Below are 144,179 nucleotides of genomic sequence, written 5' to 3' on the forward strand. Positions count from 1 at the left end.
TCTCTTGAAGAAGGACTGCAGCTACTGCTGACGACGACGCGTCGGTTTGGACGATGAATTTCTTCGAGAAATCAGGCATAGCAAGTACAGGGGCATTACAGAGAGCTAATTTAAGATCTTCAAAAGCGGCTTGTTGAGAAGGTCCCCACTCGAATTTGATGCCTATCCTACGAAGAAGGTTCAAGGGCGCCGCTCTATTAGCAAAGTTAGGAATGAACTTCCTGAAGAAATTCACCATACCAATGAACCTGGCGATACCTTTAATGTCATTGGGAGGTTTAAAATCACGGATGGCCTGTGTTCTAGAATGATCGACCGCTACACCATCAGGTGACACAATATGCCCTAGGAACGACATAGAGGGCTTAGCAAAGGCAACCTTGGACAACTTGACAGTTAACCCAGCCTTACGAAGGCGATCGAGAACTTCTCGCAGATGATCTAGATGTTCTTCAAAAGTCTCTGAAAATACGACGACATCATCCAAGTAGTGATATAAGTACTCAAATTTGATGTCGGAGAAGACCCTATCTAGTAGCCTAGTGAGTACAGCTGCTCCCGTGGGGAGCCCGAAAGGCACGCGGTTGTATTCGTATAAATTCCAGTCCGTGGCAAACGCTGTAAGATGTTTAGACTCTTCGGCAAGGGGAATTTGATTATAGGCCTGATTCAAGTCCAAGATAGTAAAGAACTTGGCCTTACGGAACCATGAAAAACAAGAATGAAGGTCGGGAAGGGGCACAGATTGTAACACCACCTTCCGATTGAGAGCCCTATAATCAATGACAGGCCTGAAGCCTCCTTGGGGTTTCGGGACTAGAAAAATAGGTGACGAATACGCCGACTTGGAGGGCCTAATAATACCATCCTTCAACATCTGATCAATGATTTCTTTCAGAGCCTTCATTTTAGGTGGCGATAGCCTATAAGGTGGAAAACGGACGGGAATCGAATCCGTGACCTCAATTTTGTATTCGATAAGGTCAGTAACACCAAGAGTATCCGAGAACACCTCTGGAAATGACTGACATAATTTACGAATACTATCAGCCTGCTCCTCAGGTAGATGTCGTCCCTGCTCTGGCAAACTAACGAATCTGCAAATTGTCAAGAGGTTAGGAGAGCTGAGATAAGTTGTGATTACTCATGTCAAATCAATTTTTATATTTAATTATTGGTTTTATGTGTTAGGCATACAGAACGAGCTGCAGATGTGAGATTTTGTCAGAGTGTAGACTATATATAAATAACAAAATCTAGACCAGAACTTCAGAACTACATTTTCCTTAGTTTGTCAGTTTCGCTAGTTTGCCAGAGTGGGGACGATTGTCTAAGGTCTAACAACATCTCATCCTGGGTAGGCGAAATAGATGAACATGATACAGAATTACACTTTAGCAAGGGAATTTTACAATTGGACGCAAATTTGAACGTGCACGACTTACTCTGAAGATCGAGCACAAGACCAGTGCGAGAAATGAAGTCCGCTCCCAGTATGATGGGGCAAGACAAGTGCTTAGCCACAAACAGTTTGGTTTTCCATGTGAATTTAAAAATACGAATTTTGACCTGTACAGAACCTAAAATTTCTAATGGAGATGAATTAGCCGAAACATATTGAACAGTAGATGAGCCATAGTCAGGTAATTTACAGACAGACTTCAATTTTGAATACCATTGGTCCGAAATAATTGAACAAACACTGCCTGAATCTAATATAGCTGTTATAGGCTCGTTATTTAACTCAATCTTAAGAAAAGGAACAGGTGCGGGGGTATCCGCCGCAATCCTAAGACATTCTTTGGGGCATTCGAAAGATGGATTTGCAAATTGAACGTTCCCTGAATTCACGACCTATTTGCCAGGGGCTGAGCCTTGAGAAGCAGAATTAGTCGACTCAGCCGAAGCCGCTAGTCACATTTTATTATTGGCATTGGTGGAATTTGCACCAGAAGTTGAGCAGGAGCGGGTGCTATTTGAGTTTGGGCAATTCTTGGCGATATGTGAGAAAGCCCCACATTTAAAACAGCCTTGTGATGAACCAGCTCCATTATTTGCCCTACTAGACTTGATCAGTGGACACTTATTGCGAAGATGGTCAGGCGACCCGCAAGCATAACATTTACGAGGTGTGACTGATGGGCGAGGTGGAGGCCGAGTATTACTAAAAGAAGGCGGGGGTTCTTTCGCGACACGCAGGGAATCGGCGTATCTCACTCCTTCCGCTGAGACGGCCAACGCTTCAAGCTCGGAGAAAGTTTTCGGGCACGCCGCGAAACACAAATATGACCTATAGGGTGGTGAAATTCCTTCTACAATAGCCTGTACAATCTGGTCTTCAGGAAAATGAAGAGCAAACACCCTAGTATAGAATTTAATATCTTGGATAAAATCTGCCAAGTTTTCATCCAAACGCTGTACACGATAATAGTACTTCTGAATAAGGGAGGACCTGGCCCTAGCCGGGATGAAGTTAGCTAGCAAGTGGGCGTGGAAATCCTCAATAGATGATTGCTCGGCAATGGCTCTTACTATTTTATCAGAGAGAATACCAATTGCATAGGGATAGATAATTTGCAAAATTTGACATGGAGAAAGAGAAAACACAAGGGCATGATCCTGAAATTCAACTAAAAATCTTAAAAAGGAAATTACTTCACTAGTGGTATTAACGGAAAACTTAGAGATACCTCTGAGCAACATTGCCAATGGATGAGGCAAACTGCTGAACCCGGGTGACATAGTAGGTAAAGGTTTCAGTGGCAATGAAGTTAATTCCGAACGTATATTATTCAACGATGCCCGGCGTCCAGACTCGTTGTCCAATGGGGCAGAGATAGTTTGATCAGCAACGGTTATCCTATTAACTTCTCCCTTAGGAGGCTCTTCCTCGGAACCTGCATTCATCGTGGTGGGTTGATCAATTTTGGGAGGAATTTCCCCTGTTAACAATTGAGTGACCTTGCTAGATAACTCAGAAATATTTTCAAGTAGCGTACGAGCTTCCTTCTTCTGAACGTCATTCAACTTTAGAGACAACAGATCGTTAACTCTATTTGAAACATGAAACAGCGTGGCTTGCACACGCTTAATTTGATTAGGAGAAGGATCATTTTCATCAAAAAACTAACTACAGAGGCTAGCCCAGTAATATTCTCGACGATCGTGGAAAGAGAGTCGTCAATTTCTTTCTCTCCCAAGGTGGGGATGGAAATGGGCAATTCAAGGGACTCTCTAAGCTTGTTTGTGTCTACCGCAACCGTGCCTCCAGATTGCACATTTCTGATAGTTAACTCACAGATCAACTCCTCTTTGCGCAAATAGTTAAGATGGAGAACATCGCGAGGGCCGGGCATAATGACAGAACAATTTTGAAAAACTCAAAAAATTCCAGCAACTGAGAAAATGGTTAGAGTTCGGATCAAAACACTGTTTAGCCGTCAAAAGGGGCTAAAATGAGACCCATTCAACCACGCTCTGCTACCACTTGTTACCGTGTTTTGGTGGTAGGTAGAGGTGAAAGAAGGTGCGGGGTGGTGAACAGGTCTCAAGCTACGAAAGTAAAATTAATTTAAAATTTAACGAGGTTATATTTTCTTTTCAAAATTAAGAAATAACAATTACGGCAGGTACAGAGTAGCAAGGCAACAACAGTTCCAATTACAGGATTTACAGGATTTGGGCTTCGAGCCCCAAATTCACAATTCTTGAGCAATTAGCCCGACTTTACTCCAAAATAAATTTTACCAGAGGGGCCGAAAACCCCGTTCATGTTCCAGAGCACTTGCTCCAAATTACACAGAAAAGCCTCCTCGAGGCATACAACACTTAATTTTCAAGAAAGAGCCCCTCGCTCTCAACTTTAAGCCTCTCAAAGGCCACACCAAACTCCACCTTCAAGTTGTCCTCTCTGGACATAGACACAGGGGTAAAATACCCAACCTACTGAGGTCTATTAAGTGAGAAAAGATTAATTACTTGACCTCTAAAATAACAATTTGAGAGGAGGCGAACTTGCGCTCCTAATACGCTTTGTTTAAAACCTACTTGGCACTAGGCCGTTAATACAAGGGCTAATCCCATACTAAAGAGGTGACTTAAGAAGGAAACAATTTACATTAAGTCGAAGAAGAATAGGTTGAGAAAAATATAAGTTCACCTCAAAACAATATGAGTGGGAGCTCGAGAGGGTTAAGCACTCTCTATCCCAATATGTAGTTTAAAAGATAGAATAGATACAAGTTTCTTTACATTTTAAGGAAGGTTACATAATGGAAAAACTTCGGACCCGCCCCGAGAGTTAAACTGCTGAGCAAGCAAGAAAAGAAGTAATTAGTCGGCCATTACCTGGTTGTTGACTGTCGCCGAAGAAAGAGGCGCTTCCCGCCCCCTGCTATGTACTTTACACACTGAAAGATGGAACAGAAGTGGCCCGGAGACCCTAAAATCAGCAGTTTATATCCTCTCGCGGAAAGTTCGAGGCGTTAGGGGAATGAGAACACCCTCCCACAAAAACTTTATTGGGTAGGATACAGCAACATATTCAAGTTGGGGGGAGATACATCCGATTGGTCAGAAATTAATAAAAGAAATTCGGGATTGGCTAAATACAAAACAAGGGGAAAGAGAGGGGTATACAGCCAACTTAAACAATAACAGAAAGAAATTTAACAAGAAACAAACTTTTGAAATAAAAATTTCTCCAAAAAAACAGTTCTTTCACTCCGCACTAGGGTGCACTATTGTTGATCTTCAGTAGTGTCCTCTAGAAGAGAAAGTTCACACTTCTTTCTACAAGCAAAACAAAAATACGTCGAAAATGACACAGTTCAAAAACTCCAAATTTTCCACGTAGTGACATCTTCTGAGAAATTTGAAAATTAATACCGTCAATAAAGTTCAGACTTCCTCCAGCAGAGGAGTTTCAATTGGCGCACATTTTAAATTAGCGGCGTGGAGGTGTACCGCCCGGTACAATAATAATAGTAGTTATTTCTGCCCTACGAAATAATATTTTGTTCTTGAGCTATTGGTTCGTGCAGTTAACATCGAGTAAATGGCATGATATGTTTAGTCCTGATCTAGAAAGGCATAACACGACCAGGATCGAACCAAGGACGCAATCTGTGCGCAGAAATACTCTGACCCCTAAAATGAGAATTTCTTGCGGCTATTAGAAGAGGGACCCGCTGTAGGGGGTTTGTGGTGTCTGTCGAGTATGGGACAGTGGTATACTCCGTATATTGTACATTGTTGTTTGGGGTGTATGAATAGCAGGGTTTCTGGGGACAGGACAAGTACCCAATCCCCGAGTCGAGGGACGACACGGTTGGAAATGGAACTCAATTGTGACCGGTGACCACTCAGCCACGAAGGAATAGTACACTACCTGCACATTAGTCCTTCAAGCTCTTTATGAACATGTGTAGCCTACAGTATCTTGTTTTAAAGATTGAAAGACGTAGGAGGGAGTTAATGTGGTCATGAAAATTCTATATCTCTTTAGTATTGAAATATGACATAAGCCTATTACATTGGTTTTACCCAAATTCTAAGTTTTTTACATTTTTATTATTATTATTAATTGTATACAGCCGTATCAGCACACACTTTATTAAAACATAATCGGTTTTCGGACACTAAGGTCCATCATCAGTGTTAAAATTTAAATTTAATTTCACGTAAGTGTGTCGTCAAAATTGGTTAAAATGAGTTTAAAATGTAGCCCTGTAGACATCAACATAGGAAGGGCTGGCTCAGGCTGTTGGTCGAGTGCTGATACGACTGTATATAATTAATAATAATAATAATAATAATAATAATAATAATAATAATAATAATAATAAAATTAACTAGGTACATCAGCACTGTTAGTAATAAATGGCTTTGATATTTTATAATGATTATAATTCAAATTCTAAGTATAACCTGTAATGTTGTAGGACTGGTATGGATGGTAATGGCGTATGGTTTTTACTGCCGGGAGGGGAGTGTCCGAGGATAAGTTGGGCTCGCCAGATGCAGGTCTTTTGATTTGACACCCGTAGAGGACCTGCGAGTCGTGATGAGGATGGAATGATGATGAAGAGGACACATACACCTAGCCTCCGTACCAACGAAATTAACCAATGATGGTTAAAATTCCCGACCCTGCCGGGAATCGAACCCGGGACCCCAGTGACCAAAGGCCAGCACGCTAACCATTTAGCCGTGGATCCGGACACTGGTATGTATAAATGAGGGGCTGTGTAGCCGAAGCGGCAAAGGCGAGCTTGGTGAAATCGGAAGGACGTGGGTTCGATTCCCTGTCAGGAAGTTGAAAATGTAAGAATTTAGATTCTCACTTCTTGAGTGGCTCATGGCCCTGCAATAGAGGTGAAGAATGGCGGCCGGGCATAGGCCTAATCACTCTGTCTCACTTAATGCCGAGGAAATTACCTTCCACTCCTCCAAGGGCCCTCATGGCCAGTACGGAGATGGCTTTGCTTGTTTGGTGCAGACAATAAAGTAATTAACTTTCAGTAGGGATACGCACGAAGTTCTGAGACATCAAGCTGGAAAATGAAAATATAGCTTGTGCCGGGTGTGCGAATAGAGAGGAAACGTCCTACCTTCTTCTGCTCCATAACAACATGCTCGCTAGCTATTATCAACAATCTACTAATTAGACGAGAAATTGTCCGATTTTCTAACGAGTGTGAGACTTGGTAACAACGGTCACATATTTTAGACTTATGAGCTCCCAAGTCTGTCAATAGCGTCAATAATATTCCTAACACTAGGAATGGACCGTTAGTATTATTTGAACAATGTCTCACCATCAGTAGTTGCGAAACTAAGATGAACAACCACTTTGAACTCCTGAATGTTGTTAACCTGTAACTGTCCATGATCCATTTTAATGCAAGCGTAACATTAAGACTCGCTTAAAACTGTATGAAACATTCAGTATTTCTGTAGGCCTCTTTTGTTTTCATGCTAAAAAAATTCTCGTTGTTTGGATTACGAAGCAGCACAGTGCAAACATTCCGTTCTGATTTCCCTCTGCCTTCCCCAGGCAAATTCTAAGGAAAGATGTTACCTCAAATCTCAGGTCACATAATCCATTATTATTCTGAGGTCCAGTAATCAAAGTAAAAATTCTTACAACAAAATGGATATATCAGAGACCACCTAGGTAAGGTGTTTTTTTTTTTTTTTCTAGGGGCTTTACGTCGCACCGACACAGGTAGGTCTTAGGTAAGGTGATAAAGGCGTTCTCGGTTCAAGGTGGATTCGATTCCTCATCAGGAAGGCGAAGCATTTATGAACGAGATTGCCATTTCTGGAGACGCATAGGGTGTTCCAGGGGTTTACTCAGCATACACCAAAATATGAACAAGTTAATTCCTTGGGGCTAAGGTGGCAGGGTATAGAACTAACCACCCTTCTCCACTTAGAGCCGGCTTGACGAGTAGTGGAAGCCTTTACCTTCCACTGCCCGGCCCCGCGGAGTAGGGGGCAACGCGTCCGCCTGTCACCCGGCGGCCCCGGGTTCGATTCCCGGCTGGGACAGAAGTTTTAATTGTGAATGATTAATATCCCTGGCCCTGTGACTGGGTGTTTGTGCTGTTCTTAACGTTCCTTTGCTCACATTCAACACTCTACACTTCATCCATTCCAATTACACGCAGGTTCATATCCAATGTTGCAAGTAGGGGCAAAAGATCTCTATAGGTCGACGCGCCGAACAAATAACTCCTCCAAGGACCTTCATGGCCTGCGTGGAGATGGCTTCAATATATCCAAACATTGGCGTTCACTAGTAAGTCAGTTCACTGTAAACAGCTTTCTTAACCTGTTAATTGACAGACTTGTTTTATTATTTTCTTGAAAACTGACAAAGGTGTAGATTGAATTTTCATACCCCCGATTCTAAGTAGTGATTGAAGGATTTTGATTTCCATCACTGTCATTCTATAAGTAGGTCCTGTCTATCTATCTATCTATCTATCTATCTATCTATCTATCTATCTATCTATCTACCTATCTAACTATCTATCTGTATACTCTTAACTAATCGAGGAAATTTTTCGATCTCCTCCAGTTCTTTCAGTAGAATCACCTTAACAGTCTATATCACGATGAAAATTCGTTAGATATTCTGAGTTAAGGTATACAGAACATAAGTCACTTCGTAATATTTTTATTCCAGTACATGCTGTGATGACTTTCAGTTAGATAAAGGAAACGCTGTCATCGCTCCCCAACACAACGTGAAGTTATCTTCCAAACTACGGACTAATGGAGTTAGAGCAAGTGGTCGGATAAGAAACGGAGCGTCGCTGGGGCTGCTTATGGCGGCTTTGGGAATCCTACGTGCTGCTGCACGCACGATACCGATGCTTAAGGCAGGTTTCCCCATTTTCATATGAATGGAGGCTCCCGAGAATGTTTTGGCCAAGCTTCATTATATCTTCTCATCGTATCTGAAGCAATTTTTCTCTTGTTCATCACACCCTTCCGAAAAGAGAAGTATGTGATAAATGAAAATATCTAACGTAAATGTTTACCTGTCGGTTACTATGTAATAGTTATGCCATCTTCCCTATATTTTCTACAATGATGTGTTATGCCTAAAACTGCTTTACGTATACGGTCGTAAATAATGTTCTCTTTAAATAAATAATAACAATCGATCTAGATTACGTAGGCGGAAAGGATCCAGAAGATAGGCTCTAGAATTTTGATGTAAAAGATGTCAGATTTCTTAACAATTAAATAAACGCCTATGAAATATACAGAAGGATAAAATAACTGATGCACCAAAATAACACAAGTAATAGATCTCTGAGGAGAGGAACACAATGTCGCAAGTTTCAGGTCTGTAGCTTGCACCGTTCTCGAGGAAAGTCGTGTTTTAATGAAAGGCAGGAATTTCAACGCAGAGGCTGGCGGTAGCTACTGATGCGGCTGGCAGGGTACGTGGGCAAGTGTTTAAACCAATTGTTGCCTGCATTTGTATCCTTAAGGTCGAGTGTTCACTGTCATGAAAAACAATATACATGTTCTCTTTCCGGAGGAACGACTAACACTAGTGCATTGACCAAGTTTTGTTACAGCGCACGGGGTATGTCACTCTTTAAACATAAAACTGTGATGAACGTTCGGTAGCTATTTAACACGCCGTGTGAGTTGGCCACGCGATTAGGGTTGGGTAGCTATGAGCTTGCATACAGGAGATGGTGGGTTCGAGTACCACCGACGGCAGCCCTGAAGATGGTTTTCCGCACTTTCCCGTACTCCCATTTCCCATTTTCACAACAGAAAAATGCTGGGGCTGTAAATTAATTACCTCCATGCTTACTACCTTCTCATGCCTAGCCATTTCCTATCCTTTCGTCGCCGTAAACCTTTGATGTGTCAGTGCGAAGTTAAAACACTAAGAAAAGAACACAAATATAGGTTCAGTTATTTACTGATCATCTACGTTGCTTTTAGGCTTGTACTGCATCAACAATAAAATGCACTGCATTAAATTTGTATAACAAAAAAGTCAAAAACAGGACCCACCAACAGCCTGAAACATACTCCTGTATTCTTCGTAATAGTTACATTTTCTGTTAGAATTTTCGTCTAACATAAATGTCTCCTCTCCGCATTCGAATGACATGAGCATATTAGTGTATATTCACTTGTATAGTTGGATTTTAGTCGTGCTGCATGCAATTTCTTGGTATTGTGGCAATTTATTTAAATTCGCAACACATTATATTTCCACGCAAATGTGCTGTACGCTGACAATTCAATGAACAAATTCCACGAGAATCATTGCGTCTCTTGAATTTACATTACTCACCACACGAAAATAACATACCGGTACCTAACCTAAACTATTTGATCTCATTATCTAAATAAGAACTGCTTATGCAAATCCCAAGGTGATAAATTTTGAGAATGGACATGCAATATACTTAAAAACAAAGGTATGTCTTTCAACAGCCACAATTATCCAAAGAATGCTCTCAATGACATACACAAGTACAACTTACTCAAGTGCAACTCGTAACATTCGCTTAGACCGCTCCAAATCGTCAGCTGAGGGGCTTGGCGCGCCGCTTTCTACAGTACGGCCCGCACATCAGGAAGGCAGTGCCTCTATGAATTTAAGTACGTCTGTACAATCCTCAGTTTTGTAACACCGGGCAAGTTAGCCGTGCGGTTAGGGGCGCGCAGCTGTGAGCTTGCATCCGGGAGGCAGTGGGTTCGAGCCCCACTGTCGACAGCCGTGAAGATGGTTTTCCGTGGTTTCACATTTACATCAGGCAGATGCCGAAGCTGTACCTTAATTCAGGCCACGGCCGCTTCCTTCCCACTCCTAAGCCTTTCTTCTCCCGTCGTCGCCGTAAGACCTATCTGTGTTGGTGCAATGTAAAACAAATTGTGCCGAGCTCGATAGCTGCAGTCGCTTAAGTGCGGCCGGTATCCAGTAATCGGGAGATAGTGGGTTCGAGCCCCACTGTCGGCAGCCCTGAAGATGGTTTTCCGTGGTTTCCCATTTTCACACCAGGCAAATGCCGCGGCTGTACCTTAATTAAGGCCACGGCTGCTTCCTTCCCATTCCTAGGCCTTTCCTATCCCATCGTCGCCGTAAGACATATCTATGTCTGAGCGACGTAAAGAAAATAGCAAAAAAAAATTGTAAAGGTAAAAAGCCTGTTTTTTAAAGAGGATTGTGGCCTAGTGTATTTCAACAGCTCTCTGAAACATTTAAAAACGGAGTCTAAACATTGTTACCATGCTCTCTCCCTCTTTCTCCAGCCCACCATGTCCGAGTTTATTATTCTCCTAGGTAACTTATGCCCCCCAACCATTTCATCTCACATCACCCCACGACCAAGATTAGTTGAAATGCACAACTTTATCCAGCAAGTTCATTATGAACTTAGCATCATTGCGTGTGCATTCTTACCGATCTTCCCACCTCATTGCACCAGCAATAATCATCGCTACTTTCATGGCTGCTACTTCGTTTTTGTTTAATTACATATCCTGAGTCCATCCTTCTTTACTCGTGTAAAACAATATCGGTCTGAAAGCACGGCGATGAAGGATAATTTCTTGTGGAAGTTCAATAATTTCTTACTGATTGCCGTTGATCACAACTGGAAGAACATTAAGTAAGCTTTGCCACTGTTTGATTTTATTTCACTGATTATGCTACCACCTTGGGAGAATCCTAAGAAATGAAAGTAAACCAGATGTTCCACTATCATCTTCCCTATCTGGCATTCCATCCTCTTAGGTTTCTTAGTCCTGGAATTGATCACTTTCATAGTATTTCCTTTCAACCTCGGAATTATACAAATAGCGAAATATATTTACATGTGTAGCAACATATATTTCTTATAGACATATCTCACATTTGAATAGGAGGCTGGAATTCATGATAATACATGGCACGACAAAAGTGATGTTATCAATTTTTCCTTCTGAATAAACGTGATTTTCTCTTCTAACAAATTGCAGTAGCTTCGAAATGGCAGCAAATGGCCCAAACAAAAACTTACGTCCAGTTAAATCCACTGTGTTCATTTTAAAATTATTTTCCTTTCCAACGTTGAGCTTTAGCTACATATCGTAGGCTGTACTGTGTCCATGTGCGTAGTCTATTGGCTTGTTAGCTATCACTGTTGTCTGTTTTAAGTAGTCATAATGTGTGTTGGGAAAGTGTGATAATGAGCTTCGTTTGTGACCTTAATTTTCCTCTAGCAGGTCGTTACTGTAATAATATCCCTATGATTTCATATCGTCGCTGGAAAGGTAAAAGGTTGTATTCCACAAAGCTCTTCCTATCAGTTATTCTCCTTAAGACTTGTCACGCCTCCCAGCCACGTATGGATATGCAGTCCATCAGAACAAATTTTGTTGTTTTCATTTTCCTATGCCCATGTGTAAAAGAAAATGAACCTTACAGTACCGTATTGTAGGAATGTACGTTTTCATTACGTATTTACGCACTCCTAGTGTACAATGCATGTAAGGTTCATTTTCCTTTAATCATCGACATAGGAAAACGAATACAACGGACATTGTTCTGATGGACTGCGTATCCATATGTGGCTGGGAGGTGTGACCAGTCTTAAGGAGAATAATTGATAGAAAGAGCTTTGTGGAATACAACCTTTTTTCCTTTCCAGCGACGATATTCTGGTGGCACACAGTTTAAAAAATCCTCAAGTAACGAACGGAACGGTACCAACAAGACGAGAACGTAGGAGCACGCACCTCTTTCAAGAATTCACAAGCTATTGGCAGTAACTTGGTTCACATAGGACATGGAGTCGAATTCCCGTTAGCTAGTCAAAGAATTCGGCACTGCTATTATCATTTTAATACGAATGTCTTGTTCTGGCTTTCACTGAGCCATAAGATAAATTTCTGGGCGAGATGGCAGTCAGTAAGGAACTGACCACTCATTCATACTTAAATAAGTCTACATACAGACATGGACAAAAGTATTCATACCCCTACCCATACAATACAAAATGCTCTATTGCTGGACCAATACGAAGTGCAGGTCAAAATTACAAAACCAAACGCATACCTTGTACCGCAGTGTACATTAAAAAGCACGAAATAAACTGGAAGTAAATAACGGTACATAACAAAGCAACAAATCCGTACTCCATGACACTGCTTGTCTGGACATAAGTATTCATACCGTATCCCAGAAGAGTTCACAACTCAATGAAGATACAGATATTACCAACTCGATCAGTAGCGCGTTTGCTTGCCTTTCCTGTATATTATTTATTTTAACCTGCTGGGCATTGAGAACACCAGTTTCCATGTTAGTTCAGATGAAATGTTCCCCCATTCTTGTTGTAGTAACTGTTTCAAGTGTGCTCTATTTGTTATGTGGTATTTTCTTAGTCTGGACTCCAATTCTCTCCATAGATGTTCGATAGGGTTGGAATTCGGCGATTGGGGAGGTGTTCTTAGTGTGTGCGGCGTGTTGTAGAGTACCCACAAACGAACAATTTCCGCCGTATGTTTGGGGTCATTGTCGTGTTGGAAGTAAAACTCTTTGCAAATCCCAAGCTTTTCGGCGCTTTTGCGAAAGTTTTCTTTCAGAATATTCAGATATTTAAATCTGTCCATCGTCTCGTCAAAAAATACCAACTCCCCAACACCTGAAGCGACCATTGAGCCCCACACCATAACCCCACCCCCGCCGTGCTTCACAGTGGTAAGGAGGTTCTGCTCATTTAGCACTGTTTTGGGGCGTCTACACACTAAAATGCGTCCATCACTTCGGGAAATATTAAATTTTTCTCATCTGTAAACATCGCTGTCGACCAAAACGCATTATCTTTCGCCACATGTTCCTTTGCAAATTGTAGTCTCTTCCGTCGATTCACTTTCGTTATGTGCGGTTTCTTTCTTGGGACCCTAGATCGATACCCAACGAGTGAAGGACCCTCCTTACTGTTTTGTGTGACACTGTATGATGGAAATATTCTGCCAGCTGCGATGCTATTGCCGAAGATGTAGTGTGTGGTTGTTTTTCAATTGTGGTTACTATGAACCTTTCTTATCGTGCGGTCTGTTTCTACGGACGTCCATTCCTTTTCTTGCTTATAAGAACCTTTGTATGATGCTTTGCACAGTTGGTTTACTTCTTCCTATGATGTTTCCGATCTCAGAATACGATTTCCTTTGGTGGTGAAAGCGTAGAATAAGTCGTCTCTCTTCAACAGACGTTTCCTAGTTTTCCTCGCCATTGGACTTGTACCGTCCCTGACTAGCTGATCAGTCCGTCTCTGTCTGCATCTACTACACAACTAATGCCACGGAACAACACAGGTTTCTGTTTACTCGTTCAAACCCCACTTTTACACTAACGTATGAATACTTATGTCCAGACAAGTAGTGCCATGGAGTACGCATTTGTTACTTTCTTATGTACTGTTATTTATTTCCAGTTTATTTTGGCTTTGTTATGACCACTGTTGTACAAGGTATACGTCTGGGTTTGCAATTTTTACCTGTACTCCGTATTGGTCCAGCAATAAAACATTTTGTATTGGATTGGTAGGGGTATGATTACTATTGTCCATGTCTGTATTAAGTAAAGAAGGAAATTATCCCTTCTAATACCAATTAGACCTTTATAGGTTTCATGAAGTTTAAGTTGAATTTTTACGACGATTCGAAACCGTACTGTGTTAGCCTCCTGAGAACAAATGAGAACATACCTGACACACAAAGCACAGATGTTGGCAACGAAAACTATTTCTATGTTAGTAGGTTTCGTCACATTGACCATATCCGAGCAGTCACTGGATTACACCACGGTCTCATTAATTACGACTGAATAGTGATATCAAGAAGAAAATGACCAATTATGTAGGGCAAGTCAAATGCTGATAACGACTAAAACCGCAATATGTTGATGTAGAAACTTGTTTCTATGATATTTTTGGTCCTAAAATTCTCAATACGGTAATCGCCCACTTTACGCTGTCTTTACATGATGAGATAAACCTGCTCATATAACATACTAGCTGATGTACCCGTGCTTCGCTACGGAATTTGACATTGTATACAGAATTGTAGGTTAGGTAGTGTACACGTTGTGAGCAATATTGTCTTAAATTGTATAGCTCTTAACGTTACCCTAGAAACGCGACGGGAGGTCACCGAACATCTTTTCTCATATGAAGACTGAGGGAATTTTCACTGTAATGGTAGACCCAATTTCATACCATCAGTCACAATCAGGTTGGGATGTTTTCATTATAATGCCTTTTTACATCCTCAGAAAGACTGTTTTAGTGGTTTTCCCAACCGAAATGAACATACAATGACGTCAATAGGAATGGTGCGATTAAAAGCAATGCTTTCATGTAACAAAATACTCGTTCAAATTAAACACCGCACATTTTCTAACTTTTAACGAACAGGATTACGCTGCCTATCTAACAGTCCAAAGTTCCAGACCTGGAATGACCAAATCGCAGACAGCCGTGATCCGTGAACACTCTTCGGCGGGGAGAGGGTCGAATAGTGGAGACTCCCAGGGCAAAAACTATGCCCAGTTACTATTCTGTTTCCTAGGAGTACCCGATGAGTCGGAAAATATCAATTTACTACACTGGCGGCGGAAAAATCTATCTGACTTGAAAGCAAATTTTTCCTCCAAGCCAGAAGAGAAACCCCCTCTTCACTGCTAGTTTGGAATAAATTGAATGTAGAATTTAATAAAAGTGAAGAGAAAGAAACGGCTCTTTTCAGAGTTGAATTTTGAGTTATTTAGTGAATATTGTGGTGCTATAATTTGGATAAGGCCTAAATTGTTATTCTAGACCAGGCCATACTACTACTACTACTACTACTACTACTATTAAGTGAGGCTCTGCCTTAAGTATGCACACTGCTCATTCCAAACAGCGCGTCAGAGTAGGGATCGAATAGCTGAAATACTATGATGATCCAGTGTGTTACGTACCAGCTGTATCAGAAAATGTACGAAATAGAGGAATGGCATGCTAAAGAAGAATGTTTTCTAACTCCCTGGCTATTTCCCGCCAATATTCAGTCAGGCTGTTATACTCGGTACGCAGCAGTAATCCCATCTATCGGAGTTGAGAGACTGCATAAGAGACAAAGAACATCACAATAAACAATGGTCAATGTAATGTAATGTTATTGTTGATCAATGTTATGCACTTTCGATATTATAGGCCTTCACATTTCGTTTTATTCCCACTCTGAAATACCACTCTTATCATAGTCGGTAAGGTAGAACTGAATAAAAGATAAATGATCGGAAATTGTATTCTCTATAACTTTTTATATAGTACTTTCGATAGGACCAATAACATTGGTATTTAAAAATTACATTTTAGGCGCCTTCCCCTAAACTACAATTTCATCCAGGATGAATAAAATTGTTTATAGCTTAGACTGTAGTTTCATATTTCCCTACCCTATACACCGATTTTCATTAAATTATGTTAACCAATTTTCTCGTGGCTCGACATTGATATGGACTTAGCAACAAAAATACAAATTCATGAATATCTGTGTTATCATAGCCAGTACGGTAAAAATGTATAGGAAGTAAATGGTCGGAAATTTAATTCTCTATAACTTTGGTTATGTAGTATTTATCGATACGACAATTAATAATATAAATATTTGAGAATTACATTTAGGCCTTCCCCTAAACTACCATTTCACTCAGCGTAAATAAAATTACTTATCGCTTAAATTATAGTGGCTCATTCTCCGACTTTGTATACCAATTTTCAATAAAATAGGACCACTAATAATGTAAGTATTTAAAAATTAAATTTTAGGCCTTCCCGTAAACCACCATTTCACTCAGCGTAAATAAAATTAATTATAGCTTAAATTGTAGTGGCTCATCCTCCAACTTTGCATACCAATTTTCAATGAAATACGACCACTAATAACGTAAGTATTTAAAAATTAAATTTTAGGCCTTCCCGTAAACTACCATTTCACTTAGCGTGAATAAAATTATTTATGGCCTAAATTGTAGCGACTTATTCCCCGACTTTGCATACCGATTTTCATTAAATTCTATTTGGCCGTTTTCTAGTGATACGTGTACAGACAGACAGACAGACAGATAGACAGACAGACAGACAGACAGACAGACAGACAGACAGACAGACAGACAGACATACATTACGGAAAAGTAAAAAGTGCATTTCCTGGTTACTGTGGACATGACCGATGCAGAAATACCATTCTTTTCAAATTCTGAGCAATGTACAGACAAAACTCTTATTTTATATATATAGATTTCTAAACCTCGGAACCTGCTGAATGATTAGATAGGTGAAGAGGTTCACATGATGTTAATGCAAGACTGACTATTCTTCGATTAAATTGCGTACATACCGTATGTGATCAGTAGCCTACTACATTGTGAATGTGGTTTTGTATCCAATTGCCTAATGTCAAATGGTATACACGCGCACGGCCAGGGTTCAAGTCGTTCTGAGCACGTTTGGTGAATAGCACGCCGTACTATCACTCTTCTTTCTTCTGCTGAGCCCCATACAACCTCAATTTGGTCCTGTATATTGGGTGATAATGAAGTACATTACGATGATTATCTGACAATGGGATAATGTGCAATTTACCCACAATCCCTAACAATGGCCTGTTTCACTGTCTGTTTGTAGGGACATAATGACTACGCTTACCAAGAAACATACCATTTACCCTCCTATCAAACTCTTACTGTTGATAAATATGATGGGTATCCGACCACCTGTATATCAAACACATTCATGTTCGAGACAATATTTGTCTGTCGTAAATAATAATAATAATAATAATAATAATAATAATAATAATAATAATAATAATAATAATAATAATAATAATAATAAGCAGAAGAGGGAGAGGAAGCATAATAATATCAAAGCAAGGTCATCTCCTTATAGGGCATGTAAACTCTCGGAGGAGCGGACAATAATTGGAAACTCGGAAATGAGTGACTATTTCTTGCTGTTTCTTTTACATTGTACCAACACAGGCACGTCTTATGGCGACGATCGGATAGGAAAAGACTTTTTTTTTTGCTATGGGCTTTACGTCGCACCGACACAGATAGGTCTTATGGCGACGATGGGATAGGAAAGGCATAGGAGTTGGAAGGAAGCGGCCGTGGCCTTAATTAAGGTACAGCCCCAGCATTTGCCTGGTGTGAAAATGGGAAACCACGGAAAACCATTTTCAGGGCTGCCGATAGTGGGATTCGAACCTACTATCTCCCGGATGCAAGCTCACAGGCGCGCGCCTCTACGCGCACGGCAGGAAAAGACTAGGATTGAGAAGGAAGCGACGGTGGCATTAATGAAGACACAGCCCCAGCATTTACCTGGTGTGAAAATGGAGATAAAAAGGGAAAACCATTTTCAGGCTGCCGACATTGGAGCTCGAACACACCATCTCGCGAATGCAAACTCGCAGCTACGTAACACAAAGCGCGTATCCAACTTACTCGGTAAGCTCAGTCGCTTGAACAACTTGTAATAATAATAATAATGTGTAATTTTTAATGTCGACAATGACGCCAGTGAGTAACTCATTGTCAAGTCTATATGAATTGCCAGGTTAAAGAGAAATCGGAGCTAAAAGCGGGCTGGAAGGCAGATTGAATTGCCTCGATAATCAGTCATAATAGGCAGGGTTTTTGAATGGTCATCATTCAATGGTGTGACTTACTACAACAGGTATCAAGCCACACTACTCGTATGGAACGGCTGTATTATCGGCAAGAGGGGAAGGAATGAGTCATATATTACAATAACAAAGAAATATGAATATCATTTTTAATATTTACATTACCTTTTCCGTTGTGGGACGAAGTGGTTAGTTCTTTGCTTTGCCGCCTATGCCCCCATAAATTATAGCCTGGTAATGGCTTTTATTTTGGTGTAGGCTGATTCAAAATCAGAGCACTGTGCCTCTCCTGAAGTGGAAACCTTTTTGAGAAATTGTCGACTTCCTGGCGGGGAATTAAGCGATCATCGTTCTGGGTGACCCGAGGAAGCAATTACTACCCTGCTTGGGCATTTTATACTACTACTACTACTACTAATAATAATAATAATAATAATAATAATAATAATAATAACAATAATAATAATGGTATAATAGTGTGAAATCTTTCGACAATGACGCCATTGAGTAACCCATTGTCAAGTCGATATGAATTGCCAGGTTAAAGAGAAATTGAAGCTGAATGCGAGATGGAAGGCAGATTGAATTGCCTCGATAATCAGTCAGAATAGAAGGAGTTTATGAATGGTTATCATTCACTGGTGTAACATAGCACAGCAGATAGCAAGCCACACTACTCAAATGGAATGGCTGTATTATCGGCAAGAGGGGAAGGAACGAGTCATATATTACAATAACAAAGAAGTATGAATAGCATTTGTAATATTTCCATCACCTTTACCGTTGTCGACGCTATCAATGACATTAGCAATTGCTCATTCTCAGTGTAATACATCATTGATGCTTCAATACCGATGACATAATCACACTTCGCTGCGGACTGAATTTGCATGAAACATGTTCGCTTGCATTAAAATTAATAGGTGCGGATGAAACTGTAGCATGATATCACTTCTCCAATTCCCAGATTTAATTTCAATTAATATTTATGTAGCCGTATCATCACCAGCGTTCTAGCTTCAATTCATTTTCACGTACGAGAGATCCTTCTTTCTAAACAACCAGAGGGAGCAAACCACTAGTAATAGACTCTGAGACATGCACTTCTATATCTGTTTACTCTTATTATCATCAACATCATGAAGAAATCTACAGGCTCAATCACAATATCTTCAGCATAATACAATCAATCACTACTGGTCTCCATTTAGGGCAGTGGCCCAGATGGTAGATTCTCTATTTGTTGTTTTACTAGACTTTTCTTAAATGATTGCAAAGAAACTAGAAATTTATTGAACACCTCGCTTGGTAAGATATTCCAATCCGTAACTCCCCTTCCTATAAATTATATATTTGCAGCAATTCGTCGCCTTCAATTCCCGCTTTATCTTCATATTGTAATATTTCCTACTTTTAAAGATACCGCTCAAACTTAATCGTCTACTGATGTCATTCCACGCTATCCCTCCACTAAAATGAAATGGCGTATGGCTTTTAGATCCGGAAGTGCCCGACGAAAGGTTCGGCTCGCCAAGTGCAGGTCTTTCGATTTGAAGCACGTAGGCGACCTGCTCGTCGTGATGAGGATGAAATGACGATGAAGACGATACGTACAAGCAGCCCCCGTGCCAGCAAAATTAACCAATGATGGTTAAAATTCCCGACCCTGTCGGGAATCGAACCCGGGAACCCTGTGGCCAAAGTCCAGCACTCAAACCATTTAGCCATGGAGCCGGACATCTCTCCACTGACTTCTCGGAACATACCACTTAGTCGAGAAGCTCGTCTCCATTCACCAAAGTCTTTCCAGCCCAAACTTTGCAACATATTTGTAACGCTCCTCTTTGTCGGAAATCACCAAGAATAAATAGAGTTGCTTTTCTTTGGATTTTGTCTAGCTCTTGAATCAAGTAATCCTGGTGATTGTCCCATACACCGGAACCATACTCTAGTTGGTATCTTAGCAGAGACTTATATGCACTCTCCTTTACATCCTTATTACAACCCCTATATACCCTCATAACCATGTGCAGAGATCTGTACCCTGTATGTACAATCATATTTATATGATTACCCCAATGGAGAGCTTTCCTTGTATTAACACCTAGGTACTTACAATGATCCCCAAAAGGAACTTTCACATCATCAATGCAGTAATTAAATATGAGAGGACTTTTCCTATTTGTCAAACTCACAACCTGACTCTAAACCATTGGCTACTGTCCATCTCACAATATTATCGAGGTCATTTTTCAGTTGCTCACAACCTTTTTATCTTATTCATTACTCTGTACAAAATATCATTATCTACAAAAAGCCTTATCTCTGATTCCACTTCTTTACTCATGTCATTGATATATATATATATATATATAAGAAATTATGAAGGTCCAATAATACTGCCTCGAGGAATCCCTTCTTAATTATTACAGGATCAAATAAAGCTTCGCCTACTCTAATTATCTGAGTTCTATTTTCTAGAAATATAGCCATCCATTCATTCAACCTCTTGTCTAGTCCAACTGCACACATTTTTGCCAGTAGTGAAATGGCGTATAGCTCTTAGTGCCAGGAGTGTCCGAGGACAAGTTCGGCTCGCCAGATGCAGGTCTTTTGGTTTGAGGCCCGTTGGCGACCTGCGCGTCGTGATGAGTGTGAAATGATGATGAAGACGACACATACACCCAGCCCCCGTGCCAGCGAAATTAACCAATTATGGTTAAAATTCCCGATCCTGCCAGGAATCGAACCCGGAACCCCTGTGGCCAAAGACCAGCACGCTAACCAGTTAGCCATGGAGCCGAACGTTGCCAGTAATTACCCATGATTTATCCTATCAATTGCCTTAGATAGGTCAATCGTTGTACAGTCCTTTTGACCTCCTGAATCCAGGATATATGCTATATATTGCCGGAATCCTACAATTGAAATTCAGTGGAATAACCTTTCCTAAACCCGAACCACCTTCTATCTAAACAGTTATTCATTTCGCAAACATGTCTAATATAATAAAAAAGAATGCTTTCTAAAAGCTTACATGCAATACATGTCAAACTGGCTGGCCTGTAATTTTCAGCTTTATGTCTATCACCCTTTCCTTTAGTCACGGTGGCTACTACAGCTACTCTCCATTCATTTCATATAGCTCCCTCATGCAAACAATAATGAAATAACTACTTCAGATATGGTACTATATACTAACCCATTGTCTTTAGTATGTCCCCCGAAACCTTATCAATTCCAGCTGCTGTTCTAGTTTTCAACATTTGTATCTTACTGTAAATTAATGTCATTGTTGTCATACGTAATTTTAATACTTCTTTAGTATTAGTCACCTCTTCTGTCTGGGCATTATCCCTGTAACCAACAATCTTTACATACTGCTAACTGAATACTTTTGCCTTTTGCAGATCCTCGCATAAACACTCCACTTGTTCATAAATGATTCCTGGAATATCTTTCTTGGAACCTGTTCCAGCCTTAAAGTACCTATACATACGCTTCCATTCGTCATTAACATTTGTATGACCGCCATTTATGCTTGCCATCCTGCTATCTTTAGCTGACTTCTTGGCTAGATTAAATTTCCATGTAAGTTCCTTCAATTTATCTTTTCTTCCACAGCCATTTCGAACTCTATTTCTTTCCAACCTACACACCCTTCCTAGTCTCCGTACTTCTCTCTTATAACATAGTGGGTATTTACCATTCCTTGCCACCTTTAAGGGTAAAAAAATGTTGTAACACACCTCAATAATTGCTATAAACACATCCTAGAGTCCGTTTAGAAATTTGTTTACCGTTTTCCACCCATAATATTTACTTTTCAAAAATTCCTCATGCCTGCCTGATTTATCAGGCATATGGTACTGCCTTATAGTCCTAATTTGAATACCTCCCTTTCTACCACATGTATTTTAACAACGACAAAAGCGGTTTCGTGATCACTAATAAAATCTACTACTTCTGTTTCTCTATAGAGCTCATCTGGTTTTACCAGCACCACGTCCAGAATATTCTTCCCTCTAGTTGGTTCCATCACTTCCTGGATAAACTGACCTTCCCATATTAACTTAATTGCCATTTTTTGGTCATGCTTCCTGTCGTTCGCATTACCTTCCCAATTGACATTTGGTAATGAGATCACCCGCCACAATCACCTTTCTTTCAATATCGTTTCCCACATAGCTGATTATCTTATCAAATAATTCTGAATCAGCGTCAGCGCTTCCCTTTCCCAGTCTGTACGCTCCAAAGCCATCAAGTTGCCTGTTATCTTTAGAGATGAGCCTTAAATCGAGAATTTCATGTTTGTCATCCTTAATTTTTTCGTAGCTTACAAATTATTCTTTCACCAGAATGAATACTCCCCCTCCTACCATTCCTATCTCTACGATACACACTCCAGTTCCTTGAGCCATGATTCAACTCCCATTACAATATGTGGTAAGTATATCTATTAAGTTACTTAATTCTGTTCCTTTCTTTACAATATTTCTACATTTCAGCGCTCGTTGACTTCCAGATCCCTGCACTCTTATCACCGCTCTCTAGATCATCCCTTTTTCGAGAATGTATCTCCCTATGACTCTTCTGAACAAATTTCCTAACTTATATGTACCACTGCGGTTTAAGTGAAGGCCATCTTAGCGCAGATCCCTATCTCCCACCCTCCCATTAGGATCTAGAAATCTCACTCCCAGTTTCCCAAATACCCACTCCATATTTTCATTTAAATCCCCAATCGCCTTCCAGTCAGTATCCCTGTAACGGATCAAACACCCGATATAGATAATTAAAACCAATTGCACGCTGGACGCCAGGCTTCGAAATTAAACGTAATTTGAAACCGAATTTAGATATAAAAAGTACTAAACATAATTTAATGAGACTATCTCGGTCGTGAGGTATAGGGATACTAACCATTAAATACCATGTGGAAAAACATAGGGAACCTACTAAAAAGTCAATTATTTAACGACGTAAAAATAAAAAAGTTTTATTTAAAAAATAGGAAATTACGTAAAAACGAGTTTTTATGTCAAAATTAAAATTTACTGACTGAGATTACAATTCAGTACTACACTCGTGGACTTGCGATAACAGGGCTAACTCATGCTCACCGGAGTTGATCTTCTCGTAGTCTCCTTCCGTGGTTGATCGTTGTCGTCCCTCGTCCAACAGCATCATCCTTGTCATCTGTTTCATGGAATGGATTCCACCCTGAATCTATCACTCTCTATTTTGCTGAGTACCAAAACCATAGTACCAGCCTTACAATGTGAAATTCCACATCGGAATTAATTGAGAACGGAAAACATCCAGTCCTTCTATATTATTTGAACTTGGCTTTCTAAATAATCTGAGTAAGTCTCACAGAGCCGATAAGAAATGTTGAGTATAAGCACATCGTAAGCGATGCACCCAAATAGCAGAGTCGGATGCAGAATGCAGAATACAGAATGAAGAGGAATGCTAATGGTGAATGATCTTCACCACGCCGTGTAGATCTATATACATCATCTTTATACTCCCACTTCCTCCCTTGGTGTCACATGACATCTCGTTCCAATGAGAGCCGATATACGTCACTACCCTGTCTACATATAGATGAAGTATCTGTCCTTGACAGAAAAAGCCCTCCTGATAGGAGCACGTGATATGGGGTAATTTTGCGTCCCAACAACGAAATTATGTATCTTCCTCTTGCTGTTGCGTACGTTTCCAAGAACCATCCAAAATTAACCTTCCTGGATTATTGCGAGATACCAAGTAGCCTGTTAGCGCAAGACCTGTTTTGACATTACCACGGAATATTCTAATATATTACAATTAAAAATTATATCTCGTTTTTACGTACAATTACATAAATTATGATGATGGACGTTAATAATGAATAAAATTACATATGATACATGATACATATACAATTAATTCGAGTGGGCAATCAAATTATGTAAATGTCGTGGCGACCACGATTATTACATCCCTCCTACACAGTATTTCACTGATAACAATCTCCGCTTCGTTAAACTTCACCCGTGCTGCATTTACCAAATCCCACACATTCCCAACTATGTTGGTACTTATACCTGCTTGCATTACGTTGTTTGTACCAATGTGAAACAATACCACCTTCTCCTTCTCTTTCTCCTTCTCTTCTACTTTCTTCAACGTCTGCCTTAACCTAATTCCTCTACCCTGGTTCTCTTTCGTCTACACACTTTCCCCACATGTCTAACAGTGGAATCCTCCATGACCAGAGCCTCGACACTACCCACGTAATTTGATCCTCTCCCCTCGTGGTCAGCTCTATCATTCCTCACTGCTGCAGAAGATACTTCCTCCTCCCTTTTCGCCCAACCACGACCCTGTTCCACCTGTATTTTCCTATCCTCTGTTCTACATTCCCCTTTCCTACATTTTCCTGTCACTTCTCAGCAACATTTCCCTGTTCCTCATTTTTCCTCTGTTGTTCTACCTGCAGTTACTTGTACCGATTTCTCACACACACCTGTCCTGAATTCTGATCCTGAAGAGAGACAATAGCCTGCAATCTCCTTCCCCTTAAAACATTAGACCATCTTTCTTCTACCGTTCCCCCTTTCCTTCCCATTCCTCTTTTACACCTACTGTATCCTGTACATTGTTCAAGGGAGGCCTACTTTCCTTTCTGTCCTCTGAGATAATCCTAATTATCCCGCTCAAACTCTCCAACTCCTCCCACACACTCCTTAATGCCTGGTCACACCCGCAGTTCCTACACTTGCATTCCTTAGCCATTCTTTACGGAATAATGAAAAGAAAAGGCAAAAAAACCTTATTCTGTGCGAAATAAAAATGAAAGGAAAGAATATTGTGTAGGATAGTAAACAAATATCGGACGACAATAGTCTATATGCTAGTTCTACACGACAATAGTACGTAGTTGTACTAAAATTGTATCCTACACCGCGCTAACAGGATGAAAACTGCTGTTAATTACTGAAAACCGAAAGGAATACACTAGAATTACACAATTCTAAACTGCAGTTAAATATATCCTAATTACTACAACAGAACTCTACTAAGAGAGTTACTACAGATTCTACAGATACTACACTACACAACTGTTTCACAGTAATAGAATAAGCACACTACAATAATTTTAAACTACGTTCAGACGAATCCAATGTACAACAGGTTACTACTAACCACAAACAGAAATGGAAATTACAAATAAAGTTTAAAATTTGCAAGAACTACTCAAAGATTACCAAAAAATCTAAATGCGTAGAAATTATTATTTGTACTATTTTATCCTACTATGATCTAACAGAGATGAAAACTTCCATTAAATTAAATGTTGAAGGAGCAAGATGGCTACCGTACACAAAGACACACGAAAAGCCTTACATCAGGTAAGATACTATCTAATATACTGTATCTACACTATAGTTCTTAACTGAAATATGGTTATGTTATTTTCACAGTCCGTGGATAATTATTATTTTTCCTACTAAGAGGGACGGAGAATAAAGGTGTCCTTAAATGCTGAAAAATAAAAGGTTGACTGCAAAATACTCTCTAAAAAAACTTTTCTACGCCGGGGACAATAATTGCAATTATTGGGATATAGTTATTTGATTATTAACTTTTACTCGATGAATGATCGAAGGTGAAAAGTACGAAAAATGCCGGGGACTTGAAACTTCAAATTATGGGAATACAGTAATCAACTGTTTATTGTATTATTGTTTACTCAGCTACCCTCTATTCTTCGATGTCATCGGAATGCAGCAAACAATCGTCAACAATCCAAAGGCTGTTGAGTAATTCAAAAGTGAAATACCGTGTATTCTCTTTACATTCTGAAAAAAAATCGAAGTTTACCGGCGTATCGTGTTATTTAACTGAATAAGTTATTACCTTCGTAATATCGGATATCTATACGAAATACCGTGTCTATTGTCCCGCTCCATGGCTAAATGGTTAGCGCGCTGGCCTTTGGTCACAGGGGTCGCGGGTTCGATTCCCGGTAGTGTCGAGAATTTTAACCATCATTGGTTAATTTCGCTGGCACGGGGGCTGGGTGTACATGTCGTCTTCATCATCATTTCATCCTCATCACGACGCGCAGGTGGCCTACTGGCGTCAAATCAAAAGACCTGCACCTGGCGAGCCGAACATGTCCTCGGACACTCCCGGCACTAAAAGCCATACGCCACTTCTACTACCGTGTCTATTATCTGCTCGAATGTAAATGCTGCAGAAGTAGGAACTCATTATTATAATCTGTCTTTGTAAGTATTATACTAACGAACCTACAGATATTTAAATGTTAAGAAAAGTTAATGTTTTTACATAAATTACTTCCTAAACCTAAATTTGAAGCAAAGTATATCTAGGTAGCCTACTTAACCTAGAAAACGTAATATACTGAGCGCCATCTGAAATACTTGGTATAAAATTCAAATAAATATCACTACTCCCAATTTCTACCAACAAGCACTAAACACCAATACATAATTAGCACTAAATGGATCACACACTCAGAGATAATTTAACTATTTCAATACGTGTTAAGTATTTTAAAACTACGATAATGCAAAAGCACGCTCAACAGCTGACCATTCACAACGTCCGTACAGGATATTTTGAACTAGTAATGTTTTAAGAGAAAGTACACGTGGGTAACTATTCTATTCTCTCATAACACTGATCGCAGGGAGAACCAGAGGCCAGACCTTTTGGTGAACGCAGATATCGACCAAGGCAAGGGAAGGGCCACAATTGTAGTTAAAGTGGAAGATTCCGTAGATCTCTCAAGGTATAATAATTTCGTGTGGCTATTTCTAGCCGAGTGCAGCCCTTGTAAGGCAGACCCTCCGATGAGGGTGGCTGGCATCTGCCATTTGTAGGTAACTGCGTGTTATTGTGGTGGAGGATAGTGTTTTGTGTGGTGTGTGAGTTGCAGGGATGTTGTGGACAGTACAAACGCCCAGCCCCCGGGCCATTGGAATTAACCAATTAAGGTTAAAATCCCCGACCCGGCCGGGAATCGAACCCGGGACCCTCTGAACCGAAGGCTAGTACGCTGATCATTCAGCCAACGAGTCGGACTCTCTCAAGGTTAACATTGTGGGTGTCGGAAGAGAAGTAATGTTGACCAAAGGAGATCTAGCAGAACAGATTAAAGCGAGGAGCCTGGCACAAGATACTGAAAGCACAGAGAGAGTTGACCATCCCCTTAAGGTCGCGCAGTTGTGAGTTTACATTCAGGAGATGGTGGGTTCGAACCCCACTGTCGGCAGTCCTGAAAATGGTTTTCCGTGGTTTCCCATTTACACACCAGGCAAATGCTGAGACTGTATCTTAATTAAAGCCACGATCGATTCCTTCCCACTTCTGGCTCTTTCCTATATCATCGTCGCCGTTAGACCTGAGTCGGTGCGATGTGAAACAAATTCTAGGGATAAAAAAGAAAAGAACATTGAAGCAATGTCAGATTCAGTCAAGGTCGCCGTGGTCTCCAAGTTTGAGAGTCCATGGGGTATTCCCCTCCTTTGGCAGGCGTGGAATACCATGGATGTTCCCAATGTTCCCACCAACAGGGAAGGATCAACATCTGTTCTTCATGTGTTCGAGAGTTGTTTCATGTACCATATGACCACCGTCGAATACCACCGAATTGATGCGGCATCTAATTTATCAACTGGATCTCAGAAGGCTAGCGCTCCTACCGTTCGAGCCACTCAACCAGGTGGGCGAAATTACAGGACGACAGTGAGCCTGAAGAGCAATTGTTTGTGTTACTGGCACAGTCATCGTGCGACTACTTAGCTGGCTGGGCTGAGTAGCTCAGACGGTAGGGCGCTGGCGTTCTTAGCCTAACTTGGCAGGTTCGGTCTTGGCTCAGTCCGGAGGTATATGAAGGTGCTCAAGTACTGTATGTCAGCCTCGTCTCAGTAAATTTACTGGCACGAAAAAGCACTGCCGCGTGACAAAATTCCGGCATCTTGGCGCCTCCAAAAAAACTAAAAAGTGGTTAGTGGGACGCGAAGACAATAACATTATTATTATTATTATTATTATTATTATTATTATTATTATTATTATTATTATTATTATTATTATTATTATTATTATTATCCTAGCTGAAAGGCCAGGGTAGAAAATTAGCACTTCCATAGTCTCGATTCATTCTAATGAAATATATATTTCTTCAGCTGGATGTAACGGACATGGGGTGATTTGCTGGTATAAACTTGAGGGAACGATGGTAGAAAAGACGTAGAAATGAAGGGACAGGGCTAAGTTAAAATGAACACGTTGAATGAAGCTGTACGCATGAAGAAGCTTTGGATGGGGCGAGGGAGGGTCATAAGAAGTGAAATGAGAAGGATAGGTTACCTAGTATATTAATGGACTCGATGATGGTGGATAAGATGAGCAGATGGAGACGTAGACGATAATAGTTATAATCGTCGCTCCAGTGACAGGCGCGGCTCCATAATACGATCTACAGAGCTGCAGAACCAACAGAATGAAATATATAATATACAGCGATGAGCGATCTCATCTTTCATATTGTGTGTTTTTATTGAACAAAAGTCCGGCTCCTTGGCTGAATTGTCAGTGTAGTGCTCTTCGGTTCAGCGGGCCCCGGGTTCGATTCCGGTGGGGTCGGAGATTTTAACTTATAGGGGCTGGGTGTTTGTATTTTCACCAACATCCCTGCAACTCACTCTCCACACAAAACACTGTCCTCCTCCACAATGACACTCAAGTTCGTATTCGTTGTAGATGTCGCCCACCTACGTCGGAGCGTCTGCCTTTTAAGGGCTGCACATGACTAGGAATAGCTACATAAAATTATTATATTATGGAACCAAAGAACGATATCCATTCAGTTACTGGCAATCTTGCTGGGATATGTAAACGACAGAACATTAGTTTTTTCTCCGAAAACCGCAAAAGTAGTTAGTGGGACGTAAAAATCAATCCATTATTGAAAGCATGAGAGAACACATAGGTACCTACCGGAGAAAGCTCTAGTTATGAGGCGCTGTGTGATCTGCACGCCTTGTAGCACGGGTGGCCTTATCGTGTGAATTGGAGGAGCCGTGTCGTTGTGACGTCCCAATTTTTGGAATCGTTGACACTTCCTCCACAAGCGCGGCTGTAAACCACTCGCTCTTCTCTCATGTTCTATCAAAGTCTTTGCGATGTCTTAGACCTGACTTGACGAATTGTATTCATATGTCATTGCGCCGTGGTGAGGCATTATTTCAAAGATTTCATCTGGCCTTCTTTCGACAAATGTTTTAATAGGTAGTCTTCCATTTTTCACAATAAAGTTGACAAGATGAGACAAGCCGAAACATTAATTACGTCAATAACTGACTATACGTTCTACAAGCAACCATGAAGATGTTTCTCCGTAATGGTACAGATGGAGGTGAATTCTTCGAAGTTAGGTAAAAGAAAAGCAAAGTCACCTCCGTGTAGGCCATGAAGGTCCTTGGAGGAGTGGAAGGTAAAGGCCCCCACCATTGTTAATCTCGGCAGTTGATGGGGTAGAGTGGTTAGCTCTACGCCCGGACGCCTTTGCCTGCAGAAATTAACCTGGTACTCATTTTTGGTGTAGGCTGAGTGAACCTCAGGGCCATATGCACCTCCAGAAGTGGAAATCTCGTTTCATAAATTTTACGACTTCCTGACGGGGATTCGAACCCACGTCCTTCTGGGCCAACCGAGCACGCCTGTACCGCCTCGGCCAGGCAGCCCCTCTTCGAATTTAGGTACTCGTCAAAATTTTGAAGAGAAATGTTAGTATTATCAAAATGATGATTTCCCCGTTCATTAAATGGCTCCGAATGTTGTATACAAGTCTCGGAACTTCCCTAAAAATTGAGGGTGTCGATGCTAGATTAAAAAATCGATAGGTGGACGAAAGCCTTTGCCTTTGTAGATTTTAATATGTCTTTAAACAAATCATAATAATGCTATTTGCTTTACATCTTACTAACCAATTTTACGGTTTTCGGAGACGCTGAGTTGCTGGAATTTAATCCCGCAGGAGTTCATTTTCGTGCCAGTAAATCTACCGACACGAGCTGACGTGTTTGAGCACCTTCAAATACCACCGGACTGAGCCAGAACTGAACTTGCCAAGCTGGAGTCAGAAGGCCAGTGCCTCAACCGTCTGAACCGCTCTGCGCGGCTTTAATAAGACAGTTGTTTACATTATATCGTCAAAAGTTACTCGAAATCAAGAAGTCTTCCAAACTGATTTGTATGTTTACTTGCATTTCTTCTGTAAATTTTCTGGAACTTCAAGGCTAATAGGACATAGAGTAAGGCGTTTCTCCGGGGTTGGAGGACGGATGGACACAGCACAGATGACACTTCTGTTAATTTTCCTGTGCGGTGCGTCAAGGAAAATTACCCTTAACGTACCATACTGTAGGAATGTATGTTTGCATGACGTGTGTAGGCATTCCTCCACCTCTGTGGTGTAGTAGTTAGTGTAATTAGCTGCCACCCCCGGAGGCCTGGGTTCGATTCCCGACTCTGTCACGAAATTTGAAAAGTGGTACGAGGGCTGGAACGAGGTCCACTCAGCCTGAGTAGAGATGGCTTCTATTCCCACATCAGCCATCCTGGAAGTGGTTTTCCGTGGTTTCCAACTTCTCCTCCAGGCAAATGCCGGGATGGTACCTAACTTCAGGCCGATTCCTTCCCTCTTCCTTGTCTATCACTTCCACTTTCCATCCCCCGCCAAGGCCCCTGTTCACCATGGAAGGTGAGGCCGCCTGGGCGAGGTACTGGTGATTTTCCCTAGTCGTGTCCCCCGACTGAATGTCTCACGCTCCACGACACTGCCCTTGAGGCGGTAGAGATGGGATCCTTCGCTGAGTCCGAGGAAAAAAACAACTCTGGAGGGTAAGCAGATTAAGATTGAAAGAAATATAGGCACTCCTACAGTAAAAGGTTTTTAAGGTTCATTTTCCTCCACACATTCGCTTAGGAAATAGAACACAACGAAAAGTGTTCTGATGGAGTGCATATCAATAGCCTATATGGCTGGGAGGCGTGACCAGCTTTAAGGAAAATAATGGATAGGAAGTGCATTGTAAGATAGGCGGTGATTCCCCCGCAGCGACGAAATACTCCCTTTGGTCTCACGTTTATTTTCGAGAAGATAGCGACATGGTTTTAAGCTTGTTCAGTGACGTTACGTCATACGTTACGCTGCTTTTGTTGTAGATTCCTGGGTTGTGTTCAGTCTTCAGCCCTAAGGCTGGTTGGATTCTCAACAGCTCTGCCAACAGCTGTCATAGATGGCCTACGCATCACTGAAGAGGCGTACTAGGGAAATGAGGAGTGAGGTAGTTTCCCGTTGCTTTCCTCACCGAGCCAGAAGTTGCTATTACATATCAGTCTGCCAAGCCCACTGAAATGCATGCACCAACCGACCCTATGAGCAATGTTTTCACACCATTCATAGCAGGGACTCTCTGCACAAGGAATGGCATTACTAGCATCGCTCATACCACAGTCACTTTCATATTGTCAAAGCCAAGGATAAGAAAGAGACAGATCAATGAAAGTAACAAAATTGCTCTAGCCCATACCAGAAGACATAGTGCACTGTAAAAAGAGCGTAGACCTAATAGAAACCGGAAAACATATTTTTTAGGTGGCTGAAACTTAGGCGCCTGTAGGATAAACACAATCGCCGTGGCGACATGGCACCCAGACATTTTGCTGCCCTGACTTATCGCACGGTTTAATTTTAAATTCGAGTTAGTTGTCAGGTCCTTTTTTTATAATCTAACCGCAAAATAAATAAAACCCGATAATGCCATTAACTAGGCAATAGGGCAATGTTTTGTCAACATTTCTTTTTCATGAAGTGTACTCTGACTGCTATTTTCCATTGACATGATATAATATTCACTTAATTTGTTTCTTCGTTTTTCAACTTTTATTGCTTTTACTTAAATATATATCTATTCAGGGAAATTTATTTCCTTAATTTCAAACGGAAAAACCATTCTCCGGACCGGTGTTTAGGGCCAGCCCCATTCTGTCTCCTAAATGCAGAGGTGTAGAGCCACGGTCCAGGTGGCAGGTTCCCTATCTGCTTTTACCTAGTATTTTCTTAAATAATTGCAAATAATTTTAATTTTTTTGAATATATCAATTCGCAAATTATTGCAGTTCCAAAATCTTCATTTAAGTGAAATCTTGTTCAATTTATCTCTTGAATTCCAAATTTATCTTCATATTGTGATGTGTTCTACTTACAAAAACACCACTCAAGCTCATTTGTCTACTAATGTCATTCCACGACACCTCTTCACTGACAGCTCGGAGCTTACCACGTAGTCGAGCAACTCGTCTCATTTCTCCGAAGTCAACCCAGCTCAAACTTAGCAACAATTTCGTAACATTACTATTTTGTTGGAAATCACCCAGAACAAATCCAGCTGCATTTCTTTTAATTTTTACAGTTCTTGGATCAAGTAATCCTCCTGAGGGTCCCATACACTGGAACCATACTCCAGCTGGGATCTTACTAGAGACTTACATGCCCTCTCGTATACCCTCATAACCATGTGCAGAAATCTGTACCTTTTAATTGCATTCCCGTTTATGTAATTACCCCAATGAAGATCATTCCTTATATCCCCATAAGGAACTTTCATTCCATCAACGCAGTAATGACAACCGAGAGTACCTTTCCTATTAGTGTAATTCACAGCATGGCTTTTAACTCTACTGTCCGTCTCACAATATTTACGAGGATTTTTTTTCCGTTGCTCACAACCTTGTAACTTATTTATTACTCTAAATCCGTAAAAAGCTTTATTTCTGATTCCAGTTCTTTACTGAGATCATTTTCATAGAAAACACAAAGGTCCAAAATTACGGCCTGAGTAATTCCCTTTTAATTAATGATTACTGGATCAGATAATGCTTCACCTACTCTAATTTCCTGAGTTCTGTTTTCTAGAAATATAGCCACCCATTCAGTCACTCTTTTGGCTGGTCCAATTGCACTCATGTTTGCCAGTAGTCTCCCATGATCTATCCTATCAAATATCTTAGACACATCAATCGTGATACAGTCCATCTGACTCCTGAATCTAAGATATCTTCATCTTGCTGGCATCCTACAAGTTGAGCTTCAGTGGAATAAACTTTCCTAAACCCGAGCTGCCTCCTTCCGAACCAGTTATTAATTTCGCAGACATGTCTAATATAATCCGAAATAATGCCTTCCCAATTCTGACATGCAACGCGCGTCAAACTGACTGGCCTCTAATTTTCGGCTTTATGTTTATCACCCTTTACGTTATACAAAGGGACTACTACTGAAACTCTATTAATTTAGTATAGCTCCTTCATGCAAACAGTAATCAAATAAGTACTTGAGATTTGGTACTGTATCCCAACCCATTGTCTTTAGTATATCCCCAGATATCTTATCAATTACAACTGCTTTCCTAGTTTTCAAATTTTGTAACTTATGTTAAATGTCTTTGTTAACGTAGGTAAATATCAGTGCGTCGTTGGTTATAGTTACCTCCTCTGCTGGACATTATCTTTGTAACCAACGATCTGTACCTACCGCTGATTGAATACTTTTGCCTTCTGCAGATTCTCACATACACACTCCCCTTGTTCAATAATGATTCCTGGAACCTGATTCTGCCTTAAAGTACCCATATATATACTTCATTTTTTCGAAAAATATGATCTCATCTTTAGCTGACTTCTTCAATAGTATGTTCCGTCAATTTCTCTTTACTTCCACAGCCATTTCTAACTCCATTTGTCTCCAACCTACACGTCCTTCTCAGTCTCTTTACTTTTCTGTTATAATATAGCGGGACATTACCATTCATCACCATTTCTAAAGGTATATATCTGTTTTTACATTCCTCAACAATTACTTTAAACCCATCACATAGTCTGTTTACAGTTTCATTTACCGTTTAGCACCGAAAATAATAATAATTTCAAACTCCTTCATCCCTGTCTATTCAGCCATATGGTACTGCATAATAGTACTACTTTTACGACCTTCCTTTTGTATCACACATGTTTCTACTACGACAAAAACCGCTTCGTGATCACTAATACCATCTATTACTTCAGTTTCTCTCTAGAGCTCAGAGAGAGAGAGAGAGAGAGAGAGAGAAGAATACGATATACGAGAGATAAAAAAGAGGAATGGTAGAATGAGAAGAAACGTTCCGGAGTTCTCCACCTACTACTAGAATACTGCTAGTAAATACGACATTGTGCCTCACACTCGTAATATTTACCCCTCAAAAGTGTGAACGACCCAGGTTAATGTTTGCAGCCTGGGAGACAAAGAAATTTCCCATTTCACCCCGCTCCAACTCCGTGCTTCTGGCCTACAGCCGAAAGTTGATCCGCGCGACATCTCTTAACGTGATTTATAACTGACGAAAGTAGGCGCGATATTCAAACCCTTGTTGGGTAATGTATTACACCGATTGTACCGATATCACTCGGTAACTATTTCGAATGTTTTAACTACTTTTCTCTTAGTTAGTAGCTGTGCTTTAAATTCAAACATCCCTCATTCAGCTATGTCACACAACAAGGAAAATAAAGTGTAAATCTACAACTATTCAACTCCTCTTTAAAATGTTTCCCTTATGATTCCTGATTAAGGCACTCACCTTCTACCCCAATACTACATCAAATATTTCTGGTGGAACAAGTTTTGTTGAAATAAGATAATACATGGCCCTTGACTTATTGACACGGAACTAAGCTTCCATCCGGGACCAAATTCGACACTTCGACGTCTCTTAGAAGAATAATGTGAAATTAAAACATTTGATATTTATTATTATTATTATTATTATTATTATTATTATTATTATTATTATTATTATTATTATTATTCATGGTAGGATAACGTGAACTTGAAAGTGCAGATACTTTTTCGTGCTCTTTGCCAAATTATAAGAAACATATTGTGCAGTAGATACTGTAAATACATTAGTCGGGCTGAGTGACTGAGTTGGTAGAGCGCTGGTATTCTGAGCCCAAGTTGATGGGTTCAATCTCGGCGTAGTTCGATGGTATTTGAAGGTGTTCAAATATGACAATCGTGTTAGTAGAATCATGGGAATGTAAAAGAACTTCTGTGGGACAATTTTTCCGACACATGGGCCTCTTTGAAAACAGTAGAATGTAGAATGCAGGACGTAAAACTATTATTATTATTCCCCCTCTCAGCACCCGAGTTCGATTCTCTAGTTTGCAATGAATTCGGAACTACCCTGAGAGAGTGAAACAAGTAACACTTTGCGTCGGTGAACGTAATTGAAACAAGCTGGTTAGAAATCTCACTCTCAGCGATCGTGAATACAGTTTCCCCCAGAGTTGCCAAAAAGAGTGCACTTACTTTTATCCGCATTTCTCATTATACTGAACAAGGGTTTCTATAAAAATTAAATATTTTAGAGCTAACAACACGTTACGTTTTAATAATAATAATAATTTCGTGTGGCTATTTCTAGCCGAGTGCAGCCCTTGTAAGGCAGACCCTCCGATGAGGGTGGGCGGCATCTGCCATGTGTAGGTAACTGCGTGTTATTGTGGTGGAGGATAGTGTTATGTGGGGTGTGTGAGTTGCAGGGATGTTGAGGACATCACAAACACCCAGCTCCCGGGCAACTGGAATTAACCAATGAAAGTTAAAATCCCCGACCCGGCCGGGAATCGAACCCGAGTCGGTCAAAATTCGTGTCCTCATCCTGAGGTGGTGCAGCTCTTTTCAGGCACATCCCCAATGGAGGTGAGCTGCATGTACCATTTCAACCACATACCAGCCCACCTGCCATTCTTAAATTTCTGGCAGTACCGGGAATCGAACCCGGGCCTCCGAGGACGGCAGCTAATAACACTAACCGTTACGCTACGGGGGCGGACATTTTTTAATAATTATACTATATCCAGCTTGTGTGCAAATATGTATTTTTGGAGCAACAAGAACTAAACACAGACCATTCTCTCGGTTTTATTTCACTCCTTTCTGATATAATATTATAGGCCTATTCTGTGAGAACGAATGGGAAAAAACCCCTATTCTAATAATCTAGTGGTTTTAACCTTATTTGCATGATTCATTTTTAGACCGTTTGATTCAAACGGCTATCATCAGTGCTGCAGTCAGTTAGTTGTCCTATTCCAAAGAGAGCGGGTTCTATCCCGACAGTGATCGATGGCATTTGAGTGTGTTTGAGTCAGAGAACTCCATGTCACTGGCTCCGAATACATCATAAAAATTCCAGTAAAACAGCGTACCATAAAATCTATAGGAATATCAGTGATATTAACCGTTTATTATTATTATTATTATTATTATTATTATTATTATTATTATTATTATTATTATTATTATTATTATGCAGGCCCCCGTGGTGTAGCGGTAGCGTGCCTGCCTTTTACCCGGAGGCCTCGGGTTCGATTCCCGTCCAGGTCAGGGAATTTTACCTGGACCTGAGGGCTGGTTCGAGGTCCACTCAGCCACTGCCTTCGTGAAGTACAGGCCATATTGTAGCAAGCGCGGGAAAGCAATCAGCTGATCATAAGGGGGGAAGTTTAGCACGTGAGTTAGTTGAATTGCATGTGAATTCTTCGCTGTTTTATTGAAATTTTTAACGTTGGCCGCATGTTTACTCCAATATAAATCAGACTGAGGCGTTGTCGACTGCATTATTAAGCGAAAAGTCCTCTATTAGTGAAGAAAACTTAGTGTGAGCGTGTAATCACGTGAGGCTATAGGTTAAGAATATCGCTCTGCCGTGTTTACATTTTTTAGTTTATTTATGTAATGTTATATCCCTAGTGTAAAATGAATTGAGTTAGTGCATTCAGGGTGTTATTATCAACCACGATGTGTACATAACTGAATTAAGGTTGTCAGTGAAATAAATCACCATGCTAAGAGTTGATGTGTGCCTGGCTGCAAAGCAAATTATAAACGAAGAGAGTACACTCCAGTATTTGTGTTTCCTTCTGATGAAGAAAGAGTTAGGTTATGGAAGAAGGCTATTCTTAGGTAAAAATTAATAGTGAATCACCAAACAGTTGTATCAACCAATTTCCAGAAGACTAAATCCTGAGGGAAATAATAGTGTATTACTCAGATGGTGAGTTAAAATTTCTCATTATAACAAGAACATGGGTAACATCAGATATATTGTTATGTAATCAGACTTACGGCTTATTTGAATACGGTGTATCTGTATATTTAAATACAATTTATGCATTTTACCATTTTAGGTAGAAATGTATTGTGAAATAACTCTGCTGAGATTTTTCCTATCAAATGTCATATCATAGGCAATGGAACAGGGTTATTCCATGGAAATTGACTATGAAAATAATTGCATAGGCATTATTTGCTGTTTAAAATACTACGTTTTTGAAACAGTAATTGAATATCATGACAGTGACAGTAAATGTTTTGTTATTGTTGGAGGTTAGCTTACTCGTAACCTTTATTGTAGGTACTGAATTGGTGGTAGAGAAATAATTTACATTTGTAGCATATTATATTGGTAATTGGTTGCTTGTTTTCTATCAGTGTGTATGATGTGAATGTTCCAGTTGACTAGAAAATGGATAGAAACGCAAGAATATGTCCCAAAGTGTTCGCCTGTACTCACGGAAACGAACGGATTTACGCGAGAAATAGAACGTTACGGGGAAGGATTTGCATTGCATGTCAGAAGTAACAAATATTTATGAATAGTTTTTGGTTTTATAAGGTGTAAATAGTTTCTTAAATAATTTTAACGAGTGTGTAATTCAAGCGGAGCGGATGCGTATCGCCTCCAAGACATACCCAAAGCGTGACGTCATCAGAGCTACAGTACGGCCTGGAGATCACGAAGGCAGTGACTCAGCCCAGGTGATTAGCATTGAGGAGCTATTTGACGGTGAGATAGCGGCCCCGGTCTAGAAAGCTAAGAAAAATGGCCGGGAGGATTTGTCGTGCTGACCATACGACACCTCGTAATCTGCAGGCCTTCGGTCTGAGCAGCGGTCTCTTGGTAGGCCAAGGCCCTTCAAGGGCTATAGTGCCATGGGGTTGGGATAATAATAATAATAATAATAATAATAATAATAATAATAATAATAATAATAATAATTTATTATAAACTTGATTGATTTATTACTCTGGCTAGGGGAATGAGTATTTTGTATCGTCTGCAACGTTAGAATTAATCTAGATACGGCCCCATATTCATATTTGCGCAGGTTGCCCCTGGGAGTCAGCTTCATACACCTGCATCGGAGACACTTCCGAAGTCACACGCCATTATTCTTCTTCTTCTTTTTATCATTATTATTATGTTGAATTTGCTTTAAGTCGCACCGACACAGAGAGGTCTTATGGGGACGATGGGATAGGGAAGGGCTTGGAGTGGAAAGGAAACGGTCGTAGCATTATTTAAGGCCTGGTGTGAAAATGGGAAACCACGCAAAACCATCTATGTCTGGCATTTGAAGATGACATAGCCACACTCAGCAATAATGGATAGCAGGCAAAGGAAGCACTGGAACGCTTGCATGAAATAGCTGCCAAAACAGGTCTACAGATATCTTACGAGAAGGCCCAATACATGGAACGACAGAACAACAATGTGCACACCATACATACTGTATATGGATCCGTAAAAAGAGTCGAAAAATTTAAATAGTTAGGGGAATACATACAAACAGGAGGATCAAACAAGGCGTCTAACATAGAACGAACGGAAAAACTCCAGAAAGCATACAAACTCACATGGTCCATGGTCACATTATAATAAGAAAAGCATATCAAGACAGGCCAAAATTAGACACTACAAGACAGTCGTATTACCAGAAGCATTGTATGCGTCAGACACGACCACAATTGGAGCATCAGGTATCATAGAGACAGAAAAAATAGAATATAAAATGTTCAGGAAAATATTTGGACCAATACACAGAGATGGCATATGGATGAAACGACCTACCGAAGAGCTGTACCAGCACACTGACAGACTCACAGACATGATCGGGAAACGCAGACTAACGTTCTATGGACACATACAGAGAATAGACAACAACAGACTTACAAAAAATATATATGATGTAGTAAACAGTTGAAGCAAGAAAACAAGTTGGTATCAAGAAACAGAGGAAGACTTAAGGCAGGTGGGGATCAACAGGCAAATGTTAGGAGACAGAAAATAATTCAGAAACAAAATTAGGAATACAAAATTAATAATAAATGTGAAGAAGAGAACAGGAACATTGTGAACAGAACAAAGGAAACAGGAGCACAGCCAAAGGATGAAGAGATTTTGGGAGGAGAAGAGCAAGAAAGGCAAGAAGTGAAAATTATCTTCATGAGATATTCGAGTTCAAACACTGTCCATAATGGAAAAAATGATTTGAATGAATGAATGAATTATTATTATTATTATTATTATTATTATTATTATTATTATTATTATTATTATTATTATTATTATTATTATTATTATTACTTGCTCATTCATGTTACTGGTTTTAAGTTACACTAATTACTTTAGTGTCCTTCGGAGAAGCTAGGGTGTAGGAATTTTGTCCCACAGGAATTTCTTTACGCTGACTTATTTGAACAACTTCAAATACCAACGGACTGGGCTCGAAAGTCCAGTCTTTCTACCGTCTGCTCTAAACCATTCAGCCCGTCTGTTAACTATTCAACAACCCGCTGACCTACAGGCCTAATGCGACGATAGAAGGGAGAAGGAGTAGGATTCGACAGGAACCTGCCATGGTCTTAATTAAGGTAAAGGAGGTAATTAAGGTTAAAATGTGAAAATGGAAATATAGGGAAAGCATTTTGTTGAGAAACTGACGCCAGTAGAACGAACGCAGTGAGCACCATGCGAGGTGGCTGCGTTGTTCTGGTCGTGTAACTGTTAGCTTGCAATCGGAAGGCGAGGGCGTATGAGCCCCAAATTCGGCAGTCCTGAATATGGTTTTCCGTTTTCACGAATGACAAATATCGGAGCTGTTGATCTACCTTAATTACGATCAAGGTCGCTTTCTTCCTTTTCCAATCCCATCGCCGCCATAAGATCTTTCCGAGTCGTAAAACGCAAAACGAAAAACATAATGAGTTCCGTCCTTCATGGTAAAATTTCGACAAGTTCATTCTATTTGACTTTAAAATTAAGGTCCACTGCAAGGAGCCCCTATTTTCAAGACATGAAAGGCCCATTTTGAAGCCATTCTACGGCTTTAAGAATGCAAGCGGGATTGTACTTTTACGCGAATGCCGGATTCCGAACCATCGGTATGAGACTTTCCGTTTGAAACTTTCTACGTACATTGGCGAAGGACTGTATCGCGAAAACCTTAGTGTGAAGCTTCAACGCTTTACTAAGAAACGAGTTCGGCTTTTCATTGCTCGGTACTATTTACTTGTGTTAAAAATTGCTGTAGGTACCGTATGTATACCTTTCAAAATTTTTATCACTACTGTAAGATATCATTATACACCGGGGATATTATAACCAATACTCTCCAAGACTACTGATCAAAACTCCGTCAATATGTGCTAAATTTCTATAATGCTGAGTGACGATTCTATGGAAAACTCAAAGTCTCGTGGCCTGTTCAAGTCTCACATTACAGCAAGCTTTCTTCTTTGTCTGGCTTTTTGTAACGATCACACATGCTATGACGAAGCTAACAACTGCATTATGTTGTTCATTAAATACTGATGTTGAAGAAATAATTGAAAGGAAGTGAGGAAGCCATGAAGTGTGGGTCCCATATGCCGGCGAGCGGGGGTCTTGTGCTGTGACGCGGGGCTGCAGGTGATCGCTGGTCATACAGCAGCGCATGGCGCTCAGGGGAAATAGCTCGCCTATGTAAATTCACAGAGACACTGACGCTAATTTGTAGGGTCGTGGCGAAGCGCTACATAATTATTCATGCGCCTCCACTGCCTCCCTTCTTCCCTCATTCCATCCCTCCCCCTCTCCACTGGTTTGGCAATATAAAACACACTCTCTGTCTCGCTCTCTTTATGTTATTCCGGCACATTTTGTCTCACTCTCGCGAATTGCGATCACAAGCAAGCAGAAAAAGCGTCGAGCCCTTGTAATCATTATACACCACATGACTGGACTGTTGATGGTACATTCTCTTAATGTGCAGCAGAATTAAGGACCAAATGGAAGAAAAGAAAATGACTTGATTAGTATGACAGATAAAAAAGACTATCCAAAGATCGCAAAGAAAGCCGCATGTATCTCAAGTTGAAACGCCCACAAAACACGGCACAAAGCGAGGAAATCAATGACCGTTTGATTATTATTATTTTTTGTTGTTGTTGTGTTTGGCCTTCTGAGCTGACCTTGATGAGACAAGCGGTTCACACATTAATGTCGTGTTGATTGATTGTTTAAGGCTACAAGACCCTACAAGAAGAAAACAAGGAATGTATGTATGGTTCCTTGTAGATGAGTGTGACAAGCCAGTTACCAAGGAACATCCATCAACTCGTAATCGCATAAATATTGCGTAATCCTCAGGGACTACTGCCATACTGCCACAGACCTTGGAAAAGACTCACTTCAAGGGGGGACTGTGATATTGCAAGGAAAATTCCTGAGGCCTCTTCAGATGGAAATTCAGCTCATAAGCCAGAAAGTACTGAATGGTTAAACTGCTTGTTGAGCCCTATATCTGTTGTACAACATCAAATTTTTCTTTGGATTCAATACCTCACAAGAAAAATGGTCAAATCTTGTCAAAAATTGTTCAAAATTGCAGAAGGTTTGACAAGATTTTAAAAGATTTCGCAAGGTTTGATAGCATTTTGTTTTAACGTGTAGGAAAGACGGACAGCAATTGCTGTTCTAGGACTAGCGGATATATCTTAAACAGGAGAGAAACGCGCAATAAGCCATACTTTCTACGGAAAAAGTTATTAATGTGATTGCCTTCAACATAACTTGGCAATGCATTTACTGCCAGAATATGATTTGCAGAGGTTATATTATACTACACTTACTCGCATTAATTCTATAAAAATAATAGCATTGCAACGGAAATTCATATCTTACCATAAGATAACATATTAGGAATATAATGTTAATAATATGCCTTTGCTGAAGAGATGTGGTGTTTACAGTGCACTGTGTCTTCTGGTATGGACTAGAATAAATTTGTTACTTTCATTGACCTGCCTCATTCTCATCCTTGGCTTTGACAATATGAAAGTGACTGAGGTATGAGTGATGCTAGTAACACCATTCCTTATGTAGCCAGTCCCATTTATGAATGGTGTGATAATATCGCTCATAGGGTCGATTGGCGCATGCATTTCAGTAGGCTTGGCAGACTGATCTGTAATAGCAACGTCTGGCTTGGTGAGGAAAGCAACGGGAAACGATCTCACCTATCATTTCCCTAGTACGTATCTTCAGTGATGCCTAGGCTATTTATAACGGCTGTTGGCGGAGCTGTGGAAGATCAAACCAGCCTTCGGAGTGAATGCACAACATGCAATAATAATAATAATAATAATAATAATAATAATAATAATAATAATAATAATAATAATAATAATAATAATAATAATAATAATAATAATAATAATAATAATAATAATAATAATAATAATAATAATCACATGCGAAGTTCGTCATAAATCGAACATTTCCGAATTTTCGATAGTGTTTACTTATACATACAAGGTGCCCACTTCGTGGAGATATTTCTCTTACAGTTTCCTCGTACGCTACCGTTTTATTCGTTTTATTGATGTACTCTAGGGAAGCCAGTGGATATAAGCACGGGTGTGACTCATACTTAGCAATTAATACACACACAACATCCCTCGGTCATGAAGACGAAGCAGTTTTTGTTGTTTTGATTCCCGTTCCCGGCAATCCCAGCATGCCTAGCGGCCTAGCGGGCACCGTTAATATTCGAATTCCATTAGTCCATTCTCTCGATTACTTCGCATTTCTTTGATCGATTAGAATATCTTCTAAATCACGTTCAAGACTTATCATGACTTCCCAAGTATTGCAAGTAATTTGGGAAATGAACTTGTGTATTAAAAATTCTTGTTAAGTTTTGTGAATTCTTGAATTTCACAAAAATTTGATCGTGTAAAACAGGCTCTTTTTTAGAAACATGGCGCATACTTGTGTAAACGGAAATTGTATGTTAGTCTCTGTTATTGTGAAATGTGGGAGTTTCACACCACTAAGGGACTTGAAACATGGTAGTTAAAAGCCCATTTATTCAGTGCGAATGAAGTCTGACCTATGGCATGTGTGACAGAGGTCTTTGTTCTTTTGCGTACATTTTAATTAACCTGGAATTAGCTATAAGAATGCTGCAACCATTGCCCCATTTTGAAGACAGTAAGCTACGGAGAGCCACTTAGGGATGGACGTATCTGGAATTTTAATCTAGGTTTACTTTTAGTGTCGTTCTTCTGGCTGAGAGCATCTACTTTTAAAGCCCACTAAACGGGTCTTAAATTCATCGTAGGTTAGAAGAATCACCGATATCAGTGGCGTAGTCTTTTACTCGGGTTCGATTCCCGTCAGAGTCTGGAATTTTAACCATAATTGGTTAATTTCTCTATCACGGAATCTGGGTGTATGTGTCGTCTTCATCATTATTCATCCTCATCAAGACGCTCAGGTCGCCTACAGGAGTCAAATCAGGAAAGACCTGCATCTGGCGAGCCTAACTTTTCCTCGGACACTCCTGGCACTAAAAGCCATACGCCATTTCATTTCATTTCATTTCAGTGAACTTATTACATTAAGTAGGCTTGGTGTATAACAGCTCTCGCAGTGTGTTTACAGCCTACCTGTTTGTTTTTATTTTTGTTGCTGTTCACAGTTTGTAGTTGGAGGAAGGTGAGCAACGTGCTCTTGAGTAATTTGACACATCTTATGTTACCTCTGCAGCCTTGTTGAAGGAGTAGGGACTCACAGCAACTGTCTGAAGAACTTTTGGGGAGGAGGCCGGTGGCCTATGCTACATTAAAGGAGGCTTCTGGGAACTCATTGTGTTGACGTACTTTCGGAAAGAACGTCGCTGAAGGTAACTCATGGCCATGTTCACACCTCGAACCTCGAGGCGGCTACAGGTTACCAGCCCTATCTTGGAGTTTGGATATGAAAGAGCATCACAGCGGTTTAAGCAAGCGAACGAAATGTACGAGAAAGGAGAGTACATTTCCCAAAATATGGAAACCTTTCAAGTCAGCCTCGTGGTGTAGTAGCGTGTATGTCTCTTAACTAGAGGATCTGGTTCCCATTCCTAGCTCGTCCAATGATTTAACTTCTGAACTGTCCGCCTCTGTAGCGTAACGGTTAGTGTGATTAGCTGCCGTCCTCGGGGGCCTGGGTGCGATTCCCGGTACTGCCAGAAATTTAAGAATGGCAGGAGGGCTGGTATGTGATTGAAATGGTACATGCAGCTCACCTCCAATGGGGGTGTTCCTGAAAAGAGCTGCACCACCTCGGGATGAGAACACTTCTGAACTAAGGACTGAATCAGGGTTGATTCACCCTGACGAGGCAAACTGAAAGCTGTCTGATATGAAAGCTAGCGTATTCAACCAATAAAACGAAAACATTCTTTTTACGCTGACAATGCGGCATTCCAACATTTGCAATCCGTCCAGCTCAACAGCAGACGCCTTGGCAGTCAACGCTCTTAATGATCTGTATGTGCCACCGGGTTAGTTTATATCTGGAAATATAATAAAAATTCCGGGCTGTTATGCCGTGGTCCACTCCTCTCGCTTCTCCCAGACGTTTCGACTACTGCGGCGACACCGGCCGTGAAAGCCTTCATACTTTAATATATCTGGAAATTTTTAAATCACGATTTTTTCTGGTATTGGAATCTGTACAACTTCCAATACAGTGATGTAGAAATGCAGTTATTCCTTCATGCAGAACTTTGTCAGAAAGTTTGCAGTGTTTTCGCATCTTAAAGCATGGTATCTATCGCATGACGCACCACAAAGCTTGCACAGACATGTCTGGTACTGGGTTTCGGAATTCCTTCAGTCTGCATATCGTATGGTAGAATCCGTGTATTGATAGCCGGGTCACAAGATCGCCATCCTAACTCGTTGTTAGGATTCTTGCAGTCATCTGAGGTCATGGCATCATTATTGTAGAAGTCTAGCCATATCGCCATTTTCTTCTGTCGTAGTTATTTTAGCACATTGTTGTAGCTTGATGAAGAAGGCAGAGGCAGTTTCAGACGAAGATCCTCTAAGAGGAACTGTTCCCTTGTTAGCTCATGTGGATGAAGGCGCGTAATTAGAAAAGCCAGGTGATTTTTCGAGGTAAACTGCTTTCATATTCTCTAGTTTCCTCAGGCTGTTGACGTCAAGACATTTAGGCCATATTGGTAGCTATTGGTAGTACTTTTAAAATAGAAGAGTTTTATCTCTTCTGCCATAGACATCTTACTTTTTACTTACTTATCGCTTTGATTGTTTGAAGAGTCCTGTCTCTGACACGCTGGCCAAAGGCCGTTTCTCTTATGTTACAGAATTAAATATTTGAAAACTATTGACTTTGGTTAGTGTTCTGTTATTGAACACAATCTTGTCTCTTACTGTTTGTCTTCCTCCCTTTCGAAACGTAATATGGATGTTTTTTTTCTCGTTCAGTTTTAAGTCGTTTTCTTCCGCCCAGTTAGCTAGTCTGTTGAAATTGGCTTTCAGCTCTTCCAGTAAGGCTTTGTCCGTGGTATGTCGTCAGCGTACATGTACATACTTGTCTCGCCATGGAGGATCTGCGTCACATCTGATGTGGCAATTGAAAAGAGGAGTAGACTCAGGGGGTTACTCTATTCGCGCTGATATGTCTATTTTCTTTTCCAAATAGGAATACGTACCACCGACACAGATAGGTCTTACGGCGACGCTGGGACGGGAAAGGCCTAGGAATGGGATGGAAGCGGCCGTGATTTTATTTAAGGTACAGCCCCAAACTTTGCCCTGTATGAGAATGGGAAACCGTAGAAAACCATCTTAAGGGCTGCCGACAGGGGGATTCGAACCCATTATCTCCCTGATGCAAGCTCACAGCTGCGTGCTCCTAACCGCACGGCCAACTCGCCGAGTGCGCTGATTTGGATACACTGTCCTGGGTGCTTACAACATTTTATGTCAGGATGTCCTATGTAATGGCTCATCCATAGTGATAATTCACGATGAGATTTCCCGGTTTATTTATAAGTATGTTCATGTTCACAGTACCCAATGCTTAGGAGAAATCATTAAAGATTGCATGCAGCTTCCCTCCGGTAGTCCTTTTTAAAAATGCTATTTGTTAGAGAGTGTTGATTGAATGTGAGGAGAAGAACGTTAAGGACGACACAAATATCCAGTCCCCAGGCCAGTGATATTAATCATTTACAATCAAAAACGCCTGACCCAGCCGGTAGTCCTTAATGCTTCCTCTATGTCTTGAACAAGGCATCTTATTGCGTGCAATGTAGATCGACCACTCCTGAACCCGAACTGTTCATCAGGGATGTGGAGGTGTATAAGAGCAGTCAGCTGTTCTGTTAATATCATTGTCATGATTTTGAACATACAGTAGTATACTCAAGGGCGATGCCTCTATAGGCTTTAGAGTCACCCACGTTGCCTTTCCCTTCATACAGCGTATTAGTGTCTGATCTTCAACATCTCTTTTGTGTTTTCCCTCTCTTGAGGCATTCATTTATTAGGTTCATCGAGGTCCATTTTAGGAGTGAGGATGCTGATTTTAGATGTTCGTCGAGGAGTTGATCAGATCCAAAGGCTTTGCTATTGTAAGAGTTTTTAATGGCTTCTTCAATTTTTTCCGGTGTGACCGCTCAAAATTCGGAGCCTATCGTCTTCCCTGTGACCATCTCTAGTAGGTCTAGTGTCTTTTGGTTGTAAATCAGTCTGCATTTGATTTTCCCTTACATCCGTAGGGATATCTCTGGAGAAAAAAGACTTCCTGGGATTTAAAATCTTGTACGGATGTCGTTCCGATTCCTCGATCCTCTCTTTGTTCAGTTCCTCCTGTAATCAGTCTTACTTCGTTCTAACAGTGTGGGCTCCGGAGAGGCCTGGTGCGAGTATTTCGAACTGACTCCCTACAGGTAACCTGCGCGTCTTTGAGGATGAGGCCGAATGCGAGGTGAATCCTACTTGTGAAGACGGTACAAATACACAGCTCCTGTGCCAGGGGAATTAACGAATGAATGTTAACAATTTCAAACCAGCCTAGAATCGAATCCGGGACGTCTTGGACCAAAGCCCAGCATGCAAACCATGTATACGTAGAGCCCGACAAACCATTCATTAATTACAATTTAATCAAGTTGTGTTCATAATAAGAATCCAGTGATGGAAATTAATTGATTTCTAAAGTTTTTATATGAAATTCAGACTTTTCTCCAAGACTAGAGACTTGTGTACAGTATGCATTGGTATTGAACTACATACGTTCTTCTCCGTCATGGCGATGTATTTAAATGTTACTATTTAATTGTGCTTGGAAACCAAGTTGTGCGTTGTTGCATTGATGATCAGTTAATTCAGTATTAGTAGAGCCTACTAAAATGTCAATAATCCTTGTAAATTTATCACTCAATTATTTCTGAGTCTGTTCTTTAAAATGTTACTATCGCTAACCATTTCAGCAAGCCGGGTTATTGATTTAATTTTTCATGAAGCTTTTATATTAACTTAATTACCTAAAGTAATTTTTTACATTTTCTGCCATTGCTTATTGTTGTCCGATCCTCCTACTGATTGCTTCATCCCAGACACCATTGTTTGCCATTATATTTCTTTCGTTCATTATGAAATGCTCGAGACCCAGATGGGACGTGGATGTGTTGTCCATATTTTCTGGGATTTGGATTCGTAATCCTTGGCGCGTTGATGTTATTCCTATTGATGTTACTTAATTATAAATTTGGTCGATAGTTTTGAGGAGGATGCGGCATGTGAAGGCTCCAGTCTTGAAGCCCATATTCAGAATAGTATGAATTCCTTCTTTAAGTTCATTATTGTAAACAAGAACTACCTCCGTTTTGGCAATTTTGACTGTGGTGGGTAACCAGGAGTTGATTTTATCATTGGTTTCAGGGAGTCATTGGGATTGGGATTTTTCCGACTCGTTGACTGAATGGTCAGCGTTTCAGAGTGTCCCGGGTTCGATTCCCGGCCGGGTCGGGGATTTTAATCGCTTCTGATTAATACTTCTGGCTCGGGGACTGGGTTTATGTGTCCGCCCCAACACTCTCCTCGTCATATTCAGACAACGTACCACACCACCATCCACCGCAGAAACACGCAATAGTAATTATATTCCTCCATCTAGGGTTGGCGTCAGGAATGGCATCGGTCCGTAGAACAGGGCCAAATCCACATGTGCGTTGCAGTTCGCATCCGTGACCATACAGGTGTGGGAAAAAGCTGCAGCAAAAGAAGATTGGGATTGGGATTTTATGCTTTCCCAAGGGAGCATCGGTGGAGCAGGTCGAAATTTGAAAAGGCTCGGCAGACCGGCTATATTGCTAATACAACTGTTCCAGGTAGACTGTGTTCGTGGTTATAAACAGTGACATGCATTTGGCATCAACATTCATTAAGGAACCAGTGCTGGGGACGAGTGTCTGATGACAGGCGACGAAAATAATTTGCCCATATTGAACGTTCCGTATCATCTACACTACGAGAATTTTCTCTTATGCTTTACCATTTTACCATTGAAAAGTGTCCATTTCTAAACCTCTCATATAAACAATCAACAATACACAGTAAATCGATTTAACTAAAGCAATACTTGTGCAAATTTCACCCGTTTTAAATCATAAACACGGTCGTTCTGAACTTTGCTGGTAAAGTTATAGTTACATTCCACCTTCCAGTGCAGAATTCTGCTAATAAGCAAGAAAAAGGAACATTAAATAAATATAAAGAAGATATGAACTGGTACGACTGTAAGTTGTGAAAAATGGGCATGATTTTTGTGCATCATCGTCAACAACTTAAGTCATTTAATAGACGTAAGAGATTTAATTCAGCCTTAAAACTTTGGGAATATAATCTCTAAAATCTAAGCAACGAAATATGACAATAAAAATTAGCGTTGTTAAACATCCAAAAGAAGGCAGCACGCTTTGTTCAGGGTGGTCTGTTTAAAGGTGTAGTATTATGAAAAAGTTGCGAACTCTTTGTTGGAAAGACCCGGGAGTAAAGAGACGAGCTGCTCGACTAAGTGGTATGTTTCTAGCTATCAGCGGATAGTTAAAGGGAAATGACATTAGTAGATGAAAAAGCTTGAATAGAGTCTTTAAAAGCCAATGTAGGCATTTATACAACAAAAGTTAATGGCCCTCTCTAAACCCCTAAACATAATTAAAAGTCTTCGTTTAGCTCTCTCCCAATGCAGTTGTCTTGTCATGTGTGTGTACACGACGAGCTGGCAGTGAAAATACGTAACCTGCCTGAGGCTTGCCACGAGTTACAGGCATAACGAGTGAGACAGTGGAATAGGAATATACGGACAGTGCGAAAAGTATTCAGACACCGCAAGCTTCATAAGTCGTTTACTCGCAGAGGGACATAATATCGACGGAGCGCGAGCAATACCTCGTATCTCTCAATGTTCTTCTGATCTATTATCCTCCGTAAGACTGTCACGCCTCTCGGCCACACATGGATATCAGTCCATCAGAACAACGTTCGTTGTGTTCATTTTCTTGTGCTAGTGTTTAAAGGAAAATGAACCGTAAACCCATTATACTGTGGAAGTTCGTAAATACTTCATGAAAATATACATTCTCAGAGTACAGTACAATAAGGTTCACTTTCCATTACGCAACGGCATAGGAAAATGAACGCAACGAACATTGTTCTAATGGGCTGCATACCCACGTGTGCCTGGTAGGCGAGAAAAGTTTTTAGGAAAATAATGGATAGGAAGAGCATTGTGTGATACGAGGTGTTGCTCGTGCACCGTCGATATATATGTAAGCTTGAATACACGATCATACACAGTATCGGGCACTTATACCTTCATTAAGCACGGAAGAAAGGAAGAAAAACATAAATAACAACATTAGAAACAGATAAATACATGAGGGTACCTCTCTTGCGCGTCAAAAGTATGCGGTCACTGAGTGTTCGAGTCGAAGAAACGCGCACAATATCCTACAACACAGTTATTTTGATTATCGCTTTTAGTCTGCGTTACATAGATTTTATGTAATGTGTAGTTACTGTCGGAGGTACTGTATTAGTTCCCATTCAGCCAGCAAAGTATGTTGAGAACTTCTTTGTTTATAATATCTCTGTTTCTTATGTTCTTCTCAATGGGAATACTGTCAGGGGATTGGGGTGGAGTGTTTACGTGTATGGGAGTGTTATACAACAGCCACAGTTTGACACTATGAGCGGTATGTTTGGAGTCATTACCTTGCATAGAGATCCAGGCGTTAGTTATCCCCATTTTCCACACCGGCTAGTAATTCTTGTCTATGGATGTTCAGGTATATTCTGTGGTCTAATACGCCATCAGTAATGCACAGTTTTCCCATACGAAGTGCACTCATGCAGCTTCGCATACATACAGAGCCTCCTCCATGTTTAACAGTTGGAAAGATATTCTGAGGCTTCAGTTCAGCCTTCGATTTCCTCAACATCTTCGGCGCTCCATCTGAACCAAACACTTTGAATTTAATCTCATCAGTCCATATCACATGTTTTAAACATACACCAATTTTATCTGGAAAAATATGATATCAAAAGAAATTCAGTCGTTTTTTCCTGTCGTTTCATTCACCCAGAACTTCTTCCGGCCAACTTGCCCATGACCCCACACGATTACAAACACGCCTCACTGTGCTCACGGAAACTGTGACATCGGTGTCGTAAGTTCAGCTGAGCATTAAATGAAACGGCGTACGGTTTTTTTGTGCCGGGATGTGTCCGAGAACTTCTGCTCGCCAGGTGAAGGGTTTAGCTCGGCACTAGATTTTTTCTACTCCAATAACAAACAGTTCCCTGCGCATGGGCGTAATTTACCGGTTTCATCTTCCTAACCGGCTGCCCTTCCTAAACTTTGGAGTGTTGTTGTAAGTGTTTACGTGTTTGCGTGTTTACGTGTTGTGCAGGCGTGAGGATGCTGGAATACTGGTAACAAAAACGGAAGTTCAAGGGCTCTGGGCTGGCGACCACCGTTCCCTAGCTGAGTTTGACATTATTTTAGTTGTTTAACTTTCACTAGGGGCCGATGACCTTATATTTTAGGCCTCTTTAAACAACAAGCATCATCGTAATCTGCAACTTTCACTAAATAGGAAATCGAGGGTTAAGCTGGGTAGTATTCTTTTCTATCAAGCACTTTCTTTTACACAGCAGATGCAGATGTAGAAACAGCATACTCTGGGTGGGTAGGTACTTTTTTCCAGTATAGTGCAATATGCTGGCTTGCTTGGAATTTTGGAGTTGAATTTTCTAAGACAGATAGTATAAGGAGAACTGAACATGGATATCTGCCTGCTTTGTAAGATCACTATACGAGTTACCAGCACACAGTTTCAGGAATTTGCTTAACTGTTATACAATGTGTGCAACATCGTTGAATACACGGCTGGTGAGGAAGTTCGCAAGATGATTTATTCTTCACAGTACTCCATATAAGAGTATGTGAGAACACATCAGAGTGCACGTTTATTGACAAGACTCGCAATCCATTTCGATTCAAGCAGTTCAATCTAAAACATGTATGATTTCAATGACCAACAATTTAGAGCAATGTTTTAAAGTAAGCGCAGATAATTATTCTGGGCTGCGACTGTGGCCGCTGAGAAACTTCGGCCACGTGTGCGGCCTTCTGTGAGGAGCCACGGCTAAAGGTGCAGGCTTAACGTTACGCTGACAACCTGTTAGGCTAGAGTGCAGGCTTAACGTCACGCTAACCACGTGTTAACCTAACTAGGCAGGACGGCCGCTATATATTGAGCACATGATTCTAAGTGTTCTAAATAACTGCCGCGGGAGAGATTAATGCCAGGCAACGGGAAGGAGAACATCCATCTTGTGTAGAGCTTGACTTCCAGTTAGGAGTTACATAAATGTTCCTTGTTTGTTTCTCTTCGTGTCACGTGATCACGGCCTACTGTCAAAACAGAAATAATTATCATACATTTTAAAAATTGTTTCGCAGAATTTTACCTCACGTTTGAAGTACAGATAATTATGTGCAATGGAGGGTTTTACCGACCTGGCACCAAAGTGTAAACGGCACGTGTCAAAATCACCCCCACGAAAGTCGCGGGGAAATTAGTTGAGAACGTTGATTAATTACGCCCGCTGGAGGAACATGAAGGCTCTGAAAATACCACTATTGTGATCGGCATTAACAAGGAAATTTTTGGTATAGATATTGGAAAATTAGGTTTAACGGTTTAGAAAGTGATGTGGTATTGTGAAATAGTAGAGGCTTTGTCTAGCGTTACGGGATTCCTAATAAATACTCCCAATCCTGCGAAAAGTCTCACTTAGAATTCATCGGATCGAGGGAACGAATCTGCGTTATTCGTCTTCAGGAAGGGATCTCGTAAAACTTCAATGGTTCAGTGATAGACTCGTGGTCATGAAAGCCACATCGTTTTGAGAGAGACAGTGGAAGAAGTAAGGTATTGAGGGACATCATAGCAAAAGTTCAGTAGAAGTAACATCGTATTCACAAAAGTGCGATGGGAAAATGTAACCAGTGCCCAGTTATTATGGACTTCTCTAAATGATAAATATTAAAGATTGTCCAGTGAGCTTGCAGAAACAGTTAATACTGTCTTCACGGTTAAATACTGTAAAATTGGGTTAGATTGGAAGGCGGAACCAATGTTAATTCCCACATTTACGAAATAAAGATGACCTGGTCGGGCGGTAGTAGTTTTGTGCGTACCAGGGATCGACAATTTAAGAGAGTTTTGTCCTATACGTTGCCGACTGTATGTCTCCTGCTGGGAGATAGAAGAATAATTTATTGTTACAGTTTTATATTGTATGTGTAGAATGAAGAGTTCAATAAAAATCAGTGTTTTACCTCAAGACATGTGTAGAGTAAGTGTAAAGAATAAGTGAATTTAGAAGAAGAAACATAAGAACAAGGCATCTTATACATGTAAAATGCCTATTATCAGATATATGACGATGTTCTAAGCCAGTAGAGAAAGCTGGCTAAAATTGAAGACAGAACCAACTCACGTCACCATTAATGTTACAGGTCTGTGTGTTTATGTATGTATTTGTAGTTAGAATTTAAATGCTTGTCCATGTAACTTGTAAATTATCATGACACAGTGTTATCCTTTTGTGTGTGATAACTGTAAGATGTTATCAGGGTTATTTTGTGTCATGCTGCGCGTAGCCACAAGGTCTGTCAAATTATAACATTAATAAAATTTGAAGATAATTACCATGGTAAAAATCACTTAAATTCGTTTAGGCCGGTTAAACTTGCAATAATAAAAAATAATAATAGCGGTGAGATTTTGATACTAATAATCCTGTTAGAAGTAAAATCGAGAGGGTGATAAGACCTTTAATAATCACGTTTGAGCGATATTTGCGAAGTCAGTATCGAAATTCAGTGAAGTTGTAACATGTTTAGGGGTTGGTCAGCATGTTTTGCGACACCGTGCATTGAAGAACTACAGTCATGACATTTTATTTCTCTCTTGAATTTTGGAGTAATGTATGAATTTTTCTGGTACCTTAATGGAATTTTTTTGAGTCACGGGATCACTTGTGATTAAAGTAAGTTTAGTTCATATGAAGAAACGGATTTAAAGGGGAGAATAAGAAAAACATTTTGAGATAAGATGTGCTAGATGAAAGCCCCTGTAATTTGTGAGAATGAGGAGGAAGTTTGAGGCAGTTTGTTGAGAGAAGCCCTGTACTTTTTATGAGGAGGTTTTTTTTTGCAAGTTGCTTTACTTTGCACCGTCATAGATAGGCCTTATGGCGACAATGGGACAGGAAAAGTGCTAGGAATGGGAATGAAGCGGCCGTGGCCTTAATTAGGAACAGGCCCGGCATTTTCCTGGTGTGAAGATGGGAAACCACGGAAAACTATCTTCAGGGCCGCCGACAGTGGGTTCGAACCCACTATTTCCCGAATACTGAATACTGGCCACACTTAAGCGACTGCAGTTATCCAGCTCGGTCCGGGGAATTTTTGAGACAGGTAGTATTTGGTGGCTGTCCCTCCTGTATTCACGGTTGAAGTGTGTTATTCCCGAGACAAGATGTGTAGAGACGACAACCCTGTAAATATTCTACATTAATGAATACAGAGCAAATATAAGACAAAAGGATTGCTAGTTCTGAGTGAGTGGACTGTAATGCAGATTTGAGCACTAGCGCTGTCCATCCCATGACTTTGACTCTTTGTGAATCGTAAGGTGAGGTCACTTAAGTCCATGTGACAATTTCATGTCATGAGAGAGAAGTGTTGTTCAATAAGCGACCTCATGAACAAATTAGATTTTGACGCAGTATCAAGGTAGCTTACTGCTGCTGGAGATATATGTCTGCTCTTTTCAACTTCATATAGATAATAGATCGCGTTTAGAAAGCAATGCAGGTTAGTGAAGCAGGCTTGACAGATTGAAGAGAGCCATTGTATAGAGGTTTATCGCGCGTGAGTTTAATAGAAGGAAAACTTTACTGAGTGGTTTATAACGTCGCATACTAAATGTTGACATTGCAGGCAGTTTTGGTCCCCATATTACCGGTCATGTAACAGTTAACTTCATGTGCGTCTTTATTAATTTTGAGTTTTCCACGAATTATTATGTGAGATTTTAGTTAACCTTTCTTAAGTAAACTTTACTTTGTTGTGTGAGAATTCACGATAGTTAGATTGATCCGTCCGTATGTCAATTTTATTTTCGATTTTCATTCGATAGTTAGGGACGTCGCAGACACTAAGCATTTGCCTTGACGATGAGACCGGGACGCTGTGCATGTATTTCAATTTAAATATTAGTTGTTTTCATTGATCGGTTTGGACGATGGTAGTGTCTGTAGTAGTGGACTCGGTCAGGGAAGGTATTAACAGGTATTATTTAGGTCATGTTTCGGCTTAACCGCTACCAGCTGTAAAGTGCTTCCCAAGTAGTGTTGCATCAGTGGCAACGTAAATGTAACGATTATCCCACGTGAGAGCCTGGCTAATGAAGACTGGTCCGTATCCCTATTCAAGTTCGACGATCATTATTTACTTCATTTTATATTTATTTCTTTTATGGATTTAATATTCATGTGTACGATAGGCTAGGGCAGTGCGTTGTGTTTGGTACTGTTTTTAAATATTTTTAGCTGGATTATGCCCTACGAATGCGGATTCAATTGGTCAGCTGTTACGATTATTTATTTTTCTTTTCACACGTTGTTCATATTACTTATGAAGGACGTTGATATGCCTTTATCGAGAATATATTTGTAAGTTAAGTGGAGAAATGTAAGCAGACAGACTTGTAGCTGTAGCTGTAGTTAGTTGGAGGGAAGAAATATCATGTTCATCTCAGCAAGCTGTGGACTTGTAATCTGAATCAGCTTCGCGACGTTAAATGTTTTATAACCTGAAATTTGGTTAATCAATAAGAATTTCAAAGTGAATTAACACGTTTTTTATTTAACTTCAGTGTTTGGCGTTTCTTCAAAACGCATGTCAAGTTAGCATTTTTCTGCACTTCGCAGTTTTGTTCCTTCTGAACACGTGAAGTAAGATCCTCCTGGATCAAGTGTTGTTAGTTCCTTCCGAAAACATGTTTGGACTGATGCCCATTTCAGCATCGGGATTTAACTGTGCCGTCAGCATATTTTAGTTGCACTTCAGACTTGATTGTAATCGTTTTCAAGATATTTTCGCTATCTTCACCACGAAATGTGACTGTTAACTTGAAACAAACGTCAAATGTTATTATTGTTCTCTTTTATATTGTTTCATTGGATCATATTTTATCGATCGTTCGGCGAAGTAACCAGAAAGAAGACGGAACGCCCTAAGATTCCAGATGTGGTTGTTCTACCAGAGCGACTGTGGCAGACGACCGACAATGGATGGGTAAGCCAAGGGTCCAATATGTTGGCAATATGAAGTGCAGTTTTAACGACATGCTGACCACGTATGAACCTAACTAGATAAAATATTCGCTATGCATTGGATATTTCAAGTGAAGGCTTAACGTCACACGGACCACGTGTTAAATTAACTAGGCAAGGTGGCCAATATTCATTGGCTATATGAAATGCAGGTTTAACATCACGCTAACCACGTGTTAACCTATTTCGTTTTTACAATTTGCTTTACGTCGCTCCAACACATATAGGTTTTATGGTGACGATGGAAGAGGAAGGGCCTAGGAGTGGGAAGGAATCAGTCATGACTTGAATTAAGGTACAGCCCCAGCATTTTCCTGGTGTGAAAATGGGAAACAGCGGAAGACCATCTTTATGGCTGCCGGCAGTGGGGTTGAGCCTACTATCTCCCGGTTGCATGCCCACAGCTGTGCGCCTCTAACAGCACGGCCAACTCCCCCGGTTGTGTTAACCTAATTAGGCAAGGTGGCCACTATATTTTGGTTACACAAAGTGCACGCTTAACGTCAAGCTGACTAGACTTTAACCTAACCTAACTCGCACGCTGCACAGTGATTCGTCCAATAAACTCTAGATGGATAAAATTAGTTTTCGACATTTTTGCATTTATATTGATCGGGTAGGGAATATTATAGGATTATATAGCATTTTTACTGTCCGGGTCCTTGGGCTGAATGATGAGCGTACTGTCCTTCGGTTCAGAGTTCTATGGGTCCGAATCCCAGCCGCGCCGGAGATTTTAACTGTATGACTCGGACACTTGATATCTGTGTTTTTTTCCAACACATTCCTCCTCATATTTAAATAACACACTACACTATAAACCACCACAGAAACACGCAATAGTGAATACATCCCTCAGCATAGGGTTTGCGGCAGGAAGGGCGTCCGGCAGTGAAACCGAGCCAGATCCACATGTGCGACACCGTTCGCATCCGCGACTACACCCTGTGGGAATAAGCGGAGGAAGAAGATGATGTAGAATGTTTATGAATATAACACGTTTCGATTCATTGCAAACTGAATTAAACCGCACTGCCAGAATAACTGTGTACAATAAACTAAATTTGGCTGACAGAAACTTCCAAAAAACACCAAAATGACCAATAATATAAAAAAAAATATACGAAGTCAAAAATGAACAATAGTACAAAGAAGAAACTATAATTACAAATTTAGGCAACTTCAAATACACATTATTACACAGTGAATAAAACACAATAAAATAATTCTATCACCAATCCTCGTCATCGGAATCGTCGCCCGATGAATCAAATATATCTTCCTAACTTTGAGATGGGTTTGGTCGTTACAGAGGTCGAGGTTCAGTTGTAGGACCTATAATCAGCTTTAAGTTCTCTGGGCACAATTTACCCGTCTTCCTTTTTTAGGAACCTCTCGGAGGTTATTGATCATGAGATTAGATGTTATAATCAACATGGAAAGTAAGTCTCTATTCATGCAAATACGTGAACGGTTTCTGGTGTTGTGTTCTCGGAATCTACCCTAAAACCCTTGCTAATTTAAACCAACCATACCTAATTCACTTAGGCATTGAAATTTGTTCCCAGCTCCTTGGGCTTCTTCCGATAGCTGCACAATTTTTATAATTGCAGGTTTGATTACCTCTGTATTATGGATCAGTATTTTATGTACAGTAGCAGGCATATAATATCACGAATAGAGACTGAAATAAAGTTTTCTGTGCCAAGACAGAGCTTGTTAAATTCGACAAAATTTACCTCGAAATCAGTAATATATCAATTTTTTTGATATGTGTGACATCCAATCCTGGGATCTGAGCACTCAGTTCAGGGTTGCAAATGAAAGAGGCTAGCATTGTTTCCATCATTTGTTGAACCAAATCCTGGCTTTGGTTTGTACACAATCAGTTCCAATTCATGATTGTATCATCGTTTAACTTCCTCGGATCATTGTTTAATATTAGCCTTACCTTCAACACTTCTACCCTGCCTTTATATATATATATATATATATATATATATATATATATATATATATCTAACTTGTAGTTCATGTGTAAACATCTTTAGAAACAACGAATCCTTTCATGAAGTGCTACCAAAGCCAGAGACAAAATTATCTTAGTTCCTGTCAAAATGCCTTTCACCATTGTGGGAGTATCACCACAAATGAAACAATTCTGTGAGGAAAGAGTATCGATCAAAGCGTTGCACTCTTTTCCATCAGTCATTGTCAGCAGAAGTGTATGTTTGACAGAAATCAGAGAATCGCCAGTACCACAAAACTTTGGAGGTAAACTGTTTGTCTTTTCCAAGACCTTGTTAGTTTCTGATTTCGTGAATTCAGTGGTTTCTTTAGCAAAAATGAATTTAATGAGACAACAAAACATCGTGTATTTTGGCCGAGGATCCTGCCAAATGATGATGTTGCCACCGCGTAATCTAAGGGGGACAAAGGAAATTAGATTGGAAACACATTAGTATTCCCACTGTTCGCAATTTCTTTTATAGTCAATGAAACCAGTGAGCTGTTACTAAGCCTTCAACGGTTTAATCTATCACGACGTGTAACCTTACTTCTGCACGAGTTCTGTCTCTACATTGTACACCTCAGGAGGATGACAGGCCTGCTTTGACTTGCCCAAACAGTGAAAAGATGGGAACAAGTCATGGTGTGTCTTCATTGACCAATTCCTGGTCTGCTTGTACGAGTGTGTTGGAAACTTAGAGTCTATGTGATAAACTAATGACTCATCCACACTTAATTGTCTAGCACTGTACAAAGAACTTGTATTCAAGTTGCCAGTTGTAGCAAATTAAAAGGGGTCGCAAGGGACACATGCCCGTGTTCATAAGTTTCAAAGTAACACGTAGCAGGTACAGCAAGAAATTGGGCTCGTTTTTAGCTCTATTAATCCCATACCAGAAGGGAACCTCATCCGATATTTTCAAATGCACTGGTGGCAGTATAACTGAAGTACAAGTTTCCTTAAAGTCGTCTACCAGGGAAATTAAACGTACCGAATGGTAGCTTGAAGATGTTCTTGAACGCCATATTGTACGAATTTTTATCACTATTTTTGTTCAATTTGGACGGCTGAGTATAAACCACGCCCCACCTTCAAAATAACCTAGTTCTGAGTTTAACCCACAACACAGACTTTCAATAAACAAATCTTGCGGTCTATTTAAGTTAACAAATCGCATGCAAGGAAGCAATGTATTGTAAACATATCAGCACCTTTAGAAAGCAACGAAATGTTAATTTTAGATTTCTATTTCAAACTTTTAAGTACATTGTTATGTTGAAGTTACAGAATACGGTACATTTCCTAATCTACCGCATTTGGATGGTGTTTGCCGCATTTGTAAGAAGAGTTTATCGCGAGGAGGAAAACACTCACAATAGTATCCCCCTGAAGAAGCAAGTGACCTAAGTTAAAAAAAAAAGTTCTTACTGAGCATGAACATCCCTACAACAACAGAATATAAACAGTGGAAGTCTAACAAGTTAAGCGATGCCAGAAGACCCTGTGCCCGTTCATTCCTTTTCGAAGTCATTGTCCGCCATAGCATCGTCATCAGTATCTTCACAGTATATAAACGCAAGCCAGCGTACTCTCATATCTTTCTGGACGGTAAATCCAAATTTAAACCAGGAATAATCTATCGGAAATAATTGCCAGAAATGCAGCCTCACATGATATTCAAAGATAACCAAATATTTTGCATTGTAGAAGATAAATAATTTAAGCAGTAGATTCAGTCTTTTGAAATCACAATTAGATATAAATTATGCCTACTCCTAAGCAGATACCAACATCCGATAAGAACTGTATCAAGAAGTAGAAACAAGAGTAAAATATGAACGCTGAAATGCAGACAGTATAGCTGTTACGACGAATTTGTTGACATCAACAGCAACTGACGACTACCTAATTATCACCGTTCACATTGCAGGACTACAAACTTTAGCACGTATGCAATGAAGTGATATCATATGAAGAAATGAGATACACAGGTGAAATACAGCAACATTTTGAAGAAGACATTAGAAACTCCGGTTTAGATAAAGTAGAGGCTGTGATTCATGACAATCGACGTAGAGTAGTAAGTGGCGTTATTTTGGGAAAATTACCCCATTTTCCGTGTGTAGCTCATAAACTAAAATTTATTCTGAATGAGAAACTTTTGAAGTTGAAAGAATATTGAAAATCCCATTGCATTATGTAGAAAATCAGTGGGAAGCTTCAAACATACCTGAAAATGTACAAAGATCCTCAATGATGCACAGAAAGGTCTCCTCTATCAAAACGACGCTTGATTACAATTTGGATTTCAATATTTCATTTAATTTACGTTCTTAAAAATAGAACAGAGCCATTGTACTCACAATTGACTATTTCACTCTTTCTGTAAATCTTACAGAATCACAATGGGAATGTAGTGATTTACTTATCATTACTTTAAACATTTTTGATAAGCAAAACATGCCTTAAGTTTGTTAACAATGACATCATCCGAGACAATCCCCATTGCGAGCAATGCCATATCTCATAATTAGAAGCCATCACGCAGGAAATCAGGAATTTTGATAGTAGGAGAGTTCTTGGTGAATGCAAATAATACTTCGTACAAAGATATTAAAGAGAACGAAATATGTTCCATCTAAACGCTGTTCGATCCCCGCTTAAAAGGCGAGTTTTTTGCGGTTCGATTGCTCTCACTGCTCCTACAAGCAAACTGCTGCAACTTGCTTATCACGATGAGCGTCCTAAATTTACAAACGAAGAGGTAAGCTTGTCATTTGGTTTCAGTAGGCTGTGTATTCAAATCATTGTTGTAATTAAAGGATGCGCTTAAATACTTGTTAAAAATAGAACAGTAGAAATCAAATTTCTTCATTTTATTTCGGAGCCAGAAAAATTGCCTGGTATGTGACGCTTGCACGGCAGCATTATCAAGGCAATGATATAACAAATTAATTGCCATTAAATGATTGTGAAGGTGAAATCACACCTAAGTAAGGTATGTTATCCCTCATTTCAGGCGTTTGATTGGAAAACAAATACACAATTCATCCCTGTTCGGGCAAAAGGTCATATCCGATAATACTCTTCCTGTCCATTATTTTCCTTAAGACTGGTCACGCCTCCCAGCCGCACACGAATATGCAGTCCATCAGAACAATTTTCGTTGTGTTCATTTTCGTATGTTAACATGTAAATTAAAATGAAAATTTGTGATAGTACATATATCACACCCCCGAATTATATGTAGAAGTTAGAGATATTATTGTCAGTATTCTATTTTATTATTATTATTATTATTATTATTATTATTATTATTATCAGTATTTCATTTGTATGTTTTGTCATTTATATTGGTAAGCTGGAAGATATCCACATATGTAGGTATGAGTAATTTGTTTTGCACGAGTGGGAAAACATTGCTGTAATAACTCTGGTAATTTGAATGAGTCATCTGGCTACCCCAGTGTCTGTTATGATGTACTTGTGTCAGGAAATTCCATTACTCGTGTATATATCCCAGCCTGATAAGATAAGCTTGTTGTTGTACCAGGAAAGTTTGGTGATTCATGAAAACTCCCCAGAGTTTGTTATTGTCTTGGGAGGAAGAAGTAGTTCAGGGCTTGGTCTTAATTTGAGATCACTCATGATTGGCTGGCAAGCACCAATCCAGACGTCTCATCTGAGAGGAGGGGGATGTTGATGTCTATAAAGGTTGGTCATACGGCAGCAACGAAGAGATTGTATAGGAGATTGTATTAGGACATTGTAAGAGAGATTGTATGAGACATTGTAAGGGTGATTGTGAAGGTGATTGTATAGGAACGAGAAGGAAGATAACTACAACTACAACTGACGGACTGTACGGGAAGGAAGTGGTGCTGATACACGGTACGGGAGTGACACGGCAGCAATGGACTGGACTTCAAACGTTCGTGGAGCGTAGTCGTGTTATGTTTGTGGAGAGTGCTTGTGCATTAAGTATTGTAGCACTTGTGGCGGCCTAGCATTATATGTTGGTGAAAGCTATCTCAGACTTTCCATAAATTTATATGTTGAGGATCGACAGACGTGTGTATATATCTTTACAACAAGTGTTAAAATATGTGAACACAGTAGTACAAGGTACAGTATCTGTGTGATGTGATAACTGCCGATTATGAGAATCGGTAAGTCGAATTGATAGAGACAGTGAAGGGTATTTATCTTCATACATGTACATTGTTCATCGGACTATTTACAAATGGTAACTTAGTTCTCGCTTTCGTTTTCCCACGGTTTTCATTATTGTTGTTGTTGTAAATATGGGGTCTTCCAGCAATATTTTATGTGTATATTATATGTATAATCTTGTATGTTGATGAGGTGCTCATGCACGGAATTTGTTCAGAATATAGTTAGCTAATTTAGAATCAGTGTTATTGATAAACCTAGGTGCAGTTCCTACCTAATTAGTCGTTTTCAGGAGGTTAGGTAAGGCCTGCAGCAGATGTACCAGTACGCAGCATTATGTACACGCCCTGGGATATAAAGTCTATCATGCTCTTATCTAAATTCGAGGGATCCATTCTGGTGAACTCTGGCGCCCATACTACGGACATTTCGGTTAATTATGCTTATTAATTTTATTAAGTTTTTGACTTTATTTATATATTATTATTTATATTTATTTATTTATCATCAAATTATTACAATTGGCTTCCCAACGTGTGGCTGAATGATTGGTACATCTGTTAGGCTTATAAGCGTAGGTGCACTTGTCAGGTGTGGATGGAATTCTACAAACTATGTCAGTGAAGTGTTTTATATGTTTCATGTGTATTTTGGAGTATGAAGAAATGTTGTAGCGAGTCTAGTATTATAAAATTGAGAAGTAGAGAGGTTGTTAAAGTTACTAGTACTATGAATCAGGATAAGAGAAGTCAAAAGAATTCCACCACATCGAGTTTATCTAATTTAAGTGAGAATAGCGAAATGGCTGATAGTAGGAAAGATCAATCGGTAACGATAGGTGAAGAATCGAGTAACCCGTCTCAAACTCAGAATGTAGGGGATCAAGGGGAAGCTTCAATGCTCTGTATGATTAAATCGCTACTTAATGAGTTGAAGGGTGAATTGTCCAGTAAGATTGATAGCCAGAGTAAAGAATTAAATTCAGTGAGTATTGAACTGTCCAGTAAAATCGATAATCAGAGTGTTGTTGCTAATAGTAAGAGTGATGAATTGTCCAGTAAGATTGATGGTCAGAGTAAAGAGTTGAAGAGTGAATTGAGTTTTCTAAGCAATGAAATATACAGTATTAATAGTGAATTAAATTCAGTTAGTACGGAATTGTCCAGTAAGATTGAGAATCCAAGTAAGGAGTTAAATTTAGTGAGTGTTGAATTGTCTAGTAAAATTGATAGTTTAAGTAGTGCTGTGAATGGTAGAATAGATGAATTGAACCAGAAGTTTGACCATCAAAGCAGGGAAATTCAGGAAGTCAATAATAAGGTAGAAGCTCAATGCTTGGAATTGACTGAGAAAATTGAATGCCGATTTAATGTAGTTAGGAAAGAATTTGTTGAAAACAGCAAGGAATGTGATAAGAGAATAAAAATAGTGGAAGATAAAGTAGAAGAAATAGATAGAATTAAATCCAATCAGAACGTTTTAGCGAAGCGTATAGATGAGAAGGATGAGAAATTGGAGAAAGACCTTAAGTCGGTAAAAGATGACCTCAAGTCAGTAGAAGGAAATGCCAGAATGGTAGTTTAAGAAGGAATTAAAGCATGTCATGTAAAGTTAAGGCAGGAGATCAGTCAAATCCAAGTAGGTAGCAGCATATGTAATAGGTACGTATCTTGTACGAAGGACTCTGAATTACCAAAGTTTAATGGTCGGCAGTTTAATCCGATGGAATTCTTGAAAACGGTGGAGAAACGGTTTTCTAAGAATCTTGACGATGGTTTGATTGATTGGAGTATGGTTGATGAGCTGTTGGATGTTGCATTTGTTGGAGAAGCTAGATCTTGGTTTCAAGTTTATAGACAGGGTATTTCGAGTTTAGAGGAATTTAGGGAGAAATTTAGTTCTAAATTTTGGAGTGAAGCTATTCAGGGAAGGGAAAGAGATCGCGTGCTATTTGGCAAGTATAAACCTCAGGAAGGTGTATCTATGACGGAGTATTTCTTAGCGCATGTTCTGATCAGCCAGAATATTGAAGGTCTAGCATCGGAGAGAGATACAGTCCGCCAGATGTTGAGGCATTTTCCTGAGAAGGTCGGATTAGCTGCATGTATGCAGAATATTGTTACGATTAAGGAATTAGAGCAGCTGTTAGAGAGGTTTGATGCTTTGGAAGGGCAGGGGAGGACTAGGCAAAGTGAAGGTAGAAATTACGGGGATAATGGGAGACAAGGTAATCAGGTAGCGGGAGATAGGAATAATCAGAATTTCAGTCATTCTAGGCATGGGAATCAGGGTGGTAATTCCGGAAGGGGAAACAGACAGTCTAATCAGGGAGTTAATCACCAGGAATATTTTGGCAGAAGACCTAATCAAGGGGAATCAGAAAGTAGGGGGCGTACGGATCAAAGACCTCCAGATCAAGTGCAGAGACATGATAATAGTGAACAGTCCACGTCAAGTAATTTAAACCGGAATCGGACTTCTTAGTTGGGTCAGATAGGCAGTCCGATACCGAAATTCCTATTCACGCGATGAAACAGGTAAGTTACGAGGTAGACGTGAAAGAGGAATTATTGTATGACCATGTGTTTTGTGTTCAGGGAGATTTTGAGAATAGGGGGCGTGATGAAAGTAAGAAAGATGTGTCGGATGTCTTACTTTGTGCTAGTGGTGATGGTAATAGCGGTGTTGCGATCGATAATCTTGTGGAAGTTTCTGAAATTGAAAGTGAAGTTTTTTGTGAAGTTGATGAAGGTTGTTTTGTGAGTGAAGAGTGTTCACGGAGTATACATCATGAGGATGTTTTTGTTGATTTAAGTGTACGCGAGGAGAGTAAAATTAGGACCATTATGTGTAAAAATGGTGACTTTAAGATTAATGAAACTTCTGATAAGAGAGTCGAAAGTAGCAGTGTTGTTGGCATGAAAGTGGTGCAAGTAGGAGCTGTTATGGAATGTGGTGAAAGTGGATTAATTGTTGGGTCATTAAGTGGTAATGATAGCAACATTAAAGTGTATTATGGTAATAATTTTAGTAATAGAGTGAGCGTGTGTGAGAATGGAAGTGTGCGTGAGATGAAAGAAAGTCTATTCGAGCGAGTGTGTTATGTTTTATTTAAGGCTGAGAATTGTGTGAATTATTTTAATGACGTGTTGTATGATAGCGATGTGGAATGTGTGAAAAAGTATGTGATCTGTTTGCTTGCATTAATTATGGTTTTGTGGAAGAGTAAACGTAGTGAGATTCCCGCGCATTTCAGAAATTGGGATTTCTATGTTCCGAATGAAAGTTTGTATGATTCTTGTGTGACTGGATGGTACGAATCTTTGTGTGTGAGATAGAGTGTATTCTAGAAGTAGTTAGTTTTATTGCGGTACGAGTTCCTCATTTGTCGAATGCCGATCAGAAAACTATGCATAAGTTTTTTCAATTGTATCAGGGTCCGTATACTGTGGACAGTAGAATAGGCAAGTGTGCTTATAGGCTCCTAACCGCTGAAAATAAGGTTCTTGGGACATTTAATATCTATAGCCTTCGCAGATATAAGAGATAGGATCTGCACCTTGGATGTATATATTATCTATATTAATGTATGTGTACAGTAGCAAGAAGGGATTGTGTTCAATGCTATATGAAACAATCAGAGTTGTGTGTATATAGCCATATTATTATTATTATTATTGTTTGGACAAATTGTATTTCGTGTGTGCGAATACAATGCAGTAGACGCAATGTATATATCATTATTACAGTAAATTATGTGTTCAGTTATGCCATTATAAGGTTATGTATGAAGTTCTGTTTTATGGTGAATCATAATATATGATATCATCGATTCACCAAGGGGGCGTTATGTGATAGTACATATATCACACCCCCGAATTATATGTAGAAGTTAGAGATATTATTGTCAGTATTCTATTTTATTATTATTATTATTATTATTATTATTATTATTATCAGTATTTCATTTGTATGTTTTGTCATTTATATTGGTAAGCTGGAAGATATCCACATATGTAGGTATGAGTAATTTGTTTTGCACGAGTGGGAAAACATTGCTGTAATAACTCTGGTAATTTGAATGAGTCATCTGGCTACCCCAGTGTCTGTTATGATGTACTTGTGTCAGGAAATTCCATTACTCGTGTATATATCCCAGCCTGATAAGATAAGCTTGTTGTTGTACCAGGAAAGTTTGGTGATTCATGAAAACTCCCCAGAGTTTGTTATTGTCTTGGGAGGAAGAAGTAGTTCAGGGCTTGGTCTTAATTTGAGATCACTCATGATTGGCTGGCAAGCACCAATCCAGACGTCTCATCTGAGAGGAGGGGGATGTTGATGTCTATAAAGGTTGGTCATACGGCAGCAACGAAGAGATTGTATAGGAGATTGTATTAGGACATTGTAAGAGAGATTGTATGAGACATTGTAAGGGTGATTGTGAAGGTGATTGTATAGGAACGAGAAGGAAGATAACTACAACTACAACTGACGGACTGTACGGGAAGGAAGTGGTGCTGATACACGGTACGGGAGTGACACGGCAGCAATGGACTGGACTTCAAACGTTCGTGGAGCGTAGTCGTGTTATGTTTGTGGAGAGTGCTTGTGCATTAAGTATTGTAGCACTTGTGGCGGCCTAGCATTATATGTTGGTGAAAGCTATCTCAGACTTTCCATAAATTTATATGTTGAGGATCGACAGACGTGTGTATATATCTTTACAACAAGTGTTAAAATATGTGAACACAGTAGTACAAGGTACAGTATCTGTGTGATGTGATAACTGCCGATTATGAGAATCGGTAAGTCGAATTGATAGAGACAGTGAAGGGTATTTATCTTCATACATGTACATTGTTCATCGGACTATTTACAAATGGTAACTTAGTTCTCGCTTTCGTTTTCCCACGGTTTTCATTATTGTTGTTGTTGTAAATATGGGGTCTTCCAGCAATATTTTATGTGTATATTATATGTATAATCTTGTATGTTGATGAGGTGCTCATGCACGGAATTTGTTCAGAATATAGTTAGCTAATTTAGAATCAGTGTTATTGATAAACCTAGGTGCAGTTCCTACCTAATTAGTCGTTTTCAGGAGGTTAGGTAAGGCCTGCAGCAGATGTACCAGTACGCAGCATTATGTACACGCCCTGGGATATAAAGTCTATCATGCTCTTATCTAAATTCGAGGGATCCATTCTGGTGAACTCTGGCGCCCATACTACGGACATTTCGGTTAATTATGTTTATTAAGTTTTTGAGTAATTTTATTTATATATTTTATTTTATTTATTTATCAGTAGTCATCTACTTATTACAAATTAAATACATTATAGTGTAGGAGTGCGTAAATAAGCCTGCATTCGCAGAGTGCGATACGGTAAGGTTCATTTTCCTTTAAACGTAAGCTGCGAAATATAGCTGAGAAATATTTAAGCATACCAGTAGCAAAAGTTTTTTCTGAGAGACTTTTGGTACTGCAGGTCTCATATGTGACTGGAAAAAAATTATGCTCGACCCATAGAGAGTGAGAATACTTGTATTTTTAAACAAAACTGCAGAACACTATTAAGTTACTGTTTTATTTTCATTTGACATTGATTTTGAAATAGCGTGAAATGCCATCTTAAAAATTGGTTTGTGGAAGGGTCCGTGACAAACTGCTAAGTACACCTAAATATCATAGTTTATCTTCATTTACAATTTAACAGATATGGATGTCTTAATTTAAAAATGTCTGTTTAATAAATCAAAGTTTTATTTTAAAATGCATATTTTACCATTTTATTTCAAGAATGAAAATTTCGTAGTATCAAGTATCAAATATCGACAAAAAGCATGCATTCGCATCCAGTATCGACTATCGACAAAAACTCGTATAGACCCATCCTGTTTTTAATTTTGAAATTTCTCATGACACTGACAAGTAACAAGTAAACATGTATGAAGCTACATAAACATTGATAGAAAAACTAATAAACATGGAGCACCTTGTCTAAGGCACGTCGGTTAAAAATGTAAGATATGAGCATGCACAGAAATATGGTGTTTTTTAACGCACACGAATTCAGAACATTTAAAGAAATCTCTTAAAGCTATAAATTCAGGTTAACCTTAGGGGCTTTAATATATTAACAATAAATTAAAAATCATTATAATTATTTCTCAGCGATTAACTGCATCAATGTTCTTCTATACAGATATCGAGTAATCGAGGAACATGCAATTATGGCTCAGTTTGAGGGCTGCGTGTAGCTGACAATGAGGACAAGTGCTCAGTTGATTAATTGTTAATTAATGAAAGGCAGTGCTATGTAAAGCTGGAGGGCAGGATTTGCATGAAGGCATTCCCAGCTTGCCAAAGCCCTCCTGGAGCCTGACATGCCCAGGGGATTGTGAGGAGTTTGCCCGCTAACCTGCTGGCCCCTTCTCACATCTATTGAAGCCTGGCGTAGCCAGAACGCGTAGTACCCGTGGGTGTCGCTATTCTATTACTCCATATACCAATTTTATGTACTCTCCTATCAGAGTTACAGGGGCCGTATGGAGCTTATCGTCAAGGTGCAATGAATTGAACGTTTCTATAAAGAAAATTAGAAGTAAAATAATTTGCAAAATCATTGAAAACACTGGAATATTTAAGTGATCATTTACCACATCAAGTTTAAGCAACTTTCGTAATCATGCTCTTTTACATAACCAGAAGGTTTAAAAATAAAATATCCATATGTACATAATAATAATAATAATAATAATAATAACGATAGTCATCATCACCATTATCAACAACAACAAACGACATACTAACTACAGGGATGATCCATTAAGAAACTGCTAACCTTATATTGTGTAGTGTAGTTGGATGTGACACTCACCGCTTGTACTTGTAGTTGCGAGATTGTATTCTGGCTCAGTAGATCTGCTGTCACACTCTTCCGGGAAGAAATTCTTGCATTTCATCTCTTAAAATTATAAATTTAGAAAAATATAAATTTACAGTAAATAAAAAATACAGCTTTAATGAGTATAAATCGTAAGCTTTCCAATCTTTTGAAACACGAAATATAATCCTAACACTATATAGTAGTTGTAAGAGAATGGCATCCTTCGCTCTACAAGAGCATCCTCAGATCCAATCAAATACCGGTAACTTTCAAGAGTGTTTATATATTGAACCCTTATCGAGACTGGTACATTTTCAAGTCACGAGCAATAATGTGTTCCAGTGTGTTAACTTTCATTTCAGTGCTTTGGGTTTATAGTTTTCACTGGTGCTCTATTGGAAATCAAAGTCAACAAATGTCTGGAACAGCTGTATTAAAAAAGAGAACATTCATGTGTATCTCGATAGTGGAACTAGTGTTGCCAGCGTTGCAATTTTTGACGTCCACGTGACTGTTTCGAAGTTTCATTTTACTCTGTTACATAGCAGATAAATCGGAATTCCATTTGGCGATGTATACCTTAGTTTCTAATTTTGACAGTGAACAAAGATTATGTCACAAGCTACTACACGCTTCTACCGTGTTTCGGCCTAGTCTTCACTAGTCCTACCCTATTTTCTCACTGCTACATGAAGTGCTCAGTTGGCAGCACCCTTGATGCCGACGTCCTACAACATAGAGTGCTGAATGGAATTTTAACCGCCATTTATATATCCATCTACATTTACGTGGCTTGAACTCACCATCTCTGGATCCGGAGGCCAACACCTACTGATCCGCAGAGGGAGCTTATGATGTCTGTGAACTTAGCAGTAGAAGTATGATAAGTAGAGGTGAATATTGGAGAAATTGGTCATAATCGGTATGTAACATTAATTGGTGTGGTGGTTATCATAGGCACAACACTGGCAGTGAAGAGAGAGTAATTTTTAGAAGGTATGGAATTTGTTCGTTGTATGTTGTACAAGGATGTAAAATTGAATTATACATACCTTGATTGTGTTGTAAAGCACCCCTTTTCACACTGATGATAGAGGCAGTACGGTGTTGTTTGGACTTCAAAAGACACTACAAGCGTTGGGGAGCCATAATGATCCATGTCCCCTGCGCAGCCTCCCAAAATCCACAGAGTTTGTTGGAACAAGCATCCCCTCTTGACGGCACATGTGCGCAATAGAATTGAGCTAGGGTGACCTTGTGGACCAGGCAAACACCCTCATATACGTCCAGTGTTCATGGAACCACTTGGCAACAATTCAGGAGCGGCTGGTCTACGTATTTATTTGCTGTGGTTACAGGTCTTCTACGGGGTGCTGGAGGTGAACAAGATTTGATTGCATATTCTTGTACGGTTTACCAGTGAGAAACGCTGGTAGATGTATGAGGGGTTCCATTTTATCCTACATAAACAGTCCCAATACGGGGATACGTCAACACTGGCCTGGACTCTACCCGTTGGCAAGAGTAATCCGTTGCCACATGTGCTTGGCGATGTACTCGTACCCTTCATTCAGCGTGCACAAATTAGTAACTCGGCTCATTTGTCCATGTACCCCTTTTCCATGCTTTGAGAGTCTAGTGACAGTGCTCCACTGGCTACGTTCGCCTTGTGATGTGCAGTGAGCAGAGGTATCCTAGTGGGATTGTGGCTTCTGTACACCACTGCGAGGAGCTAGTTTTTTGCACTATGGCTGCTTAAACTTCGTTGTTGTCCAGCACTGAATTCCAAGTGATCTGCTGCAGTGGAATTTATCCATCCATTTTTATCTCCCGACTTTACCGACGATGATCCCTATCTTCAAAACAGTGCCCACCATGCCAGCTGACCATTGCGGCAGTGATTTTGACTGAATCCGTGTCCTTATTGTACCTTTGACACAGTGGCCTATGCAAAGCCACTTCGAAGATAAAGTGGCACATATACCTGGCACCTAAATTTTGGACGCTATACAAATGTGCTGAGATTTCAAATATTACCCAGCCTATGCTCAGTTGTTACTCACATGGATATTATGAGGTCTGGGGACAAGACAGTCACATGTCATGCTGAACTGTTACTTTTGCTGGATCGACCACAAAGCCATTTCAACCAAACTCTAGCTACCTCTAATTCAATTTCCCGCCAGTGTAGATTGGGCACGAAACATTGTAATAGTCCTTTCGAAACTGTATGTATGTATTGAGCCCATTTAGCAATCAGGGGTCATGAGGATCCACAGAGGTGGACCGTTTGTGAGCTCGATGCTTGAAACAGAGATAGGAGATTTTCATGGATTTGCCAAGGTAACGCAGTAACTAAAAGATAAATAATCTACGTTGGCAAGGAAATCAACATTACCAAGCAACATCATTCAAGCTCTTAATATTCAAATTAAAGCAAATTAGTTCTGACAAGTCCTTTCTGTTGACAATATTTACAACGGCATTTAAGATCTCATGAATAATGAACTTGCTTTGACTCATTTTTATTGTTATAGAAGTCTCTAATATCACATTTATTTAATTTTAAATAACAGTCTTGACCACTCTCATTTTAAGTCAAAAATGCAAATGTGGTCTGTAGATCAATTAAAGTTGGATTCAATTAACATTGACGTCTTTCAAATTTAATTAATTTAATTGTATGGTAAATTATTTCATAAATAATTTTACATTATTCGTTACTCTTCCTTGTTGAAATTTTATTAAGTGGAATTACTTATATATTTATTAAAAACACTAAATCCGTTTTGCCGAAGGAAGTAATTAGACCCTTTATTAAATCATCCTATTCGAACAGGAATAAATCATTTTTGAACATAATTAAATATTCCTAATTTAATTGAATGGATTAATTTCAATTGAAAAGGGAATACTAGACTACGATCTCACCTTAATATCATCCAACAAAATCAAAATTAACACAAAAATTCTCTCCTCTTCTGAAGATAAATTTATTCAATGCAAGAATTCCACAACGCTGACAATATCCATATAAACATCAAGATATACATTGCAGAAAATAACCAAATACAACCAATAAAAATGTTAAATACAATGAACGATGTACTGAAAAAGAAATAGAAGGTACAAATTGCATAAATATCAAATACATAGCAAAAAGTTTGGTACACGTTGTTTACAAGATCATTTAATTGCAGTCAGCTCACTTTTTATTATTAACTTTGTTTTATGTTTGAGGGAATAAGTTCGATTACACACGTCCCTTATGAAGAATATCCTAAGCCACTCGTTGTCATCGAAACATAGCTTCAATAATTCTTACCTAAGATTTAAATGCGTCACTCAAAACATCTAATTCGATTGGAATCCTTGGGAGAAAGTCCACATAAATTAAAAGAAAATAACGCGAGATATCAGGGAATGTTAAGCATACAAATCACAATCATTTTTATCTCTATCATTGACACGTTCTTTAAGAAAATATGGACAAATCCCACGAAGATCATTCTCGTTGGAACACGTCTCTACATTGGTTATCAGTAGCCTTTAACTCGACCATTCATGAATCCCACAAGTTTTCTCCAATACCTCCTATGTTTAAGTTTGTGCCAAACATTCCCTTGCCCAATTTGTGGTCAATCAATGAGATATTATCAGAGACAATAATTCCAGGGAATATCCGGTATCTATGGAGAAAGGCTAGAAATCATCTAAGGCATCTCATAAAACAGTAAAAATGAGGTATGACCGTGAGCGAAAACCCACCAATTTAAAAGATGGGGATCAAGTCATATTAAAAATGTTGTTCCCGTGCGCAAGCTTGCCCCCAGATTTCATGAACCTTGTAGAATCTTAGGTTTTGTTACTCCCGTCACCCTCTTGGTGAGTAATCCGGAGACTGAAATAATTTTTCGTGTTGACCTGTCTCAAGTCAAGCCTGTGTGATGGCCTTCGTTTTTTTAGTACTCGAAAATGCCACCAAGTGATCATGTTGCTGAACTAATTATATTTCTTTCCTTATCATGTTTATTCGTTCAAGTTTAGTGAAATAAAGTGAAGGAGGCCTCCTGCTCCTGTTGATTATCAAAAGTTACGTATGTAAAGTAGAATTTATTTACATGTTTAAGTTACATTCTAACTTTGGTTCGTTGTTAAAATCCTTTTGTAAAAACCTTCCCTTCCATAAGTTACACGCATGTAGGACTGAAAGCATAAAGGTGTATTCTTTTAAATAATCGTGTTTCTTTCCAGAGTGATGGAATCCAGTGGGATGTGCAAAGCGATCCGTGTTTGTTTGAACTGCGGGTGGTAGCACTTATCCACGGCAAAACCGATATCAGTTTGTCCCATGCTCGCAATGTATTTAACGTGAATGAGCCGCCAGTACTAATACAACATGGCATGTACAATTCAGATGATTTCCTCACAAATAAAACTACATTGCCTGTAAAAATATCCTGTATCACTTTTCTGTCAATGTTGTTTTATTCTAACTAGGTATATAAACCTATGTTGTGTATTTTAAAAAATTAAAAAACTGCTGTCCTTTGAGGTTGTACAGATTTCAATAACGGTTAGCCATAGCTGAATATTTCGCTTGGCCACTACCTCTAGGGTTTGTGTAACAAAATGGAAACGGCACGAAATATTCGGGACATGACAGTTTTGTTAGCCAGATTATTTCCAATGTAAGTGTATTCCCCTGTGTGCACTGAATGTAATGGAGATATTGTTAACAGGCAGCATAGCTGGCCGCATGATCAGCTAATTAGCGTGCGGCCCCTGTTGTACTGGGGTTAGTGTTATGTCCATAACTCTCTCTGCCTGTCTTCTAATTGCTCTCACTCTCCTACAAGCAACAACGTAGCGGAGCAGCTTAGAAAATCCAAGTTAAATACTAACGCTATCGTCCTATATTCGAACTATTCCATGCATATTTCACACAACCAATCCGTTAAGAAAAATATGGACACTGAGTTGTTAACTGTTATTTCCTTAGATGACAAAGGATCTCAGAACTGAGCGGAGTGGCCGCGCGTGTTTAACGCTCTACGGCTATGGAGCCATGCTCTGTATTCGGGAGACGTGTAGTTTCGAATCCCACCGTCGGCTGTCCTGAGAATTGTTTTCTTCTTCTTCTTCTTCTTCTTAATCGGTTTACCATCCAGGGTCGGTTTTTCCCTCGCACTCGGCGAGGGATCACACCTCTACCGCCTCAAGGGCAGTGTCCTTGAGCTTCAGACTGTGGGTCGGGGGATAAAACTGGGGAGGATGGCCAGTACCTCGCCCAGGCGGCCTCATCTGTTATGCTGAACAGGGGCCTTGCGGGGAAACGGGAAGATTGGAAGGGATAGACAAGGAAGAAGGAAGGAAGCGGCCGTGGCCATAAGTTAGGTACTATCCCGGCATTAAAATCAATCAATCAATCAATCAATCAATCAATCAATCAATCAATCAATCAATCAATCAATACTGATCTGCATTTAGGGCAGTCGCCCAGGTGGCAGATTCCCTATCTGTTGTTTTCCTAGCCTTTTCTTAAATGATTGCAAAGAAATTGGATATTTATTGAACATCTCCCTTGGTAAGTTATTCCAATTTGCCTGGAGGAGAAGTGGGAAACCGTGGAAAAGCTCTTCGAGGATGGCTGAGGTGGGAATCGAACCCACCTATACTCAGTTGACTTCCCTAGGCTGAGTGGACCCAGTTCCAGCCCTCGTACCACTTTTCAAATTTCGTGGCAGAGTCGGGAATCGAGCCCGGGCCTCCGGGGTCGGCAGATAATCACACTAACCACTACACCACAGAGGCGGACTATGGTTTTCTTCGGTTTACCATTGTCACACCAAGGCAAACGCCAAGATAATTCCTTTTCATAGGCCACACCCAATTCCTTCCACTTCGTAACTCAAATTCCATTCACTATCATTCATTTCATCTTCATTAGCGCCTCAACTGAGGTTGGCGTCAAGAAGGGCGTCCGGCCGTATAAACATCCCATATCAATTAATATCAACTCATCCCCCATCCCCTATCATGGTACGGGACTAAACATTAGACATGCATGCACAAAGGATATCACTCCCATACACTCATGAATAATGAATTATTGGAAAGCTTGATACTGTTAATTTATTCATGACTAGCAAGATACCCGTGCTTCGCTACGGTATTATACTAAAATTTATAGTTGAATGCTTATTGTTTTATATATAATCCGCCGAAATTCGTGATCTGAATCTTTTCCTGAGAGAATCCGCCAAATTTCGCGATCTGACTCGTTTCCTAATAGATTACGGCCAGTTTCCTCCCATTTTTCAATCTTTCTTTCCAGCAATCGATTTCGTACTTCCAGGTATTCCACCCGGTCACTTGGGCCCCTAAATCTGTACCATCTTTTCCTATAAGCATTTTTAATGTGGTTCAAATCCTTCAGGAGATTCGGCGTTTTCTCCTCTTGGGTGCCTTGGCGGTACTGAACCCGCGGCCGGACTGCATTCTCTGTCATTACCCGTCCAGGACCCGTTTCCAGCGCGGTCCGCTCATTTGACGACAGTCCAGAACATTATTATTATTATTATTATTATTGTTATTATTATTATTATTATTATTATTATCATTATTATTAAGATTATTATTATTATTGATGTTCTGGACTCCACAGCAAGATGCAAGACCGCTACTTGGCGGTAAATTACATCTGCTGCCATTGTCATTGTTGACAATGTGACCAGCACCATTGTCGCGGGTAGGCAAGTGTGCGGTATTTCTGGCGATACGAATGACATACTTCCGTACATTATTGACCTTATTATGGAGGTGAACAATTTGACGGTCAATCTCATTCCTATCGTTTATTTCAAGTGTGTTCAAATTTTTATTTATATGCCAGGAGAATCTACTGTAATCTAAGAACGTTCTCCGAAGAAAAATATGGCTGTTGAAAACGAACCCCAGGGAAGATTAAAAATGATCGGTTTATGATCAGAATTAGTACAATAGTACAGGGTCAGGAATGGAATGAATAAAGCCCCATCTAGCGGCCACAATAGGAATTATGCCGGCTCCCGAAGTACTACTCTGGGGCAATGATCGATGAATGACAAATTAAATGAAATATTGGACAGTGTTGTTGGAATGAACGATGACAGGGAAAACCGGAGTATCCGGAGAAAATCCTGTCCCGCCTCCGTTTTGTCCAGCACGAATGTCACATGGAGTGACCGGGATTTGAACCACGCAACCCAGCTGTGAGAGGCCGGCGCGCTGCCGCCTGGGCAACGGAGGCTCCTTATAAGTACATTATGAACAGTAAAATCAATTGGTCTCACCTCCTTTTACACCCCAACGCCGTTAAGTATATTTACACCAACACCCCACCCCCAAACAAAATTAAAAGAAAGTGTGTTTCTTTATGTTTAAAGGAGATTCCAAACACCAATGTTCACGTCTATTACCTTCAGTTTTGTGATATAAGTATCCCCATAAAAAAATCACTTTTTTCACTTCCTTTCACACTCCTCCACCCTAAGTGAATTTACCGGCAAAAATACGTGTTTCTTTAATAGTAAAGGATCTTCTAAATACCAATTATCACGACTCTAACTTCTTCTGTTTTTGATTTATGTGTCCTCATGAAGGGAATTCAACTCCTTTTCCCTCCCGCCCCCCAAGATGGTTTCCTCCCCAAAACGCGTTTTTCTTTGTTTTTAAAGGAGATCCAAATACCAATTTTCACGTCTGTAACAACTTTAGTTTTTATTAGATGTATGTATTCTCAACAATTAAGTCAATTACTTTTTCAATTCCTTCACCCCCCACCCCCCTCAGTGGATTTTCCGAGGTCTTTCTTTACTTTTAAGGCAGATTCAAAATATCAAATTTCACGTCTGTAACATCTTCATTTTTGAGATACCAGTAGCCTAAATAATAGAATTCAACACCATTTACAGTCACTTTTACCGCCCCCCCCTTCCACCGAAGTGGTATTTCCGAAAACTAAAAATACACGTTTCTTTATTTTTAATAGAGATAAAAAATACCATTTTCACTTTTGTAACTTGTTAAGTTTTTTGAGATATACTGTAGAAATTCTCATTTTGAAATTTCACCTCTTTTTAGTTCCCCTTAAGTGGAGTTTCCAAAAACAAATCACCAATGTTCCTTTGCATTTACAGGAGATTCCAAACACCCACTTTTTACGTCTGTAATATTTTACGTTTCTCAGATATTCTGTAGAAATAGTCTTTCAAAAAATTCACCCCACTTTGTAACTCCTGTTTAACCGCCATTAATTGGATTTTCCAAAAGCAAAAAATACGTGCTTCTTCATTTTTAAAGGAGATCCCATATACAAATTTTCAGTTCTATAATATCTTCAGTTTCTGAAATATATGTATCCTCATTAAAGGCATTCAACCCATTATTCACGCTTTTACACCCCTCCTATTGGCATTTACAGAAAACAGAAAATACGTGTTCCTTTATTCTTAAAGGAGATTCTAAATAACAATTTTTACATCTGTAAACTTTAAAAGTTTTGAGATATAGATACACTCATTTTAAAAATTCACCCCCCTTTTCACGCCCCATTACATGGATTTTCGAAAATGAAAAAAATATCTATTTATTTTTATAGTAGATCCCAAATACCAATTTTCAGGTCTGTAATATCTTCAGGTTCTGAAATATAAGTAGCATCATTAAAGGCATTCAACCCATTTTTCACCCTTTTCCACCCTTCCTATTGAGATTTTTTGAAAACAAAAAAATACGTGTCTCTTTATTTTAAAAGGAGATTCTAAATACCAATTTCTACACCTATAAACTTTAAACGTTTAGAGATATAGATACACTCATTTTAAAAATTCACCCCCTTTTCACCCCCCATTAACTGGATTTTCCACAAACAAAAAATACGTGTATTTGTAAAGGAGATCCCAAACACCAATTTTCAGGTCTGTAATATCTTCAGTTTCTGAGATATAAGTATCCTCATTAAAGGCATTCAACCATTTTTTCACCCTTTTTCACCCCTGCTAATGGGATTTTCCGAAAACAAAAAATACATGTTTCTTTATTTTTAATGAAGAATGTGAATACCAATTTTTACATCTGTAAACTTTAAAAGTATTGAGATATAGTTGCACTCATTTTAAAAAATCACCCCCCTTTTCACCCTCCCATTAATTGGATTTTCCAAACAACAAAAAATTAAGTGTTTCTTTATTTTTAAAAGAGATCAAAAGTACCAATTTTCAGGTCTGTAATATCTGCAGTTTCTGAGATATAAGTACCGGTGTCCTGATTAAAGGCATTCAACCCTTTTTCACCCTTTTTCACCCCAGCTATTGGGATTTTCTGAAAACAATAAAAATACGTGTATCCTTATTTTTAATGAAAATTCCAAATACCAATTTTTACATCTGTAAACTTTAAAAGTTTTGAGATATAGACGCGCTCATTTTAAAAATTCACCCCCCCTTTTTACCCTCCCATTAATTGGATTTTCAAGAAACAAAAAAATATGTGTTTCTTTATTTTTAAAGGAGATCCCAAACACCAATTTTCAGGTCTGTAATAACTTCAGTATCTGAGATATAAGTATCCTCATAAAAGGCATTCAACCCATTTTTCACCCCTTTTCACCCCTCCTATTGGGATTTTCCGAAAACAAAAATAGGTTTTCCTTTATTTTTAATGAAGATTCTAAGTACCAATTTTTACATCTGTAAACTTCAAATGTTTTAAGATATAGATGCACTCATTTTAAAAATTCCCCCCCTTTTTACCCTCCCATTAATTGGATATTCCAAAAACAAAAAATACGCGGTGTCCTTTATTTTTAAAAGAGATAAAAAGTACCAATTTTCAGGTCTGTAATATCTTCAGTTTCTGAGATATAAGTATTCTCATTAAAGGCATACAACCCATTTTTCACCCCTTTTCACCCCTCCTATTGGGATTTTCCGAAAACAAAAAATACGTGTTTCTTTATTTTTAATGAAGATTCTAAACACCGATTTTTACATCTGTAAACTTTAAAAGTTTTGAGATATAGATGCACTAATTTTAAAAATTCTCCCCCCCTTTTCACCCTCCCATTAATTGGATTTTCCAAAAACAAAAAATACGTGTTTCTTTATTTTTAAAAGAGATCAAAAGTTTCAATTTTCAGGTCTGTAATATCTTCAGTTTCTGAGATATAAGTACCGGTATCCTGATTAAAGTCATTCAACCCCTTTTTCACCGTTTTTCACCCCTCCTATTGGGATTTTCTGAGAACAAAGAAATACGTGTTTCCTTATTTTTAAATAAGATTCTAAATACCAATTTTTACGTCTGTAAACTTTTAAAGTTTTGAGATATAGATACACTCATTTTAAAATTTCACCCCCCTTTTCCCCCCTTTCGTGATGGAATATCCAAAAATCCTCTCTTAGCGAGCACCTACATCTTAATATGAACATATCCACAAAATTTCATTTCTTTATGTCCAGTAGTTTTGGCTCGGCGATGATGAATCAGTCAGTCAGTCAGTCAGTCAGTCAGTCAGTCAGTCAGTCAGTCAGTCAGTCAGTCAGTCAGTCAGTCAGTCAGTCAGTCAGGACAAGTTATTTTATATATATATAGATTTAGCTGAACTATAGGCATCAACCTACCGTTCTTACATGTGAGGATTGTAAGTATCATAGTAAAATTCCTATACTTTGTAGGCTTATGTCATTATTGTTTTTGATTTCGTGTGACTATTACACTGTGCTGCGGCACTCGCAAGGCAGACTCCATTCCTCATTGCAGTGGAGAGATTAGTATTGTGGTGTATGAGTTATAGGAATGTTATGGACCGAACAGACATCCAGCCCCAAGTTACAAGAATGAACAATATTTGGCTAAGACCTCACAGCTCGGCCGGTAAACGAACTATTTCTGGACAGAGAGTTTCATTGTTAGAATTGATTTAACACCATCCGACACTACTCTTCAATTTAACTTTAAAAGACGCCAGTTTAATATTCGTCTTGCATTCAGTATGACGATCAAAACAGCTCAAGGACAGACTTTAGACCGTGTCGATGGATATTTACCCCTGCCTGTATTCAGCCATGACCTGCTCTACATAACAATGTACCGAGTTCGATAATTTCATAGTTTAAAAGTAAGAAATAGTGCCAGCACAATAAAAGTAGAGTTTAATGAGGTGCTCTAACAGCACAACATTTCAGAGACACTGGACCTAAATTTCTCTCCAAATAGATACTAGGCACTTCAGTCCATAAGTTAACTCCTGGAGTCTGTATTTAGCTAATGTAAACAACATGCAGCGTATGCTGTCATTCAACAGTTTGTACGAAACCAGGGACTTAATATTCCGTTGAATTTCAACGTGCCCAGCCTTGTAATAATAATAATAATAATAATAATAATAATAATAATAATAATAATAATAATAATATAATATTGTTCTATGAGTTTGGCTGTCCAGACTGATGCCGTATCTCCGATTGTGCTGTTATCTATTCAGAATTGACCGAACTATATTATGTTCTAGAAGCCTTTACCTTTTGGTAACAGATATCGTTAGCAGCTACTTTCAAGTGCTACTTTGTGTTGAGAGACTATACTAATTATCAAGAATGTTTGTATTTGGATGTTGGGTAACCGAATCAGCATTAAATTGTTTATTTACCATAATGGAGTTATGATGATGATGATGATGATGTTGATGATAATGATGATGATGATGATGATGATGCGGTGGGTGCTGGCGTGAGAAGGCGGCATAAGCAAAAGCATGGCATAATTTTAATTATGTGAACTTCTCTACATGTGAAAAGTGGGAAGATTTCAGCCTTCCCCCTTATCATGTAACTATTAGGTCGTCCGGCGTTTCCTTAATGTAAGGTTTTCTCTTTCCTCTTAAATATAGCCTTCTCTATGCAGTTTCGGACTTTAAAATATCTCACCTAATGGGAATTTTGTAAAATGTAAAGATGCACGAGAGTATACTCTCGTTTCCCTTTTCCTATTTTCATTTTTTGAGTGATTAAATTTTCCTATTTTGCTAAATTCATCTATCTCCTTTCGGCTTTCTAAATTTACTTCTCTTAGTCGCTTAGTAGCATGGATTAGCCTCTCTGTCATCAGTACTAATGACCTATTAGGTAATGTTTTTAACTTATACTTTGGAGTGCTTGCCGACCCGGTGGTGTAGGTATATCGTACATGCCTCTTACCCGGAAGCCCGGGTTCGATTCTCGGCCAAGTCAGGGATTTTTACCTGGACCTGAGGGCTGGTTCGAGGTCCACTCAGCCTACGTGGTGAAAAGTGATTAGCTATCTGACGGTGAGACAGCGGCCCCGGTTTTTCTAGACCAAGAATAACGGCTGAGAGGATTCGTCGTGCTGACCACATGACACCCCGTAATCTGCAGGCCTTTGGCTGAGCAGTGGTCGCTTAGTAGACCAATGCCCCCCATGGCTGCAGTGCCATAGTTTTTTTGGAACGCTTAAGTGTTTCAGTCTCCATTCATCATATTTTGGAATATTGGCCTTGCTAGTGTACATTCCCTCCCCCTCCCCCTCGCCTTCCATGACTGTGTATTGTGTGCTTTCAGCCCATGTTTACTGTTGGATGTTTCGATACATATTTTTGTGTGTGGTTCCCAAATAAGATAGGGTAGCATAGGTATTAAATTGTTGAGTTATTGAAACAGAGTGTATTTGCTGCTTCTGGTGTCTGTGGTGTCAGTTACCAAGAATGTAATCTCCTGACCAAAAAAATGGCGTTTGTGACTTGCAATTGTAAAACTGAGCTCCAGGGTTCGCAACCCTTGCCATGGATATTTGTTCTAGAAGCTATGGCTTCTTTTTCAGGCCTTTAACGACTCTACTTTTCCAAATTATGTACATGCTAGCTTATTTTCGTAGTGTAAATTAATGTGACCTACGGGTCGCAAATCTATGACAATTTCGAGATTGGAGTTTTCCTTCTCAGTACTGTAAATTTTCTGAGCTTACGAGCTCCCTTGTTGTAAATTTCCGAGCGTCTAAGCCCTTTTGGTGAGACCTCCCCTAACTGTTTGCTGTTGTTGGAATGATCATTCATAAGAAAAGAAAGAAGAAATTTCATTCATTTTGTTAGCAATATTTTGAACCCTTTTATTAGTCATCGGAATAATAGTTACCTGTTCAAGGCCTTCACCATGAGGTGTTAATGGCTCTTCATCACTTGCTGACATGACTATCGGATATCAAGGAACCTACCTGCCTACTTGAAATTAAATGCTTATATTATCTAATTAGGATTATTCATTCAAACACAAACGAAATATGAACGCGGGTGTATATTACGAATGTGTCCATGAATAAAAAGTAATTGAGGTCAATTGCCTTACCATGACGCTGAGGCTGGCGACTTCAGGACGAGGTGTATGTTTATTTTAAATATGCCTGAAAGACTAATTAAACGAAAACCCATTGACGATTTCACGAGAACACCAAAACGAATAACCATGAAGCGCATCTATCGGTTCCATCAAACAACTGTGTGTTAAGCTTCCGATTTCTGGAACGTCTAAAGATCAGGAACTGATCTCCGGACCTTCTATTTAATTAATGCCATCCACCAACTGAAAATCAACGCAGGACGAATAACCTGGACCCTTAACCGAATCAGAATAACCTCCAATTCGCATTATGGACCGATCATTATCATTCACTGAAGTTAAAGTTAATATTAATAAAGGTGGCTGATGGCCAAAGTGCTCCTTCACTGAAGTTAGAATTAGTAAACGCGGCTGATGACTAACGTAACCCTCCAAAGCATGAGTAGGATAAGGTAAGCTTTCTGAATTTACGCACACCCCAAATGCCAGTGAATCAATGATATAATATTAAACTCAACATTGCATTTACAAATACTCAATGTTCAAAGTGAAATTATTTTTTAGAAAAATGAATGAAGTTAATTCAGAAACGAAAAGCAACAACATAGCTTCCAGGTTAACTTTAAGTTTAATACTTGGCTTAATTAAACACACGCATGTCTATTCTAGTTTAATGAATGCATGCTGAATAAATATTCGGACTAACACCTGATGGTAAAGAAACATAATCCCGGATTAAATAAGTGATTTTCAGAACATTGGTTAACTACCTACGACAATTGTTTGAACGTAACGTTATTCTGTCGTCATACATTTAGTTAGGATCGTATTGGAATATATCCATGAAGACCTGCGAAGAGATATCCTGTGCTCTGCTACTATTTTAACAATGCTATAATTCCTTTATATTGTTAAATGAAACTCCAAAATAAAATATTAAAGTCAACTCGACTCATGGGTGCCCCTTAAATATAACGAAGTAACGGAGTTCAACTACACCCGCTTAATTATTCCTACTGAGTTTGTAAACATGAAAACTCAAAATTACATTATGCACAGTACAACGTTTCCCTTGAATTAATGGTAGAGCGCTTCTACGTTTTATGGAATTCCGTGTGGTACCGACTCCCTGTGTCAAACTAGGGAACTCTTTTCTAATATAGGAGGAGCTGGCTGGCTACATCATTCCACCAGCCCTAGCATGGCCAAGCTAACCCCAGAACCACTAACCTATTTTTCCATTCAAGGACGCACCATCGACAATCTACTCATAGCTACAATATGAACATAGCAAAGCAATGAAAATCCCAAATGTCTAAAAACATCCTCCTAACTTACACTAAAATAAATTAAATGCTCAATGGGAATACGACTTATCGCTGTGTTATAAAAACCTCGAAACCGGAATACTAAGTCAAGTGATCGGGATCTGTTACTGAAAATCCTATCTATAATCATTGCGAACACCTGTTGTCTCGGTAAAATGTCTCTACCGGGCGAGTTGGCCGTGCGCGTAGAGGCGCGCGGCTGTGAGCTTGCATCCGGGAGATAGCAGGTTCGAATCCCACTATCGGCAGCCCTGAAAATGGTTTTCCGTGGTTTCCCATTTTCACACCAGGCAAATGCTGGGGCTGTACCTTAATTAAGGCCACGGCCGCTTCCTTCCAACTCCTAGGCCTTTCCTATCCCATCGTCGCCATAAGACCTATCTGTGTCGGCGCGACGTAAAGCCCCTAGCAAAAAAAAAAAAAAAAAATGTCTCTACCTGCAACCTCCGTTTGTTATGAGTGAGCAAACAGTCTCATCCCAGACAGCTTCAACTACATCACAATCTGCGTGCAAAATAACTACGAATTATGTAACAATTATATCGGTCTCTGTTATTGCCACCACGAATGAACTTAAGTGTAATGAGATTCGTCGAAGATGGCATCCGTTTAATGGTATTACTTGGAATTATTAGATGAACAAGCGATGCGTTTCGACATGCCATCCTACTTGAAGTCCGAATTACAGGCCTTCAAAATGCACTGTCCCGACAATTTTTCATAGGGCCTTTTTACGCAAATATCCCGGTATTCTCTTCTATATTACCTTAGGAATATTTCGCTACTTGTTCCGCAGCGGTTCACAACTACCCGTACCAAGTACAATATCTCGCACACAGAATACAAACATGGGACAGTAACAAATATTTCTACAGAAAAAAATCTTTCAATGGGAATTATAATACTCCAGACACATATGACACAGGTTTCCACGTGGACCACAGACCTCATAGACTGAACTCGATTACTATCAACTCTTGACAAAATTATCTCGAAATCACTTTTTCTTAAACCAAAATTTTATCACACGAATATTAATTATTATGCGTTTCATTACTTATTCTTATTACTAGTGACATTACAAATTACTGGTTGACCAAAACTTAAAATTCACGTACCTGATTGATTCTGCGACTCTTCATCATAATACACCGAAATTACCCTAAACCTACATCTGAACAAATCCCTTGAGAAATATAATAAATTTAACGCCTCGATCCGGAAGAAAATCATGAAAAATCTACACTAAAATTTCTAATATATTCAAACGTTGTAAAGTTCCCCCTGAGTCTTCTCATCATACGAATAAGATAGTGGTAAATTTTCATTAAATGAAACAGCCAAAATTCAGCCCCACACACAACAGAATGCTAACATGACGAAGTACACAGGACTACATTGTTGTATTTGTTAAAGACAGGCAATACTTACCTCGTACGAGCCTCCATCCTCTAGTTGTATAGTGACACATCATGGACTTAACAGTTCCCTTTACATTAGATTTTCTCGTAAAATTCTTCATTTTGATCAGCTTTATTTCTTGATTTAACCTAAGAATCTCAAAAACAAAGCACATCAATAGTACGCCCTCACAATCCTCTCTACCCGCAAGTAATCGCACTTCGATCAACCGAGTGTCCAATAACCGCCCCCACTGGAGGTGTAAGATTTATTGTGGCCTCCTAATTCTTTGGCTCTGCCTGCATAAACTAGAAAGCACACAGAACACAGACACCCTCGTACAATGTCTCTCGCTTACTGCGACCAACAGACAACACCTGCTGTCCCTCGTAATATTTGTAGATCTTTCCTTCTTCTCAGCGGATAAGACTGCTCTCTCACAGTCTAACTTGTGATATGCTTAGACATGGTCGATAAATCACAGCATGTTACATCGTCACCGATATTTTTTTGTCACCGATATATCAGATACGCTGTCACGGAAGTATATGTAAGAAAATATCGTTTCAAGTTGTGTACATGGATCACGTTCACACGGCTATGTTATCTGCTGTAGCTCAAGGTCTATATCAGTTTTTCAATTACCACTTACCTATAGTGGTATTAAAGGTGTTCAATCACACATTTTATCATAGTTTATTTATGAGCATAGGAAAGAGAATACCTGTCTAGCAATTCTATATGTCAATAGCTAGCTCATGTTCCATACGTAGCGCGAATCGAACAGACACTTCTCAGCTGGAAAATGAGGCGTGTTTGAATACATAATACTTTTCCTAAAAGTACTTGTCCGATTTTCAAAATAATCACGGTGCTGAATTTGTAATGTTCGTAAATTTAAGGCCATGAGCACCGTTTAAAAAAAGCTAAGTATGTACCATGATCTCAGAAAATATTAACGTCATGAGATTGTATTTTAAGTCCTATTATTAGCCCTTTGGTACAATTACTGAAATTGAAAAGAAAATGTCAGTATCTTTAACCATTATGGGAGGAATCTTTGTATTAATGTCATGAATGTATTATTTTTTGTAATTTTATTTTTAAACCTACATTAAGCACTGTAAATAATTGGTATCCGTTTGTTAATTTATTTCGCATCTGAAAACTAGTCTGTCACGAAATCCATCATCTTCTTCAGAACGTTCTTGCAGTGCTATACAAAACTTTTGTCAATACCTGTTAAAGCGTGACGCAAGTGTAAGCGATATGACTTTATCTTTAGGCGCCTTCGTATAACGCGCCATAGAGTAGTTGAGAAACATTCAGTTCCCTGCTGCCTCTTGTAGTCGATTTCTTAAGGCTCTGTTTTCCATTGTTTCTAAAACCAAATCACGAAACCCCGACAATCATTTTGATTAACCCGGTACATTGTAATGGAGAGATATCCCGGCCAATGCTTACTTACAACAGTATGACAACGAAATAAAATTAAAGCATAAATTACGTGAAAGCAACGACAAAAGTACAACAATGAATTTCATGAAAGCAGAATATTACAAGAAATAATATTGAAACAAGGTATTTCACTATAAAAAGGATGATGATAAAGAAGTACGTTAAAACGAGGGGAAAAAAAGGAATAATTCACAATTGAAAATTACGTCAGAGTAGGGTAACATAACAATAGACAACAATCGCAAAGAAATTATACGTAATTTACGCAATATAACTTAAAATATCCCCTTGCATATAGAGTTATATATGTACAACGTAGGCACTTAAAAATTAACCCTAATTTTTTAAAATATCCCATTACAATTAGATTACCACTATAATAGCAACAACGCAATCACATATATATTCTTTTTAATGGCATTCCGTACCGAAAGGCCTACAGCATTGTCTCTACCAATCCATGAATGAACAATGGATTTCCCAGTGTTCAGCAGTTTCCAAATGGGAAGCTGATCCATTAAGTGCAAATAACTCAGCAAGGTTTAAGTGACTCCACTGCAAGCTATCACGTGATAACCACAAGGCAGTGCCGACGTACTAGAGAGATACATATCTCCACTTGCTCATATGTCCTTCAGGGCTAGCATGTTCGAAAATTATATCTTCCGATAAGGTAACTAAATAAAGTTAAGGAAACTCACATGTAAGATTACCATTGTTTTGTCCCAGTGTGACATGGGCTCATTAGTTGGATACTGCACATCCCCAAGACAATGACCGGCTAGTACGCCGGTAGGTCAGTTGGTCGGTCGGAATACAGAATTGTATAACCATGGTTTGGTGACTAGGTACCTACCATGGTTTTACATCTCAGCATTCGGGAGACGGTGATGGTTTGGTGCTCACCGCCGCTGTCCTGGAAATAGTTTTCCGTTGTTTTATATTCTCGTGTAAGGAGACATTTGCCTGGCCACCTTTTTCCATATCACAAATCATCGCGCCACATCTCCTGGCCTGCTGACCCTCAAAGAGGCACGGCTCTCCCTTCAGGGACGGAATGAAAATTTTGAGTAGTATTAGTGTCGGAAACCTTCGACATTCAACGGCAACCCAACACCGAAAATGACCACGGGGATTATTGCCTTTTAATAAGTTGATCTGGCAAGGTGGACAAATCAGTAACCATGAGGTCTCACCTCTGGACTTCCTCGTCGATCTCGGAGCAACAAGCTTTGCCTTCCAGAGGAATCCAACGCTACAAGTGGCCACATTGGTTCATTGTCTATTGAAGAAGTGGACAAGGCAGACAACAGAACAGATACCACACCTGGACTTCACGGCAATTATCGCTTCGGGTTTCAATATCCATTCTGAGCCAAAGATTCTACACTATGTACCCGTATCGAAAAGGTGCTCCCATTACCGCCACCATTACCACGACAAATTCTACCATAACAATCAGCGCACACACCTCAAAATCAGCTGCTGAAGCCGCAGCAATAGCCTATCACACTGCTCTCATGCCATTTTACCTCAACGATACCAGTTTTCCCCCGACATCTCCTTGTACCATCTGCTCCTTAATATGAACCTGTAGTTCAATACAAGTGCACGGCACCCCGTACATCATAGAGGCCGAGCCTACTACTCGACGTATCGTCATGGACGTAGGAACGTCACACGATACTCCAGCTCCACAGCAAGAGGACCCAGCAATGATGGAAGCACCGAAATACCCCGATCCCTCCACGTAGTCCAAAGTCCAAACACCTCTTTTCGCTCGTTCCAACACAGACACCAATTTATCCGCTCATTTCTCCTAGTCAACCCCACCGCCAAATTCCTCTCTGCCGCAAAAAATCCTACAGTATGCACTCTCCTCCACTTCAACATGAAAAAGGGAGATATCGCAGATATACGTCCACCGAGCAATGGCGTAATGATCAAAGTCAATGGTAAAAAAGCTGCCAGTAAGAACACCCACACAACTGCGGTTATTCGCACCCCTTCATCCTCCGGAACAGCCCGCCATCTAAACTCCTCCACACTCACGCCACTATGTCTACATCTGCGTCGTCCGGATGGTCGACCCGGCCATCATAGATGAACTCAACGCAGATGGCATCACGGTGCGGAAAACTCACCGCATCAGAAATGTTACCGGGCCGACTTCCATTGTCCATCTCTTTCTTAGGACCACCGCCGATACGGACGGGCTACAGGAGTAGGGAGTGCCCATATTCAGAAAACACAATCGAATGTAGCCTGCATGTGCACCATCACCACAACCATTGCGCTCTGAAGGATGACTGCGTTACAATGACCACAGTGTGGGCCAATGCCGAGCTAAAAATAAACTCGTGTCTTCGCTTCGAAGCGGTGCAGCTCTTTTCAGGCACGCCCCTCAGGAACGTGAGCTGCATGTTACACTACAACCAGCAATCCTGCAATTCTTAAATTTCTGGCAATACCTGGAATCGAGGCCGGGCCTCCAAGTACGGCAGCTAAACAACACCAACCGTTACTCTACAAGATAATGCCGAGCTCAGAGTCCTGAACTGGGCACACAGCAACCAACCGTACGCTACTCCACGCTGCCCAAACACACAGGCAACACCTAAGTGCCACACTTGTGGCCAAGCTCATCCAGCACACTCCCGACAAAGAAAAGCTCGTCCCGCTAGGGGAACAGGTCACAGATCGACCAGATATAACAACACCAATTAGGATGACAGATACCTCCACACTTCTACAGACTCCATCCAACCTGTTACCACCGGAGAAAACATCATAAGGTTTATCACTCTCTCACGAATGAGCATATTATATATCACCACGCATTATTTATAATACATCTCCAAGCCACTGCCAATCAGGCTCTCAAACTTCACTTTCAAATAATACACGCCGGCTGAAATACACATTTCCAGATCCTCTGATTAGAAACCGTAGAGTAACTAGTTATCAACCTCCCCCCCATATGCTCGCACTTAAAATTTCACCTAGAGAAACTACTGAAGAAGGATCAAAACACCTTAATTTTTTCTTATATATCTACTCATGCATCCATAGAAACACGTAACAAAAAATATTTTTCCTCTCACCCTCCAACTTATTCACTCGCACATTTAGTCGTCAATTCCACTGTCGACATCACTAGAAAAATGTGTATTGTAACTAGAATAAACCTTTCTTTAATTAACATATTCATTAACTGCATGCTCCATTACAATTTAAGTAATACTGCATGCATAAGTATTCTTCTGTAGTCGTGATTACATTTTCTATTAATTATGTTACCTGTACCTACATGTTTGATTTTAATGTGTCTAGCCTAGAAACATAATATTACAGGTATTTTTAATGAAAGTGTTCTTTCTTGACATAACTATGCCCTACGTCAGGTCATCAAAATTGATACACTTAACGAACAGTTTAAAGAACTTTAAGTATTTACCTATAAGTTCATTCTTGTTTGTAGGCCAGTGGCCTCCTGAGCTGATTACATTTGTCTTTAGTTTTATCCTTTCGTGTTCTAATAATTCACACTCATACAGGATGTGGTCCACACTTTGCGTTTCTTTGCCACACCGACACGTAGCACGTTCTAGGATTTTAAATCTATGCAGATAGGTCCCTATTTTTTCATGCCCTGTCATCATAACCGTCATATTGTGGCTTAAGATAATTTTTGAGTCAAGTCTCGCTTTAACACTTGGGAAATAAATATGACTGGAGAAATGGTAGTGGGAAAAGAGACTCTGAAACGTGATTCCAGGATGTGTTATAAACAATGGACTCACCCGGCTCAAACGGTTAAAATAAAGGACAAATGGTTGACAAACACTACCCATTCCAAATCTATAGAGATGAAATCAAAAGTGTGGCTGGAGTTGGATCTGGAATAATTCTGTACAGTCACTATGAACCTCCTCAACACTACCAATTCAAATTACACAATACCTGTTAAAATAATCAAGCAGAGCAATACTCAATATTGAAGGCAGTGGAGAAAGTACAAGACATCAACCACGAAAATAGAGCAGCAATTATTTACACTGATAGTAAAAACACCCTGGAACTACCCAAAAACAATGGAAAAAGCAACAGATCAGAAGGAAGATGAGAGACCTACAACTACAAAACTGGGAAATACACTTCTCCGTGGGTTAAGGCTCATGTCGGCAGAGAAGGCAACAAAATTGCTGATCAAGTTGGCGAAACAAGCAGCCAGCAGGACAGACCTAGAAGTGACTTCCGATAAAATTCCTGATGGTGCAGTAAAAAAGGTACTGAGTGAGAGAAGTTTACAATTGTGGGAAGAAGGGTGGAGTGAAACTTCCAATGGATCAATAACCTTTGTTTGTTTGTAAATAATTTCTTCAAGCATATGAATGGTTTCATGTGTGTTTCAATTTGTGTGTATATTGTATATTTTATATGCACTGATCTACATTATATAATTCCAGCTAATAAGCAATTGTACGTAAATTACAATATTCTCTAAGGTAATATCAAAATCAGAAAAGACCAAGTCAGTTTTCAGAAAATACTAAAATATGTATCTAAAAATAATAAACATTAAAGGGTAAAAAATCAATAAATCGATATTGATCTGCATTTAGGACAGTCGCCCAGGTGGCAGATTCCCTATCTGTTGTTTTCCTAGACTTTTCTTAAATGATTTCCATGAGATTGGAAATTTATCGAACGTCTCCCTTGGTAAGTTTTTCAGTCCCTAACTCCCCTTCCTATAAATGAATATTTGCCCCAATTTGTCCTCCTGAATTCCAACTTTACCTTCATATTGTGATCTTTCCAACTTTTAAAGACGCCACTCAAACTTATTCGTTTACTAATGTCATTCCACGCCATCTCTCCGCTGACAGCTCGACACATACCACTTAGTCGAGCAGCTCGTATTCTTTCTCCCAAGTCTTCCCAGCCCAAACTTTGCAAAATTTTTGTAACGCTACACTTTTGTCGGAAATCACCCAGAACAAATCGAGCTGCTTTTCTTTGGATTTTTTTCCAGTTCTTGAATCAAGTAATCCTGGTGAGGGTCCCTTACACTGGAACCATACTTTTGTTGGGGTCTTAAGAGAGACTTATATGCCCTCTCCTTTACACCCTTACTACAATCCCTAAACACCCTCATAACCATGTGCAGAGATCTGTATCCTTTATTTACAATCCCATTTATGTGATTACCCCAATAGGGATCTTTCCTTATATTACTACCCAGATACTTACGATGATCCTGAAAAAGAACTTTCAACACATCAACGCAGTAATTAAATCTGAGAGGACTTTTCCTATTCGTGAAACTCACAACCTGACTTTTAACACCGTTTATCATCATAATATTGACAGCTGTCCATCCCACAACATTATCGAGGTCATCTTGCAGTTGCTCACAATCTTGTAACTTATTCATTACTCTACACAGAATAACATCATGGGAAAAAAAAACCTTACCCCTGATTCCACTCCTTTACTCATATCATTTATATATATATAAGAAAACATAAATTTCCAATAATACTGCCTTGAGGGATTCTATTACAGGGTCAGATAAAACTTCACCTACTCTTATTTTCTGAGATCTATTTTCTAGAAATATAGCAACCCATTCAGTCACTCTTTTGTCTAGTCCAACTGCACTCATTTGTCCAGTAGTCTCCCATGATCCACCCTAACAAATTCTTCAGACAGGTCAATCACGATACAGTCCATTGGACCTCCTGAATCCAAGATATCTGCTATATCTTGCTGGAATCCTACAAGTTGAGCTTCAGTGGATTGACCTTTCCTAAAACCGAACTACCGTCTATAGAACCATTTATTAATTTCGCAAACATGTCTATTATAATCATAAAGCTTACATGCAACGCGTGTCAAACTTACTAGCCTGTCATATTCAACTTTATGTCTATCATACTTTCCTTTATACGCAGGGGCTGCTATAGCAACTCCCCATTCATTTGATATAGCCCCTTCAACAAAACAATAATCAAATAAGTACTTCAGATAGGGTACTATATCCCAAACCATTGTCTTTACTATATCCCCAGAAATCTTACCAATTCCAGCCGCTTTCTTGGTTTTCAAATTTTGTATCTTATTGTAAATATCGTTGTTATCATATTTAAATTTTAATACTTCTTTAGCAATAGTCACCTCCTCTGTCTGGACATGATCCTTGTAACCAACAATCCTTACATACAGCTGACTGAATACTTCTGCCTTTTGAAGATCCTCACATACACACTCCCCTTGTTCATAAATTATTCCTGGAATGTCCTTCTTCGTACCCTGTTTCTGCCTTAAAGAACCTATACATACCCTTCCATTTTTCACTAAAATTTGTATGACTGCCAATTATGCTTGCCGTCATGTTATCCTTAGCTGCCTTCTTTGCTAGATTCAATTTCCTCTTATGTTCCTTCAATTTCTCCTTACTTCCACAGCCATTTCTAACTCTATTTCTGTCCAATCTGCACCTCCTTCTTAGTCTCTTTATTTCTCTATTATAATAAGGTGGGTCTTTACCATTCCTTACCATCTTTAAATGTACAAACCTGTTTTCACATTCCTCAACAATTGCTTTAAACCCATCACAGAGTCTGTTTACATTCTTATTTACCGTTTTTCACCGATCAATTTTTTAAACTGCGTCATGCCTGCTTTATCAGTCATATGGTACTGCCTAATAGTCCTACTTTAAAAACCTTAATTTCTATCACATTTACTTTTAACTACGACAAAAACTGCTTCATGATCACTAATACCATCTGTTACTTCGGTTTCTCAATAGAGCTCATCTGGTTTCATCAGCACCACGTCCGGGATATTTTTCCCTCTAGTTGGTTTCGTCAATTTCTGAATGAGCTGTCCTTCCCATATTAGCTTACATGCTATTTGTTTGTCATGATTCTTATCGTTCTCATATCCTTCCCAATTGACGTTTGGTAAATTCAGATCTCCCGCTGCAATCGCATTCCTTTCCACGTCGTTTCCCACATAGCTGATTATCTTATCAAATAATTCTGAATCCGTGTTAGCGCTACCCTTTTCCGGTCTGTACACTCCAAAGGCATCAAGTTGCCTATTACCTTTAGAAATGAGCCAGAGAAAAGGAAAGAGAAAATGATAATATTGTAAATACTGTATCTGAGAAGGTCTATTAATCCAAACTTCTAAGTATGTATATTAACTAATATTAATGTTTTATCTGGGTGTGAGGAAAAACAAGCCCGAGCAGTGTAACTTGTTCTGTGGAAACAAACCTTTTGATGCCAAATAAACGTAAAGTTATAAATTCAAAGTAATAATCAAACCACTAGCCAAGAGACCGACTATCCTAAAAAATCCTCCTGATCCTTTGGAATCCACAGTACCCCTCTCATTTTTCTTTCAAAATCTCCTATAACATACCCTCGACTCTTGGACGAATAGAGGGCGTAACACACTCGGTGGCCCGCCCTACGCATTTGCTACTAGCGTGCTGGCCGGCCATTGTCTATGGGAAGTTGCGATATTCAGCTGATGAGCCCATGCCGCACTGGAATGAAACACTGGTGATCATACGATTGATTTTCCTGAATATTGTTGTGTTACCTCAATCGAAAGCCATATTTCTGGTCATGCTAGCCCAGAAGGGTATTTATAGCAAGTGGAGATATAGTTCTCCCATAGTGGGTACTGTATTGTGCTTGTCACATGATAGCTGGCAGTGGTGTCACTACCAGAGTTCTAACAGGACAGCGTCTCGGGAAGGTGCGCTAACCATCTCAATAGCCCAAGCCACACTGGAACGAAACACAGGTAATTATAACATTGAGTTTGCTGAATTTTATTAAAGTTATTATTAATGTGAATATTCGATACAGATGAACCCTATTTTACAAAGTATTTTAGGGTTACAGTTGAAACATACAATTATAAATTAAACATAATGACGGAAATTTACAGAATCAGTTTACTAAAGATGCGATGAATGAAAATTAGGATATGTTACAGTAGTTGGGAAAGCTGAGTATTACAGCAGTTTAAATGAGAATCTAAATAAAATCTTGCTCTTTTGAACCCAGGACGATCAAATGTTAAATGATCAATTGTTTGAGAAGACCCACAAAAGCAAGAATATTCACCTTTCAAAATAATTTTAAAACCTTCGAAATATGATTTGAAATTTTCATGGCCTGGCATAAATTGTGTTAACCGAAAATTTGGTACCAACAGTTTGCACTGAAGTCGGTAGTAAACTGTAAGAAAATATATTCTTCTAGTAACGGATCCATTTGAAGCAGAGGTCCAAAGGAGGTTCCATTGATTCAAGCTATTTTCTTTGATTTGTCTTCTTGCATAGCATAAGGTAGAACTGTCATACATGACTTCTCGATTTGATTGAGCAGCAGCTTGTGCTAGCTGATTAGCTCTCCCATTTCCGATGGATCCAGTATGTCCGCGAATCCAGGAAATGCAGATATGGCAGTTTTGGTGAGCTGTAGTTCTTATAGCAACTGCTAACGGGTTTTTATAATATTTGTTATCTAAAGACTTCAACATAGCTTGCGAGTCACTGAGTATTTGGACAATTTTATTGTTTTCATGACACCACTGTATTGCACATTTAACGGCTAGTAGTTCTGCCTGAAAGACCGAATAGCAGGAGGATAGTTAATACTGCGCTGTAAAAACTTCACTTTCGTTTTCATATACTACAAAAGCATACCAAACAAGGTCCTTACTGTCGTTGCATGTAGTACGAGAGCATCAGTATAAATGATGCAGTCATAAGTGTCTATACATCTGTTACGGAGAATCTTCTTGAACAATATTGTGTGCTCAGACTATAGAAAGTGGCATTGTTGTTCTATAACAGGATTGATGATAGGCTGAGGTGATGGCCTACTTTATTTAAGTAATGTCAATTCGGCTGGTCCAATTGCAGTCAAAAAGATAACATGTATGTTATAGTGTTATAATTTATAATGAAATTGTTTGTTTGAGGGACTACAAATCTTTTGAGTTACATTTAATTAAGTCGACACTGGAAAATATTGCTTCCTTGTTAACAAATCGCACGCCATCTCCCCCCTGACAGCTCAGAACATCTCGCTTAGTCGAGAAGCTCATTTTCTTTCTCCCAAGTCTTTCCAGCCAAACGTTTGCGACATTTTCGTATCACTATTGTTCTGTCGGAAGTCATCCAGAACGACTCCGTTGGAATTTTTCCAGTTCAATTTTTGGTCTTACCAGAGAATTATATACCCTCTCCTTTACACCATTACAACAGCCTCTAACTACCCTCCTAACCATATGAAGGGACGTGTAGCGTTTATTTACAATCCCATTTATGTGATTAATCCAATGAAGATCCTTCCTTATAATAAAACCTAGGCATATACAATGATCTCAATGATGTACTTTTCACCCCATCAACGCGGTAATTAAATCTGAGAAGAATTTTCTCCTTGGTGAAACATACAACCTGACTTTTCACCCCGTTTACCATTATACGTTTGTCTTCTACCAATCTCACAACATTTTCGATGTCTTTTTGCAGTCACTCACAATCCTGTAACTTATTTCTTACTCTTACTCATATCTATGATTACAGTGCCCCACTCATATACTATACATATACATATATTGGCTTTACATCGCACCGGCACAGATATTTCTTGTGGCGACGATGGACAAGAAAGGGCTAGGAGTGGGAAGGAAGCGACCGTGGCCTTAATTAAGTTACAACGCCAAAACTTTTCTGGTGTGAAAAACGGAAACCACGGGAAAGATCTCATACCTGTCGACCGTGTGGTTCGAACTCACTATCTCCAGAATGCAACCTCACAGCTACGCGCCCCTAACCGCACCGCATATATATATAAGAAAACGTAACGGTCCAATAATACTGCCTTGAAGAACTCCCTTGTCAATGATTACAGGATCAAATAGTGCTTCTTCTACTTTAACTCTCTGAGTTCTATTTACTAAAACGTAAGCCACCCATTCAACCACTCTTTCGTATAGAACTCCTTTTTGCCACTTGTCTCCCATGATCTACCCCATCAAAAGCATTGGTTAGGTCAATAGCGAAACATTCCATTTGACCTCCTGATTCTAAAATACCTGTTATATCTTGCTGGAATCCTTCATGTTGAGCTTCAGTGGAACAACTTTTACTAAATCCGAACTTGTTTCAATCAAACCAATTCGTAATTTCGCAAACATGTCTAATATAATCAGAATCAATGCTTTCTCAAAGCTTACAAGCAACACACGTCAAGCTGACTGGCCTGAAATTATAAGCTTTATGTTTATCACCTGTTCTTTTGTACATAGTGGCTAGTATCAAAACTCTCCATTCATTTCGAATAGCTCTTACATACGAACAGTAATGAAATATGTACTTCAGATATGGTACTCAATCCCAATCCATTTCCTTCAGTATATCCTTAGAAATATCATCAATTCCAGCTGATTTTCTATTTTAAAAATTTTGTACCTTACTGTAAATATATTTATCATCATAAGTAAATTAAAATACTTCTTTTGTATTAGTCACTTCCTCAACCTGTGCAGTATTATTTAAACCAACAATCTTTACATACTTCTGACTGAGGAGATGAAACCTAGTTTAGGAATGAACGGATTGATTAAAGAAACTTGGTGGGGTTATATGAGGTCAATGGAGGAGGATACGTTATCTAGAAAACAATTGATTCAGCCATACAGGGTAAGGAAAGCAGAGGGAAACCGAGAGACATGGTTAGTCTCAGATTTTAGTTATTTGAAGATAAGAGGAGTGAAGGTATACGAGGCCACACACTAGTTGAAAGTTGTGTGTGTCCTCGGTTAATTCGCGGAGACATTCAGACTATATGAAGGTATAAGCTTCAATGTAAGTTATTCTCAAAATCATATCCATCTAAATAAAAGAATCACTGACCCTACCGAAAACGAACATAATTTCTCTTTTCACACGGTCAGTGTGAATTATGTAAAGCGTATTTTGAATTCAGTTAAGTCACAAGCTAAAGGATCAGAAAACATCCCAATAGGCTTTATAAAAACATTATTGGCGCGGTCCTACCAATTATTATCCACATTGTAAACCACTGTCTCAGCACAGGGACGTTTCCAACTGCATGGAAGGATGCTCTAGTAACCCCAATATTAACGCATACCGGTACCACAGCAAATGCGCCACCTGACTACCGGACTATTTTGATTCCACCACCTCTCTCTAAAGTTTTTGAACGAGTTGTACACGAGCAGCTAGTAGAATTCTTAACCACGCATTCTCTATTTTACCCATTGCTACCTGGCTTCAGAAAGGGACACAGTACTACGACTGCATTTCTTCGGGTAACAGATGACATAAGACTAGCAATGGACAAACAGCAGGTGACGATACTGCACTCCTTGACTTTAGTAGTGCGTTCGATACGGTAAATATAGACATACTATTATCCAAGCTACGCTCTCTGCATATCGGCCCGATGTCCCTTTTTTTAAGTCGTATCTAACAAATCGTCATCATTGCGTAGTGGTAAACAATCAAAGATCCCAATAGGCTGTAAAATCATCCGGTGTCCCTCAAGGGTCTGTTCTGGGGCCCTTACTGTTCGTCTTGCATATTAATGACATATCTTCCACACCTTAATATTGCAACTACCACTTATATGCTGATGATATGGAGATATACGAACACACCACTACAAACAATTTTCATGAAAGAGTTCAGCATATTAATTCGGATATTGAAAGGCTTACCGCCTATGCTAGAAACAACCACTTAATCATAAATCCTCGTAAAAAAGTATTATAATAGGAAACTCTAAATTATTACATGTAATAAGCAATATCAATCCTCCTTCAATCACAATCAATGACATTTCTGTACCGTACCTTAAAAATGTAACTAATCTTGAAATCTCCATCAATGAGAATCTGACCTGGAATGAACACGTAACAAATGTATGTAGAAAGGTTCATGCGGCTCTATATCCCCTGAAACATCACAAGAACTCTTTTCCTCAAAGACTTAAATTAAAATTTATCCAAGCACTACCATTCCCAATTTTAGACTACTGTGATACGATACTAGTCAATCTAAATGCTGAACAAGCTTTGAGACTTCAGTGAGCACAAAACTCATGCATACGATATGCCATCCAACTGCGATATGACGCTCATATTACACCATATTTCAAAACATAGGGATGGCTACGCTTAAATGAACGAAGGAATTTTTACCTAATGACATTTGTTTACCAAGTGCTCTCGACGAACACTCCTACTTACCTCTCTTCTAATTTTCGTTTCCGTTCCTCATTCCATGAAATTAGTACCCGTTCGGGTTCCCTACTTGAAATTCCACTAAGTCGAACGAATTCCTACAATCATTCCTTTTTAGTTACTGCATCAAGACTCTGGAATACATTCCCAATGGACATTCGGCACCTTACTTCGTCTCATAAATTCAAATCTGCCTGCCGAAAGCTTTTCCCGGGAACATAAAACTGAGCTGTGTGAGTCATTTTGTGATGTTGTGTGAATGGGTTTCCTTCGTGTATTATTATTATTATTATTATTATTATTATTATTATTATTATTATTATCTCACTAATATTCACGTACTGATATGTAGGCCTAATTTAGTCTTAGAATTATCTGTCCGTAGTATTATTTCTTTTAAGAATTTATATGTCCTAATTTTGTGTTTACATTTTTAAACTGTATTGCTTATAGTGGTCAAATGTAAGAGGGGACCGTGATCCCTAACTTCGCCACAACTGTAAGTCAAGAATAAATAAATAAATAAATAAATAAATAAATAAATAAATAAATAAATAAATAAATAAATAAATAAATAATATTCAGAGACTTTTTGCCCAGCAGTGTTTTAGGGCGATTGCTGCGAATTGACAACACCTCAGCATCAAATCAAATTGTATTTATCTGGGTAAAGCTCTGAAGGTAGACTATGGCAGCAAGTCTGTGAACACCGGTTTGGGCAGAGCTCGGCAGATACTGCGAGTCCCAGTAAATTCCCTTTTAGATGCTACTTTACCATGTTATCTCAGAAATACGTACTGATTTACAAGTCAATATTTTATTACCTAACCCTATCCTTTCAAACTCTTCAATAAGGGGGAAAGAAAAGGAGAAGGGTAAGGAAGGAGAGCACTGATAAAATTATTTGGGTTAGCAGAGAATAATTTTTCCCACCTATTTGGACCACAGAAACAATTTACATGACCTAACAAGTATGGAAAATCGTATAACATTTCTAAATAGTAGATGACTAGGGAATGTGCCATCCATCTCTTCTTCTTCTTCTTCTGCTTCTTATTCTTCTTCGTCTTATTATTAGTATTATTATGAATCTTCTCCTTTCTTCTTCTTCTTCTTCTTCTTCTTCTTCTTCTTCTTATTATTATTATTATTGTTATTATTTCTGACCAGGCTGGGGTTCGAGACCGCAGCCCATTGAATCGAAGATTAGTACGTTGACCTTTCAGCGAAGGAGTCGGGAATATGCCATCCGTACTAGGACTCTTAAGGAATGCAAGGAAATTCTATTGCATTAAAACTTACAATTGGAACATCTCTGGTGAACAGATCGTATTATACCGTTTACAGACAATGATATCTTATCATTCCTAGTACAAGAGAACATACGTAAAAGGAAGGTCACTAAATATAACCCGGATCGGTTTGTGAGGATCATCATGAATAATTCAATTGCGTATGGTTAACTCGTCTGTCTACGTGACTAGATGTTTGTCTTCGTCTTAATACACTTCTCTTCATTAATAAAAACACATTCTAAATTCAGATTAATTGCCGACCCCAAAATGGAGGAAAAGGCCAAGTTTTGGAAAAAATTCAGAACAAATACCTAGTTCTAAAATGGTAAAATATCTTCCATAACATCACAAATACTAATGTTTTACAACAATGAATGCAGTAATTTTCCTCATCTCGCTATGCTCACAATTCATGTGTGTTAATACATATATGAAGTGTCCATTGCAACAGATACATCGGAAAATACCGCTGAAGTGTACTATTAAATATATTGTCACATTCACGTATCGGATTAACGTCCCCCTGTTATATCCACATGAGGAATAAACTGTGTAGTTTATGATATAATGAACGTTAAAATTGGTTTGCTTTACGTTCATATAAATGTGAGCAAATTATACGAGAAATCGCAAGGTCTTTCTGGCATGTTTTCCTGCCACGCTAACCGTATGCGATATACTGCAATAGTAGAACTGTATTCGTTAATTTCAATTACACTGGATCATCACATGTTTAGCCAAATTTTGAGATGCGCATTAGCAGCAGGCATTTTACACATCCACGGTGAATCTATAAGTCGCTCATCAGGAAGAGTCAGCAAATATGGCAATCGCTTGATGACAAACGTAAGGGACAATTTCATTTCATTTCGCTCGCCACTAGCGATGGTGAATAATGATCCAAGGAGAACCATTAATACATATATACGCAGAAGTGCAAAATGATGTGAGGAAATAAACACGACCTGAAGCATCCCTAGTCATCAGCCTCGTACACCTTATTGAGGAAAGGATATCTCACATATGATAACTGAAGTTATATGAACGTAGGTGTAGTAGGACCTGATTTTTAGACACACTCCCAGAAATTGCGTAAAGTCAGAAATCAAACTCAGGAAATCCATTGCCATTACTGGGATTAGAATCTCTGATTTACGAACAACATATCTTGCCAGTCCTAACTCAATGGGTGAGCTAACACACTCAACCACGAAAGTGAACACTTTAATTGACATGCAGTGTACATGAGAGAGTTTTGAAGATGGAAATACATTGTTACATCCCCAATTCCTCACAATGCAGTTTTGCATGAGATTTCAGAAATACTGTCATGGCATATCTCTAAAATCGATTAACTTCACTCAGAGCTCAGGTGTCATCAGTTCTTAGTAAATATTATCCGGGTGTATAGAATCTGAGGAATGCATAATCTAAGCAAATATTGAAAAACAGCAAGGATAAGCAACAGATTAAAGTAAACGCCAGAAAACAGGTTAAACACACAACAATTTATTGTACTAAGTCACATTACACTCAGGAAAACATAAATTATGTAAGCGATGAAGGAAATGTATGATGACTGGCTGCGTAAATGTTATTTCAATTTATCCGGGTATGAATTCTATACCATTTCCATATCACATCACGCTGGGATCCTAATCAATGCTTCTCTTCACACCTGGAAAACTACATACTCCTAGCATTTAAAATAACTGATTTGGTCTAAAATTTACTCTAACACATGAACACAGTTGAATGAAACAAATAAACTACCCACATAAACTGGTGGATTCAAACCACTGACATTACATATAGTTTTGTAGCACATAAAGAGAATATTCTAATTCATAAAATAAAACTATTGTTGGAACATGAAAGCAATATTTATACCTCATGTAAATATAAACAAACATCCAAACATCTGATTGATGACACAAACCACGAGCACGATCTCGAGAATTAACACCAAGCATGACCGTAGCCCATCTGGACGTATTTCAACACTGGCAATAACTGTTATAACCGAATAATGCAATCGTGATTTCTCAAACATTGCAAGATGCAATTTTTACAATCCTAAAATTCTATAACCAAATAACAAATCACAAATTTAGATATCTCTCTGGTACGAATAACACATGTAACTACATGTAAATATTATTTAAAAACTGTACTAGTTCAGTTCACTGTAGTAGGAGTTAATTACTATGTCACGCGACTTGCATGGACAATAATCATGGGCGTGGATGATATTAATTTTACCGTGGGTACACCTTCCACGGCCAGTTAAATTGCGCGCCTTCTATAAGGCCATCTATCTGAACAAACTTAATTATTGTGTAAAGAAATGTTTTGCAGTTGGCAACCCTGAGGGTTTGAGGATTGTTTTGTTTATGTATCAAAGTTTTCAACACTTCAGCTGGTTCATTCTTCAATAGAAATCTACCAGTTAGAAATTTGTAAATATTTTCTCAAACAACTGGGGGTGTTTACAGGAATCCAGCCTATCAGTAAAGAGTTCTGGATCCGGGAGATAGTAGGTTCGAATCCCACTATCAGCAGCCCTGAAAATGGTTTTCCGTGGTTTCCCATTTTCACACCAGGCAAATGCTGGGGCTGTACCTTAATTAAGGCCACGGCCGCTTCCTTCCAACTCCTAGGCCTTTCCTATCCCATCGTCGCCATAAGACCTATCTGTGTCGGTGCGACGTAAAGCCCATAGCAAAAAAAAAAAAGAGTTCTGGAAGCTTCCCCTTAAGAATACCATAAAAGCTGGGCGCATTAGGGCCGTGAGGTCTCAATTGCTCCATTGTGAGGAGAGTATATTGACGTGAACCATGAGCCAGGGGCGCGGGCGGCGTTAGGAAAGCCAAGGAACTCGGGTTAATGGCAGAATTTTCATAGCTATGTGATAGCTCCTGCGCATAGTTTGAGGGATAGGCTTCAAACTGTTTTCTTCACGTAAATTTCTAAATTTGGTGGTTAAAATGTAGAATTTTCTGCAAGTCTGAGGACACTATACTATTCCCTACTGGAAAATATGTAATGTAAGGGAACAAAGAGTGATTGCCCTCTGGGGGTTCCCTTTCATCTTGGCATGGGGTGACTAAAAGTTTCTAACCTCTAAATTTCTATAACCTTATTTGGGTTTAATATTTCTTTTTAGCCACCCCAGTATAGAATAGGTTTGCCTCTGTATCATTGGGCCTAAACCCACTTAGGTTTTTATCTATTTCTATAAGGAGGGCAAGTGTTTCGCCTTCCATCCTTTTGTGTATGGCCATTCATGTCCAACCTTTTTCTTTTTACAATATGGCCACTTAGTATGGGCGACTGTGCCCCTGAAAATTTATTGATGTGTGTAGAGTATTTTGGAGATTGGTTCCCTTTCGGGAACAGCGAAACATATAACAGTTGAGGAAAAATATAAGCCAACATCGCGGCAACGATGTGTAAATACTTTAATTGAGGACAACCGATAAGTGAATCACAGAAAGCAAAGTATGGTAAATATTCGCTAGTTAATCGGGGAAGTAATTGGGCTGCTGTAGTCTTCAATCATTTCCCGCAAAATATACAAGATTTCAAGAAACGTCTCCCGGATAGTGTAAATTACTACCTGATGGTGTTGTAGTTGCGACGATAAACTAGAAGTAAGGCAATTCAGTGTAAATCGCGGTACGTAAGCTCAGGAAGAGGAGTTAGTGATTGGAAGAATTTACCAAGGGAGATGTTCAATACATTTCCGAATTCTTTGCAATTATTTAAGAAAAAAATTGGTAAACAACAGGTAGGAAATATGCCACTTGGTCGACAGCCATAAATGCAAATCAGTGGTGACTGGTAAGGAAGTTATTTAAGTTACCTCTGAATTTCTATGCAATTGCGTTGTAATTATTATGCTGAACTATTTGTAAAGCCCCTAGCAAAAAATATAGCCCTGTAATTATATTACGCAATATGTAAGGAAACATTGTAAATATTTGTCCGTAAATTGTCCCTAAATTTTGTACAAATTCCTATAGGCATGATTGCAATTCTTATTATATTTCGCTACACGTACAGTACGTAATTATTCATTTCCAAGTATTTTTCTTCATTATATTTCTCTTTTGTTCTCCTTTCTTTACGGTGAAATGTCTTGTTTTGGAATAAATGTGTTATGATACCTAGGCACTTGGATACGAGTCCGTTGGCCATGTTGACGGATGGTTTGTGATGTTCATTAATTTTGGTCAAGGGCTTAGTTTCTCCTTACATCTGAGGCGAAGATCATTGCGCGAATGTATCTGTGTCCAGTGTGATGACTGCAAGTTATGTGTCATGTAGTGTGTGATGACAGTAATGAGGTGGAGAAAGGGTGAAACTCTGTGTCGGCGCATAGTCCACTCCTGTCTATGCAACTGAGGGGTCGTCTTAAGGCTTAACATCTCAATCCGACGAACAATCAACGTCATATTTCCTCACTCCATATGAGCTCCGCGAAGAGGTTCGGAATTGAACCCAGGCTTTTTTCACGCAATCTAGTGATTAAGAATTGTAACCCACTTCCTCTCCTACCCTGCCGGCCAAAACGCAGATTGAAAATTTCTTCCGCGAACGGGACGCGAACCAGTTTCCTTCCATAAAAACCTGTCTCCTTAACTATTATGAACCCAACGTGGGCTTGTTTTGAATGTATTGTGATTACTTGTCGTGTTGTTTATTCTTTCATCCCGTTTCATTGCTATTCTAAGTGGACTTTGCCATAGGAATTACACACATAGTGTATGGCATGTTATTTCAAGGGTTTAGTAAAAAGGGTTGCCAAAATTAATTAATGTTATTTTTATAACATTATCTGTAATTTAACTGTGTATTTTAATATGATATCGTAGATTAATAATAATGATAAACATAATATATGTAGATAGCATGCAATTCGCTATTCGGTACACCTCTTCAGTTAATTTTTCCATGTAATTACCGATAGAGGCACAACAACAAAAACGAATATTTTCAAACATAAATCCAAAAATAATTTGATTTCCTGATGTAATTTCTGGATTAAATGTTTTAGAATATCCAGTCATTTGAGCCAAATAATAAGTGAGAAATTCACATGTTGGTAAACTGACAGTCTATGTTATTTTCTTCACACGCGGTGCTATTAGTCTGTGGTATGATATGATGGATTTGATTGACAGACGTATCATACACCGGCTGAAAATAGCCCTTTGTAATAAGTGAATGCATGCAATGCATGCTTATATTGTACCCGCACTGAATGTGCTGTCATCACCCATTTCAAGTGAGGTCGTCGTCGCTTCTCTTTATATGTCACGAATAATCTCGTAGTGGAAGGATTGTATTGGTATTTTACGATTATCAGGTCCATAAAACCCGAACACACATTATATATGGCATGTTCTTGCAGGGTTTACTGATAAAGCTTGCCGAAATAACTGTTATTTTTAGAACATTATCTGTAATTCAACTAGGTATTTAAATATGATATCGTCCCTGTTTTGCCAAAAGGGCGAATGTTACAATGCTCTTCCTATCGATTATTTCCCTTAAGACTGGTCACGCCTTCCAGCCATATATTGATACACAGTCCATCAGGGCAATTTTCGTTCAGTTCATTTTCCTATGCGCGTGTGTAAAGGAAAATGAACTTAACTGTGCCATACTGAAGGAATGTACGTTTGCATGACATTTACCCACTCCTAGATTGTGATGTATTTAAGGTTCATTTTCCTTTACACACGCGCATAGGAAAATGAACTCAACGATAATTGTTCTGATGGACTGCATATCAATATGTGGCTTGGAGGTGTGACCAGTCTTAGGGAAAATAGTGGATAGGAAGATCATTGTCACATTCGCCGTTTTGAAAGAACAGGGACGATATCTTAGATAATTGTTGTTACACGTTGTTCATAATTACACATTCAGTATGCCATTGTAAATTACATTGTTAGTGATTCTTCTTCTGGTCTTCTTTTGGAGTTTATTAGGGGTGGCACTTCGTATCAATTTGGTCTAGTTTTACGATCAGATGAACTTCCAGATACCAAACCTATATGATGCTTGTATACACTGCTTCTGTGGTGGTTGGTAGTGTGGTGTGGTATTCACATTTGATGTACGACAAAGTGAAGGATATGTCACACTCGGAGTGTTTTCGTAGTTGTTTTGCTTTTGATTACGCAGGTCTTACTGAATACTAGCCAACACGCCATCATGTTCGATGCTTTGTGATGAGGAGGGTAGTTAAACATCTCGTGATCCTCAATAGCAATTAACAAACGTGTTACTGAATTTCTGGGAAATTATACCTCCTGATGAGTATCATTTTCGAATACTCCGCGTTGAATGTTCAGATGGAAAGTTTATTGAAAATACTCTGTAAATGTTGAAGTATAATTCATATGGAATAAATAAAACTCAAGACTCATTTTACGAGGGCTATTTAGTTTTCAACGTCCAATCAATCGCGAAATTAAGACCACAGTGAGAATACGACAAAGCGTTGTGCAGATGTGTTGGGCAGTGTCTCTAGTATGAATGTCGACCGCGTCACGACACACATGGCGGTTATGAGCACGTAGTGAGCACGTAAACATGCCTGGGACAATAAGAGTCTCCCGCCAACTGTGAAGTGCTTGCTGCCATTCCATTTCTTCATACTGAGGGGTGCAGTGCGTACCTTGGGTGCAATGTACCCGAAATTCATGAACGAACGAGTAAAGTGGACGGTAAAATTTTCATGAGTGACAGCAAAGTGAGGCAATGGTGCAGGATGTACAGACCTTCATGATGCAGGTGGCCAGGGAAGGAAGCGAGTGTCAGACGATGATCTTGCTCAGCGAGTGGGTCAGGCGATTCGAGAAAATTGCATTGCAAACCTCAGCATGAAGAAACCGAATGCACATTTGAGGGGAGACTCTATTTCCCCAGTCATGTTTACGTGCTCACTGCGTGCTCAGAACTGACAAGTGCGACGTGACGCGGTCGAACAGGCATACCAGAGACACTGCGCAACACATCTGCACCACGCTTCATCAGATTCTCACTGTGGTTTTAATTTCGCGACCGATCGGAAGTTGAAAAAAATAGCCCTCGCATTAAAACTGGAGGTTTGAATATTGGAATTTGCCGCATCAGGCTGATTATGATAGAAGTCTATTTAAGGTGAGGAAATGATGATTATATTCTGAATATTTCTTGAAATATCCAATCAAAGTAAGCTCACCGGACTAAGAAATTAATCTCACTTGTGCGCACGAACAGATGGATCGTTTAGCCTATAAAATGGCGCAGCGAACTAGTCCCGTGCTCAAATGCACGCGCCCTGCTCTTTCGTGAGCTTAAGGCAGTAGCGATCAGTGAGACATTGATGTTTCAAGCGGGCAGTGTACGTCAACATGGGTAGATGTAAGGATTTGACACAGTGGCAAAAAGAGGAATCGTGTTTCGAGATGGCCATGCCCATTTATGGTGCGTGAAGATGCCGGACTTGTTGGTGTTTCGCAGCGCAATGTTCATTGTGTCTACAAGTAATAGCGAACTACACGTGGCCATGAAATACGACGTCAGAATTGTAGTCGGAAAAAATTCCTGACTGAGAGTGACCGAAGACGCATTTCACGGCTTGTGAATCAAACCCGACAGGAGATGCTGCAGTCAGTGAGTGAAGGTTCATCCCAACCTGTCAGTGAGTAAACATTGCGACGGGAACTGCATGCAATGAACATTTGGAATCTGTCAATTCGTAAGAGGCCATTGCTCACACAGGCACGTAAAGCTGCGTGTATTCAATGGCATATAAATTGTAGAACGTGGACAGTAGCTGACTGGCGGAACGTAAAGCGGACCGAAGAATCACGTTTTCGTCTGTATTCCAATGACTCATGTCGTCTAGTCCACCGAAAACCAAATGAAGCGTTTCATCCTTGACCTTTGCAAGGTTAGGTTCAAGCCGGAGTTGGGTCTGTGATGTTTTGGGGCTATTTTTCGTATCATAGATTGGACCCGCTCACTGAGGTGACCACTAACATGAACCAGAATGTTTATTTAAATTCTGGACTATCAGCAAGTGTTGCCTTTCAGTCAACTTCTGCATGATGAGTACTTTTTTGGTACCCTGAATTCTGAACAGCAATGTTCATCGGGCTGGTCACATATGTGATTGGTTTTATGAACTCTCCCCCGCCCTATTACAACTCTACTGGCCTGCAAAATCACCTGACTTGAACCCAATGAAAATCTGTGGGACATTTTGTAACAGCGAGTAAAAACTCTGACGTCACCTTTCCCGCAATTTGGTGGAATTGTGCCATCAAATTCTCAGCGAGTGGCTTAACCTGGATGCAACGTACCTGCACAAACTTGTGGACCCGCTTCCTAACCGAATCCAGGCGGTTATCATGTCCAGAGGCGGAGTTACACGCTATCATATGATGCTTTTCCCGGGGTTGACTAATTCTTTGTCCGGTGGGCTCATATTAGTCACTAGAATTGTATAGCCGCATAGCCTCATATTGTCCTACATGTTATGTCATGGTGCCGTAATTAAACTATGCAGCAGAGTATATAGTGTAACCTTTCAATACCATGCTAATAGACATCTCATGATGCCCAGCAAGACACATGTGCCGTTTCCGCCATCATTCAACGAAATATTTGGTTGTAACCAGCATTTTATGCCCGTTCCCGGATACGAGCGACGCTGCGCGAACTCAAAGGTAGAAGCTCTAATCGCGTGTAAAAAGAGGGGAGCTCTCAGTACAGCGAGACCTTGGAACTGCGCTCTCTTTTTTGCAAGCGAGAAAGAAGTACGACGCTACGCTCAACTACTGCCTATGTCAGAAGGCGGAGCTAATTATACAGGGTTGAGACTTGAGAACAGGATATTCTCACCAATTTCCCTGCATAGTAATTGATACAACCCACAAATTTTGCGCGTCAAGTAATAATCGTAATAATAACAATTCGTCACACGCCTAAGGAATCTACAAGTAATGACTCAATGAACTCAGCTTAATTTACAATATTTGATTATGTAAGATGATGAATTACTTAACGAGCGCATACTTAATGACGCACTTAAGACCGATGTGCGGTGATGGGACCCATCTGTTTTTAGCACTTACCTTGACAGAGATAGGGGAGTCCCCATCTCCTACCTCTTCGCGAGCTGAAATGCTAGAGAACGATTGAAAGATTACCAGAAAACCTGCGATGCGATTTAAACGAAAGTAGACCTGTAAATAGAGGACGTCACGATCTACAAAATGAATACTTATACTACTCTGAGAGACAATTATTAGCGGTGCGACTATTCCCATGGGTGTGGAGTTAACCCTCTCCATAGCTGATGACACATATCTTCTAATTAAAGACACTAGGACAACCCTCAACTACTCAGTGTTTTCGATATCGTGTTAGACAGAGGTCAACTCCACGTCAGTCCAATACGCATTCATAGTGCAGTTACATTTTCCTTGTGTGAAGTGATAGTTGTGGTGTGTGGATATATGAAATACTAATCCCAGTATACATTAAGGGAATGCAAACAAGCAATATTAGTGCAGGCTAAAATGAATATATTTAGAAAGAACGCGTAATATTACAAAAATCGTCACGACATAGTGAGTTATCGACTACAGATCACCAGCAGTTCTTGTACTGTGGTTAAGGTACGTGCAGTTTTAGGAGTCAATCATCCTAACAAGTAAACATTGTTAGTGTAGCCAGGAAGTGCCCCATAAATTAACAATGACGCTCACGTAGGAACAAACAAAACCAATAAATATTTCTCTTTATAAAGAACGAGAATCCAGTAGCGACCGTCAGGGACAGTAACAGCTACTTGGGTAGTCCCTTCGATTGTATGAATGGATCTTTTTAATGTTATTCGATGACATATAAACATTGATTCAAATAACTGGATCCTAATTCCTTCGCAAGTATGTGAGTGCTCGTCGAACCCAGGATTCACCACTAGAAGAACGCGCCTGTGTGCATGCGAAATTTCTGTTTGAAGACAACGCAGAACTTCCAACAGTAGGAGATAGCATATCAAGGCACCATGGATTCAACCTCCAAGTAGATGAACCAAGGACTTCCTGCTAATGAGACGCCAGTTATGGATAACGAAGTCCATACGGGTACATCCAGATGACAGCAGGTTACACACAGCAACCAGATGACAGCAGGTTGCCCACACCGAATGATGAGTACATTCCATGATATATTAGCATGAAAATCAGCCGCGACGCATTAATATGTAAAACTTAACTTTGTAAATAGAATCTGTCATCATGCATTTGATGTTCATTATAACGTATAGGTGACGCAACATGCGTATTTCAATGGGGTAAAGTTTCTTTATAAATTTTAGTTCTTGTCTTCTCTAATTATTGGTTAATCACAAAATTATTCCGGGGATTTGGCATGAAGTAATATATAAGGCCCTTCAGTTTGTTATGTCTGAGTGAAGAATTCGTAAGGGTGGATTTAAATAATTCAGCGTAATTCATAATCCACTCCAATGTAAATCATCTTCTCAATTTTTAAAATATAGATTGTTCAGATGCTTTACAACTTTAATGCATGCATGCAGTTATTTTTCCCTTTAGTCTTAAGGATGATGGCGACTGGAGAGAGGAAAGCTGACTCGAGGTGCGAAACATAGATAGCTACGCGAGTGAGTGATATGTTAACTTAAATCCCTGTCGATTAGGATCTTCTCCATGTGTAACTATCGTGGATTCGAAGTACACGTGTGTGAAAATGAAGGGTGAAACAACCGTATGTGTGAAAATGTTCCAGGCGATAGGTTTAATAATAATAATACTAATAATAATCAAGTCAACCAATACTAAATATGGTTGAGGCTATGAGATGAAATGATATTTGAAGGTATCCATAAATGGTCATATGCCCGGAGAAGACGAGATAATTGAATTATGAATTACGTGTTTGTATCTGGATGAAATGTGTAAGTGTTTACTCAGCTGGCGGAAGCCAAAGCTGTTCTCAGAGAGAGAGATTTATGGCCTTCAGAATGAATGACAAGAGGGGTGAGCAAAAGTCCCTAGTGCGGGTCCCGTTAAAGTCTGTCAACCGCTCGAAGAAACCACACAAGATGTTTTTCAAAATTCACATTGTACGGAATATTCACGTGCCAATAATTTGTTACCATCAACGCTGAACGTTTTTATTATTCGATAGGTGAAGATATCCTCCAATTTATACATTTTAAAAGGTCGCAGTAGCGATTTTCAGATAGCACCTTGAAGCAAGCTAGCGTAGTTCGATACCAGATTCGTCTTGATGTCCGTGGATCGACACCAGGAGACCTGAAATGGGTCACAGATTTTCAGAAAGCATTAAAATATGTGGATTTTATATTGTATTTATGTATTCACAGGTTAGTGCTTCATTGTAATGTGTACTTATATTTGATGTATTGTATCAGTGTATGTTGATTTCTGGGGAGTTACAGGATAATCAACGTCGTGTGTCCGCTTTGTGAATATTGGAATAAGTTATTAAGGGGAGAAATGCGTATAATCGATAGTGTGATGTGTAGTTAATGTGATGATGTAGAATTTATTAGCGAAAACCGAAGACATGATTTTCATGATAGGATAAATATGCGGGAACTATCTTTTATCGTTATGTCAGTACACAACGACGACACTTCAATAATATTATTGTTTTCATCACGAGAATGCCATTCTTTTCATATAATTTTTGTGTTGTTATGTAATAATGTATTGGATACCCACTGGTATCAATGTTAATATAAAGGGACAGATTCCTAGTGATTAATAATTTAAATTTGTGTATGCAGTGTTAATTATTTGATTTGGGAGTGCCAGAATGAGATTCAGAAATGACCGAGACTGATGAGGCATTTAACGGCATTACCCACATGATAAAGTTCAGTGTTTAAAATTTGCAGCGTTGGAAATAATACGGCATCTGTCGTGTGTGTAAATATTTTCGTGTGATTCTTTCAATAATTAAAATTTTGTTTTTGAATTGGGAAAAAACTATTCTTGTCATTTAGTAGATTGGCGTATTCCTCTTACTATAGCGCCCTACTTTCAATATAATTAGATTAAGTACCCACTTTTTAACGAACAGAACCATTGACCCGTATGCTCTTGAGAGCAGCAGTTATACCAGTTTGAAAGTAGGGAGGATGGGATTTGATGCCCGGGTTTGACACTCCGTAGTTCCTCAACCATAAGATTTCCATCCAACATGATATTTGTGAAATTAAATTTTATATTTAGCACTCTGTCGAGCTCGGGCAGGTGCAATAGATAGTGTGAACAACATTCATAAGAATTTTCGAAAATGTCACTAGAAAATGAAAGCTTCCGAAATTAAAATTGTACAGTTAAATTTGCGACTGTCCCATACCACCCAAGAGGGACCATCCTTGAATTTAAAAGGGAAGATTACTGATTAAAATCGGATTAGGGTACATAACGATTAATTTAAATTTTTCCACTTTGAAAATAATCTGTACTAATGGGAGTGGTGATTGTCGTTTGAAGGGGGACACTACAGGATCGGATACGAACTTACAATTTAAGAAAGTGAATGTATCACATTGACGAGTTTGCAACTTCATGGCCAGAAGCTAATTGAAAATGTATATGACGTGTGAAGTAACGAATATATCAAACTTCATTTTTAGATAGAGGGTGTTTGGGAAAATACCGTCTAATTTAAAGTGCTCTTAGGCTTGTTAATTATTGACCGATTCACAAAATTGTTTTTCTCTATTCCTCCAGTGTTCTTAAGAAAATCTTCCGGTAGCGCGACATATCCATCCGTGAGCTTTGAAGGAAATGGCGAACAAGAAAGCAGTCTTTTCGCGATCGCGCTCAGGTAGCTTTACGATTTCAAGTGCGGAACTCTGTCGTCCTTGTGCAGCAATTGTGGTGAGACGTTCACGGTACACATCTTACACTTTATCCGAACACAATACGGAATTATTACGCAATGATAATGACAACAAGGTCAGTTGCAGATGCAAGAAGAAGTGGACGGTTCTCAACAGCGCCGTCTCTCGAGAATGTTGCGGTGGTGAGGGCATTGTTCGCGTGCATTCCTGGTAAATAAACGCGCCTGGACTCTCGTGAGAATGGACTCTCCATACACACACACACACACACACACACACACACACACACACACACACACACACACACACACACAGAGTGCGAGCAGTGTTGAACGGAAACCTCATCTCGTACAAGGTTTATCCGAGGAGAACTGCGATAGGCGCATGGAAAATGGGGGAAATACGCATTCGTGAGTATGGTTCAAAGTTGTACTTCCTCTTAAAAACAATAATCACTACAATAAGCACCTGTCATGGTGGTTGGCCGGGTGTCCTTATCTGTTTCATAACGTAATTTGCAGTGATGATGCAGTTTTTGACGTTGGTGGTTTTATGAATCGACTTAACTGCCATTACTGGACGGAACATACCTCTGGTAAAACAACAGAGAAGTGAAACATCGCCAAGAGGTTACTGTAAACTGTATAATGACCTCGGACCGTGTTATTGATCCTATCCTTTTACGAGAGACCATGAACACTATTTTCTGTACATTTAGCGTCAGGATACGCGGTCATTTGTCAATGTCAATGTGACAATACAGAAAATGTTATTTTTAAGCGGAATGGCCCTACCTCACATCGCACTTATCACACATATCGTGCGTAACTGGCTAGACGAACATTTTCCACGATGTTGGCTGGGACGACGGGGACCAAATGAATGGCCTCCCAGAAGTCCAGATATAGCACCATGCGATTTCTTTCTATGGGGATGAGCTAAGGATGAAGTCTACCGAACAGAACCTACACTGTGGAGGAATTAGAGAGATTTGCAAAAGCGGTGTTAGGATGTTCCCCAGGATTTCCTTCGAAAGAAAATGTATTACATACCGCATCGTTTACAAAGACTGGTCAGCAAGGAAGGGACATACGTTGAGTGCGCCACGCAGATTCTCATGAAGCCTGAAGGAGAAAATTTTCTATTTTGTGTAAATCTATCCACTTGGAATAAAATAATATCGTTTATAATCAGACAATGACTTTCCACCCACCTGTAGTAAATCTGATATTACTGTGGCTATCGTAAGGGCGACCACTTCAAACGTATCTCAGGGGTAATTTAACGGAGGACACAGCCGAGAATAACAGGTATATAACAACACACTGAAACTGCCTTTTGCTCTCTTGAACATTAGAGAATTTCACATTCGTTAGTTAACATGCTGCCGACGATGTGTGGTCGACCGTCAGTAGGCCGGAAAGGCGTACCTTTACCAGTGTCGAGAATTAATCGAGAATCAATCACGGTATCATGCAAGGGCTGAGGTCAAGACATCAAGCAATTGAAAGTGTCTCCTGTCATGGCGGGTTAAGTTGTCCATGATATGAATTATTATTCTCAGCAGCAAGTGGACATTGTCTGATCATACATACGAAAGAAAATAGTTTTCTGCAATTATTGCAGACGTATGTTGTTGAACTAAATGATACCTTAGAAGTGTACCTTAGAAACGAATACACAAAGATGATATTGTCTACACAAGGTGCTTTGGATTGAAGAGCAAAGGAACAGAATTGTAATCACAGTTCAAAGCAGATTCGGTCTATCGCCTGATTTAGGGTGTCAGGATGTAAGACCTAAATGTGTGTATTATACCTCCAAGAGAACATTGCGGAACGAGGCATTAGCCATTTTGAAGGAAGCCTGCAGCTGTAACAGCAGCTACATGAAGGAGTGTCTTAATTTCTTTATATTTCTTCATGTCTTTCTGTTACCAGGAGGAATTACCTCGGATTTAATTTTATGTATGTAAATATACCTCCTCAATCGTACACTGGATGTGGCGAAATATGTGAGGAAGATAACATTATAGTTTGAATTCAAATTATTACTATTATTATTATTATTATTATTATTATTATTATTATTATTATTATTATTATTATTATTATTATTATTATTATTATTCCAGGTATAGCATATTTCATGGATATTTGGGCATTATACGTTTCTGATTGTTACTGCATAACTACAAGTACCGAGTAAACCAACTCCTAAAACGGGAAGATATGTTGTATATGATAGGCCTACAATGATAAAATTAGGTGTGATTTAAGTTAACCAAATTATTTTATAGAACATTAGGAACACATTAAGAACACTAACTGTTGAGCTACTTCGAAGTGTTTCGTAAACTAGGAGTTTCAACACAATGCTGCTGGAGACTCTTAAAAACCACATTTCATTCTCACTTACGGCATAAGTTTGCTGCTAACGCTGAATACTTAAAGCACCACTCACAAAGTTGGGAGCGGAGTGGTATTCTCGCTCCAGGTACTGTCTAGTTGCGTTAGCTAATAGTCAGTCCTTCAGTTTAATTATTAATGTAATAATTTATTAATACCTTTCTTTGCTAGTCCCGTGCATCAACTTTGGTATTCAAAGATTGGGATGATAGCTCTAACCCCAGAGAATTAACATCTGAAAGGAAGGATCTGAGAGCCATTAAAAAGAGAGCGATAAAATGAATGAAAACGGTTGCACCAGATACGATGGAGGGAAGGAGATGGCGTACTGTACATTCTCCTACATCTGCTCCTAATAAAGATTAAGTAAACATGACTGGTGTGTTTCACTCTCAGAGAGAGGAAAATTTAAAGTCAACAAGCCATTCTCGTCGATTCGTCCGTGCAGAACACCTAACCAGCCAAACAACTAGCGGTGTCTTCAACTGCAAACTAACAATAATTCTCTGGAATTCACCTTCATTAACATCTACATCAAGTCGATAATAATAATAATAATAATAATAATAATAATAATAATAATAATAATAATAATAATAATAATAATAATGATAATAATAATAATAATAATAATAACAATTTATCCATTAATTTCTCTAAATAATCTTAAACAAAATCAGCATGACAGTTATTATTCGATCTAAGTCATTTCATCAATTACTTCCCGTATCTGTGGCCCGGAGGTACAGGGCACTATGTCGCAAAAATGAAATTGTACAGGAGAGCTAAAATGTTGTTTTTAAGTGTTTGTTTCTCTTGCCTGTTTTTAAATGAATGCTCCGTGAATGTCTTTATTTAAAACAATATTCTCCGACTTTATAATACGCATTTCTGAAATTTTGATTATTTCTTTCATTTGTTTTGAAGTTTGATGATGATGCTTGTTGTTTTAAGGGGCCTAACATCGAAGGTCTTCGGCCCCTTTTGCAGTTTACTGGACTTGCTGAAACTGGCTAGGTCGTTTACATTGCATGTAGGAGATAGAGTTCTGGACCCCGTAAAGGAGAATAGTAAGCTTCAGTGTCGTAAGAATTGAATGTAGTGCTATTTACTCCGGTGCACAGATATCTATTAAATAAACCTTCTTAGCTTCGAATAACAATCTGATCGTTAATATTAAGCGTGATTGTTTAAATATTAAGCATTAAGACAGGAATATGATGCAGGTTTCACTTTTTTTCTTTTTGGTAATGGTTTAACGTCTCAATAACACACATAGAATATATTCCGCGATGCATGCACATTCAAAGCATTAAGACAGGAATATGATACAGGTTTCACTTTTTTCTTTTTGGTTATGGTTTAACGTCTCAATAACACACATAGAATATAGTGTTGGCTACTGAATGCATGATTCGAAGCAGTGTATCGATTCATTCATGTGTCCGAGTGAATCGATTCACAGGAACGGCGACCTCACGGCACACGATTCAGCTTACTCCCAGCGGACAGTGCTGAGTGGCGCACTCACTGGACGTTCGGTCTTGGAAGATGCAACTTCTGGCTCCACAAGTGAGAAAAAATTTCCAGCCCTCATTGTGACCGCGGTGACGGGCTCAGACAGTCCACCATGTTGTAATGATGTGTCCACTTCGGTACTTCCAGGGAGGATATCACGAACTTCATGCAGCAAGTGAAGAGGCAGCGGATTGGATAAAATCTCTGGACATGAAATTTTAAGTCATATTACCATCCATTGATCCTTTGTCCAATTGTTATTCTATTTACTTTAAGTGTATACAGTTTTAAGTGTATATATATAGTTTTTCTGTACCCTCTATACGCCATACGAAATAATAATAATTGGACGTCGACGGGGAGCTGAGCTTCCGCTGCAGCGCGACAGTGAATCATGGCACATCGAAAGAATCGTGAACAAGCACGGCTCAGTGAGAGACAAGATTCACACGCCTGCTTTTCGGCACACTGGACACTGGCGGAGAACCGAGCTTCCGCTGCAGCGAGACATACAGTGAGTCATGGTACACCGAAAGAATCGTATGCCATAATGGACTCTCGAGCTCAGCTCATTTGAAAATAATACCGACTTGTATTCACTGTCCTTTTCTTACAGGGAGGTTTAAATAATAGATGGATTTATTTGCAGTGTTAAAGAGGTAGTCAAACCATAATTCTGAAGTAGCTAGTAAGTAGGTAGGCTATTAGGTTATGCTATTTATCAGTGTAATGAATCTTAGTATTATAACTTAGTTGACATTTGACAATTAAACTCGACTCTAGCCTGCCCTATGACTATGAGTCATGCTCATGACCACTCAAAAGTACCTGTTTTATATTGGAAAGAACGGCTCAGTATTCTCTCAGTTCATATGTCACATCGTTGCACAATACTTCAATCATATGTGGACAGTAGGTGAGCCGACTGAAGCAATAACTTAACCAACAGTATGTTGAATTAGAAAACCAGTGGGTTACTGTACATCTCGGGTAGCCTATACAAAATATGACGATTTAAAAAAAATCCTCAGCTGATAGAAAAATACATATTTTCAAAAATGACTGAGCGAGTTGTACGTGCGGTTAGTATCGCGTAGCTATGCGCTTGCATTCGGGGGATGGTGGGTTCGAATCCCACCGTCGGCAGCCCATAAGATGGTTTTCCGTAGTTTCCCCATCTTCACACCAGGAAATGCTGGGACTCTACCTTAATTAAGGCCACGGGTGCAACCTTCCTTATCCTAGACCTTTCCCATCCTGGGTCGCCGGAAACCTTCGATGTATTAGACTAGCATTTTTTTCTAAGAAAGGAGTTCATAGTATGAAGACCAGATGGCACCTGCGAGCACTGAATGCTGTTGCTGCTGTCTTACCAGTACATGAAGTAGGAGCGGTGTCTAATGTGCCGTGAATCGGATCACTCTATCGATTCAGTAAAGTGAACGGAATCAAATGAATCGATTCTGTGAAATGAATCGAATGTCCCATCACTAATAGAATATCTTCAGCGATGCATGCACATTCTTAGCATTAAGACAGGAATATGATGCAGGTTTCACTTTTTTCCTTTTGGTAGGGGTTTAACGTCTCAATAACACACATAGAATATCTTCGGTGATGCATGGAAGAGAAAATGCAAGGATTGGGAATGAAGCAGCCGTGACCATAGGTAAGTCACAACCTCAAATATTGCCCGATGTAAAAAGTAGGAAATCATGGAAAACCTACCTTCAGGGCTGCTGATTGTGATGTTGGAACCCACGACCTTCTGAATGTATTCTTTCAGCTACGTGACTTGACTCTCCCCCGTCGTGGCAATCGACTCTACCTACATTGCCTCCGACATGCTATTAGTTCTAAGTAGAAAGAGATAGCTGAGAAGAGTGGGAAATGATACAAGGAGTATCTGCCTGTTTCCATATTTCACACACGTTACCAGGCGAGTTTGTATTGGTTGGATGGTGTTAAGGTGTGGTATTGAAGGGTCAGGGAAAAACCACATAGGCAGAAAAAGAGAAAGGGCCTACATGTAAAACCTGACATCTTCTGATAGCATATGCATGGATGTGGGCTGGGAAAGTCCGGAGGTTGTGTTAGTTAGGAGTATGTGTCATGCAATCATAACCATTTTCCTAGCTTTTGTCAATTATTATGGGGAATCAGTCCTTCTTGTCACTGCTTGGTGCAGCTCGGGTCCGCTGGCGTCTGGGCTTTGGGCCACAGGTTAATTCCTTGGTTCAGCAGCCAGCGGTCCCTGGTGCCAAGTCTCCTTTAAGGAGAAGGGGAGTATAGCCAAACCTTGACTTCTGGGAAGGGGCTTCTTCTTCTCGCCTGATGACGTCCTTTCTTTGCGGTGTTGGTGGCACACACTTGTCTCTGCAACTACTGTATATATACACATACATACATACATACATACATACATACATACATACATACATACATACATACATACATACATACATACATACATACATACATACATACATACATACATACATACATACATACATACTGTACCATTACGTTACAGTTGAGACGGTCATTAACATGGAGATGTGGCGTATCAAAATGGCGCGAAGCAGCTTCAGGCGGCGCAAATGTATACGGAATGTATTCATATGGCAAGTCGATCGTAATTAGAAGGCGGAGACTTATATTGACCGACGAGAAAGAAAAGAGTTTCTTAGATAGAACAACTATGGTCCGTAAACATAATTGAAATCATTTGATTCTTAACTACATTGAAAGAAGAAAAACCGTACTAAGAAAGGATAGCAATTTTCACTGCGATCTAGGAAAATAATCAACGCGTCGGAGAAAGCTGTAATAAAATATACGTTTAAACGAGGGATTGAGGTATTTAAGTCCGCAAAATAATTCAAAAACTAAAGGAAAACGCACATACTTCGTTTACAAATACAGAAGAAAAGAAAGGCTACAGACCAGTGAAACGTTGACGAGAAAAGGGCCAATAGTATTACAATAAGTGGCCATATACTATCAAAAACTGCAGAAATAACAGTCAGAAGCTCTAGTCAGCATTCGTTAGGCAATATATTTGACGAAAAGCAAGCCTAATTGGAAATATATATAATCACTAGCAAGATACCCGTGCTTCGCTACGGTATTATACTGAAATTTTTAATTGAATGGATATCGATTTATATATAATCCGTCAAAATAAGAGATCTGACTCGTTTTCTGAGAGATTACGGCAAGTTCCCTCCCATTTTTCAATCTTTCTTTCCAGCAATCGATTTCGTACTTCCCGGGCTAGGACCACGTATTTCACCCGGTCAGTTCGGTCCCTAAATGTTTGCCATCTTTTCCTATAAGCATTTTAATATGGATCAAATTCTTGAGGAGATTCGGCGTGGTGTCTTCTTGGGTGCCTTGATAGTACTGAACCCGCGGCCGGACTGCATTTGTAGTAATTACCCGTCCAGACCCGTTTCCAGCGCGGTCCGCACATTTGACGACGGTCCAGAATATTCTTCTTCTTCTTCTTCTTATTATTATTATTATTGTAGATCTTCTGGACCCCACAGCAAGATGCAAGACCGCTAATTGGCGGTAAATTCCATCTGCTGCCATTGTCATTTTTGACATTGTGACCAGCACCATTGTCGTGCGTAGGCAAGTACGCGGAATTTCTGGCGATACGAATGACATACTTCCGTGCATTATTGACCTTATTATAGAGGTGAACAATTGGACAATCAATCTCATTCCTATCGTTTATTTCAAATGTTTTCAATTTTTATTTATATGCCAGGAGAATCTACTGTAATCTAAGAACGTTCTCCCAAGGAAAATATTTTATTTTTTTGCTAGTTGCTTTACATCGCACCGACACAGATATGTCTTATGGCGACGATGGGACGGGAAAGGGCTAGGAGTTGGAAGGAAGAGGCCGTGGCGTTAATTAAGGTACAGCCCCAGCATTTGCCTGGTGTGAAAATGGGAAACCACGGTAAAACATTTTCAGGGCTGCCGACAGTGGGGTTCGAACCTACTATCTCCCGAATACCAAGGAAAAGATGGCTCTTGAAAACGAACCCAGGAAAGATTAAAAATGATCGGTTTATGATCAGAATAAGTACATCGAAAATCCACAGCCTGTTTCCAGTCATTCGACAGGATCAGGAATGGAATGAATAAATAGTAAAATCAATTGGTCTAACCTCCTTTTACACCCCACCGTCGTTAGTTTCATCCCCCCCCCCCCCACCTAGCAAAAAGAAAAGAAGGCGTGTTTCTTTATGTTTAAAAGAGATTCCAAACTCCAATGTTCACGTCTATAACCTTCAGTTTTGAGATATAAGTATCCCCATAAAAATAATTCACTTTTTCACATCTTCCCCCCCCCCTAAGTGAATTTTCCTGCAACAAACTCGTTTCTAGGATCTTCTAAATACCAATTATCACGATTCTAACCTCTTCAGTTTTTGATTTATGTGTCCTTTTCACACCCGCCCCCCAGGATTATTCACCCCCCAAAACGCGTTTTTCTTTGATTTTAAAGGAGATCCAAATACCAATTTTCACGCCTGTAAAAAATATAGTTTTTATTAGATGTAAGTATTCTCATACAATTAAGTCAATTAATTTTTCAATATTTTCACCCTCCCCCCCCCCTCATTGGATTCTCCGAGAATATGCGTTCCTGCACTTTTTAAAGCAGATTCCAAATATCAAATTTCACGTCTGTAACATCTTCATTTTTGAGATGTCAGTAGCCTAATTAAAAGAAATCAACACTATCTTCAGTCAATTTTACCCCCTCTCCACCCAAGTGGTATTTCCGAAAACTAAAAATACACGTTCCTGTATTTTTAATAAGATAAAAAATACAATTTTTCACTTCTGTAACATGTTAACTTTTATGAGATATACTGTAGAATTCTCATTTTAAAATTTCACCATTTTTAGTTCCCCTTAAGTGGAGTTTCCAAAAACAAATCACCTATGTTTCTTTACATTTACAGGAGATTCCAAATACACACTTTTTACGTCTGCAACATTTTACGTTTCTCAGATTTTCTGTAGATATAGTTTTTCAAAAAATTCACCCCAATATGTCACTCCTGTTTAACCGCCATTAATTGGATTTTCCAAAAACAAAAAAATACGTGTTTCTTTGTTTTTAAAGGAGATCCCATATACAAATTTTCAGTTCTGTTATATCTTCAGTTTCTGAGATATATGTATCCTCATTAAAGGCATTCAACCAATTATTCACCATTTTAAACCCCTCCTATTGGGATTTACAGAAAACAAAAAATTACGTTTTCCTTCATTTTTAAGGGAGATTCTAAATACGAATTTTTACATCTGTAAACTTTTAAAGTTTTAAGATGTAGACACACTTATTTTAAAAATTCATCCCCCTTTTCACCCCCCATTATTTGGATTTTCCAAAAACGAAAAAATACCTGCTTCTTTAGTTTCAAAATAGATCCCAAATACCAATTTTCAGGTCTGTAATATCTCCAGGTTCTGAAATATAAGTAGCCTCATTAAAGGCATTCAACCTTTTTTTTCACCCTTTTCCACCCTTCTTATTGGAATTTTCCGAGAACAAAAAAATACATGTTTATTTTTGAAGGAGATTCTAAATACCAATTTTTACATCTATAAACTTTAAAAATTTTGAGATATAGTTACACTCATTTTAAAAATTCGCCCCCTTTTCAGCCCCCCATTAATTGAATTTTCCGAAACCAAAAAATACGTGTTTATTTATTTTTAAAGGAGATCCCAAACACCAGTTTTCAGGTCTGTAATATCTTCAGGTTTCTGAAATATAAGTAGCTACATTAAAGGCATTCAACCCGTTTTTCACCCTTTTCCACCCTTCCTATTGGGATTTTCCGAAAACAAAAAAATATATGTTTCTTTATTTTTAAAGGAGATTCTAAATACCAATTTTTACATCTATAAGCTTTAAATGCTTTGAGATATAGATACACTCATTTTAAAATTTCACCCCCATTTCAACCCCACCATGAATTGTATTTTCCAAAAACAAAAATACGTGTTTCTTTATTTTTAAAGGAGATCCCAAACACCCATTTTTCAGGTCCTGAGATATAAGTATTCTATTAAAAGGCATTCAACCACGTTTTCACCTCTTTACACCACTCCTATTGGGATTTTCCGAAAACAAAGAAATACGTGCTTCTTTATTTTAATGAAGATTCTAAACACCAATTTTTACATCTGTAAACTTTAAAACTTTTGAGATATAGATGCACTCATTTCAAAAATTAACCCCCCTTTTCACCCTCCAATTAATTGGATTTTCCAAAAACAAAAAAATACGGGCTTCTTTATTTTTTAAAACGAACAAAAGTTCCAATTTTCAGGTCTGTAATGTCTGCGGTTTCTGAGGTATAAGTACCGGTATCCTGATTAAAAGGCATTCAACCCCTTTTTCACCCTCTTTCACCCATCCTATTGGGATTTTCTGAAAATAAAAAATACGGGTTTCCTTATTTTTAAAGAAGATTTTAAATACCAATTTTCGCATCTGTAAATTTTTAAAGTTTTGAGATATAGAGACACTCATTTTAAAATTTCACACCCCTTTTTCACCCCCTTGGCGACGGAATATCCACAAATCCTCGCTTAGCGAGCACTTACATCTTAATATGAATATATCCTCAAAGTTTCATTCCTTTATGTCCAGAAGTTTTGGCTCGGCGATGATGAATCAGTCAGTCAGTCAGTCAGTCAGTCAGTCAGTCAGTCAGTCAGTCAGTCAGTCAGTCAGTCAGTCAGTCAGTCAGGACAAGTTACTTTATATATATAGGAATACGAATACAATAATCATACGTATTGGGAAGCTTACAATGCAAGAATTTGATATGTATTCTGCCAGATTTATGCTGTCTACTCATTGCATGGACACTGGAGTCCTGATGGAGCTTGCTTAAACTGATGATGGGAGACTTCTCAAGATGCTGTAGCTCAAGCCATACTGCCTGACCGATGCCCGGCCGCGACGTAATCCAGGACCATGGCTGATTACTCAAAGATGTCGTAGGAAGCGAGAAGAAACCAGCAGCTGACCAGCCGACACGAGATAAGTAATAAATTTCAAGGTTTTCATTTTAAAGGTTTTTTTAAATGATGAAATATATTAATATGAGTGCAGAAGTGCCTAGAGATGAATTAAATGTGCCAATAAGTGAATACTAATGCATGAGTTTCAGAAATTAACCGCAAACATGTGCCAATTTGAGTAATAGAAATGCCGTGCTCGTAAGATGATTTTAGGTTATTGTAAATAGAAACGGAATGTGAATATCAATGTTTAAGAGCCAATCTACTTGGAAAGATCAATTAGTGTCAAACCAGATGAGGTTAAGAAGAGAGTCTGTGAAGTATAGAATGAAACCTAGATAATACAAAGACCAGATCGGCAGACATGGCCAATACGATTATGATATTAGAAGAAATTAATTAAATATTAGGAGTTTGCCGTTAATAAATAGATACTGAAGACGATGGACTGTTTTAACCGTGACAAAGAGGTTGTTAAGAAGAAATTAGATGAGAATTTTTTTTATATGCGGATGAATTGGAAAGAAGAGATATATGAGAATTATGTAATGAAAATAATGTTAGGAAATATTAATTGTTCCTTGTATAAGCAATGGTTGGATGAAGTTATTACGGAATTCTGTGTCAGTTACGGTTATGGTATGGTAGACAATACTGCAAGCTATGGAGTTGGGTCATGTCCAAATGAATATAAGGTACAGTCCAAGTATTAAATGGTCGATTGGTACTATTTATCAAAGATTGTGCTAGGTTAATTGAAACTTACATACATTATGAAATAAATACTGTATAGGAATGAAGGAGCATCGCCTAACAGGGCAAACGTCTCATAATGTGAATGTGGATTGGTAGATCAGATTATAACCTATGAGATTACATCGGTATGATATACAGCGGTAAATGATATGAGAATTGATTTTAACTGCAATAGCACGTAAATATGTAATCGTTCAGCACAAATTTCGTAGTTTGAACTGATTGGTTATCTTAGTAATGACACTTACCAATGAAAATATTTGATTTCTTCTGGCATATATGAAGGAATATGATAACAATCTACTTGGTATTAGTATAGACAGAATTATTTAAAGTGTATTGATATTTTTAAACCATACTTGGGAAACTTATTGCTTATCTCATGTCACTAACAAGCCACTACGAAAATTCAAACAAACCAAACATGAAGAAATACCACTCCCTCCTAAAAATAAAGATTCAACCCTCACTTGCCCCATGATATATTTATAAAATGATGAACTGTGGTCATACAACAGGATGATAATGACAAATACTGAACTGAAAGATTATAATTTACCAAATTTCAATTATGTTTATGGTGATGATTTATGAATTCAAGCATAATAATGTAACGTAACTACATTTTCTTTTCACTACTGCCTACAATTTGATTTTTAGTTTATTGATACAGTATTAGCATGCTAATAAATTAGATATAGGATTATTTCTGCGTTTTCTTTATAAGAATAGGTTAAAATACGTAGTCATAAGTTAGTGTAAGTGCTAATAGAATATATTTATGATAAGTTATGAGCATTATCACGGATTTTTACTTGGTTTTGGGGGAATTGAATGATTAATTGCGGAAAACTTCACTCTTCAACGGAACCTGCGATTACATTAATATGATTTGAGGACCGAATTGATATATTGTTTTACCCTGAGTAGCTAGCCGAACATATATTTCCAACCACCGTACATTACTTACGCAATTAACTCCCATACTTGTAAACATTAATGAAATTATGATAGGTGGAAGGGTGTAATACACACACACATAAATCGTTATCATAGATACATTTATACGTTTCTCGGTAGAGTGCGGGCCGCTCTTCCGCTCTCATGTCCTGTAAATTTAGTAAATTAAATAATTAAGTAATAGCTGCAGGGGTTTTTTCTATCCACTCCCTTGTCACTGGCGGGAGGCGGGGGTGGATTGTGTCGTCTCTTAGTTTGGCTGTGTTGCCTTCGTCGTTGTGTTTTTTCTCTCAATCCTCCCTCACTTGGTTCCCTGTAACATAAGACAAGAGACATAGATATACATGTACATGTACACAGGTGTTTGCAGTGTGATGTGTGTGCGTAGTATTAAATGGAGAGGTGTAGTGAGTTGGTGTCAGCTTAGGAGGGGGGGGCGTTTTTCGACTCCCGGCCTCCTTACCCTGTGGCTGAACAGAATGTGCTTCGGCGTGGGGTATTTGGTGTATAGATTGACGTCGTAGCGTCCTATTCCACTGACTAGTGGGTTGATCGTATTACCCCATGACTTCGTATACATTCGGAGTGTTTGTTTTCGTATGTGTTGCCTTATTTGCTGATTGGTTACCAAGTAAGATCCTTACATAATAACAAACCCGTAAATCTTTATATAATCCTACTCCTTGGCTGAATGTCCAGCGTTGAGGCCTTCGGTTCAGAGTGTCCGTGTTTCGTTCTCGGCCGGGTCGGAGATTTTAATCGCTTCTCATGAATTCGAAGTTGTCCGGGCAAAAGGTTATATAGCACAATGCTCTTCTTATCCATCATTTTCCTTAAGATTTGTCACGCCTACCAGCCACATACGGATATATAGTCAGTCAGAACAATTTTCGTACATTATGCTGGAGGGGTGCATAAATAAATCATGCAAACCTACATTCCTAGATTGCTGTACGAAAACGATCATTTTCCTTTACACGTAAGCAAAAGGAAATGAACACAACGAATATTGTTCTGTCGGACTAAATATCCATATGTGGTTCGGAGGCGTGACCAGTCTGAAGGAAAATAATGGATGGGAAGAGCATTGTGAGATATAACCTTTTGTCCGAAAAGCGACGAATTCTTCTGGCTCGGCGACTGGATTTTTGTGTTTGCACCAACACTTTCCTCTTTATATTCAGACAACTACTACAGTACTAACCACCACAGGGACACATAAAACTGATTACATCCCTCCATATAGAGTTGGCGTCAGGAACGCTATCCGGCCATAAAATAAAACCAAATCCACAAGTGCGACACAGTTCGGTTATGGGAAAGGCGGTATAAGAAGAATGACCCAACAAGGATAGTAATATGCATTTACTGGCAACATGACAATTATTGAGCATACCAAGAACAGTCATACTATTTCACCTTGTGCACCAATATATTAACAATCTTTCAAAATATTACAATGTTCACATCATTTTACTTTGCAGTCTATAGCTTCAGTATCAAAAACTTGAAAATGTAGTCATGGAAAGGACAAGGTTCTGAAGATAAATACATTGGTGAAAAATGAAATCCCAACACCAAGAACGAGTTGTGCTAGATGAACGAAATTGGGGAGGCGTGTTTGTATGAGGGCCGTTCAAAATGAAACGAGCCGAAGGCCACAAAATGAAAAACGCTGAAAGGATCATAATGCAATTGCCTGCAGAAAGAGGTGCGGTCCCTATAAGTGCTTTGATGTCCTAAACTCGCCACGTGACGACAGATCGAGCACGCGCATCCTTTGATGGTCCACTGCACGCAGTCGTGCTGAAAACTGTGAAGTGGAGGCTTCAAAACAACAGAAGTAGGATGTAGAGCGTTTCCTGACAGCGGAAGGAATGAGGCTACGAAAATTTATCGAAGAAAGGCACAAGAGTACGGGGAACACAGCATGTCCGTAGCACGGGTGAAGGTATGGCACAAGCGATTCAGAGAAGGACGGACGTCGTTGGCCGATGATGCACGGTCGGAACGCCACACCGCATTACCGATGCCTTTGTTCAGCAACTGGAAGCCCCCGTTATGCTAGATCGGCGAGTTAACCTAGCAGCTAATGCCGCAGAGGTCGGAGTGAGCGTCGGAACTGTTCACGCCGTCATTGAGGACAGTTTTAAATTTCGCTAAAAATGCGCCCAATGGGTGCCTCGCGTTATTCAGCCAGCATATTAAGCTTGTCAAATGGACCTCTCCCTTTAACATCTGCTGCGATAGGCCTATGAAGGGGATGAGTTCCTGTCAAGTGTGGTCCCTGGGGATGAAAACATGGTGTCATCACTTCGAACCCGAGTCAAAACGACAAGGACTCTTCTGGCAGCATGCAGGGTCGCCCCGACCCAAAAAATCCAAAGTGAGCTAAAGCAGACTCTGCGAGGAAAACGATTTTCCTTGGACAACGACGTCAAGCAGTACGTTCGTAACTGGTTCACAAAGCAGCCCCAGAAATTTTAGGGGACGACCATTCAACGGCTTGTGTTTCAGTTTGACAACTGCCTCAAAAGTTCTGGTAATACATTTGAAATAAGGGTACAGGTTTTCATTTTATAGCATACGGCTAGTTTTTTTTGAATGGTCCTTATACATCTGAACGATAACGCCTATTCAAATTAGCGCTAGTTGACGAAGAGTCGTGCTAGTAGCACCTCTATGACCTCGCCAAGTGAGTTTGATTTATATAGCCTACACGCTGTAAACTTTGTGAGTGATATTCACAGCCCCGTGTTGACGTTGTGAGTTGTGAGTCAAACATACCTTTAAGGAAACTAGAATGGCAGTATGAGTAGCTTACTGAGTTTGGACGAGGAGGTGTAATAGGACTACGAGAAAGTGGATATTCATTCCACGATACTGCAGAAAGACTTGACACAGATGTACCCAGACCGGTGGCAACAGTGGTCAAGAGAAGGCACTGTCTCAAGAAGGCTGGAGACAGTCCATACATGGACCGCTACGGAATGGGAAGAGCGCCGTATTCTTCTCATCGCTGTGGTGGACTCTACGCCATCTGCAGCAGCGATTAGAGCTTCAGTTGGCGCCAAAATGACACAGAGAACTATAAAAAATCGAGTACTTGAGGGACAGCTCCGGGCCAGATGTCCTGTAGCGTTCATGCCACTAACTCCGAATCACTGCCTTCTATGACTTCAGTGGTGTCAAGGTAGGGCTCATTGGAAGGCCAAGTGGATATCTGTTGTGTTCTCAGGTGAGAGCCGTTTCTGTCTTGGTGCCAGTGATGGCCGCAGATTTGAAAGGAGGAGTGCTTCGAACCAAGCAGTCTGCGGCGTTGACACACCGGGCCTTCACCAGGAGTTACGGTCCGGAAAGTGATTTCCTTTTACAGCAAGAGCTTTCTCATCCTTGCCACAAGAAACTTAACACTGGATTTGTACGTCAGCCTGTTGACTGAACAGGTTGCGCTGGCATTCATTCGCAGTATTGAAGGGGGTATTTACAAAGAGGATAACGCTCATCCTCATGCCGCTGCTCTCACCCATCATGCTCTACAGAGTGTCGATCAGTTGTCCTGACCTCCGAGGTTACCAGATCCTTCGTCCATTGAGCACGTAAGGGACATTATGGGACGACAAATCCAGCGTCACCCAATACCAGCAATAACTGCTGCTGATTTAACTGACGAGGTGCAACAGGCCTGGAACTCTATCCCACAAAATGACATAGAGCATCTATACGACATAAAAAATGCACGATTGCTAGCTTACATTCAAAATCGTAGCTATTACAGCGGTTATTAATGTGTCACAATGCCACATGTCTTCTCGTACATATTCGAACTTGTGACCTGGACTTTAATCAACTTAATATGTTACCTAGACAAATGCTCAGCCTAAATTACATTCCTCTAAACTAATATATTCTTGGTGTTGGGATTTAATTTTCCATCAGTGTATGTAAATATAAGTGAAGCCACTTTATGACAGTATTTTTCACACGATTATTCAAATCCTTTACGCTCAAAAGTTTATTTGTAAAGAAAATATACACCCATAAACATGCAAACTGGAGTGTTATACCATAGCTCTGAATATTACTTAACTTATTAGGTCATGACAGGACGCATTATACAGCCCACTCTTTCGAGATTAATGTAAACTGGAAGGGATATTTTCCCAGTATGCTTACAGTATGCTTCACCAACATATCCCACCAGGCGAGTTGGCCATGCGGTTAGGAGCGCGCAGCTGTGAGTTTGCATCCGGGAGATAGTGGGTTCGAACCCCACTGTCGGCAGCCCTGAAGATGGTTTTCCGTTGTTTCACAGCAGTCAAATGCTGGGGCTGCACTTTAATTAAGGCCATGGCCGCTTCCTTCGCATTCCTAGGCCTTTCCTATCCCATCGTCGCCATAAGACCTAACTCTGTGGCGGTGCGACGTAAAACAAATAGCAAGTAGTAACATTTACCTCTGTGAAATCACGTCTAGTAATGAGACTGTTCAATATCCATCTTAAGAAGACCTGGAGTTTACATCCGTTGTTGACAGTACAGACATTCTTAGTGGAATTTCCATGATATTTAATTCATAGAAATTTCTTGAATATTTCCTGATTATCATATATTTGAATACAAATCCCATTCCTAATCCCTGATTATTAGAAATAAAACTCAAACACACACGCAGAGTAAGACCGATTTATCAAAGGACGTGTAAGCCAGTACGTATATTAGTTTCACAGTCAAAAGTGTGTTAAGCACCTGTAATAAATTCCCATGGTTATAACGTGCTGATGCAACCCTTGTACTGCAGATTCCGTGACAAGTGTGGACGTCGTCTTTTGTGTATAGGAAATTGCGTGTTAGGGTAGTGTTTTGTGTGGTGTAAGAGTTATAGAAATGTCGATAACAACACATATACCCTAGCCCTGAGCCAGGGGAATAAACCATTCTCTATTATTATTCATAAACCGGCCGGGAATCGAACCCTTGACCTCGAGAACCGAAACTCATTGCACTGACCATTCAGTCAAGGGACCAGAATATTTAAAGAATGATTATCTGAACAGAAATACTTATATAATTTCGTGTGACTATTTCTATCCTGGCGCAGCCCTTGTAAGGCAGACCCTCCGACGAGGGTTGGCAGGATCTGCCGTATATTGGATACTGCCTGTTACTGTAGTGGAGGATAGTGTTGTATACAATGAAGTGAATGAAAATACCTACGTTCAACCTTCGTGGCTTTGTGTTGGGGTTTAGTGAGCGGCCACGTTTTCAATTCATTCACATTTGACAGCAAAGCTATATTATCAAGACAATTCAGATCTGAAACAATTCATGAACTGAAAACGAAATATTTATGAACAATGAATGAGCAGTCGCAAATGAACAGCCAGCGAGATATAGGCTATATGTGAACTAAAAATATAATGAAGATGATGGGTGTAGGCAGATTCACGAACCTAAGAAGAAGTCAATTTACTGATGTTTTGACGAACACGATATTTATAGCAGCCATCGATAACATACACAAACCACATGTAATATATTAATGTACTTTTGTTTTGTTTCTTTTTGATGACTGAATAAGCTCAGCACTATTTGTTCCGTGCTATGCAGAAATGAACTGGATAAAATACGACATAAAGCTACGAGAGGAAAGCAAAAAATTTGTGCCGTATTCTACAAAGCTATTTCTTATAATATCAGCGTGATGCAATTTATTTTGCGAAATAAATTCACTGATACACAACAGATAGTCTATGAATGTCGCAAAATTAGTTAAGAAAACACATCGTCGGCTTACTTCTAAAACCTCGTATGTTAAAATGTTCTTCATACCCATTATATTCCTTAAGACTGGTCACGCCTCCCAGCCACATATTTACATGCAATCCATCAGAAACTTTTTCGTAGTGTTCATTTTCCTGTGCAAACGTGTAAAGGAAAAATTAAGCACTCCTACCGTTTAACGTATTTAAGGTTCATTTTTCTTTACACATAACGATAGGAAACGCCCTCGTGTGTGCTTTCTACAATTGTAGGGGGCTAACCTTGGTTACCCTCTTCAATTGAAGATCATCTTTGTGGTGAGGGGGACTAGTAGCTCCTTTCTTGCGATGCCGAATGGAGCCCTACTGGGTAACCATTCGGTATACAAGGAGGAGGAAGCTAAAGCACCGCCCAACCCTAAGGTGTAATGCGATCCGTGCCGATGGGGTGCATGGCACATGGGAGATGTGTCCTGAACGGAGCCTTCGAGATACTTGGCGCCCTCTCGAAGTAAGTAGCCTTACCCAGGTATGCGGGGCTCTGCCTGGGCGGACATATATTTCCCTAGCTACTCGTGGGACCTAAATGAGTACCGTAGCAATCCATAAACCGGAGAGCTCTTATGGGGTCTCCGAGAGAAACACCAGTACAACAACAACCGAAGGGGACTCTTCGAAGATACCCTCGGATAGTTCAACCTCGACAGTTAGAGGGCTCACTCAAGAGGTGGGCAATCTACAGGTCCAGAAGAAGAAGAAGAAGAAACAGCGCTCTGGCGCTGAGAAGGGGAGATATAATAAGGCTTTAAAGGCCCGGGAGCAGGCCAAAGAGGGCCTAACTCCTGGAGCTGAGGGGCCTTCTATTACCACGACAGCGACGACTGTGGGGGGATCCAATGGGCACAAGAGGAGGGACCCTGAAAGGGGCTCTGCTTCTAGGGCACAGAGGACCCCACCCACCAAGATGCCAGTGGGGAAACGACTTCTGTCGGGGGCAACCCCAGAAGAAGACCGGCAGACCCGGAAAAAACCCAAGGTGGAGTATGCCAGGATAGCTAAATCTGGGATCAGGATGGCCATAGTATCTGTAGGATATCCTGACCAGCAGCTAACTGAGAAACAGGTGGAAGCTGTGGAAGAGGCTACCAAAAATCTGATAGACGAGCTTCCGGAGCAGGGGCCATTAAGCCTCAGTTCCTGGACTGCTATCTGTCGAGAGGTGCGGCCGTCATTATAGCAGAGAACGACGAGACTGTAGCATGGCTTTCTAGTCTTGTTACAGGTATACAACCGTGGGAAGGAGCCAGGCTCACAATTGTGGGCATGGATAAACTCCCTTCCTACAAGAGAGTCATGGTCTGGATACCAGGGTAACCAAAGGACAATAACGTCCTTTTGGGAAGAATGGCACGCCAGAACCATGGCTTAAATCACACCAGCTGGAGGGTCTACGACCGCAAGGAGGAGAAGAGGGGTGTCCGACTTGTGGTCAGCATGGTCTCCAGAGATGTGGCGAAAGTGGTGGGGAAGAAGATCTTCTGCGGGGTGCATGTGGCTACCTTCACCTTGGTGGAGGGCAAGCGTGACAAGCAGAGGACCAACCTCACCACAGACAATACTGAGACCAGCAGAGGCGAAGAGCGGGAGCCCGGACAGGAACCGGGGCCAGCCAAGCCTCAAGATTCATCGCGGGAGACGGAACTGCATGTTCCGGAGACCGCATAAGGTAAAGTATTGCATGGAAGTAAAGAATGATTACTTTCATACAAGCAAATATACAACATTGTATAGCGGCCTCTAGGGTACTTATTAGAAGTATCGAGAAAGGCAGGTTTTCGGTCGCCCTGATACAAGAACCCTGGCTTAGACAGGGGAATATCATGGGACTAAAATGTGCAGGTTTCACTCTATTCAGTGGAATAGCAGAGGAGAAGCCTAGAGCATGTATACTAGCTAAGGATCATAACGCTTGGGCTATACCAGGCTTCATTACTAGAGACCTTGTAGCAGTCCTAGTGAGATATGAAGAGGGCAGACAGCCAAGAGACTTGGTTGTCTGTTCTGCATATTTCTCAGGAGACTCTGAATCTCCACCCCCACCGGAGGAGTTCAAGAGACTGGTGATATACTGTAGGAAACAAGGATTAAACCTCATAGTAGGATGTGACGCCAATGCTCATCACAACATTTGGGGAAGTAAACACACAAACCGAAGGGGAGAGTACCTCATAGAATTTCTATGTACAACTGATCTTGAGATCATGAACATAGGTGATACCCCTACCTTCATCAATAATAGGAGTGAGGGGATCATAGATCTTACGCTGGGTTCCACGGGAATCATACAGGAATTTAAAGACTGGAAAGTTTCTTTGGAGCTTTCCTTGTCAGACCATAGACACATTGTGTTTTATATAGAGGGCTCCTTCAAGATCCCATCTTATAGAAACCCTAGACGAACCGATTGGACGTCTTTTAGGGAGGACGTGAGGAGGGGACTGGAGGGAGGACCCTCTAATATAATTAAGTACAAAGAGGAGCTGGAGCTCAGTGTGAGTTTTCTCACACGGACACTGGTTACCTCTTATGAATTAAACTGCCCTATTGTTAAGGCAAAAAGAGGAACAGGAAGCTTCAAGTGGAATAGTTATCTTGAACACCTGAGGAGAAACACACGAAGGCTCTGGAATAAATACAGGGAACTTCAGGATCAAGAAAGCGTAGATTCCTACAAAGAATCACAAAGAAGGTACAAGTCAGAAGTCAAAAAGGCTTCTAGGAAATCTTGGAGACAGTTTTGCGACTCCATTCAAAGTCAACATGAAGCGGCAAGGCTTCATAATTTTCTAACCTTGGATGGAAGGGCAAGGCTGGGCTCACTGGAGTCACCTTCGGGTGGATACACATCCAAGGAGAGGTAGACCCTGAACTTACTGCTTGATGCCCACTTTCCAGGCTCGGTAGTCACGAATAGTGAAGTTGAATCGAGCGGATCCTTCAGACCCGATAGAAGTGGCTGGAAGGAAGCCGCAGAGATTGTTACCCCAAGAAGGGTTAAGTGAGCATTAGAAACCTTTGTCCCTTACAAAAGCCCAGTAGTGGATGGGATCATCGCGGCACTTCTTCAGGAAGCGGGAGGGGTCCTTATACCATACCTGGTCAGAATTTTTAGAGCCTGTCTCACTATGGGGTACGTGTACTCCTTGTGGCGTCAGGCGAAGGTGGTGTATATATCCAAACCGGGAAGGTCTTCATATACTAGACCTAAGGATTATAGACCCATTAGTCTAACGTCTTTTCTTCTTAAGACCTTGGAAAGACTGGTGGATAGACATATCAGGGAGAAAGTATTAAGAGACTGTCCCCTGCATCCTCATCAAAATGCATATCAACCAGGGAAGTCGGTTGAGACGGCACTACACCAGCTAGTTTCTAGGCTGGAGAGTGCCTTGGATCAGCAACAACTTGCTGTGGTTGTATTCCTAGATATAGAAGGGGCGTTTAACTATATATCTTTGGGCTCCATAGAACTTAGTCTAGAGAGAAGAGGAGTGAGCAGCATGCCCATAAAATGGATTATGGCCTCACTGCAGGGCCGTCAAGTTCTGTTTACCCTCAACGCAGTAACGTTGAGAGCTAATATAGACAGGGGGTGTCCACAGGGAGGAGTATTATCACCAACATTATGGTGTCTGGTAGTGGATGAACTACTTACCAGGTTAAACGTTGAAGGAATATACGCCCAAGGCTATGCAGATGACATTAGCCTGATGGCGGTGGGAAATTTCCCCAGTACGGTTTCCGAGCTCGTACAGAGCTCCCTACTGAGGGTGGAAAGATGGTGCCACGACACGGACTTGTCGGTTAATCCCGACAAGACGGAGTTCGTGGTAGTTAACAGGAGGAGGAGGAGGCTAGACGGACTGTCATAGCCTTTCCTATTTTGGAAAAAATTAGTTAAGACAACCTCAGTTAAGTACCTAGGGGTAATCCTTGAGGCAAGACTGAGTTCGAAGAAACATATATACCATAAGGTGGATAAGGCTCGCAAGATTATTTGGGCATGTCGCAGGGCCGTCGGGAAGACTTGGGGCCTAAGACCTAAGGTGGTCCAGTGGCTCTATATATCCATTGTACGGCCCACGATCTCCTACGTATCTTTAGTCTAGTGGCCAGGTTCGGAGAGTAAAACTGTGACCACCAAGCTAAACAGTGTCCAAAGACTTTCGTGTCTAGGAATAACATAGGCACTGGATACCACACCATTATGTGCAATGGAGGCCATCCTAGGTCTTCCCCCCTTACATTTATATGTTAAGGAAATAGCGTGAATGAGTGCCTATCGCCTCTGGTCACTCGGAGGATGGTCCTTCAAGAATCCGAATAGAGGACATGCCTCTATTCTTACAAGGCTTCGCCAGACTTGCCCTATGAAAATGGTGATCGGGGATCTGATGAAGCGTAGCTTTAATTTGAATTATAAGTTCACAGTGGTGATACCCACAAGGGAGGAGTGGGCCGCGGATGCTGGGGCCAGTCTTAGGTCTGGGGGCTGTACATGGTACACAGATGGCTCGTGGACAGAGAAGGGCACAGGCGCCGGGGTCTGGGGGCCTAAGACAAGGCCCTCCCTTCCTATGGGTAAATACGCTACTGTTTTCCAGGCCGAAGTATACGCAATACTAGCCTGTGCTGTACATATATGGAACATGCCTGGACACAGAAGATGCATTACTATTTGCAGCGATAGCCAGGCAGCGCTAAAAGCACTATGTGCAGTTAAAACAACATCAAACATGGTATGGGAATGCCAAAGGATGTTAGATTAGCTGTGTGAACTTAGCTAAGTTACCCTATTATGGGTCCCTGGGCACACAGGTATCAGTGGAAATGAAGAAGCTGACAAACCAGCGAAACAAGGCTCAAAAGGTTCTTTCACAGGACCAGAGCCCTTCCTGGGAGTGTCACTCCGAAGCGTGAAACTGGTAATATTCCAGTGGACAAACCAGTCTCACTTAGACATTTGGAGGAGGTTAACCATAGCAAGGCAGGCACGTGAACTTATCAAAGGGCCTAGCCAAAGTTATACAAAGGTCCTAATAAATTTGAATAGGACCAGAATGCGAATGGTAGTTGGACTGTTGACAGGCCACAATACCTTACAGAGACACCTACACATCATGGAAATCAGTCAGGATCCGATGTGTAGAAGATGCGGTAGGGAGGAGGAGACCTCCGCGCATGTGTTATGTCAGTGCGAGGCTCTTGGAAGCACTAGACACCGATACCTTGGCTCACATTTCGTGAGCCTGGAAGACATCAGGAATGCCAACATCCGGACACTGGTACCCTTTATAGGAGCACTAGGGCTGGACTAGGCAAACCCGTAAGGGACACAAAGGGTCTTCATAGACCTACGTGTGGAGCTCTGCGAAGGCAGGGCTCACCTATTCCTTATCTATATATCTATCTAACCATAGGAAAATGAACACAACGAAAATTGTTCTGATGGACTGTACATCCATATGTGGCTTGGAGGCGTGACTAGTCCTAAGGATGAGAATGGATAGGAAGTGCATTGGGAGATACGAGGTTTTAGAATTAAGCCGACGATATGAAGATTCCTCTTCCAAAACTGCCTACATTCTTTAAACGATTTTGTAAAATTCGCGGAAAACTGGTAACTCCTTTTCTTTTGGTGGCAGAGGCCAAATTTATCAGTTCTATAGGTGGGAGAACACACATTTATTATAGTCATTATTACGAAAAACAAGGCTCGATATGTGTGAAGTTACTAAATATTTTTGGTTGGATGCAGAAAGTTTTCGAATTGTACACTGGAATGAGAGAGTGTTGAAAATGACTCTATCATTTGGATTAACGTAATATTATAATTACTAGCTGATGTACTCGTGCTTCGCTACGGGATTCTCAGAAAGACTGACTTGGTGGTTTTCCTAACTTAATCCAACATAGGTCATTACAAAAACGTCAGTAGGAATGTAGCGATTGAAAGCAATGTTATCATATAAAATACTCGATCAAATGAAACACCGCAAACTTTCTCGCTTTCAACGAACAGTACTACGGTGCCGATCTAAGAGTCCGAAGTTCCAGAGCTGGAATAACCAGGTCGCAGACTGCCGTGAACACTCCTCTGTCATTATTCCGTTAAACATGCACACTACTCATTCCAATCAGTGCCTCAGAGCAGGGATTGAATAGGTCGAATACTATGATGAACCAGTGTGTTACGAACCAGATATATCAGAAAATGTATGAACCAGAGGAATGGCATGCTACTTCCCGCCAATATACAGGCAGGCTGTTTCAGTCGGTACGACCAGGCGAGTTGGCCATGTGGTTAGGGGCGCGCAGCTGTGAGATTGATATATATAGATTTATCTATACGACCACTAATGACATAAATAACTTATTTGAGAATTACATTTCAGGCCTTCCCCTAAACTACCATTTCACTCAGCGTGAATAAAATAATTTATACCGGGCGAGTTGGCCGTGCGCGTAGAGGCGCGCGGCTGTGAGCTTGCATCCGGGAGATAGTAGGTTCGAATCCCACTATCGGCAGCCCTGAAAATGGTTTTCCGTGGTTTCCCATTTTCACACCAGGCAAATGCTGGGGCTGTACCTTGATTAAGGCCACGGCCGCTTCCTTCCAACTCCTAGGCCTTTCCTATCCCATCGTCGCCATAAGACCTATCTGTGTCGGTGCGACGTAAAGCCCCTAGCAAAAAAAAAAATAATAATTTATAGCCTAGATTGTAGTGGATCATCACCCGACATTACATGACGATTTTCATTAAATTCTCTTCAGCCGTTTCCTCTTGATGCGTGTACATACATACATACATATAGACGGACAGACAGAAATTACGGGAAAGTAAAAAATGCATTTCCTTGTTACCGTAGACATGACAGATACAGAAATACCATTCATTTCAAATTCTGAGCAATGTACAGGCAAAACACTTATTTTATATATAGATCACATTTCAGGCCTTCCCCTAAACTACCATTTCACTCAGCGTGTATAGCCTATATTGTAGCGACTTATTTCCAATGTTTGTCTACTGATTTTCATTAAGGCACGACCACTAATAACATAAATATTTGAGAATTAAATTTCAGGCCTTACCCTGAACTATCATTTCACTCAGCGTGATCAAAATAATTTATAGCCTAGATTGTAGCGGTTAATCACCCGACTTTACATTCCGATTTTCATTAAATTCTCTTCAGCCGTTTTCTCGTGATGCGTGTACAGACAGACAGACAGAAATTACGGAAAAGTAAAAAATGCATTTTCTTGCTACTGTGAACATGACCGATACAGAAATACCATTATTTTCAAATTATAAGCAATGTACAGACAAAACTCTTATTTTATATACAGGGTGAAGCGAAATTCGCGCACTCAGGCGTCGCAGCGCGACTGCTCACATGCCAACAATAAAAAAAGTCTCTCACAAAAGTTCGTCCTTCGAGTATATCATCATCATCATCATCATCTGTTTACCCTCCAGGGTCAGCTTTTACCTCGGACTCAGCGAGGGATCCCACCTCTACCGCCTCAAGGGCAGTGTCCTGGAGCTTCAGACACTTGGTCGGGGGATACAACTGGGGAGAATGACCAGTACCTCGCCCAGGCGGCCTCACCTGCTATGCTGAACAGGGGCCTTGTGGAGGGATGGGAAGATTGGAAGGGATAGGCAAGGAAGAGGGAAGGAAGCGGCCGTGGCCTTAAGTTAGGTACCATCCCGGCATTCGCCTGGAGGAGAAGTGGGAAACCACGGAAAACCACTTCCAGGATGGCTGAGATGGGAATCGAACCCACCTCTACCCAGGTGACCTTCAGAGGCTGAGTGGACCCCGTTCCAGCCCTCGCACCACTTTTGAAATTTCGTGGCCGAGCCGGGAATCGAACCCGGGCCTCCGGGGGTGGCAGCTAATCACGCTAACCACTACACCACAGAGGCAGACCCTTCGAGTATATCCGGCAGAAAAAGTGAGTTGAAGAGTGGCAATCTGGCAACACTGTAACCACATGTAGGGTAACTACCTCTGTCAGCACGTATTCTTTGTGCTGTACAGTTGGTGCAGTGGTTACAATCTTGGGTTAGCATTCAGGAGGTCGGGGGTCGATCCTGTGTTGAAGCGTTTTTTTTAATTTCATAAATGTAGTCCAGGTGGTATGGTATCTGGCAACTTAATCGTCAACAGCCATTGCAGCGGGTCCTCTAGAAACCCTTTGCACTTACATACTACGATCCTACAAACGGACGAACAATCGTTTCCCTTGGTCAGCTTTGAAAGACGTCCTTTCCACGTCGTGGGCGTGAATTTATTCGCACAAATTCATATACTAAATGCGAAACCTGTTTTCTTTCTACCGTCCTCCAACGATCTCATAGATTAGTAGCAACTGTTATTCTTGCCTCGTTCAAGTCCATTGTATTTCGTAAGGGCTTACGTTACCAGTAGGCCTAGCAAGGTATTTGTTGTGTTCAGCGTTACAAAATGTTGTAAATGTAGGATACATGAGACCTAAGGTACGGTGTCTTACTGTATTACAGTATGTAATGTCCGATGGAAATTAGGAAACAAAAAATTGCGCCTTAACCCAGGATCGAACCCTCTACCACCTGCATGCCAACCCTAAACCCCATCCACTGCACCAACTGCTCAGCACGGATGTATGATGCTGACAGAGGTACTTACCGTACATGTGGTTACAGTGTTGCCAGATTGCCACTATACAACGTCCTTTCTCTGCCTGATATACTCGCAGGACGAACTTTTGTGAAAGACATTTTTTATTGCTGGCATGTAGGGAGTCGCACTGCGACGCCCGAGTGCGCGAATTTCGCTTCACTCTGTATATAGATTACATTTCAGGCCTTCCCCTAAACTACCATTTCACTCAGTGTGAATAACATTATTGATAGCCTAGATTATAGCGACCTATTCCCCGACTTTGCATACTAATTTTCGTGAAGATAAGACCACTAATACAATAAATATTTGACAATTAAATTTTAGGCCTTCCCCTAAACTACCATTATTCTCAGCGTGTATAGCCTATATTGTGGCGACTTATTTCCCATCTTTGTCTACCGATTTTCATTAAGACACGACCACTAATAACATAAATATTTGAGAATTAAATTTCAGGGCTTCCCTAAACTACAATTTCGCTCAGCGCGATTAAAATAATTTATAGCCTAGATAGTAGCGGTTCAACATCCGACTGTACATTCCGATTTTCATTAAATTCTCTTCAGCCGTTTTCTCGTGATGCGTGTACAGACAGACAGACAGAGAGACAGACAGGCAGACAGACAGACAGACAGACAGAAATTACGGAAAATTAAAAAATACATTTTCTTGTTACTGTGAACATGAACGATACAGAAACGCTATTCTTTTCAAATTCTGAGCAATGTACAAACTCTTATTTTATATATAATTATATTTCAGGCCTTCCCCTAAACTACCATTTCAATCAATGTGAATAACATTATTGATAGCCTAGATTATAGCGACCTATTCCCCGACTTCGCACACCAATTTTCGTGAAGATGCGACTACTAATACAATAAATATTTGACAATAAAATTTTAGGCCTACCCCTAAACTACCATGTTTCTCAGCGTGTATAGCCTATATTGTAGTGACTTATTTCACATGTTTGTCTACCGATTTTCATTAAGACACGACCAATAATAACATAAATATTTGAGAATGAAATTTCAGGCTTCCCCTAAACTACCATTTCACTCAGCGTGATTAAAATAATTTATAGCCTAGATTGTAGCAGTTCATCACCCGACTTTACATTCCGATTTTCATTAAATTCTCTTCAACCGTTTTCTCGTGATGCGTGTACATACATACATACATACAGACAGACAGACAGACAGACAGAAATTACGGAAATGTAAAAAATGCATGTTCTTGTTATTGTGAACATGACCGATACAAAAATAGCATTCTTTTCAAATTCTGAGCAATGTACAGACAAAACTCTTATTTTATATATATAGATATGCATACCGTAGGCCTCCTCTAGCACGGCTAAGTGCAGCTACTCGTCATGACATCGATTCCACAGGTGGAAGAAACATATGTGGATAGATTCTGACCCATGCCGTTTGGATAGCTACCCACAGCTTCCTGCTATCTGCAGGTGCAGTGTCTTGGGCGTGAATGGCCCTCACCACAACTCCCATAAATCCTCAACAGGGTTCATATCAGGTGAACGAGATGGCTATAGCAGTCGTTGACACTCTCCGAACGCTTCTCGGACTAATTCTGAATAACTTGGACCCGAAGACACAGTGCATTATCGAGCTGGAATATCTCATCGTTTTATGGGTACATGAAGATGATGAAGGGCTGTAAGTGGTTACCAAGCAGTTCAACTTAGAAATCACTGGTCAACGACCTTTTCAGTTGGATCAGCGGATCCAGCCCAAACCACTTGAACACACTCCACTGCATTTTAGGGCTACCACCAGCCTTTATGTTGCCTTGTTGACAACTGCTGTCCATGGATTCATGGGACCTGTGCCGTATCTGAACGCCACCATCAGCTCGAAACAACTGGAACAGTGTCTCATCACCAAGCTACATGTTTCCAATCCTCAAGGGTGAATCTAGGAACGTCACACGCCCAGGTAAGACGCTGTGCCCGGTGTCGTGATGTTAACAAGGGCACCTAGGTAGGGTTCCTCTTCCATATGCCACTGATGTTAAGGAACATTGTACTGACCTGCTGGATATGGGTCTGGTACCACCTGCATTGAACGTGAGTGTGATTTGAGCCACTGTTGCGTGTGCGTTACACAAATAATTCTAGCCGGACGCCACTAATCGCTATCATTAAGCATCAGTGATAAGCCACTGCACTGTTCACTGCCGGTGGTTATGCCTTCCATGAGATATTCGCAATAAACACGTGATACCGATGGTCGATGAATGTTAAATATCCGCAGAACTGCGACAATGGAATGTTCCATTCATCTGGCCCCCACTATCATGTCCCGTTGGAGAGACGATGTTTCACATTCCCTTGCCACGACCAGCACGGACGGTGCTTGCACTCACTCTCGAGATGTCAGATCGCACCTGATACTGGTCTGGGCACATCCAAGACGTCACGGAACTATGGGGCAATCGACTATTATCTTGAAATACTGCTTGCTGTACGATGACTTTGGCATGTCAGTGTGAAACAAATGCACACGCCTGTACAGACTACAGACTGGTGCAAGTCATCAGATAAAGTTCAAACACACAAAAGAAAGTCAACGCTGACCATGTCGCATTTTACATAGTAGAATACATACATTTTATAACCACTTCCATTTGCCAGAGTGGTATGAAAATCAAAATATGGAATTCTTTCTAAAGTCCCATTACATTATTTCGAGCATGATGTTCCAAAATTAGCTCACTGAAGTACTTTTTAAGAGGTTTTGTTAAACTTTTTTCATAAAATAATTGTTAGAGCTTCATTTTGGTTTGATATCGCATATGATATAGTTTTGTAGAATTCATTGAGATGGATTATCAAAACGTTGATTTTAATATTTTCAATTTGTAGAAGTCTGCCTCCGTAGCCTAACGGTTAGCGTTATTAGCTGCCGTCCTCGGGGCCCGGGTTCGATTCCCGGTACTGCCAGAAATTTAAGAGTTGCAGGAGGGCTGGTATGTGGTTGAAATGGTACATGCAGCTCACCTCCAATGTGGGTGTGCCTGAAAGGAGCTGCACCACCTCGGGATGAGGACACGAATTTACTCGCCCGGCTCCATGGCTAAATGTTTAGCGTGCTGGTCTTTGGTCCAGAGGGTCCCGGGTTCGATTCCCGGCTGGGTCGTGGATTTTAACCTTCATTGGTTAATTCCAATGGCTGGGTGTGTTTGTCGTCTTCACCATTAGAATTCATCATAGGTAGGACCCCATTCTCACAGACGCGCAGGTCGCCTATGCGGCGTCAACTCGAAAGATCTGCACTCGGTCTCTTCGGAGGTCACATGCCATTATTATTATTATTATTATTATTATTATTA

Source organism: Anabrus simplex, chromosome 2 (genome assembly GCF_040414725.1).
Source record: "Anabrus simplex isolate iqAnaSimp1 chromosome 2, ASM4041472v1, whole genome shotgun sequence".
NCBI classification, from domain to species: domain Eukaryota; kingdom Metazoa; phylum Arthropoda; class Insecta; order Orthoptera; family Tettigoniidae; genus Anabrus; species Anabrus simplex.